The sequence below is a fragment of the Puma concolor genome, chromosome D4, assembly GCF_028749965.1.
Source record: "Puma concolor isolate L17-30 chromosome D4, mPumCon1.1.hap2, whole genome shotgun sequence".
In the NCBI taxonomy this organism is placed as follows: domain Eukaryota; kingdom Metazoa; phylum Chordata; class Mammalia; order Carnivora; family Felidae; genus Puma; species Puma concolor.
Genome location: NC_141679.1, coordinates 32,368,174 through 32,490,069, shown reverse-complemented (window position 1 = coordinate 32,490,069; position 121,896 = coordinate 32,368,174). Strand labels below are relative to the sequence as shown.

At 38.8% G+C, this 121,896-nt stretch overlaps 1 protein-coding gene and 1 long non-coding RNA gene across 2 annotated transcripts; both read right to left on the bottom strand.

Moving 5' to 3' along the window:
• Positions 1 to 5,692: 5,692 nt before the first annotated feature.
• Positions 5,693 to 59,438, bottom strand: LOC147574802 (zinc finger protein ZIC 3-like). The gene is given in 4 exon segments (XM_086683940.1): positions 5,693 to 6,005; positions 6,008 to 6,445; positions 58,927 to 59,099; positions 59,245 to 59,438. Coding segments are annotated over 4 exon segments (1,020 nt in total). The 3' UTR covers positions 5,693 to 5,790.
• A 49,080-nt stretch (positions 59,439 to 108,518) lies between these two features.
• Positions 108,519 to 120,033, bottom strand: LOC147574801 (uncharacterized). Its single transcript, XR_015243519.1, has 2 exons — positions 112,575 to 120,033; positions 108,519 to 111,968 (listed from the first exon to the last, which is right to left on the bottom strand). It is a non-coding gene; the product is annotated as an uncharacterized LOC147574801 (long non-coding RNA).
• Between the last annotated feature and the right edge of the window lie 1,863 nt (positions 120,034 to 121,896).

Genomic DNA, 121,896 nt, shown 5'->3' with positions numbered 1-121,896 from the left:
CTCAGAAGAGGTCCTTGCAGGCTCTAGGAGGAGGCTTGATGCTGTTTGGACAAAGCTTTCTGTGGTCCTAGCAATCTCATGTGTGATTTAGAAGAGTGAGAGATACTGGGTTTTGATAGGCACATCCCTTGGCCTGTGGACCTCATTCTATAGGGAGTGGCATGGAGGAAGGAAAGTTATAAAATGCAGGATTTGGGGCAGGGCCTGGGTTTATGGGTGATGTGGGAAGTAGGGATGATTGAGGAACAAAAAGACTGGTGAAGCTGAAAGGAGGTAAACATGGGAGGCTTTGGTAATAGGATGAAACTGATGAGATAAGCCTTGAAGACAAGGAATTTAGATTTTTGTTTATTGGTATGGTTGTTTGCCAGTCAGACTGCATTTAGGTCTGCAGAGCCTTAAGTAAGAGCTGATTAGGACCTTGTCTGAGGCTTATCTGTGAAACTTTGGGACAGAAGACCTTCTGAAGGAAGGGGCTTAAGATTTCAGCAAGTTTGTGGTGAAGCAGAGGTCAAAGTAGACCAAAGTAGACCAAGATAATATCATAACTTGAGGAAGGAGCTTTTCCATAATATGATTCACCATGTATACCCCAGGCCTGAAACTAGAAACAAAGCCTATTTTAAATCACCTAAGAGCTGGGTAGGAGATAGAAGGCTACACTTTGCTATGAAGCTGACAAATATTTATGTTTCTTTTTTTTTTAATTTTTTTAATGTTTATTTATTTTTGAGACAGAGAGAGACAGAGCATCAACAGGGCAGGGTCAGAGAGAGAGGGAGACACAGAATCTGAAGCAGGCTCCAGGCTCTGAGCTATCAGCACAGAGCCCGACGCGGGGCTCGAACCCACTGACCATGAGATCACGACCTGAGCCGAAGTCGGACACTTAACCGACTGAGCCACCCAGGCGCCCCCAAATGTTTATGTTTCATACTGTCTTGGTTTCACTTACAAACACATTGAGGTTCTTTACAGCAGTGCCCTTGGATACCTTTCTTTGCATTCTACCTTCCCGTAAAATGAACTCCAGTTTGCCTGAATCTCAAACCCTGGTTCTGCAATCTCAACCTCTGGATTTGGGTTAAGTATTAGTTCTTTGTCTTGCCAGCTTTCCAATGTAAGCTTTCCCTAATGGAGTCTGATTTAGCTGATGTGTCTGACCTCCTGATGCTGTATGGCAAACACTGTTCTAGTTCTGAGCACTTGCAATCTAACTTCTGCCCTAGCTAAAACAACCTCTGCCTCCCAGCAAGGAGAAATTGAGCATTTTGTTAAGAACCACCAGATTCAGAGCACCTGCTTGGTTGCCCTGGCAACAAGGCAATGGCTCTGTTTTCCTTTAGTTCCTGGGCTCGGAGAATATGACACTACAGAAGGAAAATTCAGAGCCCCACAGACAGTTTCCTGTTGTTGGGTCCACCCAGTCAGTGTAGGTTGGGATGCAGATACAGACCACGCTTTCATAGTTACTGGGGCTTGCAGCTGTTGTGGGCAGCTAGGCTCATCCCTATTTACCAATCCAGAGAAATGTAGAGGCAATTCAGCAGAATTCTCTGAAATTAAGCAGTCATAATGATTTGTGAATATCCAGAGCTTTGGTTGGGAACTGGAGAAGGAGGGAGGTGCTGGTGAGTGCAAACTGATTGCATTTCTAACATACTGCATTTTAAAAGATGTGGAGGGTGGTAGCTCTGCTCCTGAAGCCCAGAAGCCATTGCCAGAGGGGAAGCAATAAAGGTCTACCCACAAGAACTGATAGGTATTGCTTATCTGCTAGGAGGAAGAATTGACACCTCTAGAGCTTTATGGGCTATCATGCAGGGAAATGAGGCAGGAGTGGTCCAAAATTCCATCACAATTCAGCCACGGCCTCAAGAGAGGATTATGTAATAACCTAGCTCAGGTCACCAGGCTTGAGCCTTTCAATATTAATAAGTCATTAGGGAAATAAGTAAGTCAGAGAAAGATATCACATGATTTCATTCATACGTGGAATTTGAGAAACTCAACAGATGAACATAGGGGAAGGCAAGGGAAAAATAAGATAAAAACTGAGAGGGAGGCAAACCATAAGAGACTCTTTTTTTTTTTTTAATTTTTTTTTTTCAACGTTTATTTATTTTTGGGACAGAGAGAGACAGAGCATGAACGGGGGAGGGGCAGAGAGAGAGGGAGACACAGAATCGGAAGCAGGCTCCAGGCTCTGAGCCATCAGCCCAGAGCCTGACGCGGGGCTCGAACTCACGGACCGCGAGATCGTGACCTGGCTGAAGTCGGACGCTTAACCGACTGCGCCACCCAGGTGCCCCAAGAGACTCTTAAATACAGAGAACAAACTGAGGGTTGCTAGAAGGGAGGTCGATGGGGGGGATGGGTTAAATGGGTGATGGGCATTAAGGAGGGCACTTTTCTGGGATAAGCACTTGTTGTTATATGTAAGAGATGAATCACTGGGTTCTATTCCTGAAGCCAAGGTTACACTATATGTTAACTAATTTCAATTTAAATATAGATAGATAGGTAAATTAAATTAAATTAAATTAAATTAAATTAAATTAAATTAAATAAATACAGGTTAAAAATATATTAACAAGGCTTTGTACAAGGCTAGAAATGAAACTAGCACGTACTGTGCTTCCCTCTCTCTCTCGTGATAGCAGGGCTACTTTTCCAAGGCATGTGCATGTGTGTTTGCGTACATACCTGTTCCCCTCTGTCAGCTCCCCAAAGCAAGTCACCTATATCCTTACCACACATCGTGACTATTTTTATGCAGATTGCATTACTCATATTCTACTTATAAAAGATACTTGCTTAAAGATCATCTATTGCACAAAAATTATAGATTAATTATAAAGATTTGTTGTTGGCAATTAATGTATAGGGATACTTCCTCTGGCAAGTGCCTTTTTTTGTACAGAGGAAACTTTTGGGAATGTTTTACACATGATGTTTGCACTATAAAGAAGTACCCAAACAATCTTTGGTAATAATGACTGATGCTTAGTAGTGGCAGCAGGACTTCTGCCATTTGGGAGACAGTAGATAGTTGAGAGCTTGGATCTGAGTCAGATGCACCTGGACTCAAATGTCCACTCTGCCATTTACAAGCTGCAGAGATTTGGGTAAGTTTCTTAATCTTCCTGCCTTAATTTTTACATTTGTGAAATTTCTTCCTTAAAGTGCTTTGGTGGGATTAAAGAAGATAATAGGTGTATAGACCTTAGAACATAGCACTCAAATAAATGCATGACATGAAGGTTTATTGGACTTTATCACTGTGCTCCTGCTTATGAAGGCTCTTTAAATATTTGCAGAACATTTCCTTCTTTTTTCTTTTTTTTAAAGATGTGCCAAGATTTTATTTCTTCAAAAAGAACAATAAACAAAATTCTATAATTCAAAATTATTATGTAGAATACCAAATGACTGCCACCAAAAAACCTAGAGCATTGCCCCTTCAAGAGGAGGAGGTACTTAAGCCTATTTATTACATTTCTAAATTAATTACAATTCCTTATCTCAACCATTCTATTTGCTCATTTGCAAGCTGGTTATTCATGTAGAGATTGGGCTCTCAATATTAAACAGCACCCTAAATTAGTTTTAAAAAGTCTCTGGAGGGGCGCCTGGGTGGCGCAGTCGGTTAAGCGTCCGACTTCAGCCAGGTCACGATCTCGCGCTCCGTGAGTTCGAGCCCCACGTCGGGCTCTGGGCTGATGGCTCAGAGCCTGGAGCCTGTTTCCGATTCTGTGTCTCCCTCTCTCTCTGCCCCTCCCCCATTCATGCTCTGTCTCTCTCTCTGTCCCAAAAATAAATAAAAAAAAAAAAAAATAAATAAATAAAAAAAAAAAAATAAAAAGTCTCTGGATACTTTACTCACCCAACCTTCCCCCCCAAAAGTAACATATAACAATTATAAAATAACTGTTTGCCCGAATGAGTTTCTTCACTGAAGATTAAACGGATTGTTAATATTTTATCACAAAGCAAATAACCATTTTTCATTGTTATTGATTTTAATGTAAACAATGCTCTTAACATCTGTGCCTACAAACCATGAACTTTAAAAATCCATACTTTGCAAATGTTTTTTCTTTCCACGATATCATTTCAAAGCTGCTATAAAAATGTTATGAATAATTGTGATATTTATCAATTGAACTATATACAGTAAAACAAATCAGACTTTGCCTTCCAAAATTGTAAATGGACTTTGGTTCTTTTATGAAGCACGTTAACCGTAAGAAAGCATGGCTCAACTGGCCTTACTCATCACCACTGTTTCAGACATATGGTAACTTTTGAAAATATATAGATAGTTAGGTTTGATAGGCAGATTAGATAGGTCATAGATAAAAATATATAAATATATATGTATAAGGGTGATCTCTCAATATATACAGACATGCATTCTGCTGCAATGTTCATTTTTATATAAGGTAATAAAAAAACTAGGGGATATAAACCTTAAGTTTAAACCTTATGTTTATGTATGTAGGGAAGGGATGATTAAATCCAGCTCTCAGTCTTTGAAATACAAGATTGAGATGTTATGGCCACTAATAAAACCAATCAGTAATATTTGATTTGCATGCTGAAAATCCAGGACAAACACATTTAAACTTGCAGTTAAAGGAGGATCTCCCCAGATGGAAACTGACACTGTAAGGAATCTGCACTGAAATAAGAAAATAATTTAACAATTAATTTAACAATTATGAAAGGAATATGAGTGAGTTATAAATACCAACAAGCAAGATCCATTTGCATACATTTCCTCTTTGTAGAAGGTGGCTGTTATAAAACAAGAGAAAGGAATCAGTGGCTCAAAACCTGTAAATTGTGTTCCTCTTTCAAAACAATAAAATTTAATGCTAAAGCAGTTATAATCAAAAGTTGTACAGCATTTGTTAGAAAATATTTTTCCATTAATATTGTTCAGTTTCTGGCACTTGTATCAATAATTAAATTACAAATGATAACTATGACAGCAATGGATATGTATTTACAAAAAAAACTTGTTACAAAAGGAAACTGTGTACTTAACGTTACAGTCTGTGGAGAGATAACATCACATCCTCAGCCTGAAAAAAATACTGAACAGCTTTGACCCCATTAGACAAAAATACATTCAGAAGTGTAATGCTTTGAGGAGAGGTTCAAGACATAACAGGACTTTAGCATGCTTTAAGACCTTGAGAGTTGAGGAATGCCTACCCAGGTGGCTCAGTTAGGCATCTGACTCTTGATTTTGGCTCAGGTCATGATCTCACAGTTAGTGAGATCGAACTCCGTGCTATCAGCAAAGAGCCTGCTTGGGATTCTCTCTCTCTCTCTCTCTCTCTCTCTCAGAATAAATAAAACTTTTAAAAAAAGACTGAGAATTTAAACAATCACCAGTAAGGTGAAGAATTTCCATCAGTTTAACATCACCACCACCAACAGGCCTTCTGTAACTTCCTGTCAATAAACAAGACAGGCATTAAAATGAACTGAAGGAGTTTAGGAATGTGGTATGCAGAGAGCAAGAAAAAAGGGAGAAAAAGCAGTGAAAAGAAGTTTTAAAAAAATCCTTCAAATTCCAAAACATATTTTCTAATCCTGAGAAAAGGGCATGGCTACTTTGGGATCTTGCCCCCAAACCTTCCCAGACAAATGCAATTACCAAGATGTAATCCCACCTCTTGCCTTAAAACTCCATTTCCATCTGCTTGGTCTTAGTTTTCTCTTTAAAATCCATTTGGTCCATTCTATGGTTAAAAGGGTTTGTTTTTGTGTTTGTCCTCAGACATACCATTTGTTAAAATTGGGAGGAAGTCCAGAGTTGTGGCTGGTGCTAGTTTGAACTGCAGATGGGGTTTTAGTGGTATCTTTGCTGTTTGCAGAAGCTACAGTGGGTGGAGTAGAAGATTCATAGCCTGAACTGGCAGCAGAAGAGGAATCTGACCCTTGAGATTCATAAACCTTCATGCACTTGCGCAGGGAGCTTGGGTGCAGGACTTGTTGCACACTTTGCAGATGAAAGGCTTGTCCAAGGTGTGCACATGTGTGTGCTTCTTGTGGTCACTGCTGTTGGCAAAGTGTCTGTTATAGCCTTCAAATTCATATTTGAAAGGCTTCTCCCCTGTATGGATCCTCTTGTGGACTTTGTGGTTTTTGGAGCAGGCAAAGATCTTCCCACAGCCCAGGAAGGGGTATGGAAAGGGCTTCTGGCCCATGTGCACTTGAATGTGGTTGGCCAGTTTGTAGTTCACCTTGAAGGACTTGCCCTCACGAAGGCACTCTTCCCAGTAGCAGATGTAGTTGTTCTGCTCCAGGCTGTCTACATGCTCCATGGTGACACGTATCACCAGCTCGTGCATGATGCTGAAGGTCTGGTCACAGCTCTTGGGCTGGCTGAGCTGAGCCTCCTCGATCCACTTGCACAATGTAGGAATTTCTTATATGTAAAAATGTTAATTACCAAATCATAATATGAAAAAGCCTGTTTCATCTCTTGCTATTTTCAAATGATGTTTCTCCCCCCCCCCCCCCCCCCGTCCCACCGCCCGGGGGGTGGGGTGGGGAGGGGAACCTTGCAATGTAGGAATATTTCCATGTACTAGAAGTTGATTACATTGTTTTGCCAAGGGACCCCCAAAAAGGATAAATATGATTTGGTGGCTAGCTTGCATATAAACAATGAGCTATAGCTCACATAGTATTGGCATCTTTTCAGAGTTAACTAAACTTTCAGTTTTACTAAGAACTGCATTTTCTTCCTGCCTTCTGTCCCTTACACACACACATATACACATGAACACACACCTACAATTATACTAAAGTTGCTACAATAAAATAAAGTTTAATAACTCAAATTTAGATAAAATTTCTCTAAGCTTCAGTAAGGAGGGTCACTTGAATCAGATATACTTTAGCAATTTTCATGATCAAAATGTCCAAAGAAGCTAAAATTAAATTTCTTTTCAATTTTTACTTGTTCTTTTATATTTCTAAGCAAGTGAGACACAACATCGTTGCTTTTGACTCTACAGGAATCAATGGATATGTTGGTCAGTGGCCTCAGAATCCTTCAAGACCTAGCCAGAAGGAAAGAAACATATTTCATTTTTTGAAACACATTTCTTTTTTTTTTTTGAAACACATTCCTTGACCTCTAGAATGATCAAAAGGCAATATAAGGAAGCTTTCAAGCAAAAAGGACACATGATCTTTCCTTGTCCTATGAACCTAAAAGTCCTAGAAGACATCAATGTGCCTTCCTCCCTCATTTAAATGTTGCACAGGCTGTCTTCATGTAAGAATGGAAGAATTCCAATGGCCCATTTGAAGTAAGCTATATAGAATTCAGGATGCATTCTCCTTAGAAACCATATTAGGCATAGTGGTTAGCTATGTTTATTTTTTTTTTTTTTTGAGAGAATATGCTGATTATTTTATTTTATTTTATTTTATTATTTTTTTATTATATGAAATTTATTGTCAGATTAGTTTCCATACAACACCCAGTGCTCATCTCAAAATATGCCCTCTTCAATGCCCATCACCTACCCTCCCCTCCCTCCCACCCCCCATTAACCTTCAGTTTGTTCTCAGTTTTTAAGAGTCTCTTATGCTTTGACTCTCTCTCCCACTCTAACCTCTTTTTTTTTCTTTTTTTTCCTTCCCTCCCCCAAGGGTTTCTGTTAAGTTTCTCAAGATCCACATAAGAGTGAAAACATATGGTATCTATCTTTCTCTGTATGGTTTATTTCACTTAGCATAATACTCTTCAGTTCCATCCACGTTGCTACGAAGAGCCATATTTCATTCTTTCTCATTGCCACATAGTACTCCATTGTGTATATAAACCACAATTTCTTTATCCATTCATCAGTTGATGGACATTTGGGCTTTATCCACAATTTAGCTATTGTTGAGAGTGCTGCTATAAACATTGGGGTACAAGTGCCCCCATGCATCAATACTCCTGTATCCCTTGGGTAAATTCCTAGCAGTGCTATTGCTGGGTCATAGGGTAGGTCTATTTTTAATTTTCTGAGGAACCTCCACACTGCTTTCCAGAGCGGCTGCACCAATTTGCATTCCCACCAACAGTGCAAGAGGGTTCCCGTTTCTCCACATCCTCTCCAGCATCTATAGTCTCCTGATTTGTTCATTCTGGCCACTCTGACTGGCGTGAGGTGATACCTGAGTGTGGTTTTGATTTGTATTTCCCTGATAAGGAGCGACGCTGAACATCTTTTCATGTGCCTGTTGGCCATCCGGATGTCTTCTTTAGAGAAGTGTCTATTCATGTTTTCTGCCCATTTCTTCACTGGATTATTTGTTTTTCGGGTGTGGAGTTTGGTGAGCTCTTTATAGATTTTGGATACTAGCCCTTTGTCCGATATGTCATTTGCAAATATCTTTTCCCATTCCGTTGGTTGCCTTTTAGTTTTGTTGGTTGTTTCCTTTGCTGTGCAGAAGCTTTTTATCTTCATGAGGTGCCAATAGTACATTTTTGCTTTTAATTCCCTTGCCTTTGGGGATGTGTCGAGTAAGAAATTGCTGCGGCTGAGGTCAGAGAGGTCTTTTCCTGCTTTCTCCTCTAGGGTTTTGATGGTTTCCTGTCTCACATTCAGGTCCTTTTTCCATTTTGAGTTTATTTTTGTGAATGGTGTGAGAAAGTGGTCTAGTTTCAACCTTCTGCATGTTGCTGTCCAGTTCTCCCAGCACCATTTGTTAAAGAGACTGTCTTTTTTCCATTGGATGTTCTTTCCTGCTTTGTCAAAGATGAGTTGGCCATACGTTTGTGGGTCTAGTTCTGGGGTTTCTATTCTATTCCATTGGTCTATGTGTCTGTTTTTGTGCCAATACCATGCTGTCTTGATGATGACAGCTTTGTAGTAGAGGCTAATGTCTGGGATTGTGATGCCTCCTGCTTTGGTCTTCTTCTTCAAAATTACTTTGGTTATTCGGAGCCTTTTGTGGTTCCATATGAATTTTAGGATTGCTTGTTCTAGTTTCGAGAAGAATGCTGGTGCAATTTTGATTGGGATTGCATTGAGTGTGTAGATAGCTTTGGGTAGTGTTGACATTTTGACAATATTTATTCTTCCAACCCATGAGCAGGGAATGTTTTTCCATTTCTTTGTATCTTCTTCAATTTCCTTCATAAGCTTTCTATAGTTTTCAGCATACAGATCTTTTACATCTTTCGTTAGATTTATTCCTAGGTGTTTTATGCTTCTTGGTGCAATTGTGAATGGGATCAGTTTCTTTAGTTGTCTTTCTGTTGCTTCATTATTAGTGTATAAGAATGTAACTGATTTCTGTACATTGATTTTGTTTCCTGCAACTTTGCTGAATTCATGTGCCAGTTCTAGAAGACTTTTGGTGGAGTCTATCGGATTTTCCATGTATAATATCATGTCATCTGCAAAAAGTGAAAGCTTGACTTCATCTTTGCCAATTTTGATGCCTTTGGTTTCCTTTTGTTGTCTGATTGCTGATGCTAGCACTTCCAACACTATGTTAAACAACAGCGGTGAGAGTGGACATCCCTGTCGTGTTCCTGATCTCAGGGGGAAAGCTCTCAGTTTTTCCCCATTGAGGATGATATTAGCTGTGGGCTTTTCATAAATGGCTTTTATGATGTTTAAGTATGTTCCTTCTATCCCGTTTCTCGAGGGTTTTTATTAACAAGGGGTGCTGAATTTTGTCAGATGCTTTTTCTGCATCGATTGACAGGATCATATGGTTCTTCTCTTTTCTTTTATTAATGTGATGTATCACATTGATTGATTTGTGAATGTTGAACCAGCCCTGCATCCCAGGAATGAATCCCACTTGATCATGGTGAATAATTCTTTTTATATGCTGTTGAATTTGATTTGCTAGTATCTTATTGAGAATTTTTGCATCCATATTCATCAGGGATATTGGCCTGTAGTTCTCTTTTTTTACAGGGTCTCTGTCTGGTTTAGGAATCAAAGTAATGCTGGCTTCATAGAATGAGTCTGGAAGTTTTCCTTCCCTTTCTATTTTTTGGAACAGCTTGAGAAGGATAGGTATTATCTTTGCTTTAAATGTCTGGTAGAATTCCCCAGGGAAGCCATCTGGTCCTGGACTCTTATTTGTTGGGAGATTTTTGATAACTGATTCAGTTTCTTCCCTGGTTATGGGTCTGTTCAAGCTTTCTATTTCCTCCTGATTGAGTTTTGGAAGAGTGTGGGTGTTTAGGAATTTTTCCATTTCTTCCAGGTTGTCCAGTTTGTTGGCATGTAATTTTTCATGGTATTCCCTGATAATTGCTTGTATTTCTGAGGGATTGGTTGTAATAATTCCATTTTCATTCATGATTTTATCTATTTGGGTCATCTCCCTTTTCTTTTTGAGAAGCATGAGGTTTATCAATTTTGTTTATTTTTTCAAAAAACCAACTATTGGTTTCGTTGATCTGCTCTACTCTTTTTTTAGATTCTATGTGGTTTATTTCTGCTCTGATCTTTATTATTTCTCTTCTTCTGCTTGGTTTGGGGTGTCTTTGCTGTTCTGCTTCTATTTCCTTTAGGTGTGCTGTTAGATTTTGTATTTGGGATTTTTCTTGTTTCTAGAGATAGGCCTGGATTGCAATGTGTTTTCCTCTCAGGACTGCCTTCGCTGCATCCCAGTGTGTTTGGATTGTTGTATTTTCATTTTCGTTTGTTTCCATATATTTTTTAATTTCTTCTCTAATTATCTGGTTGACCCATTCATTCTTTACTAGGGTGTTCTTTAACCTCCATGCTTTTGGAGGTTTTCCAGACTTCTTCCTGTGGTTGATTTCAAGCTCATAGCATTGTGGTCTGAAAGTATGCATGGTATAATTTCAATTCTTGTATGCTTATGAAGGGCTGTTTTGTGACCCAGTATGTGATCTATCTTGGAGAATGTTTCATGTGCACTCGAGAGAAAGTATATTCTGTTGCTTTGGGATGCACAGTTCTAAATATATCTGTCAAGTCCATCTGATCCAACGTGTCATTCAGGGCCCTTGTTTCTTTATTGACCGTGTGTCTCAATGATCTATCCATTTCTGTAAGTGGAGTGTTAAAGTCCCCTGCAATTACCACATCTTATCAATAAGGTTGCTTATGTTTGTAAGTAATTGTTTTATATATTTGGGGGCTCTGGTATTCGGTGCATAGACATTTATAATTGTTAGCTCTTCCTGATGGATAGACCCTGTAATTATTATATAATGCCCTTCTTCATCTCTTGTTACAGCCTTTAATTTAAAGTCTAGTTTGTCTGATATAAGTATGGCTACTCCAGCTTTCTTTTGGCTTCCAATAGCATGGTAAATAGTTCTCCATCCCCTCACTCTCAATCTAAAGGTGTCCTCAGATCTAAAATGAGTCTCTTGTAGACAGCAAATAGATGGGTCATGTTTTTTTATCCATTCTGATACCCTATGTCTTTTGGTTGGCGCATTTAATCTATTTACATTCAGTGTTATTATAGAAAGATACGGGTTTAGAGTCATTGTGATGTCTGTATGTTTTATGCTTGTAGCGATGTCTCTGGTTCTTTGTCTCATAGGATCCCCCTTAGGATCTCTTGTAGGGTTGGTTTAGTGGTGACAAGTTCCTTCAGTTTTTGTTTGTTTGGGAAGACCTTTATCTCTCCTTCTATTCTAAATGACAGACTTGCTGGATAAAGGATTCTCAGCTGCATATTTTTTCTGTTCAATACATTGAAGATCTCGTGCCAATCCTTTCTGGCCGGCCAAGTTTCAAAAGAGAGATCAGTCACGAGTCTTATAGGTCTCCCTTTATAAGTTAGGGCACGTTTATCCCTTGCTGCTTTCAGAATTTTGTCTTTATCCTTGTATTTTGCCAGTTTCACTATGATATGTCATGCAGAAGATCGATTCAAGTTACATCTGAAGGGAGTTCTCTGTGCCTCTTGGATTTCAATGCCTTTTTCCTTCCCCAGTTCAGGGAAGTTCTCAGCTATTATTTCTTCAAGTACACCTTCAGCACCTTTCCCTCTCTCTTCCTCCTCTGGGATACCAATTATGCATATATTATTTCTTTTTAGTGTATCACTTAGTTTTCTAATTTTCCCCTCATACTCCTGGATTTTTTTTTTACCTCTCTTTTTCTCAGCTTCCTCTTTTTCCATAACTTTATCTTCTAGTTCACCTATTCTCTCCTCTGCCTCTTCAATATGAGCCATCGTTGTTTCCATTTTATTTTGCATTTCGTTTAAAGCGTTTTTCAGCTCCTTGTGACTGTTCCTTAGTCCCTTGATCTCTGTAGCAAGAGATTCTCTGCTGTCCTCTATACTGTTTTCAAGCCCAGCGATTGATTTTATGACTATTATTCTAAATTCACTTTCTGTTATATTATTTAAATCCTTTTTGATCAGTTCATTGGCTGTTGTTATTTCCTGGAGATTCTTTTGAGGGGAATTCTTCCATTTGGTCATTTTGGATAGTCCCTGGTGTGGTGAGGACCTGCAGGGCACTTCCCCTGTGCTGTGGTGTATAACTGGAGTTGGTGGGCGGAGTCGCAGTCAGACCTGACATCTGACCCCAGCCCACCAATGGGGCCACAGTCAGACTGGTGTGTGCCTTCTCTTCCCCTCTCCTAGGGGCGGGATTCACTGTGGGGTGGGGTGGCCCATCTGGGCTGCTTGCACACTGCCAGGCTTGTGGTGCTGGGGATCTGGCATATTAGCTGGGGTGGGTAGGCAAGGTGCACGGGGGCAGGAGGGGCAGGCTTAGCTCATTTCTTCTTAGGTGATCCACTTCAGGAGGTGCCCTGTGGCAGCAGGAGGGAGTCAGACCCGCTGCCCGAGGGTTGGCTCTGCAGAAGCACAGCGTTGGGTGTTTGCGTGGAGCAAGCAAGTTCCCTGGCAGGAACTGGTTCCCTTTGGGATTTTTGCTGGGGGATGGGTGAGGGAGATGGCGCTGGCGAGCGCCTTTGTTCCCCGCCAAACTGAGCTCTGTCATTCCGGGACTCAGCAACTCTCCCTTTGTCCTCCCTTTGTCCTCCAGCCTTCCCGCTTTCCGAGCAGAGCTGTTAACTTATGACCTCCCAGATGCTAAGTCGCGCTTGCTGTCGGAACACACTCCATCCGGCCCCTCTGCTTTTGCAAACCAGACTCAGGGGCTCTGCTTGGCCAGCAGGCTGCCCCTCCGCCCCGGCTCCCTCCTGCCAGTCCGTGCAGCGTGCACCGCCTCTCCGCCCTTCCTACCCTCTTCCGTGGGCCTCTCGTCTGGACTTGGCTCTGGAGACTCCGTTCTGCTAGTCTTCTGGTGGTTTTCTGGGTTAGTTAGGCAGGTGTAGGTGGAATCTAAGTGATCAGCAGGATGCGCGGTGAGCCCAGCGTCCTCCTAAGCTGCCATCTTCCCTACCTCCTCCCATAACACACCTTCTTTATCCATTCATCAGTTGATGTTCTCTCCATAGTTTGGCTATTGTTGATAATGCTGCTATAAGCATCAGGGTGCATGTACCCCTTCAAATCAGTATTTTTGTGTTCTTTGGCTTAGAACCTAGTAGTGAAATTCGTGAATAGGGTAGTTTTATTTTTAACTGTTTTTAACTTTTTGAGGAACCTCCATACTGTTCTCCAGAGGGGCTGCACCAGTTTGCATTCTCACTAACAGTGCAAGAAGGTTCTCCTTTCTCTGCATCCATGCCAACACCTGTTGTCTCTTGTGTTGTTAATTTTAGCCATTCTGACAGGTGAGAGGTGGTATCTCACCATGGTTTTGATTTGTATTTCCCTGATGATGAATGATGCTGAGCATCTTTTCATGTGTCTGTTAGCCATCTGGATGTCTTCTTTGGAGAAGTGTCTATTCATGTCTTCTGCCCATTTCTTAACTGGGTTGTTTGTTTTGTGGGTGTTGAGTTTGATAAGTTCTTTATAGATTTTGGATACTAACCCTTTATCCAACATGTCATTTTCTTTTTTTTTTTTTTTTTTAATTTTTTTTTCAACGTTTATTTTTTTTTGGGGACAGAGAGAGACAGAGCATGAACGGGGGAGGGGCAGAGAGAGAGGGAGACACAGAATCGGAAACAGGCTCCAGGCTCTGAACCATCAGCCCAGAGCCCGACGCGGGGCTCGAACTCCCGGACTCCTGAGATCGTGACCTGGCTGAAGTCGGACGCTTAACCGACTGCGCCACCCAGGCGCCCCCCAACATGTCATTTTCAAGTATCATCTCCCATTCTGTAGGCTGCCTTTTAGTTTTGTTGAGTGTTTCCTTCACTGTGCAGAAGCTTTTTATTTTGATGAAGTCCCAATAGTTCATTTTTGCTATTGTTTCCCTTGCCTCTGGCGAGGACAGAGGTTGCTATGGCCAATGTCCAAGAGGTTGCTGCCTGTGTTCTTCTGTAGGATTTTGATGGTTTCCTGTCTCACATTTAGGTCTTTCATCCATTTTGAATTTATTTTTGTATATAGTGAAAGAGAGTAGTCCAGTTTCATCTTTTGTGTGTTGTCCATTTTCCCCTACACCATCTGTTGAGGAGACTGTCTTTTTCTGAGTGGATATCCTTTCCTGCCTGTCGAAGATTGGCCATATAGTTGTGGGTCCGTTTCTGGGTTTTCTAGTCTTTTCCCTTGGTTTATGTGTCTGTTTTTGTGCCAGTACCGTACTGTCTTGATGACTACAGACTTCTAACAGAGATTGAAATCTGTAATCATGATGCCTCCAGTTTTGTTTTTCTTTTTCAGGATTGCTTTGGCTATTTGGGGTCTTTTGTGGTTTCATAAAAATTTTAAGATTGTTTGTTTTAGCTCTGCAGAAAAGATCTGGTGCTATTCTTATAGGGATTGCATTAAATGTGTAGATTGCTTTGGGTAGTATAGACATTTTAATAATGTTCTTTCAATCCATGAGCATGGAATGTTTTTCCATTTCTTTGTGTCCTCTTTAATTTCTTTCATAGGTGTATAGTTTACAGAGTACAGATCTTTTGATTCTTTGGTTAGGTTTATCCCTGGGTGTCTAGTTGTTTTTGGTGTAACTGAAAATGAGATCAATTTTTAAATTTATTTTTATGCTGTGCTGTTATTGATGTACAGAAATGCAATGAATTTCTGTATATTTATTTTATATCCTACAACTTTGCTGAATTTGTTTATCAGTGCCAGCAATTTTTTGGTGGAGTCTTTTGGGTTCTCTACATAGAGTATTATGTCATCTCCAAATAGTGAAAGTTTGACTTATTCTTGACTTGGATGCCTTTTATTTCTTTTTGTTGTCTGATTATTGAGGCTCAGACTTCCAGTTTAAAATAGTAATGGTGAAAGTGGACATCCTTGTCTTGTTCCTGATCATAGGAGAAAGGATCTCAGTTTTTCCCCATTGAAAATGGTATTAGCTGTGGGACTTAAAATATGGCTTTTATGATGTTGAGGCATGTTCCATCTATCCCTACTTTGTTGAGGATTTTTATCAAGAAAGGATGCTATGTTTTTTCAAATGCTTTTTCTGCATCTATTGAGAGGATAATGTGGTTCTTATCCTTTATCCTTCTTATCTATTAAAATTAAAATTAAAATTAATGTGGTATATCACATTGCTTGATTTATGATTATTGAACCAGCTCTGAAGCCCAGGAATAAACCCTAGTTGATCATGGTGAATAATTCTTTTAATGTACTTTGAATTCAATTTGTTAGTATCTTGTTGGGAATTTTTGCATACAGTTTCATCAGGGATATTGGCCTGTCATTTCCCTTTTAGTGGGATCTTTGGTTTTGAAATCAACATAATGTTGGTTTCATAGAATGAGTTTGAATGCTTTCCTCCATTTTTATTTTTTGAAACAGTTGAGAGAATAAGTATTAACTCTTCTTTAAATGCCTTTAGAATTCCCCTGGAAAGCCATCCGGTCCTGGACTTTTGTTTTTTGGGGAGAATTTTGATTTCTGAATCAATTTCATTTCTGGTAATCAGTCTGTTCAAAATTTTCTGTTTCTTTTTGTTTTAATTTTGGTAGTTTGTATGTTTCTAGGAGTTTATACATTTCTTCCAGGTTGTCCTGGTTTTGGGCATATAGTTTTTCATTATGTACTCTTTAAAAAAATTTTTTTTAATGTGTATTTATTTTGGTGAGAGACAGAGACAGAGTGGGAGCAGGGGAGGAGCAGAGAGAGAGGGAGACACAGTATTGGAAGCAGGCTCCAGATTCTGAGCTGTCAGCACAGAGCCCAACGTGGGGCTTGAACTCACGAACCATGAGATCAGGACCTGAGCTACAGACACTTAACCAACTGAGCCACCCAGGGGCCCCTTATTATGTACTATTATAATTATTTGTATTTCTTGGTGTTGGTTGTGATCTGTCTCCTTTCATTCATGATTTTGTTTATTTTGTTCCTTTCTCTTGTCTTTTTGATAAGTCTATGTTTATCAATTTTATTAAGTCTTTTGAAGAGCCAGCTCTTATTTTTGTTGATCTGTTCTACTGTTGTTTGTTTCTATATGATTTATTTCTGTTCTAGTCTTTATTATTTCCCTTCTTTTGGCTATAGTTGCTATTCCTTTTCTAGCCCCTTTAGATGTAAATTTAGGTTTTGTATTTGAAATCTTTCTTGGTTCTTGAGGTAGACTTATATTACAATATATTTTCCTCTTAGGACTGCCTTTGTTGCATTCCAAAGATTTTGGACTGTAGTGTTTTCATTTTCATTTGCTTCCATGTATTTTTTAATTCTTCTTTAATTTCCTGGTTAACCCATTCATTCTTTAATAAGATTTTCTTTAACCTCCAAGTATTTGTGGTCTTTCCAAATTTTTTCTTGTGGTTGATTTCAAGTTTCATAGTGTTGTGGTCTAAAAATATGCATGGTGTGATCTCCATCTTTTTTATATTTGTTGAGGGCTGATTTGTGACCCAGTATGTGATCTATTCCAGAGACTTTTCTGTGTGCACTCGAAAAGAATGTGTATTCTGCTCCTTTAGGATGGAATGTTCTGAATATATCTGTTAAATCCATCCAGTCCAGTGTATCATTCAAAGCCAGTCCAGTGTATCATTCCTCGTTGATTTTCTGCTTAGATGATCTGTCCTTTCTGTAATTGGGATGTTAAAGTCCTTTACTATTATTGTATTATTGTCAATGAGTTTCTTCTTTATGTTTGTGATTAATTGATTAATATATTTGGATTCTTCAAGTTGGGGGCATAAATATTTACAATTGTTAGATCTTCTTGATGGATAGACCTCTTAATTATTATATAATGGCCTTCTTCATCTCTTGCTACAGTCTTTGGTTTAAAATCTAGTTCATTTGATTTGAGAATGGCTACTCTCACTTTCTTTTGTCATCCATTAGTATACATGTTTCTCCATCCTCTTACTTTCAATCTGTCAATGTCTTTAGGTCTAACATGAGTCTCCTGTAGTCAGAATATTGATGTATTTTGGTTTTTTTTATCCATTCTCATACTCTGTGTCTTTTGATTGGAGCATTTAGTCCATTTACATAGGGTGATTATTGAAAGATATGAGTTTAATGCCATTGTGTTCTCTGTAAAGTTGGCGCTTCTGGTGGTGTTTTCTGTTCCATTCTAGTCTTTGTGGGGTTTTTTGGTAAATGTTTATTTGTTTGTTTTGAGAAAGAGTGAGCACAAGGGAGAAGAGGAAGAGTGAGAGGGAGAGAGAAAGAGAATCCCAAGCAGGTTCCACACTGTCAGTGCGGTCTCATTTGAGTTTTGATCTCATGAACCACGAGATCATGACATTAGCTGAAATCAAGGGTCAGATGCTTAACCAACTCAGCCACCAGGTCCCCTCTTGTCTTTGTTGCTTTTGGTCTTTTTGTTTTCCCCACTCAATATCAGAGTCCCCCTAAATATTTCTTGCAGGGATAGTTTTGTGGTCACAAACTCCTTTAGTTTTTGTTTGTCTGGGAAACTCTTTATCTCTCCTTGTAATCTGAATGTTAGCCTTGCTGGATAGAGTATTATTGGCTGCATGTTTTTCCCATTCAGCACGTTGAATGTATCCTGCCACTCCTTTCTGGCCTGCCAAGTTTCTGTGGACAGATCTGCTATGAACCTGATCTGTCTTCTCTTGTAGGTTAAGGACTCTTTTCCTCTTGCTGCTTTCAGGATTCTTTCCTTGACTGTGTATTTTGTGAATTTGGCTATGATATGTGTTGGTGATGGCCAGCTTTTGTGTTGAATTTAATGAGAGTTCTTTGTGTTTCTTGGATTTTGATTTCTGTGTCCTTCCCTAGACTAGGGAAGTTTGCAGATATAATTTGCTCACATGAACATTCTGTCCTTTTTCTTTTTCTTCATCTTCTGAGACTTCTAATGATATGAATGTTATTCTGTTGTAATAAGTCTCTGAGTTCCCTAAGTCTACCTTCATGATCTATTACCTTTGTTTCCCTCCTTTTCATAATTATACCTCCTCTATCACCAAGTCCTTCTTCTGCTTCATCCATCCTCAGTCATGGCATTCATTTGGGTTTGCATCTCAGTTATAGCATTTTTAATTTTGGCCTCACTAGATTTTAGCTTTTTTATATCTGCAGTAGGGATTTTCTAGTGTCTTCTATGCTTTTTTCAAGCCTAGCTTGAAACCTTATAATTGTTTTAAATTCTAGTTCAGACATCTTACTTCTATCTGTATAGATTATATCCCTGGCCATAATTTCTTCCTATTCTTTCTTTTGGGGTGAATTCCTTTGTCTTGTCATTTTGGACAAATAAAATAAAATAAACTTTAAAAATAAAAAAATCAAATAAAGGAAGCCGCATCCTATGTGTGTTTTGGTCTGCTTAAGAGTAGCTTTATAGAAAAAAAGAGAAAAGAAAAAAATTAAAAATTAATAAAATAAAATAAAAAATTTGCTCCTTCTATATAAAAAAAACACACGACAAAAACAAAAACAGAAGCAAAAAAAAAAAAAACCCAAACAAACAAATGAACAAACAAACCAAAACCCAAATGAAGCTAGATTCAGTTTCCCCTAGTTCTGAAAATTTGCAGCACTCTATGATCAGTAGACTAAGCATGTGGAAGGGATTTGTGCCATCTTCTGAGGGAGGGGCTTGCTGCTCTGATTAGTAGACCTTGCCCTAGTGAAGATGTGCCTGGAGGTTCCAGAGGGGGTGGGGCTTGGTGTAATAGCTCCGTTCTCCACTTGGTGGCACTGTTTATCTCACTGGGGTCCATCTTTGTTAGTGGGCAAATGGTGAAAATGGCTTCACCCCACTCTCTAGTCTCTGGAGTGGGAAGTTTGCAACCTCACAGTTTGGAGATTAATAACCCTTTATGTGGGGGCGCCTGGGTGGCGCAGTCGGTTAAGTGTCCGACTTCAACCAGGTCACGATCTCACGGTCCGTGAGTTCGAGCCCCGCATCGGGCTCTGGGCTGATGGCTCAGAGCCTGGAGCCTGTTTCCGATTCTGTGTCTCCCTCTCTCTCTGCCCCTCGCCCGTTCAAGCTCTGTCTCTCTCTGTCCCAAAAATAAATAAACTTTGAAAAAAAAATTAAAAAAAAAAATAACCCTTTATGTGTACCTAGCTTTGGTCAGATCCCCACCTTCCCCCTGTGTCTGAGCTGTCTGCCTGTCAGGTGGTACCTCCCTCCAGAGTTTTGTCTCAGACACAGCTGTGTTTCAAAACCCCACACTTCAGAGCCCCCATGGCTCAGACTGGTGCTGATACTCTGAGGTAGGGTCTGGCTGCACTGTGGCCAGTACCATCTTGTTCCAAAAAAATGTTCATGTGACTACAGCAGCAGCAGCTCAGTATTTATGGTAAATTGCAACACACAGCCTGTGCCAGGGTTTGTTGCCCTCAGCTGGCCTCTTTGTTCCTATGCTGGTGGATGGAGCAGCTCTATAGTGCCCACTGGGTCTTTTGCCTGCGGAGAGACCCTATCACCTCTTCCAAATGCACTCCAAGCAAGAGAACTGCTTCTTCCTGTGTGATCAGGGGATCCTCAGACCCTTCTTTCTGCCTCTGGGGCTCCACCCTGTCTCCTTGCCAGAGAACCACCAGGTGCTGAGCATGGAAACTTCAGACTCTGTGCTCCACTGTTTATAAAAAACTGGTGGTTTTGAAACCCTTTCCTTCTTCTCTGTCAGTGGTTTTGTGGAAGTTTTCTTGTGCAGTCCCCTGTATGTGTTTTCACTCTTTCTTCTCTCTTTCCTTTCAAGGGGAGTGCTTTTCTTGCAAGAACCCAAGGCACTGCTCAATCTCCCCCTTTCTCCTTCTCCTCTCCTCAAAAGGGGATCCCTCCCCTCTGCAGCACTATGGCTCTTCTCTCCCCCAGTTCACTTTTCCACACCATGTACTTGTAACATTCTGTCTCTCAAATTATGCAGATTGTTCTGTTAATCCTCAGATCGATTTTCTAGGTGTTCAAAATGGTTTGATATTGATCTAGCTGTGTTTGAGGGAACAGATGAACCCAAGGTTCCCTTACTACTCTTCCATTTTCTAGACTTAATTGTTAAAATTGGGATATAGCACACATAAATTGACCATATCTTGAGTACATAACTCAAGGTACTTGTGTATATGTATACACCCATGTAACCATCCCCAGATGAAGTTATAGAATATTTCTAACACTCCAGAAGACTATCTCATGCCCCTTTCTAATCATAGCCACTTCCCTGCCACAGGTTGTAGCTAACCTGGCTTCTAATAACATAGATCTTGCCTATTCTTGAATAGGCTATAACTGGAATCATATACATATATCATAGTATAAGCAAGAAGCTAACTGGAATCAATAAGCACGTTTTTTTTGTGTGTGTGGCTTCTTTTCTTTAAAATTATGTAGGAGATTTATTTATGTTGTTATATGTTTATTTTGTTACATATTTTGTCGCTATGTATGTATGTCCTTTTAAAGCTAACATTTCCTCCTAGCTGCAAAAGTAATATATTTTCATAGCACAGAATTTGGAAAATAGGAAAAAGCATTGAAAAGAAAATAAAAATGACTTGTAACTCCACTATCCAGAGATATTTATTGTTAAAGCTTTTGATTATACTCTTCCAGGCTTTTATTTTTCTTATCCATATATGATTACTAGATTTGGATTATGTATATATTCCTGTCTTATAACCTGTTATATTTCTCTTAACAATTTATCATGAACGTTTTCCATGTTATTAAACATACATTATTTTCCAATACAATATTTTAAAGAGCGTTTTTATTAGATACTTTTTGTGTATGTGGTGATGGGAGAATATGTAAAGCATCCAGAAGACACAAAATTCAAAAGGTACAAATGGTATGCAATGAAAAGTCTTTCTTCTATCCTTATCCTAGTCTTCCTCCTACCCACCCTGCCCTAGGATCCAGTATTCTTCTGGGGCTATTCTGTGAACATATAAACAAATATATATTCTGTGCACATATAAACAAACAGGTTATTTTTCCCCTTCATACATGTAAATGTTAGCATATTGCACTCTTTGCCCCTTTCTTTCTTTATTAATAAGGCTTTTTGAAGATTATTCCATGTCTTCCATATCAGTATTTCCACATCAGTACCAAGAGCTTTCTTGTTCTCTAACATATGATAAAATGCTTACTTTACTCATATTAAGTGAAACGCAAATTACAGCCACACCAAGAGACCATTTTTCATCTTATTGTCAAAATAAAATGGCATTCTGTGTTGTCAGGGGCATATGGAAGTAATAACAATAATAATAGCCAAGCACTATTCTAAACAGTTAACTTGTAATAAGTCATTCAATTCTCACAACAACTCTATGAAGTAGGTTCTGTTTTTATGCTGATTTTACAGAGAAAGAGACTGATGCACTGCATTTATATAATTTACCCAGGGTTCTCTTTTACAATGTTGGGGGACAGTAAACTGATACAATCTCTATGAAGAGAAGTTAGGCAATAGCTATCAAAATTGTCCATTTAGTCTTCAATCAGAATTACGCTTCTAGGAATTTATCATATATTCCAACATGTCAGAAATTATACATATATAATGTTATTTTTCATGATAGTATTTATAATAGGAAAATGTCAAGAGCTGAGCTGCCAAAATGAAAGTAACTGTTAAGCCTTTCATTACTTACTGCTGTAGTTAGTATAAGCAAGAGGCTAACCAAGAGAAAGTGTGGGTTTGTCCAGTGTCCCATTCTTCCCCATGGAACAGCACCCAGTGAGGGTCAGGTGGATTAGTACAGATGTGAGGATCTTCTCACTGCCAGGAGAGCCCTTAGCAAAAGGTTCCTGCTATCTTATGGACTCAGGCGCTGGGGGGAGGTAGAGGAGAAAGAGATAGGGAAAAATAATACTCCTTAAGTACTGAGTCAGAGTGAAGAAAAGTGTCTTCAAGGTTCCTCTCCCCATCCCCTCATAAGGAGGTCTCAGCAGAAGTGTCTGGGAAAGCCCTGATAAAGAGGCCTCCAAATGGAGGTGCCTGGGCTAGGAATACAGACATGTGTAAGAACATGGTTGGCTGGAGGACCTGAGTCTTTGCAACTTCCTCCTAAGATTGCAGAGCACTGACTATACATCAAATCTGCTATGGGAGGGCAGTTTTCCCAAGAGACTTGCCAGATAAAACCTTTGCAAGTGCCTGTGTTGGGGCCTGAGAAATAACACATTGGTTTTTGTCCAGGAGTCAGATTCATCACAAATATTAGCAACAATTTAAATGTTCCTCAGTGGAGTATTGGTTGAACAAATTGTGAGACACCCATACAGTGTCTTTCAGTAAAGCAGCAAAACATGATTTTTAGTGTCAGCAGAGTTAGGATTGTAGCTGACCATAGATGATTTACTTAAATCATTGAAGAGAGTTTACAACGGATTGAGGGATAGTGCAGCAGCGAGGGCTAGAGATAGGGAAGCCATTACTATCCTTAGGCCTGAATGGGCACAGAAAAAAATGGTTACAGAAACCCCCTTAAGAGCTGTGGCCTTTGGTAAAGGCACATAGCCACTGACAAACTATGGGCCATCAGGGAGGGGGCAGGAGGAATAAGTACCCTAACTTCTCCCCTTCCACCATTTGATCAGAACATCTGCCAAACCTAACCTGAAGACAGAGGATAAGGAAGCCTGTTCAATACAGTCTACAAAGATTAACTTTCCAGAGCACAGAGTAAGGAGGAAGAGAGTAGAGAAAGTGGAGAAGGATGGAGATTTAAGCTGCAGAAGCAAACAAAATATCTAGCTCAATGATACTTCATTGTATAAATATATAATTTTTAAATCGATCATCTGTTGTTGAGTAATTAGGTTGCTTCCAGATTTTCTTTTTGCTTGTTATAAACATTCTTTATTTAAATCTTTGCATGCCTATTTTTATTTTCATAAGATACATTCTTAGAACTAGAGTGGCTAGGCCCCCACTTTTAAGATTTTTGACACATATAACCTTCAGAAAAAATTTTAAACTTTTAAAAATTGAAGTATAGTTGACACACATGTCATATTAGTTTTAAATATACAATATAGTGATTTGACAAGTTTATATATTATGCTATGCTCACTACAAATAGCTACCATCTGTCACCATACACTATTACAAAACCATTAACTGTATTCTCTATGCTGTACCTTTTATTCCTGTGACTTATTCATTCCTTAATTGGAAACCCATTCCCCTTCACCCATTGAAGGGTGTGCCTGCCCCCATCAGTTTGTTATCTGTATTTATGGATCTCTTTCTGCTTATTTATTTATTTACTTATTTTATTTTGTTTGTTTTGTTTTGCTTTTTTTTTTTGGTTTGCTCTGTTCCTTATCTTGTTGCTCTCTTTCTTTGTGATTGACGATTTTCTACAGTGTTATGCTTGCCTTTCTTTCTCTTTATTTTTGTATATATATTATAGGTTTTGATTTGTGATTACCATGAAGTTCATACATAACATCCTAAGTATATAGCAGTCCATGTTAAATTTATGGTCATTTAAGTTTGAACACATTCTAAAAAAACTTTTTACTCTCCCTCCACATTTTATGTATATGTTGTCATATTTTATATCTTTTTGTCCATTATTTTCTTATGTTTAATTATGCCCCCCCTTTTTCCACTTAAAGAAATTCCTTTAACATTTCTTGTAAGGCCAGTTTAGTGTGGTGATAAATTCCCTTAACTTTTGTTTTTCTAGGAAACTCTTCATCTCTCCTTCAATTCTGAATGATAATCTTGTTGAATACAATATTCTTGGTTGTAGGTCCCCCCCCCCTGCTTTTTCCAGTCCTTTTAATGAGTCTCTGCTGAAAAATCAACTGATAACTTTATGGGGTTTACCTTATACATCACTTTTTGCTTCTGTATTGCTACTTTTAAAATTCTTTCTTTATCTTTAAACTTTGACATTTTAAAAAATGTTTGTTTTTATTTTTGAGAGACTGAGAGAGAGTGGGGGAGGGGCAGGGAGAGAAGGAGAGAGAAAGAATTCCAAGCAGGCTCCATGCTGTCAGTGCACAGCCCAATGCAGGGCTCAATCTCAAGTACCATGAGATCGGGGCACCTGGGTGGCTCAGTTGTTTAGGCATGTGACTTTGGCTCAGATCATAATCTCGTGGTTCATGAATTCAAGTTTCACATTGGGCTCTCTGCTGTCAGCGTGGATCCACTTCGGATCCTCTGTTTCCCTCTCTCTGCCCCTCTGCCACTCATGTGTACATGTGTGCTTTCTCTCTCTTTCAAAAATAAATAGTAAAAAAAACAAACAAACAAACAAAAAAAACGGGGCACCTGGGTGGTTCAGTTGGTTAAGTGTCTGACTTCAGCTCAGGTCATAATCTCATGGTTTGTGGGTTTGAGCCCTGCACCAGACTCTGTGCTAACAGCTCGGAGCCCAGAGTCTGCTTCAGATTCTGTGTGTGTCTCTCTCTCTGCCCCTTCCCAACTCATGCTCTGTCTCAAATAATGAATAAACATTAAAAAGATTTAAAAAAAAGAAAAGAAAAGAACATTGAGATATGACCTGAGCAGAAATCAAAAGTTGGACACCTAACCGACAGAACCACCCAAATACCCCTAAACTTTGATATTTTAATTATTCTGTGTCATGATGTGGACCTCTTTAGGTTCATTTTGTTTGGAACTCTCTGTGCTTCCTGAACCTGGATATCTGTTTCCTTCCCTAGGTTAGAGGTCTCTCTACTCTGGTGAGCATCTTTATGATCATTGCCTTAAACCCTTTATCAGACATATTGCTTATCTCTATTTAATTTAGTTCTTTTTCTGAGGTTTTATCTTGTTCTTTCATTTGAAGCATACTTCCTTGTCTCCCTATTTACCTTGCTTTTCTGTGTTGTTTCTATGAATTAGACAGAACATCTACTTCTAAACTTGAAAGAATGGTCATGTGTATGGGCACCCCCTATATAGACTGTGTTTGCCTGGTGACTTTTATGGCCGGCTGGAGCTGTGGCTGGCACTGGATGGGTATTTGTGGGGCACTTTGTGCTGGGGCTGCCCTGGTGGGATGGCCAGAGTTGAAGTGGGTAAGGGCTGGGACAGTTCTGAGGCTCTCTATGCAGAGGGTGCCCTAGCAGGGAAGCTGAAGCTGAAGTGAGTGCAAGCTGGGAGATCCTATGGCTTTATGCACAGAGGGCATCTTGGCAAGATAGCTGCAGCTGAGGTGTGTTAGCTGGGGTGTTCTAGGACTCTGTGCACAGAGGGTGCCCTGGTGAAACAACTGGAGCTAAAGTGGGGCACAGGCCAGGGTTTCAAGGGCACTCTGCATAAGGAGTGCCTTGGCAGGACAGCTGAGCTCAAGTGTGTGTAGGCTGAGGTGGTCCTGGGGCTCTTTGTGTAGAGGGTGCCCTTGTAAGACAGTGGAAGCTGAAGTGGATACAAGCTGGAGTGTGCTGGTATGGGGCAGTTAGAACTGAAGCAGGTAGTGCCCTAGCAAGCTGTCTGAAGCTGGAGTGGGGCCTAGAGTTTTCAGGGTGCTTTGTGCTTGTTTCATCTCGAGGTGATGGCTGGAGATGTAGTGAGTGCTAATGAGGGGCGCTCTGGCGTGCACCACTCTGTGACTGCCTTAGTGGGATGGCTGGGGCTGGGGTGAGCTAGGGGTTCAGGGCTCACTGAAGCAATAGGTTGCTTAGGGTGCCCAGACCTTGCTGTCATTCACACTGTCAAGGTGGAAGAAGAGTATAAACCATGGCACTTGCCAGTCTCTCTGACCTGGAGAAAGTTTCAGTAGCTCCTTCACTGGCAGGGTTCTAGGGCTAGTTTCTTTATATTCTAGTTGCTCTTTTAAACTGAGGCTTTTTTTTTTTCTGTGCCTCAGGGCATAGGAATCTGCTCCCCCCCCCCCCATCTCTTTATAGTATACCTCCCCACCGCAATTTCCAGCTTCAGGGGTGAGGGTTTCCTTTGTTACGATGCCTCTTTCTTGCCATTCTATCTTTTGTTGTGCAGAAGCTGTTCAGATAGCCCACAGTTCTTCACCAGGAGGAATTGCTCTATAAATGGGTGTAGATTTGGTGTGTCCTTGAAAGACATGAGTTCAGGATCTTCCTACATTGCCATCTTGGACTGGAGCCCCTTCAGAAAACTTTTAACAATTTCTCCTCCACCAAGAGAATATGAGTTTGTTTCCCTGCATTCTCACTGACACAAGGTATTATCATTAGTCTTTGCAATTTAATAGAAAAAATACATCTTGCTCTTTTAATTTATATTTCTTGATTACTAGTTAAACTTAAAAATAAAACAGGTCTTCATTGAACATCTGTAGCTGTGCTGTTTTATTTTGTTAAATTCTAAGCTCTCATTTGTACCTAGTGTCCTTCAATTTCTATAGATCTCTATTTTACCCTTTCCAGAGATTAAACCTTCAATATTTTGTGATAATTTTTGTCACAGTTGCTTGACTAGATTTGGGGGAGAGCTTTGGGGTGTCTAACTCCTTAACTGGATTTTTAACCAATCTTCTTGTTTTTAGTTCCATTTCACACCACCACGCTCCTCTTCCTACTTCCAGAAACACCTGGTGGTGCTTTTGGTGGTTATAGAATATAATTTGCTTTGATTCTTGACTTTCTCCACTGCCAGTTTAAGATGAAAATTTCTCAGGTCTTCCAAATAAGTTACTATTGTCCCCTGTGCTTACATCTTCCTCATTTCTGTGGTGTTTATCTCATCTCCTGACCTTTTTGTCCTTATAAATTATGACTTAAAAGTATATAATTTACTTTACTGTTATTTTGGTGAGTTTATTTGAGACATGGAGTTTTAACAAGGAAGTCCTGAGTTGAATTTGTATCTTGAAGTTGAAAATGTTTTGCTTGGCTTTGTTAAGTTGACAATTATTTCAGGTATTTCAGATTCAGAAAGGATATAAAGGATAGTTGTTGTAGACCAGAGGATCTTGAAGTTGCCCCACATCAGTATAAGGAAGACTCTTCTGATGAAAATTCTATTCACGATCTCTTAGAATATCTCTGCACTCACATTTATAAAGGTATTAAAGGGTTGGGTCACTTATGCAAAAACATTTTTGAAGTTGTGTATTTACATGCAATATAATTAATCAAACAGGTACACATTTATTATATTCATAATTCAGGTTAAGCCTCTTAGGAACATAGCCAAATATTTAATAACTGATGATGCATGAGCATTGACAATCAGAATGGTCAGTGGATGGAATAGGGTCTAGGAGGCCTTCTGCTAGGCCATTAATATGCTGGATCATGAGGTGATCTGGGCCACTTGAGAGATCTAGGAAGGGGCAGAGTGAGGGGATGGGGACACTTTGAAGGCTGAGTGCAGCTGCTATTTTCCAGCTAGTGTGGAAATATTTTTATATTTTATGGTAGGTATGGCCATAATGATATATATAATTAATTATCAGCTTTGAGTCTTTCCCTTTTCTTCCAACCATGGTGCCCTAACATGAATTATTTAGGATGCTGTAGATGTTACTTCAACTTATGTTTTACCTAAGTTGTCTGTCACTGCCTTATTTCCTCTACTCAATATCTTCTCCAGATTTCTACATATGATGGATCCCATCTGTTAGACTCAGGCCCTCACCAGTTCTAAGTCAACTCTGAAGATGGTGGCAGTCTAATCAGTAACACCAGCAATCTAGTGCTTGCTTTCCAACAAGAGCCCTGGCTATCTATGTAATCCCTGAGGTGTAGCTTTCCCTTCAATCCCCCAATCTTGGTCTTATTAGTAGGGCAGACTTCTGCCTCAGTTTCCCTCCCCAGTATGCTTGGTATCTGATAACTTTTGGTATATCCTGCTTCCTTTGATTCCCCTCTCTCCAGTCACTGTCTGTACTCTTGTTGCAAATGGACAGATATAACCTGTAATCATGATAGAACTCCTATGGAATTTTGACCACACCTGCCACCTCTGTGCTGTTCTTTGCTCCTGGATTATATTCCTTTAGTATTGATGCTTGTTCAACCCACAGCCAAGTATTTCTGTGCACTTTAGATACTATATTATAGGCTGTCCATCTGCTCTGCAGGAGTATGTTTTATACCTTGGATTGGGCAAATTTAGCACCCTAAAAAAATCAGTGTTCTGTTATCAAGGATGGAGGGAAGGATGGTTGACAGGTTAGCTATCAAATAGCTTTTGGCACATCATGCCACATACTGGAATTGGAGGTTTCCAACTCAACAGGCCCTCTAAAATATCTAATGAAGAAGCTTACAGTAGGCAAGTGCCACCCAGATACTCAGAACTTCCAATTGGCTTTTTAGTCCCCCTCTATTAAATATGAGAAAGCAACCAAAGATTATCATACATTTGAGGAAAACTGTACTCACAAAAGAAAGATACCAAAGTGTGAAAACATGAAAAATAACTTGGAGAAAACAGAGACAATGTAGGAAGAAGGGAAAATATTTAAGAATTATCAATATTCTAGGGGCGCCTGGGTGGCGCAGTCAGTTAAGCGTCCGACTTCAGCCAGGTCACGATCTTGCGGTCCGTGAGTTCGAGCACCGCGTCACGCTCTGGGCTGATGGCTCAGAGCCTGGAGCCTGTTTCCGATTCTGTGTCTCCCTCTCTCTCTGCCCCTCCCCCGTTCATGCTCTGTCTCTCTCTGTCCCAAAAATAAAAATAAAACGTTGAAAAAAAAATTAAAAAAAAAAAAAGAATTATCAATATTCTCAGAGAGATAACATAAGATGTTATAATTGTGAAAAAAAGAAGAGAACATGATAAAAAGAATATTTAAAGGATAAAAAATAACTCCTGGAAACTAAAAAGATGATCACAGAAATGATAAACTCAATAAGAGTTAGGCAATGAAATTGAAAACGTATTGAATATAGAACAGAAAGAAAGGAAATGGAAAATAAGAGCGAAAAAATAACATTAGAGTGTCATTGTAGCAGATTTAATAGCTGAATGTTAGAGATTTCAAAAGAGAAATGAGAAAGTGATGGGGATTGCACAAAAACAGACACTCAGATCAATGGAACAGAATACAGAACCCAGAAATGCACTCACAAACGTATGGCTGACTAATCTTTCACAAAACAGGAAAGACTACCCAATGGAATAAAGACAGTCTCTCCAGCAAGTGGTGCTGGGAAAACTGGACAGCGACATGCAGAAAAATGGATGTGGACCACTTTCTTGCACCAAACACAAAAACAAACTCAAAATAGGTCAGAGAGACCTAAAGGTAAGTCAGGAAGCTATAAAAATCCTGGAGGAGAAAGCAGGCAACAACCTCTTTGACCACAGCAACTTCTTACTCAACACGTCTCCGGAGGCAAGGGAAACAAAAGCAAAAATGAACTTTTGGGACCTCATCAAAATAAAAAGCTTCTGCACAGCGAAGGAAACAATCAGCAAAACTAAAAGACGGAATGGGAGAAGATATTTGCAAATGACATATCAGATAAAGGGTTAGTATCCAAAATTCGTAAATAACTTATCAAACTCAACATCCAAAAAATAAATAATCCAGTGAAGAAATGGACAAAAGACATGAATAGACACTTCTCCAAAGAAGACCATCTCCAGATGGTCAACCAACACATGAAAAAAGGCTCAACATCACTCATCATCAGGGAAATACAAATCAAAACCACAATGAGATACCACCTCATACCTGGCAGAATGGCTAAAATTAACAACTCAGTCAACACCAGACATTGGTGAGGATGTGGAGAAAGAGAATCCCTTTTGCACTTCTGGTGGGAATGCAGGCTGGTGCAGCCGCTCTGGAAAATAGTATGAAGGTTCCTCAAAAAATTAAAAATAGAACTACCTTATTTTTTGTCTACCATGCACCCTTTCCTGGAAGTTACTGGAGGATATGCTCCACCAAAACAAGGAAGAAGAAGACATAGGGCACATGAAACATATGATACACATGAGGTCAGGGGAATTCCTAAGATTGATGATAAAGGAATATCCCAGTATGAGAGTTATACACCAAGGCAATGAAGGCAACTAGTCCAGAATGGAGAATTTTAGAACTCTGGAAAAGGCTTCTTTAATAAGATGTAGCTGTTAGATTACCTCACACATATGAATGTTTCAAGTCCTGATTCACACTACCGCCAGAAGTTAGAGGTTAATTCAAACTAGGGAAACAGAATCAAGCCAGAAAGAAAGCCAAAACTGGATTCAGACCTGGAAGATAGTTTCGGTGGGATAAGAGGGGCATTTATTGATATTTGATTCCTATATAGCTCATTTCTACCTTCTTTAAAAAAAATTATTTAAATGTTTATTTTTGAGAGAGAGAGAGAGAGAGACAAAGTGCGAGTGGGGGAGAGGCAGAGAGAGAGAGGGAGACACAGAATCTGAAGCAGGCTCCAGGCTCTGAGCTGTCAGCACAGAGCCCGACATGGGGCTCGAACTCACGAACAGTGAGATCATGACCTGAGCCGAAGTCAGATGCTTAACCGGCTGAGCCACCCAGGCACCCCTCTACCTTACTTCTTAAGAATAAGTGGCCTTTGATGTCAAGGATATTATAGTTATGATTTATTATCACTTACCATTTGGACCAAAAACATCAAGCCCTTAAACCTTAAGTCTTAAAATTGTGTCAGTTATCTAGGTAGTTCCCTAAAACAGACTCAAATTCAGAAAACATTGTGGCAACAGCTATGGGGTTTATGTAACATGTGAACTTCCAAAGAGCAATAATATCTATTTTGGTGACTCTAAGTAATGGAATCTCTACTGCAATTGGAAATTAGAGGAATGCTACTGTAGTCTTGTTCTGGCATCTTACTGGTTTATGTTAGCCTTGATCTTTTTTCTGTGTCTCATTTTCCTGGAATTCATTTGCTCATTTACTTGTATCAGGGACTTCATATTTATATTAGCTATTTCTCTGTCTCTCCATCTGCAACCACTTCATTTAGTGCAGAACCATTAACAACTACATGGAAATTTGTGGTTTCTTCTAAAAATTTCTCTCAGTCTCAGTCTCTGTCAGTTCCTTTCTCCTGTATTACTCTGTGTATTTCCTACACAGGCAGGAGGGGTGTTAGAGTCCTCACTTTTTGAAAAAAAGAGTAAAAATCTCCAGGTTTAAAAAGATGGTTTAGTGCATTGTCTTAGCTCAAGCTGTTATAACAAAATGCCATTGAGTAAGTGGCTTAAACAGCCATAGTTCTGGAGACTGGGAAGTATAGATGAAGGTGCCAGAAGATTTGATTCTTGGTGAGCCCTCTCTTCCTGGCATGCAGATGGCTGCTTTCTCATGATAGAAAGCTGTAGTGTCTCTTCTTATAAGGATGCTAATCTTATAAGGAACCCACACTCCTGTCATTTAAACCTAATTACTTCCCAAAGACCTCACCTCCAAATACCATCACACTGGGGTTGGGAAGTCAGTATGTGAATTTGGAAGGGACACAAACATTTAGTCCATAACAATGAATATAAACCATTACTTTTTTTTTTTCCTTCCTATGAGCATCACCAAAAATTCTGGCTGCAGCCACTCATGCATGTACTGATTGTCTATTTCATGCCCACTATTTATAGAACAGTGCTTGTTAAACTGTAGAGTATATAAAGTTCATCTTGGGGAATTTTGTTAAAATACAGATGATTCAGATTCTGGGGTAGAGTTTGTCTATTTCTAACAATCTCCCAGGCAGTGCTGATGTTGCTGATATAGGGACAACACTTGAATAGGAAGGATATATGTAACCACACATACTCAGAATATTTATTTGGAAAATTGGAAAAGAAAGGATTTGAGCTTTGTTTAAAAATATTAAGCATGCAAAGAGATGGTGAGTGGGGGTCCCAGCTGGGCTCTATGCATTGGTACTGAGCCTGGAAAAAAAAAAAAAGGACCATGTTCTCATGGATTAGGTTTAACAGCTACATAAATATCAAATCATTTTGAACACCCAAGAAATTGATTGGAAGTCTTAGAGAACAAAGCTACGTGTCTACAAACCAGAAAAATGACCCATGGAAGGTAAGAACTGTGTAGAGTTCATGGGAGTAAAGAGCCATGGGAATCTCCAGGGAAGAAAGCCCTGACCTTGGTGGGAGTAGTGAGAGTGGAGGAGGAGGAGAGAGAAGAAAAAGCACAGGGTAAGAGAGAGCGAAAACATGTTCAGGGGAATGCACAAAAAAAACCTACTCCCCATAACCTTTGATGGGGAAAAAGGAGGGGGTTACAACAATGCCAGTTTTCTATGAACAGTGGAGTACAGTTTTCAGAGGTGTGAACATTACCAGGTTTGTGCCTGGCAAGCTTATTAAAGTACTCTGGTGGTAGAGGAGTGCTGAGCCCCAGCAGTGGGGAGGACCCCCCAGGGTCACTGGGGAGAAGTGGTTCCCCTGCTTGGAGTGCATTTGAGAGGTGATGCAGCCTCTCCATGGACAAAGGACTCTGTGGGCATCATCCAGCTGTCGACTCACAGTTACAGGAGCAAAAATGCTGGCAGAGGTCTGCAATCCCTGGTGCTGGCTGTGTATTGAGATTTATCATAAACTCTGATCTACTGTGCAGTCATGTGGCTGTCTTCTGCAACACGCTGGCACTAGCCACAATGCAGGGAGACCCTACCCCAGAGGATCAGTGTGGGTCTATGCCCCAGTTGTCTCTGAAGTGTGGTGTTTTGAAACATGGCCACACCTGAGATAAAACACAGGAGTGTTGTGCTGTTTGGCAGACAACTTGGACACAGAGAGGGTGAAGGTGGGGATGTGACAGAAACCAGGGACACAGGTGGGGTCACTGAGCATCTCTGAGGGCTTACTGAAGAGGGGTTGCACACATTTCCTGCTCCTGAGATGAAAGAATGGGACAAAGCCATTTTCTCCCTGCACCCACCAGCTTGATTCACCACAGTGAGCTAAACAGCACCACCAAGTGGAGAATGGAGCCATCAAACCCCACACCCCTGAGTCCTACAGACACATCTCCACAGGGGTGATTGCATCTAAGAATCAGAGCAGCAGGCCCTTCCCTCAGAGGACCAGAAACCCTTCTCCCACACCAAGTCTACTGATTATAGAGTGCTACAAAGCTTCAGCTCTAGGGGGAAAAGGATCTAGCATCTTTTGGGGTTTGTTTATTTCTCTCTCTTTTTTTATTTGTTTTTGTTTTTGTCTGCTTTTTTTCTTTTTAATACAGACAGAGCAATTTAAAAAAATTTAAATTACATATATTTTTTAATTATTTTCTTCTTCTCTTTTAATTTTATTTCACTTTACCTTTTTTGTATCATGCTTCTTATAACAAGCAGACCAAAACACACGTAGGGTCAAGCTTTCTGTAGGTATATTATTGTTACATTTTTTTCTTAAATTAAAAAAAAATTTATTTTGTTTTATTTTGCTTTTTCTTTCTTTCTATCCAAAATGACGAGAAGGAGGAATTTGCCTGAGAAGAAAGAACAGGAAAAAAAATGACACCCAGAGATTTCCTCAATGAAGATATAAGTAACTTGTCTGAACTAGAATTTAAAACGACAATTATAAGGATATTAGCTGAGCTTGAATAAAGCATAGAAGACACTAGAGAATCCCTTACTACAGAGATTAAAGAACTAATACCTAGTCAGGCCAAAATTAAAAAATGCTATAATTGAGATATAAACCCAAATAAAGGTCATAATAATGACGATGGATGAAGCAGAGGAAGGACTTAGTGATATAGAAAATATAATTATGGAAAATAATGAAGCTGAAAAGAAGAGGGAAAGAAAGGTCATGGAGCACAAAGGCAGACTGAGGGAATTTAATGACTCAGTAAAATGTAAAAACATTCATATCATAGGCATTCCAGAAGATGAAGAGAGAGTAATGGAGCAGAAGGTTTATTGTGAACATATTATAACAGTAAACTTCCCCAATCTGGGAAAGGACGAAGACATCAAAATCTAAGAAGAACAAAGAACTCCCACTAAAGTCAACAAAAGCTGGCAATCCTCAATACATATGATAGCCAAATTCACAAAATACACCGTCAAGGAAAGAATCTTGAAAGCAGCAGGGGAAAAGAGTCCTTAACCTACAAGAGAAGACAGATAAGGTTCATAGCAGATCTGTCCACAGAAACTTGGCAGGCCAGAAAGGAGTGCCACAATATATTCAACGTGCTGAATGGGAAAAATATGCAGCCAATAATACTCTAGCAAGCAAAGCTATCATTCAGAATAGGAGAGATAAAGAGTTTCCCAGAAAAACAAAGAATAAAGGAGTCTGTGATACACAACCAGCCCTGCAAGAAATTTTAAGGGGGACTCATTGAGTGGAGTTAAAAAAAAAAAAAGACCAAAACAACAAAGACTAGAAAGAACCAGAGATCATGACCAGAAACACCTAGTCTACAGGTAACACAATGGTACTAAATTCATATCTTTCAAAAATCACTCTGAATATAAATGAACTAAATGCTCCAATCAAAAGACATAGGTTATCAGAATGGATAAAGCAAAACAAGATCCATCTATATGCTGCCTACAAGAGATTCATTTTATTTTATTTATTTTTTTAATGTTTATTTACTTTTGACAGAGAAAGAGAGAGAGAGAGAGAGAGCATGTGCAGGGGCGGGGCAGAAAGAGGGAGACACGGAATCTGAAGTAGGCTCCAGGCTCTGAGCTGTCAGCACAGAGCCCGATGTGGGGCTCTAACTCACAGACCACAAGATCATGACCTGAGTCGAAGTCGGACGCTCAACTGACTGAGCCACCCAGGCACCCCACAAGAGATTCATTTTAGACTTACAGACACTTGCCGATTAGAAGTGAGGGGATGGAGAACAATCTATCATGCTAAATAGATCTCCAAAGAAAGCCAGAGTAGCCATACTTATATCAGAAAAAATAAATTTTAAACCAAATACTGTAACAAGAGATGAAGAAAGCATTATATCATAAGTAAGGGTCTATCCATCAAGAAGATCTAGCAATTATAAATATACCCCTCATTTGAAAGCACTCAAATATATGAATCAATTAATAACATAAAAGAACTCATTGATAATAATACCATAGTAGTTGGAGACTTTAACATCTCACTTACAACAATGAACAGATTGTCTAAGCAGAAAATCAACAAGGGGACAATGGTTTTGAATGACACACTGGACCAGATGGACTTAACAGAATATACAGAACATTTCATCCTTAGGCAGCAGAATACACATTCTTCTTGAGTGCACATGGAACATTCTCCAGAATAGATCACATACTGGGACACAAATCAGCCCTCAGCAAGTACAAAAAGATTGAGATCATGCCATGCACATTTTCAGATCACAATACTATGATTCTTGAAATCCACCACAGGAAAAAATTTGGAAATCCCTTAACTACATGGAGGTTAAAGAATGGGTTAATCAGGAAATTAAAGAAGAAATAAAACAATACATGGAAGCCAATGAAAATGAAAACACGACAGCCCAAAGCTTTTGGAATGCAGCAAAGGCAATCCTAAGAGAGAAGTATGTTGCAATGTAGACCTATCTCAAGAAGCAAGAAAGGTCCTAAACACACAACCTAACCTTACATGTAAAGGATCTAGAACAGAAACAGCAAATAAAGCCTAACGCCAGCAGAATAAGGGAAATAATAAAGATTAGAGTTGAAACAAATGATATAGAAACAGACAAACAAAAACCCCAGTATAATATATCAATAAAACAAAGAACTATTTCTTTGGAAGCATAAACAAAATTGGTAATCCCCTACCAGACTTATAAAAAAGAAAAGAGAATGGACCTAAATAGATAAAATCCCAAATGAAAGAGGAGAGATCACAACCAACACCACAGAAACACAAACAATTATAAGAGAATACTGTGAAAAATTATATACCAACAAATTGGGCTACCTGGAAGAAATGGATAAATTCCTAGAAACATACACACTACTGAAACTGAGGGGTGCCTAAGTGGCTCAGTTGGTTAAATATCTGACTCTTGACTTTGGCTCAGGTCATGATCTCATGGTTGTGAAATCAAACTCTGTGTTGGACTTCATGCATACTGTGTGGAGCCTGTTTGGAATTCTCCTTGTCTTCTCTCTCTTCCCCTCCCTACTCTCTGTCTCTCTCTCTCTCTCTCTCTCTCTCTCTCTCTCTTTCTCTCTCTTTCTCAAAATAAATAAATAAACTTAAAAAAAACTACCAAAACGGAAACAGGAAGAAATAGAAAATTTGAACAGACCCATAAGCAGAAAAGAAATTGAAGCAGTAATAAAAAAATCTCTCAACAAATAAGAGTTCTGGGCCTGATAGCTTCCCAGGGGAATTCCACCAGACATTTAAAGAAGAGTTAATACCTATTCTTATCAAACTTTTCCAAAAAAATAGAAATGGAAAGAAAACTTCCAAACTCATTCTATGAAGCCAGCATTACTTTGATTACAAACCAGACAAAGGCTCCACTAAAAGAGAGAATTATAGGCCAATATCCCTGGTGAAGCTGGGTGCAAAAATCTCAATAAAATGCTAGCAAATCAAATTCAACATTACATTAAAAGAATTATTCACCACGCTCAAGTGCAATTTATTCCTGAGTTGCAGGAGTGGTTCAATATTCACTAATCAACCAATGTGATACACCGCTTTAATAAAAAAAAGGATAAGAACCACATTATCCTCTCAATAGATGCAGAAAAAGCATTTAACAAAATACAGTATCTTTTCTTGATAAAAATCCTCAACAAAGTAGGGATTAATGAAGCATACTTCAACATCATAAAGGCCATATATGAAAGACCCACAGCTAATATCATCCTCAATGGGGAAAAACTGAAGGCCTTTCCCCTACAGTCAGAAACAAGATAAGGATGTCCACTTTCACCGTTACTATTTAACATAGTACTGGAAGTCTTACCCTCAGCAATCAGGCAACAAAAAGAAATCAAAGGCATATAAATCAGTGAGGAAGAAGTGAAACTTTCACTATTTGCAGACAATGTGCTATTCTATGTAGAAGACCCAAAAGATTCTACCAAAAATTGCTAGAACTAATACATGGATCAGCAAAACTACAGAACAGAAAATCAATGTGTAGAAATCTGTTGCATTTCTATACACCAATAATGAAGAAGCAGAAAAAGAATTCAAGGAATCAATCCCATTTGCAACTGCACCCAAACCCATAAGATATCTAGGGATAAACCTAACTAAAGAGGTAAAAGATCTGTACACTTAAAACTGTAGAACACTTATGAAAGAAATTGAAGGAGACATTAAAAAATGGAAAAGCATTCCATGCTCATGGATTAGAAGAACAAACATTGTTAGAATGTCTATACTACCTAAAACAACCTACACATTTAGCGATTCCTATCAAAATACCACCAGCATTCTTCACAGAGCTAGAACAAACAGTCCTAGAATTTGCATGGAACCACAAAAGATTCCGAATAGCCAAAGCAATTCTGAAAAAGAAAAACAAACCTGGAAGCATCAGTATTCTGGACTTCAAGCTATATTACAAAGCTGTAGTCATCAAGAAAGTATGGTACTGGTACAAAATAAGGACACATAGATCAATGGAACAGAACAGAAAACCCAGAAATGGACCCACAACTACATGGTCAACCAATCTTTGACAAAGCAGGAAAGAATATCCAGTCAAAAAATGACAGTCTCTTCAATAGGTAGTGTTGGGAAAAATGGTTGGTGACATGCAGAAGAATGAAACAGGGTCACTCTCTTGCACCATATACAAAAATAAATTCAAAATAGATGAAAGACCTAAATGTGAGACAGAAAACCATCAAAATCCTAGAAGAGAACATAGGCAGCATTCTCTTTGACCTCGCCTGAAGCAACTTCTTACTAAGTACGTCCCCAAAGGTGAGGGAAACAAAAGAAAATATGAACTATTGGGACTTCATCAAGATAAAAAGCTTCTGCACGGCAAAGGAAAAAAAAATCAACAAATCTAAAAGGCAGCCTATGGAATGGGAGAAGATATTTGCAAACAACTTATCTGATAATGGGTTAGTATCCAAAACATATAAAGAGCTTATCAAACTCAACACCCAAAAAACAACAACTCAGTTAAGAAATGGGCAGAATACATGGATAGACACTTTTCCAAAGAAGACATCCACATGGCTAACAGACACATGAAAAGATGCTCAACAACACTCATCAACAGGGAAATACAAATCAAACCACAATAAGATACCACTTCACACCTATCAGAAGGGCTAGAAGAAACAACACAAGAAACAACAGTTGTTGATGAGGATTTGGAGAAAAGGGATCCCTCTCGGGGGACCTGGGTGGTGCAGTTAGTTTAGCGTCCAATTCTTTTATTATTATTATTTTTTTAATGTTTATTTATTTTTGACAGAGAGAGAGAGACAAAGTATGAGCGGGGGAGGGGCAGAGACAGAGGGAGGCATAGAATCCAAAGCAGGCTCCAGGCTCTGAGCTGTCAGCACAGAGCCCGACGGGGGGCTCGAACTCACAGACAGCGAGATCATGACCTGAGCCAAAGTCAGACGCTCAACCGACTGAGGCACCCAGGTGCCCCATAGTGTCCAACTCTGGATTTGGGCTCTCATGTTTCATTGGATCAAGCCCCACATCAGGCTATGTGCTGATGGCATGGAGTCTACTTGGAATTCTCTCTCTTCATATCTCTCTGTTGCTCTCCTGCTTGTGCACACACATTTTCTCTCTGTCTCAGAAATAAATATATAAACCTCAAAAAAAGAGGGGGAACATTCTTGCATTGTTGGTGGGAACGCAAACTGGTGTAGCCACTCTGGAGAACAATATGAAGGTTCCTCAAAAAACTAAAAATAGAACTACCTTATGATCCAACAATTTCACTATTAGGTATTTACCCTAAGGATAGACAAATAGAGATTTGAAGGGACACATGTATCCCAATGTTTACAGTAGTATTATCAATAATGGCCAAACTATGGAAAGAACCCAAACGTCCATAGACTAATGAATGGATAAAGAAGATGTGGTCTATCTATCTATCTATCATCTATCTATCCATATCTACACACACACACACACACACACACACACACACACACTGGAATATTACTCAGCCATCAAAAAATGAAATTATGCCATTTGCAACAACATGGATGGAGCTAGAATGTATTTTGCTAAGTGAAATAAGTCAATCAGAGAAAGATGAATACCATATGATTTCATTCATTTGTGGAATTTAAGAAACAAAACAAATTAACATATGGGAAGGAATGGGGAAAGAGAAGAAGGGGAACAAAATCATAAGAGAATCTTAAAGAGAGAAAACAAAAAGGGTTGATGGGTAGAGATGGGTTGAAAATAGGATAGATGGGTGATAGGTATTAATTAATGAGGGCATTTATTGTGATGAGCAGAGGGTGTTGTATACAAGTGATGAATCCCTGAATTTACTCCTGAAACCAACATTACACTGTTATGTTAACTAACTAAAGTTTAAATTAAAAAGTAAATGTCTTGTATAATTACCCTAAAAAAGTATCAAGCATGAATATGTGAAAACAAATATTGCTGTCTAATATGTTTTCAATATAGTTTAATATATTAAAATCATATTTGGTCTCAGATAGTATGTTAGATGTTATAGATTTTATACCTGGAATTTACTGTTATAGATTTTATACCTGAAATTACTTCCATTGGCCTCATTCTCTGTAGATAGTAGAGATTTGTCCCCCTGGTATGGGGATGAGCAAGGATTGTCTCCTTTTGAGAGGGATAAATTGAAGAAAGGACAGAGATAGCACAGAGGATGATTGGATGGACAAGTATCAAAAATTACTTGCTAAGAGCTCTCTCCTTGAAAATATCATTGATTATTAAGCTAATGTTAAGCTAATATTTTCAAACTTTATGGCACATAAGAATCACCTAGGGTACTTGAAGACGGTGCATATTACTGAACTCTGTGCCTTGAGGTTCTGATGCAGTGGGTCTGGTGTAGGACAGGGGAGGCAAAAGTTAGTATTTTAAACAAGCATTTGAGATGAATCTAAGGCAGTTGGTCCCTGGACCATTATTTTGAGAAGCATTGTATTAGAAAGACTTGGTAGGAGTCTTTGGGGAAAGGAAATAAAACACATAAACAAAACCAAGAAAATATTTCTATTTTGGTTGAAGTCTTTTTTACTTACTGTAAGAGAGAAACAAAGACATCCAACTCATCAGCAGATGGGTCTATCAGACATCTAACTGTAAATTAAGCACCTCAAACCCTGTATGAGTACCCTGATGCAGGACTCATGGCCACTATTTATAGGAATATGGAATTTAGAGCTGATAGGAATCTTAGAGACTTTTCATCTGTTTTTGTTGTGACTCATTTTAACAGATACATTTTATATTGTGTGCCAGGCAGTATACACATCCACAGACACAGCACATAATGTGTACATTTATTCACTTCATCAAACAACACTCTTACAACTTGTTATGTGTTCTCATATTTTTTTTGAGGGGGGAGGTCACATTTAAATTAAAAAAAAAATCCTGGTCATGATTCATTCAATTGATTGTATGACCACTTGCCATTTGAGAAACACCAATGTAGTGTAGTCATTTTATTTTACAAATGGGAAACAAGCTTTTACAGGTAAAACTTGTCCAAAATCACACAGGTGTGAATAGTAGAACTCAGAGCCAGAATTCAGATCTCGGGTTTTTAACCAAATGACCTGTCTGTTATGGCCTACTGTATATTTCAGTGTTCGTTTTATTCCTCTTATCCTGTTTTCTTTTAGGAAAAAATAGTCCATTTATATCTATTAGATTGCCTTATCTAGTGGAAACATTTTGAAGGGTACAAATGTCTTTTCCCTAAAGGAACCACTGGATGGTAGTATAAACTTGTCTGATGGTAGACTATTCACCTGAACCAAGGTGAATTCAAATTTGTATATTTGCATCCTTATTTTATAATGCTTTATAGATTGGTATTCCTCCGGTGGATAAGCTGAGCTTTATGCCCATCCTGAAGAAACTGTTTTACATGATTGTACAAGTTGGATTACATCTTGTTACTTCATATTTCTTTCTTTTTTTTTCATCTTGTGGAAGGGAGATTAAAAAAACAAACACGTAGGTGCTTCCAGTATCCCCAAAAGGGCCCTCATGTTTTGTATTTAATATATTTTTTCTTTCCATACTTTTATTTTATAGGACTTTAAATAATCATTTTCTGTTATTTCTGTTATTCCAGACTGAAACTTAATTTCTTTTAGTGTGTGAAATCTATTTGGGCCCGCTTGGGTTTTCCATACATAAATAAAAACTCCAAGTGATTTTGTATTTATTAGCTCTTAATAAAGAAAATTAATACTTAGCTTTATAAGATTTTTTTCCTTAGCTTCAGCAAGGTTGGCAGAGTGATCTATGCGTGTACTAGGAACTTCTGAGGGAGTCGGTCATGAAGACATTTATTGTTTGTTGGGGTTTCAGGGATAAACAGGCTGCACAGTTGAACCCTGCTCATTGAGCTCTTCTTTAACTACACCTTCCTCACAGGTTAAAACTGGAAGGAAAAGGGAATCAGATGGCTATCCTTGACACTTATTCCTTTTATCCCTCTTTTCCTCCTCCTACTCAAGTTCTCCTTTAAAAAAAGAAGTTAAGGGTGTAGGCAAGAAAAGAAAGGGTAAGAAATGTGATGGTTAATTTAAATATTTTTTAGGTTTTTATGTATGTATGTATGTATGTATGAATTTAGAGAGCAAGCCATGGAGGGGCAGAGAGAGAGAGGGAGAGAGAATCCCAAGCTGGCTCTGTGCTGTCAGTGCAGAACCCAATGTTGGGCTCGAACTCTCAAACCATGAGATCATGACCTGAGCTGAAACCAAGTGTCAGACATTTAACTGACTGAGCCACCCTGGTGCCCCAGTGATGTTTAATTTTATATGTCAACTTGGCTGGGCCATGGTACATAGATATTTGGTCAAATCTTATTCTGGATGTTTTGTGAGGATATTTTTGAATGCAATTGACATTTATATTGGTAGGTTTTGAGTAAAGCAGATTGCCCTTCATAATAGGGGTGGGAAAGCCTTATATAATCAGTTGAAAACCTTAACAGAATAAAGCCTAACTCCTCTACCCAACTTCTCCCCAATTTAGAAGGAATTTTGCCAGTAGAGTGCCTTTAGACTCAAACTGCAACTCTTCCCTGAGTCTCCAACTTGCTGGCCTACCCATCATATTTTGGACTTGCCAAGCCTCCACAATCATGTACAATTCCTTAAAATAAAATTTTCTCTTTCTCTTTCCCTCTGTATACATACATACCTATGTATATAGGCATTGTGTATGTGTATATGTATGTATGTACACATATGTTCATTCTTATTGTCATATATGTTTATGTATATACACACATATATAAACATACATCCATCCTTCAATTGGTCCTGTGTTTCTGGACAACTGTGACTAAAATAAGACGTGAAGGGGTGCCTGGGTGGCTCAATCAGTTGAGTGTCTGACTCTTGATTTTGGCTCAGGTGATGATCATGGTCATGGGATTGAGCCCTGCATCTGGCTCTGTGCTGAGCATAGAGCCTGGTTGGGATTCTCTCTCTCTCACTCTTTCTCTGCCCCTTTCCCACTCATGCTGCCTCTCTCTCTCAAAATAAACAAATAAAATTAAAAAAAAAATAAAATAAGAAATGAAGGTAAGATGGGGGACTTCAGAATGGTTAAACCAGGTTTCAAATTAAAAACTCAATTAAAACAAATATAAAGACAATGAGAATAGTGCTATTCTTTCTCTTATTCCTCTGCCACAACAAGTTGTTCTCTGAAGCTTTGACAAATGCGTGGACTAATTCTGTTTTCTTTACCATTGTATCCTCAGTGGTTACTGTAATTTTTGCCACATTCTAGGCTCTTGGTATCTGTTGGTTGAATGAATGAATGAATGAATGAATGGTAAGGATTCTTAATTGTACAACAGGGGGAAGGACTGAATGCTCAATGTCACAGGAGAATGAAAATATGTAACACAGTTGGGAATGGTGCAAGGTTGAAGGTATTTGAAGATAGGATGGCTAGAAATAAATCTGGAAAGGTAATGCTGAGGATTTGGGCTTTATCCTTGTAAGTAGCAGGGAGTCATCAAGCAAATTTAAGGAAAAATCATATTCATGTTTGCCCCTCAGAATGATTCCCAAGATTTTCTGAAGTTTTAGCAAAGCTCAAAGACTTTTATTTTTATTGTGATTTAGATTGTTTTAAATCCAAATGTACTTCTTTGCCTCTGCCTGTTTTCAGTCTCACTAGCTAACTTGTTTGTCCACCAACATAAATTGATAAAAAGAACATGGGTCTTAGATCTAGGTTGAATCCTGAGTTTAACACTTAGAGGACTTATGATCTTGAACAGTGGCTTTACTTTTCAGCAGCATGATTTCTTCAACTTTAAATGTTGGCATAACCCAGTGTTGAAAAGTCAAAAGCATTCCCTTTCAGATCAGGAACAAGAGGAGAGTCTATCATCTGCTTTCTTTCAGCATTGCAGTAAAGGTTCTAGCTAATGTGATATGGTAAGAAAAAGGAAAAAATAGGGAAAAAGTATAAAGATTGGAAAATTAGTCAATAGGTAAATTATTTGAATTAATATGAAAGTTTAGCAGGCTTATTAGGCATAATGAAAATATGCTAAAAAGTGATTACGTTGTTATGCAGTAGCAACAGAAGGTGTAATTCAATAAAGTTTACAATAGTGTTAAGAAATACTAAGTTCTTCGTAGAAACCTAACAAGAAGTATCTAAGTACTTTATGGCAGAAATTCCAAAACTTTATTGAAAGACATTAGAGAAAAACCCAAATAAAGAAATATGCCATGTTTATAGATTAGAAACCGTATTATTGTAAAGGTTTCACTTATCCCAAGTGATCTGTAGTTTCAGTGCAATTCTAATCAAAATCCCAATTGTGTATTTAAACCTGAAGAGTCAGTTCTAAAGTTTATGTGGAAATGCAAAGGATGAAGAATAAACAAGGTATTCCTGAGCAAGTATGACATTGGGGGATTTGCTCTACCAGTATATTAAATATTAACATTTATAAAGCTGTTCAAAGATAGACAAATAGATTATTGGAACAGAATTGAGATTTAAATAGATCTATGTGTATATGAAAACTTAAAGCAAATCAGTGAGGGAAAGAATTAATATTTGAATAAATGATGCAGGGAGAATTGATTGTCTATGTGGTAAAAATAAATTCTAGATGCATTATGATTTAGAAACTAATATAAATAACACTATGTGTCAACTATACTCAAATAAAAACTTTTTGAAAAGATTTAAATATGAAAAGCAAAATAATGAAATTGTTAGAAGCAATATAGAAAAATACCTTAATGGCTTGGAGTAGAGAAAGATTTATTAAATAAGACAAAAGACATAAACCATAAATGAAAAGATTAATAAGTTTAGCCATATTAAAATTAAGAATTTCTGTTTAACAAAAGACAGCACAATGATTGAGTGAAAATACAAGGCACAAACTGGGGGAAGACATTTGCAACTGATTAAACTAATAACAGCTCAGTATCCAGGATATATACATATTACTTATACACATTAGTTAGAAAAAAATCAATAGAAAAATGGGCAAAAACTTGAATATGCATTTTACAGGAAAAGAAAGCTAAATAGCCAGTTAACCTATTAAAAAATGTTCTACCTCATTAGTAGTTAAGGAAATGCACATTAAAACCATAATGTAATACTATATAATCTCACCCATGAAATTAGCAAATAGTTTTAGTGAGATATGAAGCAAGAGGAACACATATATCGTGGATCACAATAATGTAAATTGGTATGACCACTTTGGAATAAAAAATAGTGATAAAAATACCCCATGATTCATCAGTCCCACTTCAAGAGAAATTCTTGCACATTTGCACCAAGGGACAGGTGAAGAAATTATAGGAATATTCATAGCAGTGCAGTTTGTAACAGCGAAAAAACCAAAAAAACAAAAACAAAAACACAACTCAATGTCCATTGACAAGTATAAGCTTCATTGTTCATGAACAGGTAAGAAGTATGGTATGACTATCCCAAATGTTATATATTTCATGAACACTGTCTGCCATACTATCTAACAGGAAGATTCAAAATAACTCAAATTATTTCTTACCCCCATGAAATGTTAACATGGCTCATTGTTCTTTCATTAGGGATAAAGAATATGGTGCCAACAATCAGCTATAAAAGAGGAATGATTTGTTGAATTGAACCTCTGCATTCTGTAAAGTCTGGAGTGGGTGTATAGAAAAAGAGACTTAAAAAACAATTCAAGACCAACTTTGGAATCAGTTTGTCAGTCTTTAACTTGCATACTCACTTTGTATTAATTTCAAAGCTGACTTACATCCTAATAAATTAAGACCACAAGGAGGAGGGAAGATGGCGGCGTAGGAGGACGCTGGGCTCACCGCGCGTCCTGCTGATCACTTAGATTCCACCTACATCTGCCTAAATAACCCAGAAAACCACCAGAGGATTAGCAGAACGAGTCGCCGGAGCCAAGCCCAGACGAGAGGCCCACGGAAGAGAGTAGGAAGGGCGGCGAGGCGGTGCGCGCTCCACGGACTGGCGGGAGGGAGCCAGGGCGGAGGGGCGGCTCGCCGGCCAAGCAGAGCCCCCGAGTCTGGCTTGCAAAAAGCGGAGGGGCCTGACGGACCGTGTTCCTACAGCAAGCGCGACTTAGTGTCTGGGAGGTCATAAGTTAACAGCTCTGCTCAGAAAGCGGGAAGGCTGGAGGACAAAGGGAAGGAGAGCTGCTGAGCCCCCTGACGACAGAGCTCAGTTTGGTGGGGAACAAAGGCGCTCGCCAGCGCCATCTCCCCCGCCCATCCCCCAGCCAAAATCCCAAAGAGAACCAGTTCCTGCCAGGGAACTTGCTCGCTCCGCGCAAACACCCAACTCTGCGCTTCTGCGGAGCCAAACCCCCGGCAGCGGATCTGACTCCCTCCTGCTGCCACAGGGCCCCTCCTGAAGTGGATCACCTAAGGAGAAGCAAGCTAAGCCTGCCCCTCCTGCCCCTGTGCACCTTGCCTACCCACCCCAGCTAAGACGCCAGATCCCCAGCATCACAAGCCTGGCAGTGTGCAAGTAGCCCAGACGGGCCACCCGACCCCACAGTGAATCCCGCCCCTAGGAGAGGGGAAGAGAAGGCACGCACCAGTCTGACTGTGGCCCCAGCGGTGGGCTGGGGGCAGACATCAGGTCTGACTGCGGCTCCGCCCACCAACTCCAGTTATACACCACAGCACAGGGGAAGTGCCCTGCAGGTCCTCACCATGCCAGGGACTATCCAAAATGACCAAGCGGAAGAATTCCCCTCAGAAGAATCTCCAGGAAATAACAACAGCTAATGAGCTGATCAAAAAGGATTTAAATAATATAACAGAAAGTGAATTTAGAATAATAGTCATAAAATTAATCGCTGGGCTTGAAAACAGTATAGCTGACAGCAGAGAATCTCTTGCTACAGAGATCAAGGGACTAAGGAACAGTCACGAGGAGCTGAAAAACGCTTTAAACGAAATGCATAACAAAATGGAAACCACCACGGCTCGGATTGAAGAGGCAGAGGAGAGAATAGGTGAACTAGAAGATAAAGTTATGGAAAAAGAGGAAGCTGAGAAAAAGAGAGATAAAAAAATCCAGGAGTATGAGGGGAAAATTAGAGAACTAAGTGATACACTAAAAAGAAATAATCTACGCATAATTGGTATCCCAGAGGAGGAAGAGAGAGGGAAAGGAGCTGAAGGGGTACTTGAAGAAATAATAGCTGAGAACTTCCCTGAAGTGGGGAAGGAAAAAGGCATTGAAATCCAAGAGGCACAGAGAACTCCCTTCAGACGTAACTTGAATTGATCTTCTGCACGACATATCATAGTGAAACTGGCAAAATACAAGGATAAAGAGAAAATTCTGAAAGCAGCAAGGGGTAAACGTGCCCTCACATATAAAGGGAGACCTATAAGACTCGTGACTGATCTCTCTTTTGAAACTTGGCAGGCCAGAAAGAATTGGCACGAGATTTTCAGTGTGCTAGACAGAAAAAATATGCAGCCGAGAATCCTTTATCCAGCAAGTCTGTCATTTAGAATAGAAGGAGAGATAAAGGTCTTCCCAAACAAACAAAAACTGAAGGAATTTGTCACCACTAAACCAGCCCTACGAGAGATCCTAAGGGGGACCCTGTGAGACAAAGTACCAGAGACATCACTACAAGCATAAAACATACAGGCATCACAATGACTCTAAACCCATATCTTTCTATAATAACACTGAATGTAAATGGACTAAATGCGCCAACCAAAAGACATAGGGTATCAGAATGGATAAAAAAAACAAGACCCATCTATTTGCTGTCTACAAGAGACTCATTTTAGTCCTGAGGACACCTTTAGATTGAGAGTGAGGGGATGGAGAACTATTTATCATGCTACTGGAAGCCAAAAGAAAGCTGGAGTAGCCATACTTATATCAGACAAACTAGACTTTAAATTAAAGGCTGTAACAAGAGATGAAGAAGGACATTATATAATAGTGACAGGGTCTATCCATCAGGAAGAGCTAACAATTATAAATGTCTATGCGCCGAATACCGGAGCGCCCAAATATATAAAACAATTACTCACAAACATAAGCAACCTTATTGAGAAGAATGTGGTCATTGCAGGGGACTTTAACACCCCACTTACAGAAATGGATAGATCATCTAGACACACGGTCAATAAAGAAACAAGGGCCCTGAATGAGACATTGGATCAGATGGACTTGACAGATATATTTAGAACTCTGCATCCCAAAGCAACGGAATATACTTTCTTCTCGAGTGCACATGGAACATTCTCCAAGATAGATCATATACTGGGTCACAAAACAGCCCTTCATAAGTTTACAAGAATTGAAATCATACCATGCATACTTTCAGACCACAATGCTATGAAGCTTGAAATCAACCACAGAAAAACGTCTGGAAAACCTCCAAAAGCATGGAGGTTAAAGAACACCCTACTAACGAATGAGTGGGTCAACCAGGCAATTAGAGAAGAAATTAAAAAATATATGGAAACAAACGAAAATGAAAATACAACAATCCAAACGCTTTGGGACGCAGCGAAGGCAGTCCTGAGAGGAAAATACATTGCAATCCAGGCCTATCTCAAGAAACAAGAAAAATCCCAAATACAAAATCTAACAGCACACCTAAAGGAACTAGAAGCAGAACAGCAAAGGCAGCCTAAACCCAGCAGAAGAAGAGAAATCATAAAGATCAGAGCAGAAATAAACAATATAGAATCTAAAAAAACTGTAGAGCAGATCGACGAAACCAAGAGTTGGTGTTTTGAAAAAATAAACAAAATTGACAAACCTCTAGCCAGGCTTCTCAAAAAGAAAAGGGAGATGACCCAAATAGATAAAATCATGAATGAAAATGGAATTATTACAACCAATCCCTCAGAGATAGAAACAATTATCAGGGAATACTATGAAAAATTATATGCCAACAAATTGGACAACCTGGAAGAAATGGACAAATTCCTGAACACCCACACTCTTCCAAAACTCAATCAGGAGGAAATAGAAAGCTTGAACAGACCCATCACCAGCGAAGAAATTGAATCGGTTATCAAAAATCTCCCAACAAATAAGAGTCCAGGACCAGATGGCTTCCCAGGGGAGTTCTACCAGACGTTTAAAGCAGAGATAATACCTATCCTTCTCAAGCTATTCCAAGAAATAGAAAGGGAAGGAAAACTTCCAGACTCATTCTATGAAGCCAGTATTACTTTGATTCCCAAACCAGACAGAGACCCAGTAAAAAAAGAGAACTACAGGCCAATATCCCTGATGAATATGGATGCAAAAATTCTCAATAAGATACTAGCAAATCGAATTCAACGGCATATAAAAAGAATTATTCACCATGATCAAGTGGGATTCATTCCTGGGATGCAGGGCTGGTTCAACATTCGCAAATCAATCAACGTGATACATCACATTAACAAAAAAAAAGAGAAGAACCATATGATCCTGTCAATCGATGCAGAAAAGGCCTTTGACAAAATCCAGCACCCTTTCTTAATAAAAACCCTTGAGAAAGTCGGGATAGAAGGAACATACTTAAAGATCATAAAAGCCATTTATGAAAAGCCCACAGCTAACATCATCCTCAACGGGGAAAAACTGAGAGCTTTTTCCCTGAGATCAGGAATACGACAGGGATGCCCACTCTCACCGCTGTTGTTTAACATAGTGCTGGAAGTTCTAGCATCAGCAATCAGACAACAAAAGGAAATCAAAGGCATCAAAATTGGCAAAGATGAAGTCAAGCTTTCGCTTTTTGCAGATGACATGATATTATACATGGAAAATCTGATAGACTCCACCAAAAGTCTGCTAGAACTGATACATGAATTCAGCAAAGTTGCAGGATACAAAATCAATGTACAGAAATCAGTTGCATTCTTATACACTAACAATGAAGCAACAGAAAGACAACTAAAGAAACTGATCCCATTCACAATTGCACCAAGAAGCATAAAATACCTAGGAATAAATCTAACCAAAGATGTAAAGGATCTGTATACTGAAAACTATAGAAAGCTTATGAAGGTAATTGAAGAAGATTTAAAGAAATGGAAAGACATTCCCTGCTCATGGATTGGAAGAATAAATATTGTCAAAATGTCAATACTACCCAAAGCTATCTACACATTCAATGCAATCCCAATCAAAATTGCACCAGCATTCTTCTCGAAACTAGAACAAGCAATCCTAAAATTCATATGGAACCACAGAAGGCTCCGAATAGCCAAAGTAATTTTGAAGAAGAAGACCAAAGCAGGAGGCATCACAATCCCAGACTTTAGCCTCTACTACAAAGCTGTCATCATCAAGACAGCATGGTATTGGCACAAAAACAGACACATAGACCAATGGAATAGAATAGAAACCCCAGAACTAGACCCACAAACGTATGGCCAACTCATCTTTGACAAAGCAGGAAAGAACATGCAATGGAAAAAAGACACTCTCTTTAACAAATGGTGCTGGGAGAACTGGACAGCAACATGCAGAAGGTTGAAACTAGACCACTTTCTCACACCATTCACAAAAATAAACTCAAAATGGATAAAGGACCTGAATGTGAGACAGGAAACCATCAAAAGTCTAGAGGAGAAAGCAGGAAAAGACCTCTCTGACCTCAGCCGTAGCAATCTCTTACTCGACACATCCCCAAAGGCAAGGGAATTAAAAGCAAAAGTGAATTACTGGGACCTTATGAAGATAAAAAGCTTCTGCACAGCAAAGGAAACAACCAACAAAACTAAAAGGCAACCAACGGAATGGGAAAAGATATTTGCAAATGACATATCGGACAAAGGGCTAGTATCCAAAATCTATAAAGAGCTCACCAAACTCCACACCCGAAAAGCAAATAACCCAGTGAAGAAATGGGCAGAAAACATGAATAGACACTTCTCTAAAGAAGACATCCGGATGGCCAACAGGCACATGAAAAGATGTTCAGCGTCGCTCCTTATCAGGCAAATACAAATCAAAACCACACTCAGGTATCACCTCACGCCAGTCAGAGTGGCCAAAATGAACAAATCAGGAGACTATAGATGCTGGAGAGGATGTGGAGAAACGGGAACCCTCTTGCACTGTTGGTGGGAATGCAAATTGGTGCAGCCGCTCTGGAAAGCAGTGTGGAGGTTCCTCAGAAAATTAAAAATAGACCTACCCTATGACCCAGCAATAGCACTGCTAGGAATTTACCCAAGGGATACAAGAGTGCTGATGCATAGGGGCACTTGTACCCCAATGTTCATAGCAGCACTCTCAACAATAGCCAAATTATGGAAAGAGCCTAAATGTCCATCAACTGATGAATGCATAAAGAAATTGTGGTTTATATACACTATGGAATACTACGTGGCAATGAGAAAAAATGAAATATGGCCTTTTGTAGCAACGTGGATGGAACTGGAGAGTGTGATGCTAAGTGAAATAAGCCATACAGAGAAAGACAGATACCATATGGTTTCACTCTTATGTGGATCCTGAGAAACTTAACAGTAATTCATGGGGGAGGGGAAGAAAAAAAAAATAGGTTAGAGTGGGAGAGAGCCAAAGCATAAGAGACTGTTGAGAACTGAGAGCAAACTGAGGGTTGATGGGGGGTGGGAGGGAGGAGAGGGTGGGTGATGGGTATTGAGGAGGGCACCTTTTGGGATGAGCACTGGGTGTTGTATGGAAACCAATTTGACAATAAGTTTCATATATAAATAAAAAATAAAATAAAATAAAATAAAATAAAATAAAATAAAATAAAATAAAATAAAAATAAATAAAAAAAAAATTAAGACCACAAGGGTAATACAGAGGGTGTGGTCAGTTTTTTTTTTAATGGTAATAGGCTAAATGCCTGAGCAGAATGCCTTTTCCTCATAGCTGAACCTACTTGAGTAATTAATGAATACAGCAGCTGCTGTAGGAGTTGTTCATTCCCCATCCATCAAATTATAATGGTTTTCTAGTGAAGGCAGAGCAAATGTTTTCTTTCTGTAGCTCAGTTATGAGCATATTTAACAGTGCCTTAAGAAAGCGTAATTTTACCCACATCATTGGAGTATTGAATCCTATCCATCTTTCCTTGTCCATTACTCAGGGAAGAACCACTTTTCCCTTCCTTCCTTTCTTTCTTTCTTTCTTTCTTTCTTTCTTTCTTTCTTTCTTTCTTTCTTTCTTTCTTCTCCCTTTTATAAATGTGATTAGGTGGCTGGGGCTTTGAGACACATGATACCAGCATGACCTCCAGGAAGGGTAGTAAACTAAAGATTAAGTCCTGGCCAATGATTCAATCATGTCTATGTAATGAAACCCCAACAAATTTTGGACACCAAATTTCAGGTAAATTTCCCTGGTTAACAGTACTCAGTGCAGGGGCGCCTGGGTGCCTCAGTCAGTTAAGTGTCCAACCTCGTCTCAGGTCATGACCTCGTGGTCTGTAGATTTAAGCCCCATGTCAGGCTCTGTGCTGACAGCTCAGAGCCTGGAACCTGCTTCAGATTCTGCATCTCCTTCTATCTCTGCCCTTCCCCCCCCCCCACTCGCACTCTGTCTCTCTCTCTCTCTCAAAAGTAAATAAACATTTTTAAAAAATTTTTAAAAAAGGTACTCAGTGCAAACCATTACACATCAATGATCGTTTTTCTTTCTCAAAAAGAAAAAAAGAAAGAAAAAGGAAGAAAATGGGAAAAGGGAGACTTCAGGTGGTGGAGGGGAGTTGTATTTCATATTCTAGAGAAAAAATACTGCTGACATTTTAGTTTGTCATGTTATGCAAAACAATAACTTCAAGAAAACAATTGAAGATTGAAGGCATCAGATACACTTGGCTTCTAGTTCTGGCTCTGTCACTTACTAAATAAGCTGTGATGGTATTCAACTGCTTTCTCTTTCAAAGCCTTGGTTTCTTCATTTGTAAATGAAGCAAAGTAATAGAGGCACCTTGCAGGATTATTATGTGAGTATGATAGTGTATGTAAAGCATGTAGCCTAGCAGATGGTAGGTGCACAATAAACCTTAAGTTGGGAGAGCCTGGGTCCTGAGCTCAGTGATTCATTTTATTTTTCAAGGATTGCTCTAAAAATGATATTGTAACAGTCTTTAAAAAGAGTCTCCATACTGCCAAGTTCATGCTAGAATTTAAGCTGCAACTTCATGGTGAGTAGCTCTGGAAGATACAATGATGAAATTGGTTTCTCACTGAAAATGAAATTAGGTTACAGAAAGGCAATTATAGTGCAGATTTTATTCCTGAGAATAATGCCTCTGAGCTTCAGAGTTCTTCAGAGTTTGATACCTGCATGTGATATTCCAGGCATCTTAAACTCAACTTATCCAAAATAGAGCACTTGCTCTTCCATCCATGAATCTGTTCCTCTTTAGACTTCCCCACCTCACTAAACAGTGCTTCTGTGCATTCAGCTGCTCAACCCCAAAACCTGAGTCATTCCCAGATCTCTTGATCCCTCACTTCTTAATCCAGTTCATCTCCAAGTGTTATTTAAAGTTCCTCCAAATATATCTTCAGTCTATCCACTCACCCCCATGCCTACTGCCATCACCCAAATCCAAATCGTTATATGTTAAAATCCAGATTACTGCAATAGCTTTCCAACTAATCTCTTCACTTCTACTCTTATTCTCCCGCTAATTCATTAGATCTTGTCATCATCCTGCTCCAAAGCTTTGGTGGATTCCCTTTGCACATAAGACAAATCCAGAATCTTTAACATGACCTATTAAGCTTGAATGATATGTCCTATGCCTAGCTTTTCAGCTTTATCCATCACTATTTCCTCCCTTACTCACTACATTAAGTTAATGTGGGAACTCAATTTTCCCAGTATGAAAATTTAGCCATAAGTAATGTGGTACACTTGAAAAAACTTTATCAAGATCCCAACCACTAATAAAAGCCTTAATAGCTATTTGAGAGTAGAATGCCATAGGACCAAGAATTGGAGTTTGATATATTCTCTGAAAGATGTATTTTGACAAAATTTTGTCATAACCATGGAATGAAGCTACAAGTAAAATTGGAATAAAATTACCGTGTTCTGTTATAGATAACTGTATATCCCAGAAGAAAGAAAAAAACAAGTACAAACATATCCTCATGGTTTGTATACCCTGTATGGGAGATAAATCATGTATATATACAAAGTAGGCAGAATACAATCAACTTTGTAACCATAATTATCTAGAATCATCCATAAAGCCCTGAAAGGATAATGGATATAGCTGAATTTTGAAGGAAGCACAAGAATGACATTGATGGAAAAGAAGCAAGAGGATATTTCAAGTATGTGAAAAAATTGGTAGTAATGAATGTTTCAGTTAGAGGAATAGTGAGGAAGTGAAGGTTCCTGGCATGTTCACACTTCTGACCAACTAACTTGCTGCAAATTTGGGGATTTCCACTATCCCCTCAGTTTCAGTAATTTTCTGGAACAACTCACAAAATTCATGAAATGCTATATTTGTGATAACACTTTTCTTATAGCACAAAGCAAACAAACAAAAAGATCCACGAAACACAAACCAGGAAACCCAAAAGAAGAAGCACATAGGGAGAAGTCTGGGAGGGTTTTAAATGAAAATCTTTCATGTCCTTTCTCCTTGGAGTCAGGACATATCAGCCTCCCAGCTGCTAATCAAAGAAATTTACCTGAATTTTGGTGTTCAAAATTTATTGGTGTTTCATTGCATAGACACAATTGATTGAATCATTGGCCAGGAGGTTGAACTTAATCTTTAGTCTACTACCTTTCCTACAGGTCATGCTAGTATCATGTGGCTCAAAGCCCCAATCGTCTAATCACATGGTTGGTCTTTCTGGTGTGGCCAGCCCCCATCCTGAATCATCTCATTTTCATAAACTATCTAGCGACCCACCATGAGTTACCTTATCAGGATAAACTGTCAAGTTTGGTTTGAGGGACCTACTTTGAATAACAAAGACACTTATATCACTGAGGAAATTTCCAAGGATTTGGAGGGTACCTTTTAAGAACCAGAGACAAAGGTCAGCCAAATCTCCTGTTACTTGTTTATATACGTTTGTATTTACATGTAAATATTTATATAAATAAATACATAAAAATATGAATATTTTATATCTCCCATTAATATATTAAGCATTCTGAAATAAAATCGTGTTTACAAAATGTAATAACTTGGGGCGCCTGGGTAGCTCAGTCGGTTAAGCATCCGACTTCAGTTCAGGTCATGATCTCATTGCTCATGAGTTTGAACCCCACATCGGGCTCTGTGCTGACAGCTCAGAGACTGGAGCCTGCTTCCAATACTGTGTCTCCCTCTCTCTCTGCCCTTCTCCCACTCATGCTCTGTCTCTTTCAAAATGTTAAAATAAAAAAAAGTTTAAAAAATTTTAATAACTTATGAATCTGCTGCTTAGCATGTCAAAGCACTGTGGTTTTCAGAAAACATTTACAGCTAGGTAGAAATAGCTAGTGACTATTTTCAAAACTGACAGGAGATAAATTGGCTAAAGGTGCAATTTCAAAATGGCAGTATCAGAGTTGCATAAATAGCAGGAAATATAATAGAACAGTTTCTTTCCAATGGGGTTAGTTGTTTGGTCAAATTGAACAATTTTTTGGAAGCCAAATATGAAATCCTGTCCACTGTAAAATATTTTCATAAAACACTTTATATAGTTATCCCAGCACCTCCATATAGATTATCTGATTTGGGACATACAGAAAATGTGTAGTGTAAAATGTGTTATCTCGCATTTTACAAATCAGGTAAGAAAAGCAAAGCTCAGAGTAATTAATAATTTGCTCCTGGGACTTAGTAGGTCCAGTAGTGAGCCCTGTTTTTCAGATCATAAGATTGCTTTTATACTGTTACAATACTTTTTTGTAAATAAAGATGCTGCTACTGACCTTTCAATAACATACCTTTATAGGTTTTCTTAAATTTTAATGATGAATTTCTAAAATTTAATCTACTCTATATTGATCAGTCCCTGAGGCCAAGAGTTTACATAGATGGCATGACTGAGGTAGGAATTAAGGTGCTGTCATATAATAAAAAATAAATATTTGGTCCTTATTCCCAGTTCCTGGTGTATAGCTCCTAAAACCCTTGGAATCTCTGGAACAGTAAGAGTGTCCTTTGCAGGCTAATGAGATGACTGGTGGCTAGGGGCCCCTAGATAGCTTCAGATAGCCAGAAACATTATGAAAAGCATTATTAGAGGGTTAGAACTTTCAGCCCCACTCCCCACCCCTGTGGAGAAGAGAGGGACTGGAGAGTGAGTCAATTACCAGTGGCCAATGATTTGCCAAATTATACCTATGTAGTGAAATTTCTGTAAAAACCACTATATGACAGGGTTTAGAGAGCTTCTGGGTTGGTGAATACATTGAGGTTTTGGGATGGTGGTGTGGTGAGAGACATGAAAGCTTTTTGACCCTTCTCCAATGCCTTGCCCTAAGCATCTCTTTATTTGTCTCTTACTGAGTGGTATCCTTTATACTGAACTGGCAATAGCAAGTAAAGTGTTTGCCTGAGTTCTGTGAGTTCTTCAGGTGAATTATTGAATCTGAGAAGGGGGTTGTGTGAACTTCCAAATTTATAGCCAATAATTCAGAAGTACCAGTTATAACCTGGACTTGTGACTAACATCTGAAGTGGAGACAGACTTATAGGACTGAATCCTTACTGTGGAGTCTGAGACTAACTCTGGGTAGTGGGTGTCGGGAATGTTGGAGAATTGGTTAGTGTTTGAAAAAACCCACACATTTGGTGTCACAAGTGTTCATAAGCACAGTTCAGGTGCAGTTTGTGCCCATGAGGTAGAGAGAAGTTGTGTGGTGTACCTGGGCCTTGCATCTGGAATCTTGGCCTCATTAGTGCCCATAGACCTGTCTGACAGTATCCCTGCAAGGTAAGAGCCCTTCACAGTTATAAAAAATCATGAAATGATTTAAATGATGTTAAAGTGTCACGTGCTGAAAAAAGAGAGTCCAAAAGATGAAGTAAGCATTTATCTTCTTTCAGTGGAATTTGTTATAGAGCACTGCTTTCTTTTAATGAAAATATTGAAAAATAGTTACATTTTTTTCTATCTGAATGGGAGGCTGCTTTGAAGATGTCCCAAATGGATTCCTCTCCAGGAGAGATACCTACTGAGACACTCAAAGGAATGTCTAGAATGCAACTAGAGCTTGAGTACAAAGGTCCCTGTTCAAGGTATGTAGGACTAAGAAACCCTAAGGTAAAGAAAATATCAGTAGTGATCTGGATCTGAATGCTAAACTAAGGCTCTGATATGCTTTATTGCTTGGACCAGAGCTGGACCATTCTCACAGATGAAACTCAACCAAATTGTTAATGTTTTACCAGTATGCTTTGCAAAGTAATAAAAGAGTAGTTTACCCCTAAGGCTACTAGAAAATTGGCTGTGTACTCTGGGGACAATCTAACCTTCAGGGGAACTTTTCTAATTGGAACTTGGCTGTGGTTTTTGAACACAGACTTAAATCTGATTCTTACAGAAAATAATGATTCTAGGAATTGTTGCTATATATAGTCACCAGTTATAGTGAGAATAGATATATTTTCTTCATATATTACTATACTCAGTCAACAAATGTCCTCCCCCTCCAGGTTATTGATATATAATTGACATATAATATGTATGTTTAAGGTATACAATGGGATAATTTGATTTTGTGAAATAATTACCACAATAAGGTTAGTTAACACATCTTTCACCTCATGTAATTATAATTTGTTTCCTTTTTGTGCTAAGGACATCTCTAGCATCTCTCTAGTAGCTTTCAAGACATCTCTGCAGCAGCTTTCAAGGGTATATTAGAGTACTGTTAACAAATAATCATGATATGTATTAGATCCCCAGAACTTATTCATCTTACAAGTGGAAGTTTGTACCCTTTGACCAATATCCTTTTTATTCATCCATCTGTTAATGGACACTTAAACTGTATCCACATCTTGGCTCTAATGAACTATGTTGCAGTGGATATGGGAGTGTAGATATCTTTTCAAGATAGTGATTGTGTTTCCTTAAAATATATATACCAAGAAATAGGATTGTTGAATCATACTGTAGCTCCATTTTTAATATTTTGAGGGACATCCATACTGTTTTCCATAGTGGCTGCACCAATTTATGTTACCACTAACAGTGCACAAGGGTACCCTTTTCCCACATCCTTGTAACATTTATCTCTTGTCTTGTCAAAGAGAGTGATTCTAACAAGTGTGAGATAATATCCCATTGTGGTTTTGATTTGCATTTCCCTGATAATTAGTGATAATGAACACCTTTTCATGTACCTGTGAGTTTTTTGTAAGTTTTCACGGGAAAAATGTTTACTCAGTTCCTCTGCCCGTGTTTTAATTGGATTATGTGTTTGTATGCTATTGAGTTGTGGGTTCTCTATATATTTTGGATATTAATTGCTAATATAATACATAGATTGCAAATATTTTCTCCCATTCCATAGGTTGTCTTTTCATTTGTTGATTGTTTCTTTTGCTGTGCAGAAATTTCTTAGTTTGATATCGTCTTATTTGTTTACTTTTGCTTTTGTGGCTTATGCATTTGATGTCATATCCAAAATATTGTCAAGACCAATGTCAAGGAGCTTTTCCCATATGTTTTTTTTTTCTAGGAGTTGTATTGTTTCAGGTCTTACATTAAGTCCTTAATCCATTTAGAGTTAATTTTTGTGAGTGGTGTAAGATGGGGTTCAAAGCCTAGCTTTGTCCTCAAGATTGCTTTTATTCCAACTCTTTTGTAGTTTAACAAAAATTTTAGCATTTCCTTTTTTATTTCTGTGAAAAATAACTAGTTTCAGCAGGTAAAGATATTTTCTTGTCAGTTCCCCAGGCTGATGGGATTACCTCTGGAATTAGAGTTGTGCTGAGTTGGAGCTGATGATGAGGCTGTTACTAGGTCTGCAGTGGTGACTGTGGTTGGTGGGCTTGTTACCAGGGACTTGGGGTATCTTGTCTGGCATCTTGTCTGGTCCATGGTGTATGAGATAGCCTCTAGTGCCTTGTTCAGGAGGGTGGTGCTGGGATAAGGGTCTGCAGGGTCCACAGTTGGGTCCTCAGACAATGAGCCTATTACCAGGGATGAAGACAGGTGTTGTTTCCACTAGGTCCCTGAGAGGGTTGATGCCAGGTCATTAAATGGGTTCCTGGGTAGGTAAGACTTACCCTGGACTGTGGCTGAGAGGGCTGAAACTGAGCCCCACGGCTGTTTCAGGTTCCACAGCCAAGATTCTGTGGTCTGACTCTGCACAAGTGGGTGTGCAGGTCCTTCCAGGTATCTTTGGCCTACAGTACTGGTAGCAGAACCAAAGCCAAATGGTGCTGTAGATAGGTTCTTGTGGGTACAAAGCTGTTTCCATGTCTGCAGCTAAGATAACACCTGATGAGTTAGCTGCTTGGGTGTGGACCTGTTTTCTCAAAATGGCTGTTTTCAATCTGGACTGAATTGCAGATTCACAGTCTCCTACTTGGATCCCAAAGCTCCTACGAAGGCATTTTTGTTCATCAAAGAATGCCAAATTATTATTTTTAGGATGGGATATGAGTGAGGGATGTCTTTTTTTTTTTTTTTTTTGCCATCTTAATGAAGTCAATTTCCATGTCACGTTTGGGGTGCTTTCTGAGATCTTTTGGCAGTCACCTACCTGGACTTCTAGTTACACCTCTGCATCATCACATGCTGGAGTATGTCACTCATTTTTTTTTCAGATAGTCATATTCCTCACATAATTATAGATGCTCAATTACAGACTGGAATGGATGCCTTTCTGTCATTCACTTGTTGCTACCAGCAGCTTTCTGTGCCTCAGTTTCTTCACTTTGTTGTTGGGGCTTCCCTGAACCCCATGTGGCTGCCAACAAATACTTTTGAGTATATATTATATTCTTGCATTCTGCTGGGTGCTTAGGGAAAAAGTGGTAAACAAGGTTGGCACGGTGCCTGCTCACACAGAGAAATAAACAGATAACTATAATAATACCATCTAATAAGAGTGAAGGAAGAATATTGTCATGGCAGCATGAGAGGAGGTAACTAAACTAGCCTAGAGAGTGGTGAAGGAGATCAGAATTCTTGGCCTTCTTTGGTAACTCTCCTTAAAGAAGAAATGGCACACACAGACACACACAGACACACATACAAACACACACACACTTGCTTCTCAAAGTTGGGTTTTGCTATCTGTGGTTTGAGTAAGATGCCTTGGCTATTTTCTCCAGAAGTAGAGGAAGTAGAGGAAGATTTGAACAACAGATTGTAGATTCTGCAGAACCACAGGTAAGCTAATTAGAAAACCTTATCTTAAGGGCCGGATCTATTATCCATTATTCCTTGGTGAAAACTGAAAGCTTCCTGAAGACCAAACTTCCTTCCCAGATTTGTACACCCACCACATGGGAAGTGGGAGGCCTTGATACAAGTCTTTATTAGGGATGGGGGCAAATTAAGGCTGGGTCTTATTCTTTCTTGGTCTGCACATTTATATATCAAACAATTGGAAAAACAGCTTAGTTTATAATAAGATTAAAACCAAGGGTAAGTTTTGCAGGGACTGCAATAACAATAGACACATATTTCTGTTAACACAGTTTCTTTTTTTAACTCTTTATTTTGAATACATTTTAGCCTCATATAAATGTTGCAAAGAGAGTGCAAGTATCCCTGTATATTTTTTATCCACCTTACTTTAATGTTAACGTCTTACATAACCAGGTAAATTATTGAAATAAAAAAACTAACATTAATACAATACTATTAACTAATCTACAGACCTTACTGCAATTTCACCAACTTTCCCACTAATGTCCTTTTCCTGATCTAGTATCTAATCCAGTATTGCATTTAGTTACCATGTTTCTTTAGTCTCCAACGATCTGTGACAATTCCTAGGTCCTTCCTTATCTTTCCTGACCTTGACACTTCTGAATAGTAGTACTGGTTTATTTTGTATAATGTTCCTCAATTTGAGATTACTAGATGTATCCCCATAGTTATATGAAAGTTTTGAGTTTTGGCAAGAATGTTATAGAAGTGCTTTTTTCCCCTTCTCATTACATAATAAAAGGGATGTTGACATGGCTATTTATTTATTTAGAATTATTTTTTATTTATTTTAATTCCAGTGTAGTTAACATAAAGTTATATTAGTTTAAGGTGTAAAACATAATGATTCAACAATTCCATATATCATTCAAACTCATCAAGGTAAGTGTACTCTTAATTCCCATCATCTATTTCACACATACCCCCACTCACCTCCCCTCTGGTAACCATCTGTTTGTTCTCTGTAGTTAAAGGTCTGTTCTTTATTTTGTCTCTTTTTTCCCTTCCTTTGTTCACTGTTTTGTTTTTTAAAATACATATGAGTGAAATAATGTGATATTTGTCTTTCTCATACTGGTTTATCTTGCTTAGCATTGTACTCTGTAGCTCCATTCATGTTGTTGCAAATGGCAGGATTTCATTTCTTTCATAGCTGAATAATATCTATCTATCTATCATCTATCTATCTATCTATCTATCTATCTATCTATCTATCATCTATCTCACTTCTTTATTCATTCATCTGTCAATGGACACTTAGGCTTCTTCCATGGCTTAGGTATTGTAAATCGTGCTGTAATAAACATAGGGGTGTATATATCCCTTTATACTAGTACTTTTGTATTCTTTGGGTAAATACCCAGTAGTGTGATTACTGAAAAATAGGGTAGTACTATTTTTTTTTTGAGGAACCACCATACTGTGTTCCACAGTAGTTGCACCAGTTTTCATTTCCACCAACAGTGTAACACGATTCCTTTTTCTCCACATCCTTGCCAACACTTGTTTCTTGAGCTTTTGATTTTAGCAGTTCTGACAAGTGTAAGGTGATATCTCATCATGGTTTTGATATGCATTTCCCTGATGATGAGTGACATTGAACATCTTTTCATGTGTGTGTTGGCCATTTGGATGTTTTCTTTGGAGAAATGTCTGTGTATGTCATCTGCCTATTTTTAAATTAGATTATTCGTTTTGCATGTGTGTGTGTGTGTTAAGGTTTGTTTTTGTTTTTGTTTTGTTTATTTCAGAAGTAATTTAGTGTTTCATCACTTACATACAACACCAGTGCTCATTACAAGTGCCCTCCTTAATACCCATTACCAATCTATCCCATCTCCCACCCACCTCTATCCATCAACCCTTAGTTTGTTCTCTATCTTTAATGGTTTCTTGTGTTTTATTTCCCTGTCTTCTCTCCCCCCTACCTCCCATTTGTTCATCTGTTTTGTTTCTTAAATTCCACATATGAGTGAAATTATATGGTGTTTGTCTTTCTCTGATTGTCTGATTTTGCTTAGCATAATACTTTCTAGCTCCATTCACGTTGTTGCAAATGGCAACATTTCATTCTTTTTGATAGATGAGTAATATTCCATTGTGTATATATACCACATCTTCTTTATCATTAGCCGATGGATATTTTAGCTCTCTCCATAGTTTGGCTATTGTTGATAATGCTGCGATAAGCATCAGGGTGCAGGTACCCTTTTGAATCTGTATTTTTCTATCATTTGGGTAAATACCTAATAGTGCAATCGCTGAATCTTAGGGTAGTTCTATTTTTTTCCCTAAAGGTAGTTCTATTTTTAACTTTCTAGGGACCTCCACACTGTTCTCCAGAGTGGCTGCTCTGGTTTGCATTTTCACCAACAGTGTAAGAGGTTCACCTTTCTCCACATCCTCACCAACACGTGTTTCTTGTGTTGTTAATTTTAGCCATTCTGACAGGTGAGAGGTGGTATCTCATGGTGGTTTTGATGACGAGTGATGTTGAGCATCTTTTCATGTGTCTGTTAGCCATCTGGATGTCTTCTTTGGGAAAGTGTCTATTCATGTCTTCTGCCCATCTCTTAACTGGGTTGTTTGTTTTGTGGGTGATGGGTTTGATAAGTTCTTTACAGATTTTGGATACTAACCCTTTATCCAATATGTCCTTTGCAAGTATCTTCTCCCATTCCATAGGCTGCCTTTTAGTTTTGTTGTTTCCTTTGCTGTGCAGAAGATTTTTATCTTGATGAAGTCCCAGTAGTTTATGTTTTCTCTTGTTCCCTGGCCTTTGGTGATGTGTGTAGTAAGAAGTTGCTCTGGCCGAGGTCAAAGAGGTTGCTGCCTGTGTCATTCTTTAGGATTTTGATGGTTTCCTATCTCACATTTAGGTCTTTCCTCCATTTTGAATTTATTTTTGTGTGTAGTGTAAGAAAATGGCCAAGTTTCATTCATCTGCATGTCACAATCCAGATTTTCCAGCACCATCTGTTGAAGAGACTGTCTTCATTCCATTGGATATTTTTTCCTGCTTTGTTTAATATTGGTTGACCATATAGTTGTAGTTCTATTTCTGGGTTTTCTATTCTGTTCTGTTTACCTGTCTGTTTTTTACCAGTACCATATTGTCTTGATCACTACAGTTTGAAGTCCAAAATAATGATGCCTCCAGTTTTGTTTTTCTTTTACAGGATTGCTTCGGCTATTCGGGGTCTCCTGTGGTTCCATACAAATTTAAGGATTGTTTGTTCTAGCTCTGTGAAGAATGCTGTTTGTATTTTTATAGGGATTGCATTAAATGTGTAGATTGCTTTAGGTAGTATAGACATTTTACAGTATTTGTTCTTCCAATCCACAAGTATGGAATGTCTCTTCATTTCTTTGTGTCCTCTTCAATTTCTTTCATAAGCATTCTATCATTTTCAGTGTGCAGATCTTTTACCTCACTGGTTAGGTTTATTCCTAGGTATTTTATGAGTTATGGTGCATTTTTTAAAATTTATTTAATTCCTTTGGGGGTGTGGGAGAGAGAAGGAAAGAGAGAGAGAAAATCCCAAGCAGGCCCACACTGTCAGTGCAGAGCCTGATGAGGGGCTCGAATTCACGAACTGTGAAATCATGACCTGAGCCGAAATCTGGAGTTTGATGCTTAACCGATTGAGCAACCAGCACCCTGTGTTTTGGTGCAATTGGAAGTGGGATCGATTCCTTGAGTTCTTTTTTCTGTTGCTTCATTATTGGTGTATAGAAATGCAACAGATTTCTGCACAATGATTTTATACACTGCGACTTTGCTGAATTCATGTATCCGTTCTAGCGATTTTTTGGTGGAGTCCTTTGGATTTTCCATGGAGAGTATCATGTCATCTGCAAATAGTGAAATTTTGAGTTTCTTCCTGGATGACTTGTATGCCCTTTATTTCTTTTTGTTGTCTGATTCCTGAGGCTAAGACCCAGTACTATGTTAAATAGTAGTGGTGAGAGTGGACATCCTTGTTTTATTCCTGACTGTAGGGGAAAGGTTCTCATTTTTTCCCCATTAGGGATATTAGCTGTGGGTCTTTTGCATATGGCCTTTACGATTTTGGGGTATGTTTTATCTATCCCTATTTTGTTGAGCGTTTTTATCAAGAAAGGAAGCTGTATTTTGTCAAATGCTTTTTCTGCATCTATTGAGAGGACTGTGGGGAATAAGCTTAGGAATCCCCAGGCTTACACCAATGGGTTAACAAGGCATAAAGAAATACAAAGCCATATGATGCTCACACCCGAGTTTGGGTAAACAAGATTAGCACCGCAAGAATAGGGAGGTGCAAGGGCACCAAAAATATGGGGGTTCAAAGGCACCCCAGAATAGAGACAGGGTGCAGAGAGGGGCAAAGGCACCCAATACAAAGGTATATGAGGTAAGCAAGATTAGGTGTTCAGGGCAGAAGCATCCCCCAATTTACTACTATAGCAAAAAGCTTATTTCACAGGCGGAAAGGACCAAGTTAGGTAAACAGGTAAATTGGACTATAGACCACTGTGCTGCAGGTGAAGCAGCCCAGAGTGGAAATGGTTAACAAAAGAAAAAGTGCCTTGTTAACCCTGAGGTTATTTCCCCTATCTGCCTTATCCCCTAGGCTAGCTAAGATAAACAGAGGTGCTGTCTCATGTCTGCTATTAACAACCATCTACCCATCTGCCTGGCGCCAGGATTTTGTTTTATATTGACCCAAACCCCAAACACTGTATATCTTCAAACCCCCTTTTTCCTTCACGTCCCCAAGTTAATGTTCACAGATTGTCTCTTTGTACATGCCCATCACATTTGTAAGCCTTCTGATCTGAATAAATACAGGCCAAGGACCCTTATTCAGGGCTCTTGTCTTTCCCTGGACATTAGCCATCTCTCGCTTTTCATCCTGTGTCCTGCTCTTTTGCTGGCCAAAAGAGAACTTTAGACTTAGAGTCTATGACAGAGGATCATGTGGTTTTTATCCTTTCTTTTATTAACGTGGTATATCTCAATTGATTTGCAAATATTAAACCAATCCTGCAGCCCAGGAATAAATCCCACATGATCATGGTGAATAATTCCTTTAATGTAATGTTGAATTATATTTGCTAGTATTTTGTTGAGAATTTTTGCATCCATGTTCATCAGGGATATTGGTCTGTAATTCTCCTTTATAGTGGGGTCTTTGTCTGGTTTTTGAATCAACGTAATGCTGGCTTCGTAGAATGAGTTTGAAGCTTTCCTTCATTTCTATTCTTTAGAACTGTTGAAAAGAATAGGTACTAATTCTTTTTTGAACGTCTGGTAGAATTCTCCTGGTAAGCTGTCTGGCCCTAGACTTTTGTTTGTTGGGAGATATTTGATCACTGATTCAATTTCATTTCTGGTAATCAGTCTGTTCAAATTTTCTATTTCTTCCTGTTTGAGTTTTGGTAGCATGTGAGTGTCTAGGAATTTGTCTATTTCTTCCAGATTGTACAGTTTGTTGGCATATAATTTTTCACAGTATTCTCTTATATTTATTTCTATTTCTGTTGTGTTGGTTGTGATTTCTCCTCTTTCACTCATGATTTTATCTATTTGGGTCCTTTTCTTTTTGATAAATCTGGCTAGAGGTTTATCAATTTTGTTTATTCTTTCAAAGAACCAGCTCTTTGTTTTGTTGCTATGTTCTACTGTTTTTTGTTTGTTTGTTTCTATATCACTTATTTCAGCTCTAATCTTTATTATTTCCCTTCATCTGCCAGCTTTAGGCTTTATTTACTGTTCCTTCTCTAGATCCTTTAGGTGTAAGGTCAGGTTGTGTATTTAGGACTTTTCTTGCTTCTTGAGATAATCCTACATTGAAATATACTTTCCCCTCAGGACTGTCTTTGAATCCCAAAGGGTTTCGGACTATAGTTTTTTTCATTTTTATTGGCTTCCATGTATTTTTTAAATTTCCTCTTTAGTTTCCTGGCTAACTCATTCATTCTTTAATAGGATGTTTGTTAACCTCTGTGTGTTTGAGAGCTTTCCAAATTTTTTCCTGTGGTGGATTTCAAGTTTCATAGTGTTGTGATCTGAAAATACATGGTATGATCTCAATCTTTTTGTACTTGTTGAGGGCTGATTTGTGACCCAGGATGTGATGTATTCTGGAAAATGTTCCATGTGCATTCAAGAAGAATGCATATTCTGTTGCTTTAGGATGAAATGCTCTGAATATACCTGTTAAGTTCATCAGGTCCAGTGTGTCATTCAAAGCCATCGTTTCCTTGTTGATTTTCTGCTTAGATGCTTTGTTCATTGCAGTAAGTGGGGTGTTAAAGTCTCCTACAGTATTTGTTATCAGTGAGTTTCTTCATATTTGTGATTAATTGATTTATATATTTTGGGTGTTCCAAGTTGGGGCACAAATATTTATGATTGTTAGATCTTCTTGATGGTTAGACCACTTAATTATGATATAATGCCCTTCTTTATCTCTTGTTATAGTCTTTGTTTTAAAATTTAGTTTGTCTGATACAAGTAGAGCTACGCTGGCTCTCTTTTGATATCCATTAGCATGATAGACCATTCTCCATCCCCTCATTTTCAATCTCCAAGTGTTTTTAGGTCTAAAATTAGTCTCTTTTCACACCATATAGATAGCTCTTGTTTTTTTTAAATATTTATTTATTTTTTTGAGAGAGCACAAGCAGGGGAGAGACAAAGAGAGGGGGACAGAGGGTCTGAAATGGGCTCTGTGCTGACAGGCTGTTGGCAGTAAGCCCAATATGGGTCTCAGACTTACAAACCATGAGATCATGACCTGAGCTGAAGTCTGACTGATCCACCCACATGTGCCTGGATCTTGTTTTTGTTTTTTTTTAAATCCATTCTGATACCCTATGTCTTTTGATTGGAGTATTTAGTCCATTTACATTCACAGTGATTATTGAAAGATATAAATTTAGTGCCATTGTGCTGCCTGTAGAGTTGGTGTTTCTGGTGATGATCTCTGGTCGTTTCTTGTCTTTGTTGCTTCAGTATTTTTTTTTCTCTCCACTCAATGAGTCCCCTTTAATTTTTCTTGAAGGGCTGGTTTAGTGGTCATGAACTCCTTTAGTTTTTGTTTATCTGAGATACTCTATCTCTCCTTTATTCTGAATGGCAGCCTTGCTGGATAAAGAATTCTTGGTTGCGTGTTTTTCCCATTCAGTACGTTGAATATATGCTGCCACTCCTTTCTGGCCTGCCAAGTTTCTGGGGATAGATCTGCTGTAAACCTGATCTGCCTTCCTTTGTAAGTTGATGTCTTTTTCCCCATTGCTGCTTTCTGGATTCCTTCCTTGTTTGTGTATTTTGGGAAGTTGATTATGATATATTTTGGTGATGGTCAGCCTTTGTTGAATTTAATGAGAGGTTTCTATGCTTCTTGGATTTTGACGTTTGTGTCCTTCTCCAGATTAGGGAAGTTTCTAACTATAATTTGCTCACATAAACCTTATTCCCCCTTTTTTCTCTCTTCATCTTCTGGGACTCCTGTGATACAAATGTTATTCCCATTTAATAAGTCTCTGAGTTCTCTTAAGACTCGTATTATGATCTTTTGCCTTTTCTCTCTTCTTTTCAGCTTCATTATTTTCCATAATTTTATCTTCTATCTCACTGATTCGCTGCTCTGCTTCATCTATTCTCAATGTCATGGCACCCATATGAGACTGCATCTCACTTATAGCATTTTTAATTTCAGCCTGACTAGATTTTAGTTCTTTTATCTCTACAGAAAGGGATTCCCTAGTGTCTTCAATGCTTTTCCCAAGCCTAGCTAATATCCATATAATTATGGTTTTAAATCATAGTTCAGACATCTTACTTATATCTGTATTGATTAAATCCCGGGTCATGAGTTCTACTGCCTGTTTCTTTCTTTTGGGGTGAATTTCTCAGTATCACCATTTTGTCCAGAAAAGAAGAAAATAAAGAAAAACAAACAAGCAAAAAACAAAGAAAAAGAAAAACAAGCAACAACAACAACAACAAAGCCCACAAAAAACCCCTAGATCCTAAGTGTGTTTTAGTCTGCTTGTAGATGAATCCAGATCCAAAAACAAATAAAATATAATGAAAATAAATAATAAAATAAAAATTAAAAAATTAAAAGAATATATATGAAAACAAAATATAATAATAATAAGTAAATAAAGGAATTAAAATATAAGAGAATAAATGATGAGGTAATAATAAGAAAAGAATAAAGAATAAAAGTAAAATGGAAGTTAGAACCTATTTCTCCTAGAGCTGAAGCTTTGCAGCACTATGATCTATAGACTTGGTGCAAGGGAGTTTTTTGTGCTGGTCTTCTGCAGGTCTTCTCCTGCTGTGCTTATTCTTAGGCTGACTTGTTTCAGTGGAAATGGGTCTCCAGGGTGCAGGGGGGCAGGGCCTGGTGTAAGTGACTCTGGCCTCCATTAGGTGGCTCAGTGTTTTTTTCTGAATTCTGAGTGTTCTGGTGGGTGGGGGTAGGTGGAATATAGTGTCACCTCGCCCTCTTGTCTCCTGGGAAGGCAACTTGTGGCTGTCTCTGTTAGGAGGCCCTCACAAAAAAAGTGTCCCATGTTTAGTCAGAGTCTTTTCCTTAACCTGTCTTTGTCCTGATAATCGACATGCCCCAAACCACAGTTCTGTGTTTTATCTCTGGCTGCTGGCTGGGATTCAAAACTCCAAATTTTAAAGAGCCTGGCAAAACCCACTCCTCTCTTCCAGAGGAGAGACTCACTGCATGCCCTCTACCATTCTTCTCCAGAAAAGTAGTATCAGGGCAAGAGCACTGTGGCTGGGGTCTACTGTGGAGCACACTGAAAAGCTGTGACCAGGTTAACTGCAGTCTGTGCATGCCTCTTTCTCCTGCTCCCTTCTGTCCCAGAAAAACAGTCACACAAGGGTGGAGTCTATTGTGCACAGCAAAAAGCTACCACAAAGATATCTGCAATCTATGTGTGCCTCTATTTGCTGCTGTTGAATGACTTCTCAATAGATCCAGGCAAGAATTTTGTCCTTGAAGAGGCAAAAAAACCCTCTTCTAAATGTACACCAGGAAGGGGAACGATCTCTCCCAGTGTGACCTATGGGATTCCCACACCATGGAGTCTTACATGAATCCTACATGTTGCTCCATCTACATGCTCCCCACCACTCTCCTTCTCTTCCTGACCTCTCTCTGTGAAAAGGGTTCTCTTCCCTCTGCAGAACCATGGCTTTCCTGTCCCTCAAAGCACAGCTCCAAACCTTTCATCTGCCATATTCTCTCCCTCCAAGTGCATATTGTTTTCTTTATCCTCAGATAGATTTCCTAGTTGTTCAAAATGATTTGATGTTGATCTAGCTGTATTCAAGGGATGAGGCAAGCTCAGGGTGCCCCTACTACTCTGCCATCTTATCTTCTCTCCCTTGGGTGTTGACTTTTATAAGTTATTAACATATTTTGGATACTAACTCTTTTTCAGATATGTCATTTGCAAATATATTCTACAATTCAGTAGGCTGTCTTAGTTTGTTGGTTGTTTCCTTTGCTGTGAGGAAGTTTTTTTATTTTTATGAAGTCCTGATAGTTTTTTTTTTGTTTGTTTCCCTTCCTTCTGGAGATATATCTAGAAAGAAGTTGCTGCATCTGATGTCAAAGAAGTTATTGCCTGTGCTTTCCTCTAGGATTTTTATGGTTTCAAGTCTCACATTTATTTATTTTTTAAATGATTAATTAATTTTTAATTAATTAATTTTTAAATTTACATTCAAGTTAGTTAGCATACACTTCAATAATGATTTCAGGAATAGATTCCTTAATGCCCCATACCCACTTATCCCATCCCCTCACCCACAACCCCTTCAGCAACCTTCAGTTTGTTCTCTGTATTTTAAGAGTCTCTTACGTTTTGTCCCCCTCCCTGTTTTTATATTATTTTTGCTTCCCTCCCCTTATGTTCATCTGTTTTGTATCTTAAATTCCATATATGAGTGAAGGCACATGATATTTACCTTTTTCTGACTGACTAATTTCGCTTAGCATAATATCCTCTAGTTCCATCCACATAGTTGCAAATGGCAAGATTTCATTCTTTTTGATTGCCGAGTAATTATCCATTGTATATATATACCACATTTTCTTTATCCATTCATCTGTTGATGGACATTTGGGCTCTTTCCATACTTTGGCTATTGTTGATAGCACTGCTATAAACATTGGGGTGCATGTGCCCCTTTGAAACAGGACACCTGTATCACTTGGAAAAATACCTAGTAGTGCAATTGCTGGGTCATAGGGTAGTTCTATTTTTAATTTTTTGAGGAACCTCCATACTGTTTTCCAGAGTGGCTGCACCAGTTTGAATTCCCACCAGCAGTGCAAAAGGGATCCTCTTTATCCGCATCCTCGCCAACATCTGTTGTTGCCTGAGTTGTTAATGTTAGCCATTCTGACAGGTGTGCAGTAGTATCTCATTGTGGTTTCAATTTTATTTCCCTGGTGATGAGTGATGTTGAGCATTTTTTCATGTGTCAGTTGACCATCTGGATGTCTTCTTTGTGTCTATACATGTCTTTTGCCCATTTCTTCACTGGATTATTTATTTTTGGGGTGTTGAGTTAGATTATTTATTTATAGATTTGGATACTAACCCTTTATCTGATATGTCGTTTGCAAATATCTTCTCCCATTCCTCAGTTGCCTTTTAGTTTTGTTGATTGTTTCCTTCACTGTGCAGAGGTTTTTTATTTTGATGAGGTCCCAATAGTTCATTTTTGCTATTGTTTCCCTTGCCTCCAGAGACGTGTTGAGTAAGAAGTTGCTGAGGCCAAGGTCAAAGAGGCTTTTGCCTGCTTTCTCCTCTAGGATTTTTATGTCTTACTGTCTTACCTTTAGGTCTTTCATCCATTTTGAGTTTATTTTTGTGTATGGTGTAAGAAAGTGGTCCAGGTTCATTTTTCTCTATGTCCCTCTCCATTTTTCTCAGCACCATTTGCTGAAGAGACTCTCTTTACTCCACTGGATATTTTTTCCTGCTTTGTCAAAGATTAGTTGGCCATACGTTTGTGGGTCCATTTCTCGGTTCTCTATTCTGTCCCATTAATTTCAGTCTCTGTTTTTGTTTATATGTTTCTAGGAATTTGTCCATTTCTTCCAGATTACCCATTTTATTGGCATATAATTGCTCATAATATTCTCTTATTATTCTTTGTATTTCTGTAGTGTTGGTTGTGATCTCTCCTCTTTCATTTCTAATTTTATTTGGGTCCTTTCCTTTGTCTTTTGGATCAATCTAGCTAGGCGTTTATCAATTTTGTTAATTATTTCAAGAACCAGCTCCTGGTTTTATTGATCTATTCTATGGGTTTTGTTTTGTTTGTTTTGTTTGTTTGTTTGTTTGTTTTGGTTTTGATAGCATTGATTTCTGCTCTAATCCTTATTATTTCCTGTCTTCTGCTGTTTTGGGGTTTTATTTGCTGTTCTTTTCCAGCTCTTTAAGGTGTAAGGTTAGGTTGTGTATCTGAGACATTTCTTCCTTTTTTAAGAACGCCTGGATTGCTATATACTTCCCTCTTATGACCACCTTTGCTGCATCCCAGAGGTTTTGGGCTGTGGTGTTATCATTTTAATTGGCTTCCATGTACTTTTTAATTTTGTCTTTAACTTCTTGGTTAGCCCATTCATTCTTTAGTAGAATGTTCTTTAGTCTCCAAAGTATTTGTTATCTTTCCAAATTTTTTCTTGTGATTGATTTCAAGTTTCACAGGGCTGAGGTCTGATAAAATGCACGGTATGGTCTCAATCTTTTTGTACTTGTTGAGGGCTGATTTGTGTCCCAGTATGTGATCTATTCTGGAGAATGTTCCATGTGCACTCGAGAAGAATGTGTATTCTGCTGCTTTAGGATGAAATGTTCTGAATGTATCTGTTAAGTCCATCTGGTCCAGTGTGTCATTTAAAGCCATTGTTTCCGTGTTGATTTTCTGATTAGATGATCTGTCCATTGTTGTAAGTGGGATGTTGAAGTCCCCTACGATTTTGGTATTATTATCAATGAGTTTCTTTATGTTTGTGATTAATTGATTTATATATTTGGTTTCTTTCATGTTTGGAGCATAAATGTTTACAATTGTTAGGTCTTCTTGGTGGATAGATCCTTTAATTATGATATAATGCCCTTTATCTTTTGTTACAGTCTATTTTAAAATCTAGCTTGTCTGATATAAGTATGGCTACTCCAGCTTTCTTTTGGTGACTATTAGCATGATAGATGGTTCTCCATCCCCTTATTTTCAATCTTAAGGGGTCTTTAGGACTAAAATGTGTCTCTTGTAAACAGCATATAGATGGATCTTGTTTTCTTATCCATTCTGTTACCCTATGTCTTTGACGTTTAGAATGAGTATTGAAAGATATGAATTTATTGCTATTATGTTGCCTGTAGAATCAGAGTTTCTGGTGGTATTCTCTGGTCCTTTTTAGTTTTTGTTGCTTTTGGAGTTTTTGTTTTTTGTTTTTTGTTTTTTGTCTTTTCTCTCCTCAGAGAGTCCCTCTTAAAATTTCTTGCAGGGTTGGTTTAATGGTCATGAACTCCTATTTTTGTTTGTCTGGGAATCTTTTTATATACCCTTCTATATTGAAAGACAGCCTTGCTGGATAAAGAATTCTTGGCTTCATATCTTTCTGATTCAGCACATTGAATATATCTTGCCACTCCTTTCTGGCCTGCCACATTTCTGTGAATAGGTCTGCTGAGAACCTAATCTGTCTTCCCTTGTAGGTTAAGGACTTTTTTTCCCTTGCTGCTTTCAGGATTCTTTCCTTGCCTGAGTACTTTGTAAATATGATTATGATATGCCTTGTAGATAGTCAGTTTTTGTTGAATCTAGTGGGAATTCTCTGTACTTCCTGGATTTTGATGTCTGTGTCTTTCTCCAGGTTAGGAAAGTTTTCTGCTATGATTTGCTCACATAAATTTTCTACCCCTTTTTCTCTCTCTGTATCTTCTGGGACCCCTATAATTCTGATGTTGCTTTTTAATGAGTCACTGAGTTCTCTAATTCTTATATCATGCTCTTTTGCCTTGGTCTCCCTCTTTTTTTTTCTGCTTTATTATTCTCCATAAGTTTTTATGTTTTTATCAGAGTTTTTATCTCTTTTATCACTGATTCGCTGCTCTGCTTCAACCATTTTTGCCACTGTGGCATTCATTTGAGATCACAGCTCAATTGTACCTCTTTCATTATCATCCTGACTGACTAGCTTTTACTTCTTTTATCTTCACAGAAAGAAATTCTAATCTATTTTCAACCCCAGATAGTATTTTTATTATCATGATTCTAAATTCAAGTTCAGACATCGTGCTTGTATCTGCATTAAGTCCCTAGATGTCATTTCTTCCTGTTCTTTCTTTTGGGGTTAATTCCTTCGTTTCATCATTTTGAAAGAAGAAAAGGAATTAATAATGTAAAAAAGAAATAAAAATTAAAAATTAAAAACAACACAAAAAATCAAAGAAAGGATGCTAGATCCTAGATGTGTTTTGGTCTGGTTGTTGAAAGAAGTTTGATTAAAGAAAAAGGGGAAAGATAAGAAAAGAAGAAAAAATAGGGAAAAAAAGGAAAATATTTGAAAATCAGAAAAAATGAACACAATAAAATAGAATAAAATGAAATGATAAAAGTAAAATATAATTTAAAAAAATTACAAAAAAGTAAAAAATACAGTAGAAAAAAATTAAAATCTTTTTAATAAAAATGGAAAATAAAAAAATTTTCTCCCGAATTCAAGAATAAGAAAAGAAAAAGAAAAAAATTGAATAAATGGACCAGCAAACAAAATGAAATATGACTAAATTACAGTTGGTTTCCCATAGAAGTCAAACAATGAAGCACTTTATAGTCCATAAACCAAGCAGATGGAGAAATTTGTGTTCATCAAGAGTGCAGTTGGCCCAGTTGGGTGGGGCTTGTTTTCCACTAGATGGTGCTGCTTAGCTTACTGGGGTGGATTGTTGTGGCACATGCAGGTGTTTATGTGCATGTGTTGGGGGATGAAAATGGCATCACCGGGCTACCCAGCCTCTAGTATTGGAACTCTGTGCTCTCCCTGACCAGCAATGAAGCACCCCTCCTTTGTCTCCAGCTTCCATCCACTCCCCGCTTCTACACTGTTGGTGACCAACCCATCAGGCTGCCAGGCAGCACCTCCCTCCTGAGTTTTATCTCAGATGGGGCTGTGTTTCCCAATCTCTCACTTCTTAGGGATGTGACTTTGACATGCTCAGATCCTCTGGAGGAGAGTCTTACTGAGCAATGGGCAGGTGCCAGCCCACCCTCAGGAGCATTCGCAAGACCACACTGTTGCCAATGACCAAAGACTGCTGCTGGGTGCCAGCATGCCCCAGAAAAACTTCACACGATCATGTACCAGTGGTGTTTCAGAGCTTATGGTAAATCACAACACACATCTGGCACCAGGCTTTACTCTTAACATCCTTGTTCCAATACCAGTGAATGTGGTTGTTCTCCAGGGTTCACTGGGACCTTTGCCTGTGGGGAGGTCACACAGCCTTTATCAAATGTCCTCCCCAAAAGGAAACTGCTACTCCCTGCGTGGCCCTGGGGACCCCTCAGAGCTCCTCTATGCACCTGGGGATTCACCCTTCCCATCAGAAGACCACCAGGTATTGAGCTACAGACTTTCAGACTCTGTGATTCCCCTGTTTATAGAGTCTTAAGGGAATTTAAACCCTCTCTTTTCTCCTTTCTCCCTTTTATGTTGAGACCCTTGGGGCTTTTTCCACTTTTCCTTTTTCTCTCCAGCTGTTTTTGGGGTGGGGTGCTTTTCCCATACTCTCCCCCCATCCTCCCATCCTCTCTCCACAATCAAAAACAGCTCTCTGCCCTCCTCGGCTTCTCTCTCCCCCAATTTACCTCTCCACGCTGAGTACCTGCTGAGTTCTGTTCAGGTTGTGAAGACTGCTGTGTTAATCCTCAAATCAGTTTTCTAGGTGTGCAAGATGGTTTAGTGTTTATCTGGCTGCATTTCAGGGATGAGAGATGCAAAAAAAAAAAAAAAAAAAAAAAAAAACTTCCATGCTGTTCCACCATCTTGGTCCATCATCAAGTCTCACATTTAGATATTTAATCTATTTAAAACTTATTTTTGTGTATGGTGTAAGGAAGTGCTCCAGTCTCATTCTCTTGCAGGTTGCTATCCACTTTTCCCAATAGCATTTGTTGAAGAGACTGCCTTTTTCCCATTGGATGCATTGGATGTTCTTTCCTGATTTGTGGAAGATTAATTGACCATAGTTGTGGGTTCATTTCTAGGTTTTCTATTCTATTCTGTTAACCTATGTGTTTATTTTTGCAGTACCATACTCTTTTGATCACTATAGCTATGTAATGTAACTCTTAGCCTTCTTTTTACAAGGTTGCTTTGGCTATTCAGGGTATTTTGTGGTTCCATACAAATGTTAGGGTTTGTAGTTCTGTGAAAAATGCTGTTGGTGTTTTGATAGATTTGCATTAAATGTGTACATTGCTTTGGGGAATATAGACATTTAAACAATATTTGTTCTTCCAGTCCATGAGCATGGAGTATTTTTCCATTTCTTTGTGTTATCTTCAATTCCTTTCATCAGTGTTTTATAATTTTTAGAGTACACGTCTTTCACCTCTTTGATTAGATTTATTCCTACATATTTTATTGCTTATTGTGTAATTCTAAATGGGATTTATTCCTTAATTTCTTTTTCTGCTGCTTCATTATTTGTATATAGAAATGCAACAGATTTATGTACATCGATTTTGTGTCCTGTGAATTTAATTAATTCATGTATCAGTTCTAGCAATTTTTTTGGCAGAGTCAAGTTTTTTTTATATACAGTATCATGTCATCTGCAAATAGTGAATGTTTGACTTCTTCATTGCCAATTTGGTTGACTTTTATTTCTTTTTGTCATCTAATTGCTGTGGCTAAGACTTCCAGTACTATGTTAAATAACAGTGGTGAGTGTAGACATCTTTGTCTTGTTCTTGACCTTAGGGAGAAAGTTCTCAGTTTTTTCCCACTGAATATGATGTTACCTATGGGTTTGAATGGATGTTGGACTATGTTGTCAAATGCTTCTTTATGTTCTGCTGAAATGATTATACGATTTTTGTTCGCTTATTGGTGTGATGTATCACATTGGTTGATTTGTGAATATTGAATGATCCTTTAATTTCAGTGATAAATCCCATTTAATGATGGTGTACGTTATTTTTCTGAGTGTATTGTTGGATTCAGTTTGCTTGTATTTTGAGGAAGATTTTTGCATCTATGTTCATCAGAGTTACTGGCTTTAGTTCTCTTTATTTTTCTTTCTATTCTGTTTTTTAATTAAAATTTTTTTTTTACTGTTTATTTTTGTGTGAGAGACAGAGAGAGAGAGACAGGGTGTGAGCAAGAGAAGGGCAGAAAGACAGGGAGACACAGAAGCTGAAGCAGGCTTCGGGCTCTGAGCTATCAGCACAGAGCCTGACACCGGGCTTGAACTCATGATGGTGAGATCATGATCTGCACTGAAGTCAGATGCTTAACCAACTGAGCCACACAGGCACCCCTGTGTTATTCTGGTTTTGATATCAGGATAATGGTAGACTCATAAAATGAATTTTGAAGTTTTCCTTTATTTATTTTTCTTTCTTTCTTTTTGGAATCATTTGAGAAACATAGGCATTATCTCTTCTTTAAATGTTTGATAGAATTCACCTATAAAACCATCTGGTCCTGGACTTTTGTTTATTGGGAATGTTTTGATTACTGATTCAATTTCATTGCTGGTAATTGATCTGTTCACATTTTCTATTTCTTCCTGCTTGAGTTTTGTTAGGTTATATGTTTCTAGGAATTTATCCACTGCTTCTAGATTGTCCAACTCTTGGCATATAATTTTTCATAATATTCTCTTAAGTGCAGTTTGTATTTCTGTGATGTCAGTTATTTCTTCTCTTTTATTTGTGGTTTTGTTTATTTGAGTCTTTTCTTTTTGTTTTTTGATGAGTCTGACTATAGGTTTATGATTTTTGTTCATCTTTTCAAAGAATCAACTCCTGGTTTCTTTTCTCTGCTTTATTTTGTTGTTGTTATTTCTATATTGTTTATTTCTGGTCTAATATTTATGATTTCCTTCCTTCTGCTGGCTTTGGGTTTTGTTTGTTCTTCTTTTTCTAGCTTCTTTAGGTGTAAGGTTAGGTTGCTTATTTGAGATTTCTCTTGCTTCTTGAAGTAGACCTTATTGCTATAAACTTCACTTCTAGAACAATTCTGCTATATTCTGAAGGTTTGAATTGTAATGTTTTTATTTGCATTTGTTTTCATGTACTTTTTGATTTCTTCTTTGATTTCTTGGTTGAACCATTTATTGTTTAGTAATATGTTATTTAACCACTATGTATTTGTGTTCTTTCCAGATTTTCTTGTGGTTGATTTCTAGTTTCATAGAAAAGATGCATGATATGACCTTGATCTTTTTGAAATTTTTGAAGCTTGATTTGTGGCCTATTATTGTGATCTATTCTGGAGACTGTTCCATGTACACTTGAAAAGAATGTGTATTCTGCTATTTTAGTATGGAATGTTGTGAATATCCACTATGTCATTCAAAGTCACTGTTTCCTTGCTGATTTTCTATTTGGATGACCTGTTCATCAATATAAGTGTGGTATTAATGTCCCTTACTGTTTTTGTATTTCTATCAATTGGTTTCTTTGTTTGTCTTGAACTGTTTTATGTATTTGTATGCTTTCATATTTGATGCATAAATATTACAATTCTTGTACCTTTTTATTGGTTCCCCCCATTTCTTATCATAGAGTGTCATTCTTTTTCTCTTGTTGCAGTCTTTGTTTCCAAAAAATTTTTTTAAGTTTATTTATTATTGAGAGAGAGAGACAGAGCATAAGAATGGGAGGGGCAAAGAGAGGAGGAAATGCGGAATCTGAAGCAGGCTCCAGGTTCTGAGCTGTCAGCACAGAACCTGACGTGGGGCTCAAACTTGCAAACAGCGAGATCATGACCTGAGCCAAAGTCGGACGCTTAACTGACTGAGCCACCCAGGTGCCCCGCAGTCTTTGTTTTAAAGTTTATTTTTGTTTGTTTGTTTGTTTGTTTATTTAAGCATTGCTATCCTGGCTTTCTTTTGTCATCCATTTGCATAATAAATATTTCTCCATCCCCTCACTTTCGATCTGCAAGTGTCTTTAGGTCTCATATGAATCTCCTGTAGGCAACATATAGGTGAGTCTATGTTTTTACATGCAGTCTGTCTGTTTTTTGATTAGAGCTTTTAGTCCATTTCAAATTAATTATTGATAAATATATATTTATTGTCATTCTGATATTTGTTTTGTGGTTGTTTTTATAGTTTTCCTCTGGTCCTTTATTCTCTTTCATGTTTTGTTGGTTTTCTTTAGTGATATACTTGGATTCCTTTCTCTTTATTCTTTGTGTATCTATTAGTGGTTTTTGATTTGTGGCTACCAGTTTGTATATAACCTCTTCTGTTTAGCAGTCTATATAAATTTGATGGCTGCTTAAGTTTGAATCTTACATTTGAATCACCGCCCCCCCCCCCCCATGTTTTAGGTATATGGTGTTATATTTTATGTTCTTTTATTTTATGAATCCCTTGACTAATTTTTACAAAAACACGTATTTTTTTCTGCTTTTGTGTTTTTTTTTTCTTTTCATACTCTCACTTACAGTCTTTTCTTTCCACTCAAAGGGTCTCCTTTGAGATTTCTTGTAGTGGTTATGAACTTCTTTGGTTTTTGTTTGCCTGACAAACTCCTTATTCTTCTAATCTCAATGATAGCCTTGTTTGATACCGTATTCTTGCCTGAAGATTTTCCCCTTTCAGCCTTTTGTGTATATCATGCCACTTCCTTCTAGCCTACAAAGTTTCTTCTGAAAAATCCACTGATAGCTTTATGGGAGTTCCCATATATGTAACTGTCTTCTTTGCTGCTTTAGTTTTTTTTTTTTTTTTACTACTTTTTGCCATTTTAATTATTATTTGTTTTGTTGTGGACCTTCTTGGGTTGATTTTTGGGGGGCATCTCTGCCTTCTGGGTATCTGTTTCCTTCCCCAGATTAGGGAAGTTTTCAGCCATCTTCTCTTCAAATAAATTTTCTGCTCTTTTTTTCTCTGTCTTCTGCTGGGATCCCTATAATGTAAATGTTATTATGTTTGGTGGAGTCACGGAGTTTCCTAAGACTATTCTCAATTTGCACAATTTGTTTTTCCTCTCATCTTCTCAGCTTGGTTACTTTCAATTACCCTGTCTTCTGGTCATTAATTTGTTTCTCTGCTTCCTCTAGCCTGGTATTTTTTCATTCAAGTGTATTTTTAATTTTATTTATTATGTTTTTCATCTTTGATTGGTTCTTTTTCTTATCACTTTATTAAGGGCCTTATTAATGTCTTCCACTCTTTTCTCAAGTCCAGTGACTATGATCACTACTTTAAATTCTTTTTTTTTTTTTTTTGGTTTTTTATTTATTATTATTTTTTTAATTTACATCCAAATTAGTTAGCATATAGTGCAACAATGATTTCAGGGGTAGATTCCTTAATGCCTCTTACCATTTAGACCATCCCCCCTCCCACAACCCCTCTAGTAACCCTCTGTTTGTTCTCCATATTTGAGTCTCATGTTTTGTCCCCCTCCCTGTTTTTATATTATTTTTTTCCCTTCCCTTATGTTTATCTGTTTTGTATCTTAAAGTCCTCATATGAGTGAAGTCATATATTTGTCTTTCTCCGACTGACTAATTTCGCTTAGCATAATACCCTCTAGTTCCGTCCACATAGTTGCATAATTTAAATTGTTTATCAGACATATTACTTATATCCATTTCACTCAGGTCTCTTCCTAAGACCTGGTTTGATCCTGTTCTTTCTTTGGGGACATATTTCTCTCTCTCTCATCATTTTGTCTAACTCTCTGTGTCTGTTTCTCTGTGTTGGGAAAGTCAGCTACATGTCTTGCTCTTGATGGTAATGGCATGATGAAGAAGAGGTCTTATTGTGCCATGCAGTGTAATGTCCCTGTTACCCAGGGCATGGTGCTTCAGTGAGTGTCTCTTATGTGTGTTGTGTGTGCTCTGCTATTGAGTCCTGGCCAATTTTTCCCTTAGTCCCATTGCTTGCAGAGGCTCTTTGCCTGATATGGGAAGTATTTGTTCTCCAGCAGACGTGCAGTCCATTTTAACAAAGTGTGCACTTGTTTGCTTGCTAAATGAGACCTACCACCACCACTGGAACTGACATCCTGTAAAATGCATGGGTCGGGAAACAAGGTGCTATTGGGATTTGGGCCATCCTTCAAGGAAGCACACCTGCAATTTGAAGACTGAGGCAAGGGTGACTGGAAAGGGCAGATCTGATGAAGTGTAGAGGGGTGGGACTTTGGGAAAACAAGTTAGGTACTGACTATTGGTCCCTTGCTGGTTCCCAAGGTGGCTGTGTTTATGCTGGGGGATGGAGGGTGTGTGTGGTAATGTTATACACCTACTCCTTTGTTTCTAGAGAGGTCTTCCTGTGATCCTTGCCTCTCTGGGCTATACTCTGAGATGTGTAAATCACTCTCTTTCTGGTCTGCCCCTGACATTTTTCAAACTCATGGTTCTACGCTGTATCTTCTCAGGGTAGCTGTCCTACTGTCTCTTTAATGCTCTCTGGACTCTTCTGGGGCCAAGCCTGATGATTTTTAAATTCTAGGTTTTAAGTCCCACTGGTTGTAAAAACTCATGAAATTTGGCACCTTTTGCTTTCAAATCCAAATGTTATGAGGATTTGTTTTCTCCGTGTGGGCTTCTGGGTGTGAAAATCTGTTTTTCACCTTCTCTGTGTCACTGGCTTCCTGCCCATTGAGGACTGCCATAGTCCATTTTACTCCCAAACCCTATCTGTGTACTTCCTACTTTCTTTGATGTGGCCTCTTCTCTACCTTTAGTTGTGTAATTTGTTCTCCAAGTCTTTAGATCATTTTCTGGGTTATTTACACTGATGTGAATGTTATCTAGTTGTATCAACTGGACAAGTGAGTAAGGTCCTCTTACTCTGCCATCTTCCCAGCCTCCTCCTAGAGGATCTTGTTTTGATGGTGAGGGCTGCTGAATGATCAGGGTGGTGGTTGCTAAAGATTGGGGTAGCTGTGACAATTTCTTTTTTTATTTTTATATTTATTTATTTATTTATATTCAAATCCAAGTTACTTAACGATAGTGTAATAATGATTTCAGAAATAGAATTTAATGATTCATCACTTACATACAATACCCAGTGCTCCTCCCATCAAGTGTCCTCTTTACTGTCCATTGCCCATATAATCCATCCCCCTATCCAACACCCCACCAACAACCCTCAGTTTGTTTTTTGTATTTAAGAGTCTCTTATGGTTTGCTTCCCTCTCAGTTTTTATCTTATTTTTGCTTCCCTTTCCCTATGTTCATCCATTTGGTTTCTTAAATCCCGCATATGTGTGAAATCAAATGATACTTGTCTTTCTCTGACTGACTTATTTCACTTAGCATAATACCTTCTAGCTCCATCCATGCTGTTGCAAATGGCAAGATTAATTCTTTTTGATTGCAGAGTAATACTCCATTGTATACCACATCTTTATCCATTCATCTGTCAATGGATGTTTGGGCTCTTTCTATACTATGGCTATTGTCAATTGTGCTGCTTTGAACATTGGGGTGGATGTGCTCCTTTGAAACAGCACACCTGTATCCCTTGGATATATACCTAACAGTACAATTGCTCGGTCATAAGGTACTTCTATTTTTAACTTTTTGAGGAACCTTCATAATGTTTTCCAGAGTGGCTGAACTAGTTTGCATTCCCACCAACAGTGCAAAAGAGATCCTCTTCCCCACATCCTCGCCAACATCTGTTGTTGCCTGAGTTGTTAATTTTAGGCATTCTGATTGGTGTGAGGTGGTATCTCATTGTGGTTTTAATTTGTATTTCCCTGATGATGAGTGATGTTGAGCATTTTTTCATGTGTCTGTTAGACATCTGAATGTCTTTTTAGTCATCTTGATGTTTTCTTTGGAGAAGTGTTTATTCATGTCTTTTGCCCATTTCTTCACTGGATTATTTGTTTTTTGGGTGTTGAGTTTGATAAGTTCTTTATAGATTTTGGATACTAGCCCTTTATCTGATATGTCATTTGCAAATATCTTCTCCCATTCTGTCAGCTGCCTTTTAGTTTTGCTTATTGTTTCCTTCACTGTGCAGAAGCTTTTTATCTTGATGAGGTCCTAATAGTTCATTTTTGCTTTTGTTTCCCTTGCCTCCAGAGACATATTGTGTAAGAAGTTGTTGAGGCTGAGGTCGAAGAGGTTGTTGCCTGCTTTCTCCTCTAGGATTTTTATGGCTTACTGTCTTATCTTTAGGTCTTTGATCCAGGTTGAGTTTATTTTTGTGTATGGTGTGAGACAGTGTCCCAGATTCATTTTTTCTGCATGTTGCTGTCCAGTTTTCTCAGCACCATTTACTGAAGAGACTGTCTTTACTCCACTGGATATTTTTTCCTGCTTTGTCAAAGATTAGTTGGCCATACGTTTGTGGGTCCATTTCTGGGTTCTCTATTCTGTTCCATTGATCTGAGTGTCTGTTTTTGTGCCAGTACCGTACTGTCTTGATGATTACAGCTTTGTAATACAGCTTAAAGTCTGGAATTGTGATGCCTCCAGCTTTGTTTTCTTTTTCAACCTTACTTTGGCTATTCAGGGTCTTTTCTGATTCCATATAAATTTTAGAATAGTTGTTCTAGCTCTGTGAAGATTGCTGGTATTATTTTGATAGGGATTGCATTGAATACATAGATTACTTTGGGTAGTAGTGACATTTTAACAATATTTGTTTTTTCAATCCATGAGTATGGGATGTTTTTCCATTTTTTTGTGTGTGTTATTCATTTTCTTTCATAAGCTTTCTGTAGTTTTCAGTGATAGATTTTTCACCTCTTTGGTTGAGTTTATTCCTAGGTATTTTACAGTTTTTGATGCAATTGTAAATGGGATCAATTCTGTAATTTTTCTTTCTGCTGCTTCATTGTTGGTGTATAGAAATGCAGCTGATTTCTGTACATTGATCTTATATCCTGCAACTTTGCTGAATTCATGGATCAGTTCTAGCAGTTTTTTTGTGGAGTCGTTTGGATTTTCCAAATTATCATGTCATCTGCAAAGAGTGAAAGTTTGAATTCCTTCTTGCTGATTTGTATGCCTTTTATTTCTTTTTTTTGTCTGATTACTGAAGGTAGGATTTCCAACATTATGTTGAGTAACAGTCGTGAGAGTGGGCATCCCTGTCGTGTTCCTGATCTCAGGGGGAAAGCTCTCAGTTTTTCCCCATTGAGGATGTTATCAGCTGTGGGCTTTTCATAAATGGCTTTTATGATGTTTAAGTATGTTCCTTCTATCCCGACTTTCTTGAAGGTTTTAATCATGAAAAGATGCAGTATTTTGTCAAATGCTTTCTCTGCATCTATTGAGAAGATCATGTGGTCCTTATCCTTTCTTTTATTAATGTGATGTATCACATTGATTGATTTGTGGATATTTAACTAGCCTTGCATTTCAGGAATAAGTCCCAGTTGATTGTGGTGAATAATTCTTTTAGCATATTGTTTGATCCTGTTTGCTAGTATCTTGTTGAGAATTTTTGCAACCATGTTCATCAAGGAAATTGGTCTGTAGTTCTCCTTTTTAGTGGGGTCTTTGTCTGGTTTTGGAATCAAGGTGCTGGCCACGTAGAATGAATTTGGACTTTTTCCTTCCATTTCTATTTTTTGGAACAGCTTCTAAAGAGTAGGTGTTAACTCTTCTTTAAATGTTTGGTAGATTTCCCCTGGAAAGCCATCTGGCCCTGGAGTCTTGTTTGTTGGAAGATTTTTGGTTACTGATTCAATTTCTTTACTGCTTATGGGTCTGTTCAAATTTTCCATTTCTTCGTGTTTCAGTTTTGGTAGTTTATATGTTTCTAGAAATTTGTCCATTTCTTCCAGATTGCCCAATTTGTTGGCATATGATTGCTCATAATATTCTCTTATTTTTCTTTGTATCTCTGTGGTGTTGGTTGTGATCTCTCCTCTTTCATTTGTGGTTTTATTTATTTGAGTCCTTTCCTTTTTCTTTTGGATCAGTCTGGCTACTGGTTTATCAGCTTTGTTAATTCTTTCAAAGGACCAGCTCATGGTTTTATTGATCTGTTCTGTTGTTCTGATTTCAATATCATTGATTTCTGCTCTAATCTTTATTAATTCTCTTCTTCTACTGGTTTTGGGCTTTATTTACTATTCTTTTTACAGCTCTTTAAGGTGTAAGGTTAGGTTGTATATTTGAGACCTTTCTTCCTTCTTTAGGAAGGCCTGGATTGCTATATACTTCCCTCTTGTGACTGCCATTGCTGCATCCCAGAGGTTTTGAACTGTCGTGTTCTCATTTTCACTGGCTTCCATGTACTTTTAAATTACGTCTTTAATTTCTTGGTTAAATTTCCTCTTTAATTTCATTCTTTAGTAGGATGTTCTTCAACCTCCAAGTAGTCACAGTCTTTCCAATTTTTTTGTGGTTGATTACAAGTTTCATAGTGTTGTGGTATGAAAATATGCAAGGTGTGATTTAGATCTTTTTGTACTTGTTGAGGGATGTTTGTGTTCCAGTATGTGATCTATTCTGGAGAATGTTCCATGTGCACTAGAGAAGAATGTGTATTCTGCTGCTTTAGGATGAAATGAGCTGTGGCAATTTCTTAAGGTAAGGCAATAGTGAATTTTGCCATATTGATTCCTTTCATAAACACTTTATTTGCAGCATGCAGTGCTGTTCCATAGAATTTTACCACAGTAGAATTTCTTTTAAAATTATAATCAACCTTCTCAAACCTTGTTGCTACTTTATCAACTAAGTTTATGTAATATTCTAACTCCTTTGTTTGTCCTTTCAACAATCTTAACAGAATCTTCATCTGGTACAGATTCCATCTCAAGAAACTACTCTCTGCTCATTTTTAAGAGCAACTCCTCATCTGTTAAAGTTTAGTCATGAGTTTGCAGCAATTCAGTCACATCATTATGCTCCACTTTTTTTATTTTTATTTTTTATTTTTATATTTTTTAACTTTAGAATTTATTTTTGTGTTTTTTTCAATATATGAAATTTATTGTCAAATTGGTTTCCATACAACACCCAGTGCTCATCCCAAAAGGTGCCCTCCTCAATACCCATCACCACCCTCCCCTCCCCCCCCATCAACCCTCAGTTTGTTCTCAGTTTTTAAGAGTCTCTTATGCTTTGGCTATCTCCCACTCTAACCTCTTTTTTACTTCCTTCCCCTCCACCATGGGTTTCTGTTAAGTGTCTCAGGATCCACATAAGAGTGAAAACATATGGTATTTGTCTTTCTCTGTATGGCTTATTTCACTTAGCATCACACTCTCCAGTTCCATCCACGTTGCTACAAAGGGCCATATTTCATTCTTTCTCATTGCCACATAGTACCCCATTGTGTATATAAACCACAATTTCTTTATCCATTCATCAGTTGATGGACATTTAGGCTCTTTCCATAATTTGGCTATTGTTGAGAGTGCTGCTATAAACATTGGGGTACAAGTGCCCCTATGCATCAGTACTCCTGTATCCCTTGGGTAAATTCCTAGCAGTGCTATTGCTGGGTCATAGGGTAGGTCTAATTTTAATTTTTTGAGGAACCTCCATACTGTTTTCCAGAGTGGCTGCACCAATTTGCATTCCCACCAACAGTGCAAGAGGGTTCCCATTTCTCCACATCCTCTCCAGCATCTATAGTCTCCTGATTTGTTCATTTTGGCCACTCTGACTGGCGTGAGGTGATATCTGAGTGTGGTGTTGATTTGTATTTCCCTGATGAGGAGCGATGTTGAGTATCTTTTCATGTGCCTGTTGGCCATCCAGATGTCTTCTTTAGAGAAGTGTCTATTCATGTTTTCTGCCCATTTCTTCACTGGGTTATTTGTTTTTCAGGTGTGCAGTTTGGTGAACTCTTTATAGATTTTGGATACTAGCCCTTTGTCCGATATGTCATTTGCAAATATCTTTTCCCATTCCATTGGTTGCCTTTTAGTTTTTTTGGTTGTTTCCTTTGCTGTGCAGAAGCTTTTTATCTTCATGAGGTACCAATAGTTCATTTTTGCTTTTAATTCCCTTGTCTTTGGGGATGTGTCAGTAATAAATTGCTACGACTGAGATCAGAGAGTCTTTTCCTGCTTTCTCCTCTAGGGTTTTGATGGTTTCCTGTCTCACATTCAGGTCCTTTTTCCATTTTGAGTTTATTTTTGTGAATGGTGTGAGAAAGTGGTCTAGTTTCAACCTTCTGCATGTTGCTGTCCAGTTCTCCCAGCACCATTTGTTAAAGAGACTGTCTTTTTTCCATTGGATATTCTTTCCTGCTTTGTCAAAGATTAGTTGGCCATACGTTTGTGGGTCTAGTTCTGGGGTTTCTATTCTATTCCATTGGTCTGTGTGTCTGTTTTTGTTCCAATACCATGCTGTCTTGATGATTACAGCTTTGTAGTAGAGGCTAAAGTCTGGGATTGTGATGCCTCCTGCTTTGGTCTTCTTCTTCAAAATTACTTTGGCTATTCGGGGCCTTTTGTGGTTCCATATGAATTTTAGGATTGCTTGTTCTAGTTTCGAGAAGAATGCTGGTGCAATTTTGATTGGGATTGCATTGAATGTGTAGATAGCTTTGGGTAGTATTGGCATTTTGACAGTATTTATTCTTCCAACCCATGAGCACAGAATGTTTTTCCATTTCTTTAAATCTTCTTCAATTACCTTCATAAGTTTTCTATAGTTTTCAGCATACAGATCCTTTACATCTTTGGTTAGATTTATTCCTAGGTAGTTTATGCTTCTTGGTGCAATTGTGAATGGGATCAGTTTCTTTATTTGTTTTTCTGTTGCTTCATTATTAGTGTATAAGAATGCAACTGATTTCTGTATATTGATTTTGTATCCTGCAACTTTGCTAAATTCATGTATCAGTTCTAGCAGACTTTTTGTGGAGTCTATCGGATTTTCCACATATAATATCATGTCATCTGCAAAAAGTGAAAGCTTAACTTCATCTTTGCCAATTTTGATGCCTTTGATTTCCTTTTGTTGTTTGCTGATGCTAGAACTTCCAACAGTGTGTTAAGCAACAGCGGTGAGAGTGGACATCCCTGTCGTGTTCCTGATCTGAGGGAAAAAGCTCTCAGTTTTTCCCCATTGAGGATGATGTTAGCTGTGGGCTTGTCATAAATGGCTTTTATGATCTTTAAGTGTGTTCCTTCTATCCCGACTTTCTCGAGGGTTTTTATTAAGAAACGTTGCTGAATTTTGTCAAAGGCCTTTTCTGCATCGATTGACAGGATCATATGGTTCTTCTCTTTTCTTTTATTAATGTGATGTATCATGTTGATTGATTTGCGAATGTTGAACCAGCCCTGCATCCCAGGAATGAATCCCACTTGATCATGGTGAATAATTCTTTTTATATGCTGTTGAATTCGATTTGCTAGTATCTTATTGAGAATTTTTGCATCCATATTCATCAGGGATATTGGCCTGTAGTTCTCTTTTTTACTGGGTCTCTGTCTGGTTTAGGAATCCAAGTAATACTGGCTTCATAGAATGAGTCTGGAAGTTTTCCTTCCCTTTCTATTTTTTGGAATAGCTTGAGAAGGATAGGTATTATCTCTGCTTTAAACGTCTGGTAGAACTCCCCTGGGAACCCATCTGGTCCTGGACTCTTATTTGTTGGGAGATTTTAGATGACTGATTGAATTTCTTTGCCGGTATGGGTCTGTTCAAGCTTTCTATTTCCTCCTGATTGAGTTTTGGAAGAGTGTGGGTGTTTAGGAATTTGTCCATTTCTTCCAGGTTGTCCAGTTTGTTGGCATATAAGTTTTCATAGTATTCCCTGATAATTGCTTGTATCTCTGAGGGATTGGTTGTAATAATTCCATTTTCATTCATGATTTTATCTGTTTGGGTCATCTCCCTTTTCTTTTTGAGAAGCCTGGCTAGAGGTTTATCAATTTTGTTTATTTTTTCAAAATACCAACTCTTCATTTCGTTGATCTGCTCTACAGTTTTTAGATTCTATATTGTTTATTTCTGCTCTGATCTTTATTATTTCTCTTCTGTTGTTGGGTTTAGGCTGTCTTTGCTGTTCTGCTTCTATTTCCTTTAGGTGTGCTGTTAGATTTTGTATTTGGGATTTTTCTTGTTTCTTGAGATAGGCCTGGATTGCAATGTATTTTCCTCTCAGGACGGCCTTCGCTGCATCCCAAAGCGTTGGATTGTTGTATTTTCATTTTCATTTGTTTCCATATATTTTTAAATTTCTTCTCTAATTGCTTGGTTGACCCACTCATTGTTTAGTAGGGCGTTCTTTAATCTGCATGATTTTGGAGGTTTTCCAGACTTTTTCCTGTGGTTGATTTCAAGTTTCATAGCATTGTGGTCTGAAAGTATGCATGGTATGATCTCCATTCTTGTATAGTTATGAAGGGCTGTTTTGTGACCCAGTATGTGATATATCTTGGAGAATGTTCCATGTGCATTCAAGAAGAAAGTATATTCTGTTGCTTTGGGATGCAGAGTTCTAAACATATCTGTCAAGTCCATCTGATCCAATGTATCATTCAGGGCCCTTGTTTCTTTATTGACCGTGTGTCTAGATGATCTATCCATTTCTGTAAGTGGAGTGTTAAAGTCCCCTGCAATTACCACATTTTTATCAATAAGGTTGCTTATGTTTGTGAGTAATTGTTTTATATATTTGGGGGCTCCCATATTTGGAGCATAGACATTTATAATAGTTAGTTCTTCCTGATGGATAGACCCTGTAATTATTATATAATGCCGTTCTTCATCTCTTGTTATGTCCTTTAATTTAAAGTCTAGTTTGAAAAAAATAAAAATAAAAAAAAATAAAGTCTAGTTTGTCTGATATAAGTATGGATACTCCAGCTTTCTTTTGACTTCCAGTAGCATGATAAATAGTTCTCCATCCCCTCACTCTCAATCTGAAGGTGTCCTCAGGTCTCAAATGAGTCTCTTATAGACAGCAAATAGATGGGTCTTGTTTTTTCATCCATTCTGATAAATTATGTCTTTTGGTTGGCGCATTTAGTCCATTTACGTTCAGTGTTATTATAGAAAGATATGGGTTTAGAGTCATTGTGATGTCTGTATGTTTTATGCTTGTAGTGATGTCTCTGGTACTTTTCTCACAGGATCCCCCTTAGGATCTCTTGTAGGGCTGGTTCAGTGGTGATGAATTCCTTCAGTTTTTGTTTGTTTGGGAAACCTTTATCTCTCCTTCTATTCTAAATGTCAGACTTGCTGGATAAAGGATTCTCGACTGCATATTTTTTCTGTTCATCACATTGAAGATCTCCTGCCATTCCTTTCTGGCCTGCCAAGTTTCAGAAGAGAGATCCGTCACGAGTCTTATAGGTCTCGCTTTATATGTTAGAGCACGTTTATCCCTCGCTGCTTTCAAATTTTTCTCTTTATCCTTGTATTTTGCCAGTTTCACTATGATATGTTTTGCAGAAGATCAATTCAAGTTACGTCTGAAGGGAGTTCTCTGTGCCTCTTGGATTTCAATGCCTTTTTCCTTCCGCAGATCAGGGAAGTTCTCAGCTATGATTTCTTCACGTACACCTTCAGCACCTTTCCCTCTCTCTTCCTCCTCTGGAATACCAATTATGCATAGATGTTTTCTATTTAGTGCATCACTTAGTTCTCTAATTTTCCCCTCATACTCCTGGATTTTTTTATCTCTCTTTTTCTCAGCTTCCTCTTTTTCCATAATTTTATCTTCTAGTTCACCTATTCTCTCCTCTGCCTCTTTAATCCGAGCCGTGGTTGTCTCCATTTTATTTTGCAGCTCGTTTATAGCATTTTTTAGCTCCTCCTGACTATTCCTTAGTCCCTTGATCTCTGTAGCAATAGATTCTCTGCTGTCCTCTATACTGTTTTCAAGCCCAGTGATTAATTTTATGACTATTATTCTAAAATCACTTTCTGTTATATTGTTTAAATCCTTTTTGATCAGTTCACTAACTGTTGTTATTTCCTGGAGATTCTCTTGAGGGGAATTCTTCTGTTTGGTCATTTTGGATAGTCCCTGGTGGTGCAGAACTGCAGGGCACTTCCCCTGTGCTGTCTTGAATACCTTGCATTGGTGGGCGGGGCTGCAGTCAGACCTGATGTCTGCCCCCAGACCACCGCTGGGGCCACTGTCAGACTGGTTTGTGCCTTCTCTTCCCCACTCCTAGGGGTGGGATTCACTGTGGGGTGGTGTGGCCCATCTGGGCTACTTGCACACTGCCAGGCTTGTGGTGCTGGGGCTCTCGCGTATTAGCTGGGGTGGATAGGCAAGGTGAACAGGGGCGGGAGATGCAGGCTCAGCTCGCTTCTCCTCTGAAGATCCACTTCGGGAGGGGCCCTGTGGCAGCAGGGGGAAGTCACACCCACCACCGGAGGGATGAATCCACAGAAGCACAGCGTTGGGTGTTTTGGGTGTTTGCGCAGTGCAAGCAAGTTCCCTGGCAGGGACTGGTTCCTTTTGGGATTTTGGCTGGGGGATGGGCGAGGGAGATGGTGCTGGCAAGCGCCTTTGTTCTCCGCCAAACTGAGCTCTGTTGTGCGGGGCTCAGCAACTCTCCCTCCCATTGTCCTTCAGCCTTCCTGCTCTCTGAGCAGAGTTCTTAACTTATAACCTTCCAGATGTTAAGTCCCGCTTGCTGTCTGAACTCACTCCATCTGGCCCCTCAGCTTTTGCAAGCCAGACTGGGGGCTCTCTGCTTGGCTGGCGGGATGCCCCTCTGCCCTGGCTCCCTCCCACCAGTCTGCATTGCACGCACCGCCTCTCCGCCCTTTCTACCCTCTTCCATGGGTCTCTCATCTGTGCTTGGCTCTGGAGAATCCATTCTGCTAGTCTTCTGGCATTTTTCTGGGTTATTTAGGCCGGTGTAGGTGGAATCTAAGTGATCAGCCAGACACGGTGAGCCCAGCATCCTCCTATGCCGCCATCTTCCTCCACTTTCTAAAAAAAAAATATTTTTTAATGTTTATTTGTTTTTGAGAGAGACAGAGCAAGCACGAGTGGGGGAGGGGCTGAGAGAGAAGGAAACATAGAATCTGAAGCAAGTAAGCTCCAGGCTCTGCGATGTCAGCACAGAGCCTGACAAAGGGCTGGAACCCACGAACTGTGAGATCATGGCCTGAACCTAAGTTGGACGCTTAACCAATTGAGCCACCCAGATGCCCTTTTAATGCTCCACTTTTAATTCTAGTTTTCTTCCTATTTCCACTACATCTGAAGATATCTTCTCTCCTTAAGTCTTGAGGGTTGGAATCAACTTATTCCAAACTCCTCCTCCTGTTGATATTTTGACCTCTTCCCATAAATTACAAATGTTCTTCATGACACCTAGGATGGTGAATCTTTTCCAGGACGTTTTCAATTGACTGCCAGATGCATCAGAGGAATCACCTGTCTATGGCAGCACTAGCTTCATGAAATGTATTTATTACATAATAAGATTCGAAAGTCGAAATTACTCCTTAATCCATAGACTGCAGAATGGGTTTTGTGTCAGCAGGCATGAAAACAACATTACTCTTGTTGCCCATTTCCATCAGAGCTCTTGGGTAACCATGTGCATTGTCAATGAACAGAGGTATTTTGAATGATTTTTTTCTCTGAGAAGTGGGATTAAATATTCAGTAAATTATATCATAAGCAGATATGCTGTCATCCAGGTTTTGTTCTTCCATTTATTGAACACAGGCAGAGTAGATTTAGCATAACCTACTCTGTAAGAATTTTAGAATGGTAAATGAGCATTGGCTTCAACTTAAAGTCACTAGCTGCATTAGCTCCTAATAAGATAATCAAACTGTCCTTTGAAGCTTGACACTGACTTCTGTAGCTATGAAAGTCTTAGATGACATCTATTTCCAACATCAGAGTGTCTCATCTATATAGGAAAATCTGTTGTTTTAGAAATAACTTCTTTCCTTATACCTATGGATTAACCTCTGTTAGCTTCAAACTTATCTTCTGTAGCTTCCTCACTTCTCTCAGCCTTAATAAAATTAAAGAAAGTTAGGGCCTTGCTCTGGCTTTAGTTTAAGGTAATATCGTGGCTGGTTTTATCTATCAAGACCACTAAAACTTTCTCCATCTCAACAGCAAGGCTGTTCTGTTTTGTTTTTGTTTTTAATTTTTAAAAAATCATTCATGTGTTCAGTGGTGTAGCACTTTTAATTTCCTTCAAGAAGTAGTCCTTTGCATTCATTACTTGGTTAACTATTACAGAGGCCTAGCTTTCAGTCTTTCTCAGTTTTTGACATATCTTGCTCACTAAGCTTAATCATTTCTAGCTTTTGATTTAAAGTGAGATGTGTGACTCTTTCACGTGAACATTTAGAGGCTTTTGTAAGGTTATTAACTGGTCTAATTTGAATATTGTGCCTTAGGGAATAGAGAAACCTGAAAAGAGGGAGAGAGATGAGGAAATGGCCAGTTGGTAGAGAGGTCAGAGCACACACATTTATCTATTAAGTTCATTATCTTATATAAGTGTGGTTTGTGGTGCCCCAAAACAATTACAATAACATCAAAGATCACTGATCACTATAAAAATATAATAATAAGGAAAAGTTTGAGATATTGTGAGAATTTCCAAAATGTGACACAGACACAAAATGATGACATACATTTAGAAAAATGTTGTTGATGGGCCTGTTTGATGCAGGGTTGCTACATTTCAATTTGTGAAAAATAAAATATCTGGTAAGCACAATAAAACAAGATATGCCTATATTGAAAATTATTATTAATTAAAATCCATAGTTGACATTAGAGTTTACTCTGTTGCACAGTACTATGGGGTTTTACAACTGCATAATGTCATGTATCAACAATTATAGTATCCTACAGAATAGATTCATTGCTCTAAAAGTCCCCTGTGTACCATCTCATATCCCTTACTGTTCCATTTCCTTCCTGAGCCTCTGCTATCATTGATCTTTTCACTGTCTCCATAGTTTTGTCTTTTCCAGAATGTCATATAATTGGAATTTTACAATATGTAGCATTTTAGACTGGCTTCTTTCACTTAACAATATGTATTTAGAGTTTCTACATGCCCCATTGTGGCTTGATAGCTTGTTTTTTAAACTGCTGAATAATATTTCATTTTATGGATATACTATGCTTTTTTTTATCCTTTCACCAGTTGAAGGACATATTTGTTGCTTCCTACTTTGGAGCAATTATGAGTGAAACAGCTATACCCATTCATATGCCAGTTTTTGTGTAGACTTAAGTTTTCCAACTCATTTGAGTAAATACCAAGGACCAAGATTGCTGGATCATATGGCAAGACTACATTTAGCTTCTTAAAAAGTGGCCAAACTGTCTTCCAAAGCTGCTATACCATTTTGCATTTCTACTAGCAATGAGTGAGAGTTCCTGCTGCCTCACATTCTCATTAGCATTTGGTATTGTCAGTATTTTGGATTTTAGCCATTCTAGTAAGTATATAGTGATATCTCATTGTAATCATGTCTTTCCTTTAGCCATTCTCTTCTACCACCTCTCACTGGAAACAGTTTATCCTCCTGTTATTCTAGGCAAGAACAAATTCCAATTTTACTGAGGAATTTAGCATTCTGACAAGTTTAAATCAGCTTTTAATGAAAACAACAAAATAAAACAACCAAAACACCATTGTATTTTCATCTCTAAAAAATGCTAAATGGTTTCACTTATAGGCTGGCAGACTGAGTTTACACTGCATGGTATCAGGTCAATTGCTGTTTGACTTTATTATTTTAGTCACATTTATCGAGGGATAATTTTCATACAGCAAAATTCACTTATTAATTGTACAGTTTGATGAGTTTTGATAAAGCATATAGATGTATAATCACCACCTCAGTCAAGATATGAACATTTTCATCACTGAAAGAAGTTCCCTTATTGCCTTTTGTAATCTATTCTCATTTTAGGCAACCACAAATCTAATTTCTGTCTATATAGTATTTGACTTACAGAATGTCATATAACAAATATCATACACTATATGCCCTTTTATTGATGGCTTTTTTCACCTAACAAATGCTATTGAGATTCACCCATGTTGTTGCATGTGTTAGTAGTTTGTATTCTACTGAATGGATATATTACATTTTGTTTATCCATTCACCAATTGGTAGACTTTTTGGTTATTTCCAGTTTTTGGCTATTATGAATAAAGTTGCTATAAGCATTTACAAACTGCTCTTTATGTGGAAATATGTTTTCATTTCTCTTCGGTACTCAGGAGTGGAGTATTTGTAAGAAACTGACAAATTATTTTCCAAAATGGCTGAACAATTTTGCATTTCTTCTAGCCATGTGATAGAGTTCTAGTTACTCTTCATCCTTGACAGCACTTGATATTCTTAGTCTTTTAGATTTTATCTAATAGTTGCATAGTGTTATATAGTAGTAGTTGGTATGTCAGTGTGGTTTTAATTTGCATTTCCCTGATGACTAATGATATTGGGCATTTTTTTCATGTGCTTATTTGTCATCCGTATATCTTCTTCAGTGTCTGTTCAAATCTTGTGTCCATTTTTATTTATTTATTTGTTTTTAATTTTAATTTTTTATTTTTTTAAATTTACATCCAAATTAGTTAACATATAGTGCAATGATTTCAGGAATAGATTCTTTAGTGTCCCTTCACCATTTAGCCCATCTCCCTCCCACAACCCCTCTAGTAACCCTCAGTTTGTTCTCCATATTTATGAATCTCTTGTTTTGTCCCTCTCCCTGTTTTTATATTATCTGTTTCCCTTTCCTTACGTTCATCTGTTTTGTCTCTTAAAGTCCTCATATGAGTGTAGTCATATGATATTTGTCTTTCTCTGACTAATTTCACTCAGCATAATACCCTCCAGTTCCATCCACGTAGTTGCAAATGGCAAGATTTCATTCTTTTTGATTGCCGAGTAATGCTCCATTGTATAGATATACCACTTCTTCTTTATCCATTCATCCATCGATGGACATTTGGGCTCTTTCCTTGCTTTGGTTATTGTTGATAGTGTTCCTATAAACATGAGGGTGCAAGTGTCCCTTTGAAACAACATACCTGTATCCCTTGGATAAATGCCTAGTAGTGCAATTGCTGGGTTATAGGGTAGTTCTATTTTTAGTTTTTTGAGGAACCTGCATACTGTTTTCCAGAGTGGCTGCACCAGCTTGCATTCCATCTTTTGTCCATTTTCAATGGGTTATTTGTACTGTTGCTGTGTTGCAAGAATTCTTTATATTTAATTCTGAATATGAGTCTTTTATCAGATGAATGTTTTGTAAATATATTTTCCAGTCTGAAGCTTATCTTTTTATTTTCTTAATGTCTTTTGAGGAACAGAGGTTCTTAATATTTGTTACCTACAGTAACATTTTTTCTTTATGGTTTGTGCTTTTTGTGGGTTTTATCTAACTAATCTTTGATTGACTTATTGTCACATATTTTGTGTGTGTGTGTGTGTGTGAGATTTCTTAGAGTTTTGTATTTTTAGCTCTTATATTTAGGTCTATGATCTTTGCAAATTAATTTTTGTGTCTGGTGTGAAATAGAATCAGAATTTTATCCCCTCTTCCTTCCTTCCTTCTACATATGGACATTCAATTGTTCAAGCACTATTTATGGAAAAAAACCACCCTTTTTCTGCTGATTTAAATCTTTGTTGAAGGCAACTGATCTCGGTTATTATATGTAGGTTACATATATGTTGATTAAAATCTCTACCACAATCATGGCAGAGTTTTGAGAAGCTGGTTCTAAAATTGACAAGATGCCTGGGTGCCTGGGTGGCTCAGCCAATTAAGCATCTGATTGATTTTGGCACAGGTTATGATCTCATGTTTGTAAGATCAAGCCCCGAGTTGGGCTCTGCACTGACAGAGCATGGGTTGCTTGGGATTCTCTCTCTATATCCCTGTCTCACTTGCATGGATGCTGTCTCTCTCTCTGAAAATAAATAAACATTAAAAAAGATAAAAGGGAGAAATCGGTGAAAGAGAAAACAACAAAAAGGAAAAATCAAAGATGCTAAAAACTGGTTTTTTGAATAGCTCAGTAAAACTGATAAACATGTCACGAAACTAATCAAACAACAAAAAGAAAACCCACATTATCAATATTGGAAATGAAAGAAGGGACATCATTATAGATCTTAAAAGATAAGAGAATATTTTGAACATCTTATTGCTGATACATTTGATAGATAAAAGGAACACATTTCTTTTATTTTATTTTATTTTATTTTATTTTATTTTTTTTTTAAGGTTTACATATCTTGATTTATTTTTTTTATTTATATATGAAATTTATTGTCAAATTGGTTTCCATACAACACCCAGTGCTCATCCCAAAAGGTGCCCTCCTCAATACCCATCACCCACCCTCTCCTCCCTCCCACTCCCCATCAACCCTCAGTTTGCTCTCAGTTCTCAACAGTCTCTTATGCTTTGGCTCTCTCCCACTCTAACCTCTTTTTTTTTCCTTCCCCTCCCCCATGGGTTCCTGTCAAGTTTCTCAGGATCCACATAAGAGTGAAACCATATGGTATCTGTCTTTCTCTGTATGGCTTATTTCACTTAGCATCACACTCTCCAGTTCCATCCACGTTGCTACAAAAGGCCATATTTCATTTTTTCTCATTGCCACGTAGTACTCCATTGTGTATATAAACCACAATTTCTTTATCCATTCATCAGTTGATGGACATTTAGGCTCTTTCCATAATTTGGCTATTGTTGAGAGTGCTGCTATGAACATTGGGGTACAAGTGCCCCTATGCATCAGTACTCCTGTGTCCCTTGGATAAATTCCTAACAGTGCTATTGCTGGGTCATAGGGTAGGTCTATTTTTAATTTTCTGAGGAACCTCCACACTGCTTTCCAGAGCGGCTGCACCAATTTGCATTCCCACCAACAGTGCAAGAGGGTTCCCGTTTCTCCACATCCTCTCCAGCATCTATAGTCTCCTGATTTGTTCATTTTGGCCACTCTGACTAGCGTGAGGTGATACCTGAGTGTGGTTTTGATTTGTATTTGCCTGATAAGGAGCGACGCTGAACATCTTTTCATGTGCCTGTTGGCCATCCGGATGTCTTCTTTAGAGAAGTGTCTATTCATGTTTTCTGCCCATTTCTTCACTGGGTTATTTGCTTTTCGGGTGTGGAGTTTGGTGAGCTCTTTATAGATTTTGGATACTAGCCCTTTGTCCGATATGTCATTTGCAAATATCTTTTCCCATTCCGTTGGTTGCCTTTTAGTTTTGTTGGTTGTTTCCTTTGCTGTGCAGAAGCTTTTTATCTTCATAAGGTCCCAGTAATTCACTTTTGCTTTTAATTCCCTTGCCTTTGGGGATGTGTCGAGTAAGAGATTGCTACGGCTGAGGTCAGAGAGGTCTTTTCCTGCTTTCTCCTCTAAGGTTTTGATGGTTTCCTGTCTCACATTCAGGTCCTTTATCCATTTTGAGTTTATTTTGGTGAATGGTGTGAGAAAGTGGTCTAGTTTCAACCTTCTGCATGTTGCTGTCCAGTTCTCCCAGCACCATTTGTTAAAGAGAGTGTCTTTTTTCCATTGCATGTTCTTTCCTGCTTTGTCAAAGATTAGTTGGCCATACGTTTGTGGGTCTAGTTCTGGGGTTTCTATTCTATTCCATTGGTCTATGTGTCTGTTTTTGTGCCAATACCATGCTGTCTTGATGATGACAGCTTTGTAGTAGAGGCTAAAGTCTGGGATTGTGATGCCTCCTGCTTTGGTCTTCTTCTTCAAAATTACTTTGGCTATTCGGGGCCTTTTGTGGTTCCATATGAATTTTAGGATTGCTTGTTCTAGTTTCGAGAAGAATGCTGGTGCAATTTTGATTGGGATTGCATTGAATGTGTAGATAGCTTTGGGTAGTATTGACATTTTGACAATATTTATTCTTCCAATCCATGAGCAGGGAATGTCTTTCCATTTCTTTAAATCTTCTTCAATTACCTTCATAAGCTTTCTATAGTTTTCAGCATACAGATCCTTTACATCTTTGGTTAGATTTATTCCTAGGTATTTTATGCTTCTTGGTGCAATTGTGAATGGGATCAGACAAGACTTTACTTGTCTTTCTGTTGCTTCATTGTTAGTGTATAAGAATGCAACTGATTTCTGTACATTGATTTTGTATCCTGCAACTTTGCTGAATTCATGTATCAGTTCTAGTAGACTTTTGGTGGAGTCTATCGGATTTTCCATGTATAATATCATGTCATCTGCAAAAAGCGAAAGCTTAACTTCATCTTTGCCAATTTTGATGCCTTTGATTTCCTTTTGTTGTCTGATTGCTGATGCTAGAACTTCCAGCACTATGTTAAACAACAGCGGTGAGAGTGGGCATCCCTGTCGTGTTCCTGATCTCAGGGAAAAAGCTCTCAGTTTTTCCCCGTTGAGGATGATGTTAGCTGTGGGCTTTTCATAAATGGCTTTTATGATCTTTAAGTATGTTCCTTCTATCCCGACTTTCTCAAAGGTTTTTATTAAGAAAGGGTGCTGGATTTTGTCAAAGGCCTTTTCTGCATCGATTGACAGGATCATATGGTTCTTCTCTTTTTTTTTGTTAATGTGATGTATCACGTTGATTGATTTGCGAATGTTGAACCAGCCCTGCATCCCAGGAATGAATCCCACTTGATCATGGTGAATAATTCCTTTTATATGCCGTTGAATTCGATTTGCTAGTATCTTATTGAGAATTTTTGCATCCATATTCATCAGGGATATTGGCCTGTAGTTCTCTTTTTTTACTGGGTCTCTGTCTGGTTTGGGAATCAAAGTAATACTGGCTTCATAGAATGAGTCTGGAAGTTTTCCTTCCCTTTCTATTTCTTGGAATAGCTTGAGAAGGATAGGTATTATCTCTGCTTTAAACGTCTGGTAGAACTCCCCTGGGAAGCCATCTGGTCCTGGACTCTTATTTGTTGGGAGATTTTTGATAACCGATTCAATTTCTTCGCTGGTGATGGGTCTGTTCAAGCTTTCTATTTCCTCCTGATTGAGTTTTGGAAGAGTGTGGGTGTTCAGGAATTTGTCCATTTCTTCCAGGTTGTCCAATTTGTTGGCATATAATTTTTCATAGTATTCCCTGATAATTGTTTGTATCTCTGAGGGATTGGTTGTAATAATTCCATTTTCATTCATGATTTTATCTATTTGGGTCATCTCCCTTTTCTTTTTGAGAAGCCTGGCTAGAGGTTTGTCAATTTTGTTTATTTTTTCAAAAAACCAACTCTTGGTTTCGTCGATCTGCTCTACAGTTTTTTTAGATTCTATATTGTTTATTTCTGCTCTGATCTTTATGATTTCTCTTCTTCTGCTGGGTTTAGGCTGCCTTTGCTGTTCTGCTTCTAGTTCCTTTAGGTGTGCTGTTAGATTTTGTATTTGGGATTTTTCTTGTTTCTTGAGATAGGCCTGGATTGCAATGTATTTTCCTCTCAGGACTGCCTTCGCTGCGTCCCAAAGCGTTTGGATTGTTGTATTTTCATTTTCGTTTGTTTCCATATATTTTTTAATTTCTTCTCTAATTGCCTGGTTGACCCACTCATTCGTTAGTAGGGTGTTCTTTAACCTCCATGCTTTTGGAGGTTTTCCAGACGTTTTTCTGTGGTTGATTTCAAGCTTCATAGCATTGTGGTCTGAAAGTATGCATGGTATGATTTCAATTCTTGTAAACTTATGAAGGGCTGTTTTGTGACCCAGTATATGATCTATCTTGGAGAATGTTCCATGTGCACTCGAGAAGAAAGTATATTCCGTTGCTTTGGGATGCAGAGTTCTAAATATATCTGTCAAGTCCATCTGATCCAATGTCTCATTCAGGGCCCTTGTTTCTTTATTGACCGTGTGTCTAGATGATCTATCCATTTCTGTAAGTGGGGTGTTAAAGTCCCCTGCAATTACCACATTCTTCTCAATAAGGTTGCTTATGTTTATGAGTAATTGTTTTATATATTTGGGCGCTCCGGTGTTCGGCGCATAGACATTTATAATTGTTAGCTCTTCCTGATGGATAGACCCTGTCACTATTATATAATGTCCTTCTTCATCTCTTGTTACAGCCTTTAATTTAAAGTCTAGTTTTTCTGATATAAGTATGTCTACTCCAGCTTTCTTTTGGCTTCCAGTAGCATGATAAATAGTTCTCCATCCCCTCACTCTCAATCTAAAGGTGTCCTCAGGTCTAAAATGAGTCTCTTGTAGACAGCAAATAGATGGGTCTTGTTTTTTTATCCATTCTGATACCCTATGTCTTTTGGTTGGCGCATTTAGTCCATTTACATTTAGTGTTATTATAGAAAGATATGGGTTTAGAGTCATTGTGATGTCTGTATGTTTTATGCTTGTAGTGATGTCTCTGGTACTTTGTCTCACAGGGTCCCCCTTAGGATCTCTTGGAGGCCTGGTTTAGTGGTGACAAATTCCTTCAGTTTTTGTTTGTTTGGGAAGACCTTTATCTCTCCTTCTATTCTAAATGACAGACTTGCTGGATAAAGGATTCTCGGCTGCATATTTTTTCTGTCTAGCACACTGAAAATCTCGTGCCAATTCTTTCTGGCCTGCCAAGTTTCAAAAGAGAGATCAGTCACGAGTCTTATAGGTCTCCCTTTATATGTGAGGGCACGTTTACCCCTTGCTGCTTTCAGAATTTTCTCTTTATCCTTGTATTTTGCCAGTTTCACTATGATATGTCGTGCAGAAGATCAATTCAAGTTACGTCTGAAGGGAGTTCTCTGTGCCTCTTGGATTTCAATGCCTTTTTCCTTCCCCACTTCAGGGAAGTTCTCAGCTATTATTTCTTCAAGTACCCCTTCAGCTCCTTTCCCTCTCTCTTCCTCCTCTGGGATACCAATTATGCGTAGATTATTTCTTTTTAGTGTATCACTTAGTTCTCTAATTTTCCCCTCATACTCCTGGATTTTTTTATCTCTCTTTTTCTCAGCTTCCTCTTTTTCCATAACTTTATCTTCTAGTTCACCTATTCTCTCCTCTGCCTCTTCAATCCGAGCCGTGGTGGTTTCCATTTTGTTATGCATTTCGTTTAAAGCATTTTTCAGCTCCTCGTGACTGTTCCTTAGTCCCTTGATCTCTGTAGCAAGAGATTCTCTGCTGTCAGCTATACTGTTTTCAAGCCCAGCGATTAATTTTATGACTATTATTCTAAATTCACTTTCTGTTATATTATTTAAATCCTTTTTGATCAGCTCATTAGCTGTTGTTATTTCCTGGAGATTCTTCTGAGGGGAATTCTTCCGCTTGGTCATTTTGGATAGTCCCTGGCATGGTGAGGACCTGCAGGGCACTTCCCCTGTGCTGTGGTGTATAACTGGAGTTGGTGGGCGGAGCCGCAGTCAGACCTGATGTCTGCCCCCAGCCCACCGCTGGGGCCACAGTCAGACTGGTGTGTGCCTTCTCTTCCCCTCTCCTAGGGGCGGGATTCACTGTGGGGTGGGGTGGCCCGTCTGGGCTACTTGCACACTGCCAGGCTTGTGATGCTGGGGATCTGGCGTCTTAGATGGGGTGGGTAGGCAAGGTGCACAGGGGCAGGAGGGGCAGGCTTAGCTTGCTTCTCCTTAGGTGATCCACTTCAGGAGGGGCCCTGTGGCAGCAGGAGGGAGTCAGATCCGCTGCCGGGGGTTTGGCTCCGCAGAAGCGCAGAGTTGGGTGTTTGCGCGGAGCGAGCAAGTTCCCTGGCAGGAACTGGTTCTCTTTGGGATTTTGGCTGGGGGATGGGCGGGGGAGATGGCGCTGGCGAGCGCCTTTGTTCCCCACCAAACTGAGCTCTGTCGTCCGGGGGCTCAGCAGCTCTTCTTCCCTTTGTCCTCCAGCCTTCCCGCTTTCTGAGCAGAGCTGTTAACTTATGACCTCCCAGACGCTAAGTCGCGCTTGCTGTCGGAACACAGTCCGTCAGGCCCCTCCGCTTTTTGCAAGCCAGACTCGGGGGCTCTGCTTGGCCGGCGAGCCGCCCCTCCGCCCCGGCTCCCTCCCGCCAGTCCGTGGAGCGCGCACCGCCTCGCAGCCCTTCCTACCCTCTTCCGTGGGCCTCTAGTCTGCGCTTGGCTCCGGCGACTCCGTTCTGCTAATCCTCTGGCAGTTTTCTGGGTTATTTAGGCAGGTGTAGGTGGAATCTAAGTGATCAGCAGGACGCGCGGTGAGCCCAGCGTCCTCCTACGCCGCCATCTTCCTTCTCTCCTGGAACACATTTCTTGAAATAAGTTAATTACTAAAGATAACATGAATAACAGCATATCTATTAAAGAATTGAATTCATAGTCCAAAATGCTGCCACAAAACTTCTCCAGGCCCAGATTGCGTCACTAGTGAATTCTACCATGGAATTAAGGAAAAAATAATAATAATTTATACAAAATCTTCCAGGAAATAAAAGAGGAGGTAACACTTAGCCACTCATTTAATGATGACAGCACTATTCCCAGTAGCAAAGTCAAATAAAGGTATAAAGAAAATATACTAACCAATATTCCTCCAAACCTAACTCAAAAAACTTAAAAAAATTTTTTTTAACGTTTTATTTATTTTTGACAGACACAGAAAGACAGAGCCTGAGTAGGGGAGGGGCAGAGAGAGAGGGAGACACAATCTGAAGCAGGCCAGGTTCTGAGCTGTTGGCACATAGCCCAACATGGGGCTTGAACCCGTGAACCGTGAGATCATGACCTGAGCCAAAGTTGGACACTTAACCAACTGAGCCACCCAGGGCCCCCCTTTTTAAAATAAATTTTTTTTTAAAAAAATCTGAATAAAGTGTTGGTAAATTAAAATGAGTAATAAAAACCTGAGAACTCAACAGAAGACCAGGGGGGAGGGAAAGGGGGGAAAAGAAAGTTACAGAGAGGGAAGGAGGCAAACCATAAGAGATTCTTAAATATTGAGAACAAACTGAGGGTTGATGGGGGTGGGGGGAAGGGGAAAGTGAGTGATGGGCATTGAGGAGGGCACCTGTTGGGATGAGCACTGGGTGTTGCATGGAAACCAATCTGACAATAAATTTCATATAAAAAAATACTTCAGCAAAAGGAAAAAACCCAGATTTAAAAAAACCAGTAATATACAAAAAGATCATACATCATAAAGTGGGACTTATCTCAGTTATACAATGTTGGTTCCACATTTTAAAATCAATTATTGTAAGTTACTATATGAACAGAATAAAAAAGAAAATTATATCATAATTTCAATATGTACAGAAAAGCATTAGCAAAATTCAATATTTATTCAAGATTTTAAAACTCTCAGCAAACTAGAAATAGAAGGAAACTTCCTCAACCTGATAAAAAAATATCTACACAAAACAGATTTAACTTTACTTTTAATCCTGAAAGGTGTAATGCATATTTTCAGACCACAACACTATAAAACTTGAAGTCAACCACAAGAAAAAAATTTGGAAAGACCACAAATACATGGAGGTTAAAGAACATCCTACTAAAGAATGAATGGGTCAGCCAAGACATTAAAGAAGAAATTTTTAAAAAGTACATGGATGCAAATGCAAATGAAAACAACAGTCCAAACACTTTGGGATATAACAAAGGCAGTTAAGAGGGAGGTATATTACAATACAGGTCTTAATCAAGAAGCAAGAAAAGTCTCAAATTCACAACCTAACTTTGCACCTAAAGGAGCTAGAAAAGGAACAGCAAATAAAGCTTAAAGCCAGCAGGTGATGGGAATAGCAAAGATTAGAGCAAAAATAAATAATATAGAAACAAACAAACGAACAAAAAAACCCAGTAGAATAGATCAACAAAATTAAGAGCTGGTTCTTTGAAAGAATTAATAAAATTGATAACCCCCTAACTAGACTTATTAAACAGAAAACAGAGGGGTGCCTGTGTGGCTCAATCAGTTGTGTCTGACTTTTGATTTGGGTTTGGGTCATGATCCCAGGGTCATGGGATCAAACCCCACATCAGGCTCCACTCGGCAAGAAGCCTATTTAGGATTCTCTTTCTCTGCCCCTCTTCCCTACTTGCATTTGCTCTCTCTCTATAACAAAACAAAACAACAAAACAAAACACCCAAATAAATTAGGCCAATTTAGTTGAAAGTGTTGCATATTTTCTATTTCCTTACTGTTTTATTTTTTTTCTTTTGGTCTGCTTGCTCTGTCATATACTGAGAGAGAAGTCTTATGTTTTCAACTCTGTGATCATCCTACATTCTTTCCCAAGTGTGCCTTTTTTGGCTCAGCAGTACAAAGGCAGGGCCTGTAGTAGAGCAGGCATCAGCCAGGCAATTAAATGTCAGTCTCCTCTGGCAGGCTCCCAAAATTTATCAGCGATTTTATGGGAAATGTTTACTTTTGGTTTCTAAGAGATGAAGGGAGGGGATTGTTTTTCTTCACGAGTTTAGCATTCCTTGAACACTTGACTTTTCCATCCCTTATCAGTCTTCTTTTGCATTGAAATGGATGAAATGGTTTGTTCAAATAACTGAATTTCAAATATTGGGTAATTACTGGTTTTCTTTCCATCCATGGGGTCTTGATGACAATTCAAGGAAAAATAGGAAAAGTTCTGTTAAATAAGTTACACTTGCATGGAACGGAATACCAAATCAGTTCATACTGATTTGCTTAAAATCCTATATTGCAATTAATAAGACTTCTCAGGGCACCTGGGCGGCTCAGTTGGTTGAGCATCCAACTCTGGCTCAGGTCATGATCTCATGGTTCGTGAGTTTCGAGCCCCACGTCAGGCTCTATACAGACAGCTCAGAGCCTGGTGCCTACATAGGATTCTGTGTCTTCCTCTCTCTATGCCCTCCCCTGCTCATGCTCTGTCTCTCTCTCTCTCTCTCAAAAATAAACATTTAAAAAAAAGACTTCTCACTGAGGAAGGACTGTTTATGTCAAAGAGGTGGTGTGTAAGCTGAAACTCATTCCAAAATTCCCAAGTGTTTCCTTAGAGAATGTAGAGTAATCATTCTTTTAATAGAAGAAAAAGCCAGTATGGTGCAATGCAAAGCAAAAAGCAGAAATATATTTATTTTTCTTCTTGTCTTTGTTTAATTTTATAAAATGCCTCTAATAATGAGACAAACTAATAATGAGGATCCCATTCAACTGCAAAATTCTGACCTGATTTAACAAGTTTTGTTTGTTTTCTTTGAGTGTGGTTCTTTGAAAAGTATGCCTCCCTTGAGGAAAAAAAAAAAGTTCTATTGGATATTAAATTGCAAATGTATGTTGAAAGGAGGAAATAGGATTAACTTTTGTTGATCCCAATATAGTCCAGACACTGTGCTAGGTGCTTACAACCATTTCCTTATTCCATCTTCTCAAGATCCCTATCTGGGAGATATATTAGCTCTATTTAACAGGCAATGACACTGAGATACAGAGCAGTGTGAGGTCACATAGATGGCAGAAATTAAGATTAGAACCAAGATCTCTCTAGTACCAAAATTCATACTCTTTGCTGTCCATCATGCTTTCATTAATATGGAGGCCTGACACAAAAGTAACCCATTGCTGTTTTTACTGATTAGTTCTGTGGTTTCTGAAATGGTTTTATCTAATTGTAGTTGGCATAGAATGAGATCTTTCTCTTATATTCATTGTATTAGGAAAGCTTTGATCATACCATGTAGTTTAAACAGAACTTGATATTTTGGTCTTTGATAAATTTGACATTATACAATATAGACATCTCTTTAGACTTCAGTCTTTGCAAATGTTAGGCTTAATGTGAGGACTGAGCAGAGGGAAGTTTAGGGCCTTTGGTCTAGGCAAGGAGGGACAACTAGGAAAATTCAAAGAGTGTAGCAAGATTGGTCAGTAGAAATGAGAAAGCTGGCATGGAGGCAAGTACAGGTATCAGAATTCAAGGCAAAACAGATATCAGAGACCCAAAAGAACTTGTTACAAGAAAGAATAATCATGCAGAGAAATGATTCCAAGCATAGGTCATCAGTGATGTGGTTTGAAGTGTTGAAGTTTGGAGCCGATGGCTAAGAAAGAATTCTTAAGATGTTTTTGGTACAGAAAGGTGGTTTTATTAAAGCACAGGGACAGGACCTGTGGACAGAAAGAGCTGCACTGGGGTTGTGAGAGGTAACTGATTATACACTTGGGAGTGGGGGAAGATAAAGGCAAGGGGAAGTTTCCAAAAGGACTTTCCTATGTTAAATAAGACTCACAGGATCCTGGAGGCCTAGATATTGTCAAGCTAAAGTTATTTTTCCCTCTAGCAAAGCATTAACATTAAGACAGTTGGGAATTCCTGGAAGAATGTCATACTCTGCCTATCTCAAGTTATACGCCAATGGGCTGTGGGTTATATGGAAATTTAATTTTATCTACAGTCCTTCTGCCTTTGTTTCCCCCATTAACCAGTGGCCATGCACTTGTATGAACTGGAACATTGATTTTCAGATATGATCCTCTGACCAGCAGTATTGCCATCACATATTAACTTCTCATAAATACAAATTCATGAGTTCCACTTTGATCTACTGAATCAGGATTTCCATGACTGGGACGCAGGAAACTGTGCTTTAACAAACTTTTCAGATTATCCTTATTCATGTTAATATTTAGGAACCTCTGAACTAGAGGTGCAGAGCATCAAGTAGCAGGAAGGAATAAACTAGTCATGGAGCCTTGACTCACTCCTTCATATACTTAATAAAAAAATTATTAAAAGTGCCAGGCACTGTGTTAGGTACTGGTTATACAGAGATGAAAGCATAAGAATGACTTTGTTGATGAGATAGAGGAAAAGAATGCATTTAGTCAGAGTTGTGTTAAGTTTGAACAATCTAAAGTACATCTAAATGGTAGTGTCCCATAGGCAATAGGAAGCACAGTTGGCCTTTAATCAGAAAAGATATCTTGTCTAAAAAGTTACCAGTCCTTAAAAGAAGAGCTAAACTTCTGGGAGCTAATGGCCTTGTGTGGGGTGGGGTCTAGTTGGGGGCTGGCAATGTGGAGTGAGGAATGAGAGGGTCAAATGTCTGAGATTCCTTGAGACCTTGTTAACCACTCCATTCCCAACCAAATTCCCTGCCAGATGTTCTACCTTCTATTTACTCTATTAGTGAAAGGGGGAGATTATTCCTTGCCCTAAGTAGTATGAGATGCCCAAACACGCAATGCCTGACATGATCAGATGAGATCAGCAATAGTTTATTAGTCACATATACTCACAGCCTGGGGAGAGGAGGACACCATATGCCAGGGCCCACAGGGGTTTCTCTTGGGAGCAGAGTGAACAAGCAGGGGCTATGGGAGGCAAGATTTATAATGACAAGAGAGTGAGGTGACCCTTGATCCCTGTTGGAGGGTGTGGTTTATTTGAATAGTAACTTGGGCTGTCAAAGAGATGAAACCTGTTAGGTTGGAGAGCCGGGTAGTGTGTAGCTAGCTGGGCTGACAGGTGAGCTAGCTGGGAGGGGAGCAAGGGAACGCATGGTAGGCCTTTGGGATTCTGTGAGGCTTAAAGCTGTCAAGGCAGCACATGGAATTTCAGATTTTACAATTCACCAGCATACATGGGAAGTGCACTTCAACACCGTCTTCTTTTTTTTTTATTTAAAAAAAAATTTTTTTTTTAACGTTTATTTATTTTTTTGGGACAGAGAGAGACAGAGCATGAACGGGGGAGGGGCAGAGAGAGAGGGAGACACAGAATTGGAAACAGGCTCCAGGCTCCGAGCCACCAGCCCAGAGCCCGACGCGGGGCTGGAACTCACGGACCGCGAGATCGTGACCTGGCTGAAGTCGGCCGCTTAACTGACTGCGCCACCCAGGCGCCCCAACACCGTCTTCTTTTAAGGGAGTTTATCTGGGCTAAAGCCTTCTTGTTCTCTTTTGGTTTTCATTCCACAGCCTGATATCTCTCTGCCACCTGTTAGAAATAAGCCCATCGACACAACCAAACAAGGGACACAGAGGGAGCACAGTGAAGGGAGGCTTTAATCAACGTTCTTGCAAGAGCAGGTGTCTGATGAACAGGCACAATTAGGGCAGTTACAGCAGACAATTTATCTCCTAGCATGCAAGTCCCTCCCCTGGTTCCTCTTTGGCTGAGTACTACAGAGGTTACAGCCTTACCCATGATGAGGTTTTGGGGTGATGGTGGGAGGTCCAGAGCCAATGACCAAGAAATAATTCTTGAAGACGTCTTTGGTGCAAAAAGGTGATTTTATTAAAGCACAGGGACAGGACCCATGGGCAGAAAGAGTTGCGCTGGGGTTGTGAAGAATGGCTGGTTTTAAACTATGGAGTTGGGGAGGTAAAGTCAAAAGGGAGGCTTCCAGAGGGACTTTGATATGCTAAAGAGGACTCTTAAGGTACCTGAGGCCTTGCTATTGTTAAGCTAAGGTTGTTTTCCTTCTGGTAAGGCATTAACATTAGGACCGTAGGGAGTTCCCGGAGAAATTTTATACTCTATTTGCCTCAAGTATTTGTCAATGGGCTGCAGGTCACCAGAAAATTTAATTTTACCTGCCATTTCCTTCTTGCCTTTGTTCTCCATATCACTATGGAGGGGTGATGTTGGGGCTCCAGGAAACTGAGTCCATAGGTTTCTGGAGATTAGGCTTTTTCTTGCCTAATAAGATTGCCTTTTTCTTGTAATTTATTAAGATAAAATCATGGAGACCAATGTCCTGTATGACTGTGATCTCTATCAGTTGGCCATTTGTTTTCTTTCCTTTCCTTTGTCCTGGGGCAGACAGGAGTGCCTGAAAAATATCACACATCCCACCTTGGGGGGGGGGGGGTTGGGTGTGCTAGCTTGCACTTTGTCAGCCCGCCCCATGCTCCCTTATCACCTGGATGTCACCCATGCCCATGTAAGACAAAAAGTAGTCTGATTGGAACAAATGTACATTCACTAAGGTGACACAGAGATTTTCAGTCCTTCCTCCCTTTGTTCTTTGGTGCATGCTTGTTGCAAAGCCCATGAAAATAAATTCGGGAAAATAAGTCCACGAAACAGAGAGGGGAAGAAGAACCAGGAAGTGAAGAGTCTAAGGGTTTGGGACTCCACTGTGGTGGGGAGAAGTTGTACATATTTCCAATCGGTTGTAAACCTACTGTTAACTAGATAGCACAGCTTTTATTTGGTATTTCTGAAAATGAATCATCTCCCTTCTCACACTGTTATGGAATCAGGCTGGAACGCTGGCAGAAAAACCAAGCAGCACTTGAAGACCCTGGTGGATTGGAGATTTACTTAACACCAGCAGGCTCAGAGGAGATCGTTTCTCCAAAGATCTGAGCCCTGAATGCGAACAGGAAGGGTAATTTATAATTATCAGCCTTCATATTTGTGTGTGTGGGGGGGTGGTTTTCGCGTGGGCAGCTAAGGAAGAAGAGCCCGGAGGAGGGGGTCTCTAAGCTAGAGACCAGAGTTTGTTTTAGTCCAATCAGCCATCTTTGGTGTACATTATCCACTTCTCCAAAATTCCCCCCTTTGATGCCTTTAAAAAAAAAAACTTTTAATAGGCATCACCTTTCAGTTTTACAGGTTGGTACTCTCAGAAGGCTAAGATATGTGCAGTAGTTTGGCAAGCAACAGTGTTTTCAATAAAACATACCATGGCATTCAGTATACAGGGGCCGATGGATACAAGTAAAATTATGGAGAGGAGGGGCCCTGCCAGGGCAGGAAGCAGGATGCCCAATCTGTGAGATCCCATCCTTTCCATTGATTGATATTTTCCTATTGTTTATGTTGAATTCTTTCCTTGAATTTCTTAACCTTAGTTGTAACTATTCTTGACTGGTTTAGGAGATAGCAACATTCCTCCCCCAGAAAGATGCAAGTCCCTCCTTTTTCTGAAGTGAGGAGGTCGAGGGCTCACCTATTTTGGAGGGTCACTGCCGCCAGAGAGTTTATTTGGCTTTGTAAGGTTACCAGAGAATCTGCCACCTGTTCCATGTCTTCATTTAGCTCTTGAGATAGTCTATGGTATAGTCCCACGGATGAACCTATGCCCCCTATTCCAGTTCCTATTCCTGTCTCTATTTCTGCTCATATCAGAACAGGTAGCAGGACTACCTGTTTAGTCTGGGACTTGGGGCTAAAGGCTGTTAGGAGCTGATCTTCAGTGTATACGGATATCTCTGGGGTTAGGAAGATGGAATAACATATCTGAGTCCAGTTGGCTTCTAAGCATTGGTAGGCTGAAGTAGAACATAGATAGAACACCCTAGGGGTTGAACATAGGGTTGTATTCCTCTTTAAGGTTATATTTCTTCGTTATAGAGAGGTACCATTCATACCCTCAGGGACTGTACAGATTAGATTGTTGGCATTTGTGAAACGGAGCCCAGTGGTCAGGGTCCAATTAAATGTTGGATTTGAGATTTTCTGGAGCTTCCCAGGTCAAAGGGATAGGAGTGGCTAAGTAAGCCCTCCAGCTGAGGGGCAAACACATCCAGCAGGTATGAGTGTGATCATCTATTTGATGGAGGACTTTAGAGTAGTGTTAGTCCAACGCTGGAGTGGGGAATTGGTAAGCATCTGACTGAGGGCTGAAAGCCTCAAACCCTGGTAGGCTGCTGGGGGAGTGGTCGCCTTTATGGCTTATATTACCCTATCCTGGGTATCTTTTATAAACTTTTGAAGGGCCCTGTCTTGCATTCCTCCCCTGTCTGAGATCCCCCATTGAGGAAGCTAAGTGTAGCAAGCTTCCCTCTCTGGAAGCCCTTGTTGTGACATGGGTTTCTGACATTTTGGGTTATCCCCATGGTCCAAACCTTAGTCCCTGGGGCCCTGGGGGGCCTGACAGAGAGTGGGTGTTTTTCCCTTATAGCAATCTTTGTGGAGGGAGGTGAAAGTGCTGAACGACCTTGACCCCCTTATTGTCATATAACAATCCTGGGGGCAAAGTGGGTAAGTGGCAGTTGTGAAAGTGAGAGAGGTTATCATAATATACAGACAATACTTAATAATCCTCCCATCTAGAGGAGGTATGTGAGATCCAGCATACATCTTTTGTCCCATGTCCAGCTTGTTGGTGCAGTCTCTATCAGCCCAACAGTAAGATCAGGGCTATGACACCAGTGAGAGGCAAGGGCTGGCAGAGTTGTATCCAAACCCCTGGGTTCGGTGCATATATTGATTCCTCAAGCTTCTGCCATGCACAGGCCAGCCAACTTCCGGGGTGTGGTTGGAGCAGGGCTGGAGATCTCAGGGGCCAGTGTCTTTTTGAGGGTCAGTTTAATCGGGTTGCCTGGATCTGGATCACTTCGCCAGGTTGAAGGTTCCTCTGAGTTGGCCTTCTTAGCTCTGGAGTGATGGACCCATGGGGTGATACCTGAAACTGAATCCTCTATTTGGTTGTATGTCTGTAAAGTCCACCTCCAAGTCTTCCAAAGGGATCGGTTTCTGGTAACTGTCAGATCAGGTTTAGGGAAGATATGGTTTGCATATTTAGAGATCCATAGTGTTTTTCAGTTGTTTAAATAATCATATGCCCATGGGGTCTTATTATTATCCCCATAGTATAACAAGCACAGAAGATTGCCTATATATGAAATACTGTGACAATTTTCTGAAGTTTATCTCAAGTTGTCTAGTTTAGGCAAACAACAAACATTTAAAGGCAATCATAACTAGAATTTAACATCCATAACGGTGCATTGTTGAAACATAGTTGTTCTCTCTAAACACCCCCCCCCCCTTTCCAGAGATAGCCAAATTGAGACCAATGCATTTGTAGAACAAATCCAGTCTTAACAAATCTGGCCTAATTATTTACATAAGCTCAGCAAGAATAGCGATTGATCATGAGGATCTTTTAAAGTTTGCTTTGTTGGAACCTTTTATAAGGAACCCTCAGGTTGAACTTTTAGTAGCCTCTCCAGGCCAGAAGTCAAGCCAAATACATGCCATCAGACAGGCCTGCAATACATGTAGAATTGGGCGAATTCCTCTTCATGAGGTCCCCAAGATATCCTGAGGTTCCTGCACCTGCCAGGAAGTGACCTTCTTTACTTACCTGGTGAGACTGCTGGGAACTCTGTAAGCAGGGACCAGGCCAACACTTCCAAGGGGCTTTATGGCTCCATGTTTTATAAAGCCAACCCTAATTCCTTAAAGCTGTCTGGTCATATCTGAGTCTATGAATGTCATCCTCAAATATGACATTCCAGTCAAAGCCTTGGTAAAATAACCAGTATTTCCAAATGGTGACCTGTTATAAGATGAACAGATTCTTATTGAACTTTTGCAAACAATTGTAATTGCCATGAAAGAAAGAATACTCATTGAGAGTTTTGAATTTCAGGGGAATTATGTAGAGAGAAAAGATAAATGCTTCAGTTTACAAATGCATACTTTATGACATTTTTATATATCATAGTTATCTTAAGAGAAAGTTTCCTTAATCTGGAAGAGGAAACATTAGGGAACCAGCAATATTTTTAACAAGAATCACAAAACTATAATCTTCCTCAGTTCATTTAATCTCATGTTCCTAATTCTTATTCAATTTGAACGCAGCTTTTTAGTTCTGGAAATTTTTACCCATTTTAGTATTAATCTTAAGGATGTTGAATACCTGTATTTGTCCCCAAATTCCTTTTTATAAATCTCCTTGAAGAAGAGACATGTTTTGTGAGAGAATAAGAACAATTATAAATGGCAAAATCTCAGAAATAGACATCATTAAAGATCTGATGAGAGTTCATTATGATGCAATTGACAAAGAAATTCGGTTATTTCTGTGACACATAACACCTCAAGTAATCAGAAAATTAAGTGATAACCTTATATCAAAACATTAAAATTTTAGGAATTGCATATATTCAGGAAGTTACAGCATTTACCTGTGCACTACAGTCTAAGGTTTATTATTGTATGACAGAGCTTTTCCAAGTAACTTAACATCCCAAATAAAAGAGCCTAATTGGTCAAGAAGACTTCATTTACCATTTAAATCTTGAGAAGTTTGTTAAAACCCCAAAGTCATAAGTGCATCCTAAATAGGATTACAGATCATTACAAATCTTACAATTTTATATATTCAACCGAAGTGGCAATAAAAGATCCCAAAGGTGAATATATAGCATTATACAGTTGTTATCAAAACCTAGCTCCTTTAACATTCAGAAGTTTTAACTAAGTAATCAAAGACCTGATAGAGATGAGACCTAAAACTTTGATTTTCCTGGAGGATAAACCTTTGTTTGCATTGTCTTATCAAAAGCAGATCAACAGTTTAAGAAAACTTTGTCATTTGAGCAGAGAGAAAAGCAGGATTTCAACCTTGTACTAGTGTACTTTTAAAGTTCCATTCATCTCAACCTTCTATAACTTTCTTTTGCTTCTAAATTTTGTCCCAAAGCCATTTCTTTCCAAATAACCAGTTTCATTCAGGACAAAATTATTTTCTTCTACCCTCGACGAAACTGTATTTCCATTCCTTATATCTTTCTTATATACCTCCTATTTTCCTACATACAGAGTTGCTTTCTTTATTTTCATCAGTCTTAAGTAAATTTAGCAAAATTTAAACTCTTAGGAAACTTTAGTCTCCAAATGAGGACTTGGTAACCAATTAAGAGGTGTTTAATCAGAATTTTTTTAGATGGTAAATTCATGAATCAATTAAGTACAAAGCATGCTTTCCAATAGGTCTGAATAGCCTTAATTTCTCAGCAATAAGAAGTTAAAAACACAAACCTATGTTCAATAATCAAAGCTTTAGCATTCCATACTATTTGGAAAGTTTCAGGTTGCCAAGGACCTTGAAAGTTATCTTAACAATTACCCATGAAAACTTTGAGACAAACAAAATTAACTATCATTAACAAACTGCAACAGAAATAACATGAGCTTATTTGACCTTTGCTGATAACTTTAAAGACAGGTCCAATAAACTTAAATTAGTTTAAACATCGAATATGTTTAACCTGCATCCACCTAAAAGTCAATCAACTTTTCCCCATTGTCAATTTTCATTTGGGGCACCAGTGGAGATATCTGAAATGGGTGGTCCAAATAGGGTGCACTTTGCTCCTTGACTTGGAGGGTGGGAGGAGGAACCAATGGTGCCTGAGACACTGAGGATGGTATAGGACCACACCCAAGTTGGTGCAGAAACATGAGGGGAAGGGGAAGGCAGAAGCAGCAGCTGCTTGGGAATATTCCTTAAAGTCCCTGTCTTCAGGTAGACTAACCACAGTTGGCTCCAACTATAACTTTTAACCTGGGAAATGAGGGAGAATCCCTCACATCTATTAAGCAGAGGAACAGGGAGAGAGAGTCAGTGTCCCCTTTTAGTCTGGTTCTGTCTCAGCTAGACCAACAATGTCCCCTTCTGGAGGTTCCTCCTGATTTCCACTGGGTTTTTGGGACTTTCCCTGGTTGGGACACTTGTTATTCTTTTTAATGTCCTTTCCCCTTGCAGTAGGTTCATTGACCCATTGCTAAGGATGTTCTGGGCATCCCCCCTTGCTACTGGGCATATTTATGGCTTTGTCAGACCCCTGCTCTGATCTTCCTGAGAGCCTCTTGATATCAGTGGATGTGGACTGGCATCTGGAGAGCGCCTGCCCCTGATGGAGGGCGCCTGTGCCTGGCCTAGGATGCAATCTGGCCATGAGCCTTGTGGGGGAGGGTTCTCTGGCCTGGAAGGGGAAGAGAAATGGGCGGCTGCTGCTGCAGCAGCAGCAGAGCTCTGGCTGGGGCAGCAGTGGCAGCAGTCCACCAGGGGAGGAGTTTCAAGCTCAGGGGAGGGGGGAGGGAGCCTAAAGAGTCATGAAGAGGGTAACATTAGGGGAGCAGTGGGTCGCTCTGTTGGCTCCCTGGGTGAGTCTCCAGATAAAGCATATAAAACCTTTACCTGGCTCTCCTTGTTCTGTCCCAACCCCACAATGCTCCTGTGAGGCAGAGTCACAAAGACAGAGGGACAGGGGCATCACCTCCAATGAGGAGACCAGCCAGATGCCCACCTGGCTGTGTCTTGAAGGAACCCAGGTGACGCTCAGCCCACAGGTCCTAGCCCTGCCACCCACGATCAGAAACCATTCTGATATCGCCACACCGAGTGCCATCCATCATGGAATCACAGATGGTCCCACTCAGACTCCGTGGCCCCCTGGGGACCCCAAGGGCACCTGCCTGTGGAGCCACAGAATCTAACTCAGCAGGCAAGCTAGACTGAGTCACACATTCACATTCACATACACACCAGAGGTTATTATATTCCCTACCACAAAATCCCTACCTGTGAGACTTCTGAAGTCTCAGGGAGTGATCAGGTCCCCCTTCCACTCTTGCAAGTGGGCCTGACTAGATTGGGCCCCAGCCTTACGGTTGGATGTCGGGTCCAGGTCCTCACCTGCCAAGTATCCTCAAGTCTGGTGGGAACGGTGGAGCGGGCCGGCCTAAAGGGGACAGAGAAGGAGACTGCTGAAATTTAGGCAGGGTGCACACTCTCCCTTGTGATCCCTCATTCTGTAACTGCCTCGCTCTTTTCCCAAACTGGTGGCAACAATGGGGCAGCGCGGTTGGGTTTCCCAGTCAGTGAACCAAATTTGTTATGGAATCAGGCTGAAATGCTGGCAGAAAAACCAAGTGGCCCTCAGAGACCTTGGTGGATTGGAGATTTATTTAACACCAGCGGGCTCAGAGGAGACCTTTTCTCCAAAGATCTGAGCTCCGAATGCGAGCGGGAAGGGTAATTTATAGTTATCAGCCTCCATATTTGTGTGTGTGTGGGGGGGATGGTTTTACCGCGCAAGCAGCAAAGGAAGAAGAGCCCAGAGGAGGGGTCTCTAAGCTAGAGACCAGAGTTTGTTTTAGTCCAATCAGCCATCTTTAGTGTACTTTATCCACTTCTCCAACAACACCACCCGCCTTTTCTCTCTCTCTTTCTCTCTCTCTCTCTCTCTCACACACACACACACACACACACTTTTATATTGACAATAGGTTTGGATAGTCCTCCTTGATGTGGGAAACAAAGGCAAAAGGAACTGTAGATAAAATTAAATTTCCATTTAACCCACAGCTCATTGGCGTATAACTTGAGACAGGCAGAGTATGACATTCTTCCAGGAACTCCAGCTGTCTTAATGTTAATGCTTTGCTAGAGGGAAAAACAACCATAGCTTGACAATATCTAGGCCTTCAGGATCCTCTGAGTCTTATTTAACATATGAAAGCCCCTTTTGAAACTTCCCTTTGCCTTTACTTCCTCCAACTCCCAAATGTATAATCAGTTACTCCTCACAACCTCATGCAGCTCTTTCTGTCCACAGGTCCTGTCCCTGTGCTTTAATAAAATCACCTTTTTGCAGCAAAGACATCTCAAGAATTCTTTCTTGGTCACTGGGTCTGAACCCCAACACTTCAAACCACATCACTCCTGGCTGTAAATTCAGCTGGCAGGTTACCACCCCAGACTGTAGAAGAAAGTGCCTTGTGTTTCTTAAATGATCCATATACTCAGACGTGGTATTCCCAGCCTGGGTCTAGGATATAAGTAAGCTCTTGCTTATCTGAGAAAGTGGGTCTCATATTCTTATATAGAAACACAAATACTCAAGATGGTAGAGAGAAGAAGAGCATGTTTAGGAAGCCAAGAAGAATAGTAAGAGAAGTTGGAAGAGAAGCTGGGGAGGTATATCAGAGAAATCAAACTAAAAGAGACTACCCAATAAGAATGGGGTGGTTGAGAAGAACACATGCTGCTGGGAGCAGTGGAAGAAATGGACTGAAAAGTGAATATTGGATTTTTCATTTCAGATGTATTCATGCTACCTTGTTAGAACAGTTTTGATAGAATATGTGTGTAAAGATATGTGTGGGGAAGAGTAAGGGGAGGGGTAGGAGAAAGAAAGATAAAACCATAGAACAGTGAATTCAGAGAGAATGGATACTAAGGTATTTATGGGAGAAAATACATCCTTCAAATACTCCAGCAACAACATCAAAAATTTAGTGGGATTGAAATGGGGAATTAACTAAATAAGAATGGAGGATTATTGATTATTCTCCATTAGAGCTATCTGATGGGTCCTCATTATTCTATTATGAGACTACTTTTTAAGCTTATGATGTGTTTGAAATGGTCAATAATAAATGTCTGAGTGTTTCTTGAGGACCAGAAGGGGCCATGCAGGAGAGAAAGTCATCAAGGGGACATTTGTGAGAGGGCAAGGAGACCCCAGTGGAAAAAAGATAAAGGTGTATCAGCTAATGACAAGGGGCTGAGGAAGAAACTGTAATATATTCCAACACTTCTAACCCTACAGCCTTTTTAGGAGAGCAGCAGTAGAGAGGAGCCCAGCAGGAGATCTTTAAAGGGCACTTTGAAAGAAAGTATCAACTTTAATCATCTGCCAGTCTGGTTCAGGGATATATCAGCTTTAATTGTCTACTAAGACTGGCAAACTTGAAGCCATACAAGTAATAAAGAACTGTTTTATCTCTTCACCTCTCCTCTCTTCTTCATTCTGTCTGTTCCCCACTCCCCACCCAACTTTAATCCCTAGGGAGAGCAAGTCTTCAGGTAGCAAGTGAAGGAGAATGTGACCAGAAGGCCAAGTCCCTTTCTTCACCCCAACTTGAAGCAGGATTTTGGGGTGGGTGGTAGGAAGGGTAGGGGTGGGGAAAAGATGTGATGCTAAATTAAGTTCAGAGATTTGAGTATTGAACTGAACTGGACATTCTAATTATTGTATTGAGACTGTTTGCAATGTAATATGACAATAGGACTGTCTATCAAGAATAAGTGGAAAAGTGTAAGAGGCAGGATTGAATTAAGGGATGGTGGAAGACAACTAATGTTTTGATCACCAATTATACTTAAGGTTGTGGACTACACCATTTTTATTTCTGGTTTTATTTCCTTATCATGATCATTTCAGCTCACACTCAAACTATTCCAACAAACCCATTCTCTTCCTTACCACTAATTCCTGTTTCCCACCTCCTCATTTCTGTTTCTGGTGACTTCATTTTTCCCAGTCTCTCAGGCTCAATATCTAGGAATTAATCTTGATTCTTCAGCCATCAGGTGCATTGATTTTTCTTTCTCATTAGGTTCTCTGACTCCACCACTCACTGACTGTGTGCCTGGCATAAACTAGGAGATGTGTTCTAGGATGCCTACAACTCAGCCATTTCAATTGGTAGTCCCTGATGAAGGTGTTCATATCTATATTATGAGAATGCGACCCCATGGCCATAGTGACTGGATGGACCAGCAATCAAGTACAGCTTGATAGGTAGATATACTGGGGCAATATGATTCTCTTTCAAGAATGTGAACCAATACCAGTTTTTGTTGTTGTTGTTGTTGTTGTTGTTGTTGAACAACTTTGAGAAAGTTTTTATTCCTAATGGCCAAACTAGGTCTGAAAGGAAGAGAGTCAACATTTAATCCCTCTGAGCCTTAATCTTCATATTTATAACATTTAATCCCTGCTCTATTATTTATACTAGTAGTGGCAAACTAAGTAGCTTACTACTTCTAAACAAGGTCATTTTAATTTAAAAAAATTTTAATGTTTTAATTTAAATTCCAGTTAGTTAACATACAGTAATACTAGTTTCAGGTGTACAATATAGTGATTCAACACTTCCATACAACACCCAGTGTGCATCACAAGTTCAGCAAAGGAAACAATCAGCAAAACTAAAAAGCAACCTATAGAATGGGAGAAGATATATGCAAATGACATATCTGATAAAGGGTTAGTAATCAAAATCTATAAAGAACTTAGCAAACTCAACACCTTGAAATTGAATAATCCAATTAAAAAATGAGCAGAAGACATTTTTCCAAAGAAGACATCCAGATGTCCAACACACACATGAAAAGACACTCAACATCACTTATCATCAGGGAAATGCAAATCAAAAGTATAATGAGATACCATCTCACACCTGTTAGAATGGCTAAACTCAACAACACCAGAAAGAACAGGTGTTGGTGAGGATGTGGGAATAGGGAACCCTCTTGTATTGTTGGTGGGAATGCAAATTGGTGCAGGTAGCCTGGAAAACAGTATAGAGGTTCCTCAAAAAAGTTTAAAAAATTGTTACAATCCAGCAATTGCACTACTAGGTATTTACCCAAAGAATACAAAAATAACTAATTCAAAGAGATACGTGCACCCTGATGTTTATAGCAGTGTTATCTACAATAGCCAAATTATGGAAACAGCCAAGTGTGTCCATTGACGGATGACTGGATAAAGAAGATGTCACACACACACACACACACACACACACACACACACACACACAAGCACACAAACTGGAATATTACTTAGCTATAAAAAAGAATGAAATCTTGCCATTTGCAATGACACGGATGGAGCCCGAGAGTATTAAGCTAAGTGAAATAAGTCAAGCAGAGAAAGACAAATACTAAACAGGGTCATTTTTAGAAACTATGTGTAATTCACACTATAAAATTCACAATTTTAAGCTGTACATTTCAGATGTTTTTATTGTATTCACAATATTGTGGAGCCATCCCTGTCTCACTCCAGAACATTTTTATCATTCCAGAAAGAAATTTCATACCTGTTAGCAATCACTTCTCATTCTCTTCTCCACTGGCCTTGGCCCACACCCCCTTTCACTGCAAACCACTAATTTTCTGTCTCTGTGGATTTGACTATTCTGGGTATTTCATATAAATGAAACCACATACTATGTGGCCTTTTGTGTCTGGCTTCTTTCCCTTAGCGTAATGCTTTCAAAGTTTATCTATGTTGTAGCGTCTATTGGTACTTTATTCCTTTTTGAGGCTGAATAATATTCCATTGTATGGTTATTATCTGTTGATGGACATTTCTATTTTGGGGCTACTATAAACAGTGCTGTTATGAGCATTTGTGTACAAGTTTTTTGTGTGAATATGTTTCCATTTCTCTATGGTATACACCTAGGAGTAGAATTTTGGTCAAATAGTAACTATGTTTAACTTTTTGAGGAATCAACAAACTTTTCTATACTGGTTGTACCATTTCACTTCTTCACAAACATTGTATGAAGGTCTCAATTTTTCCATATTCTTGCCAACACTTGTTATTTTCCTTTTTTAACCACCCCCCCCCCGCCTTGATAGGTATAAAGTGTTTTTTATTAATGTTTTCAATCAATTTCATTCAAAATGGAAAAAACTATTTTTCTCACTATCTTTGCTCATTGTAATGCATTCAGGTAATGCAGTTAGCTATCAAGATAAGCTAATATCAAGATAAAAATAAAAATTGTCCACAACTCCATCAATCCAATGATAGCAACTGTTAGCTTTTGGAGGAGGGCAATAGTTTGAAGTGCTATCTCATCTAGGTCTTGGAAATACCTACCCTGTGGAATATATCTCTGTATGAACTGAAGTTCTTGTTTGCCAGAGTTCTAAATAAATACTACCCAATTTTTGGAAATTATCCATTTCCACCCCTACCTCCTGTTTACACAATCTTGAGATAATTGCTTAGAAACAGTTTTATTTAGTCAAATGTTTCTCCCATCCAGATTATGTCTGAAAAGTGAGAAGAAGAATAACCATGTATTGAACTTTTGTGAGACAACAGGCATGGCATTAAGGCACCTTCATTGTATTACCTTATTTAATATTCAGAACAGCTTTGTGTGACAGATCTTATTGTCATTCCCCTTCACAAACTGAAACAGATGCTGAATGATGTTAAAAGTAACTTACTGATAAATCTAAGGCCATGATTTTCCAACCTGGATCTGAGAACCAAAAAACTATTTTTCGTGTTGTTGTGTTGTTGTTCAATTCAACATGCAACATCATTTGGTGGGTTACTTCTTTATTCTATTGCAGTTTTTATTAATTCAGTTAATCACGTATTTTAAGCAGTTAGTGGTGAATAACTTTAAGGACAATGCAATAAGAAACTGAATAAGAGAAAATATGTCAAAAATACAGTTATTAATTATTGATAGTGTAGCCTATTAAATATCTTTAAGCATTCTGATAGTTTCATTGAAGCTTAATAGATAACCAATAAACATAATTTAAGATGGACAATTTGGTAAGTTTTGATATATGAATGCTCCTGAGACACCTTCACAGCACAGTCAAGTTAGTGAGCATATCAATCATGCCCAGAGTTTCCTCTTGATCTACGGTAATTGCTCCTTTCTTCCCCACTCCTGTGCACTTCCATCCTCAACCAACCACTAATGTGCTTTCTGTTACTATAGTTTGCGTGTTCTAAAGTTTTTATAAATAGAATCATTTTGTATGTACTCTTTCTTTTTAATCCAGCTTTTTCACTCAGCTTAGTTATTTTGAGAATCATCCATGTTGTAGTGAATCTCAA